The following is a 144,179-nucleotide window of genomic DNA, read 5'->3' on the forward strand; positions in this document are numbered from 1 at the left end:
CCATGCTCTGTTCTGTGCTCAGGAGAAGGCTATAGTGTCAACCTGTCGAGACAGACACACACAATTTATTTTAACCACGCAGATTGACACTTGCAAATGTTCAAATCCGCTGTGTTTTATTCACACACATAGTGTGCCATGTGTGTTGGGAGTTTGTAGATCTGCTATGTTGGGTGCACTACACGCGCACAAAGTTCATGTTGATGCTGTTTGAAAGAAGCCTTGGCTCAAACAGCATCAACATTATTACTGTTCATGGTTGTGGGTGCCAACGATTCCACTTTGGGTTGTAAATGACTCTCAAACCAAACGCCAACAGGATGAAATCACCAGCGCTCCTGTCCAAAAGCATAACCAAAAAGTCAGCATATAGTTTGGCTGCGCATATTACTAGTTCTAATTAATTGGCCAATAAGTGTTCAAAGCGGTGTGTGAAACATTTATGAAAATGGCCATGGCCATTTGACAGTCAAAACGCCTACAAGCAGACAGCAGCAGATCAACATTGGAACTCCTTGTCAGCCTTGCATGAAGAGGCTGTGCAATGATTGAAATATAAAAAAATAAATTAAACCAATATTCAAATTCAAATAGCAACCTGTCGAACAAGCATCAGAATACTCACTCACTCTCACACAAATGTCTATCTTACTTGATGTGTATATACAGTACGTGTTCTCTCTTCTCTCCTTTCACCGCAGACCCTGCCAGAAGCCCACATCCCCAGCTATGCAGGCAGCCTCCATCTGAAGAAGTCCCTGGTGCCAGCACTCTACAGAGTCATCCAGGACCCCGGCAGTGAGGTAATACGCATACACACACAGTACACACACACAACACATCATTATGATTCAATGGCAAGTTCATTTACAGTGGATTCCAGAGACAACACAGTAAAAAAAAAACTCTAGTGTGGAAAAATTGACCAGTAAGGATCCATTGAGGATTATTCTATGCAGGGTTGTTTTCAAACTCAGGGAAACTTCTTGTGACCACTTGCCTGATGACACACACAGACATAGACACGCACAAGCACACGCACAAGCTCAAACGTACAGCACACACCGGCTGTGTTCAGGGGAGGATAAGATTGACAGCCACAGTTGCAGTGCCAGCCTTGTTACCTGTGAGATGACACAGCATGCCTCACACTCACAGGGTGTGACATCTGCTGCCCACGCACGCGCACGCGTGCACACACACACACACACACACACACACACACACACACACACACACACACACACACACACACACACACACACACACACACACACACACTGCCATATTGTGACCACCACATACTACAACTTGGACTCTAGTCTGTGGAAAGGTGAAAACTAAGTAAAGCCTGAGCTATACTTGGTTGCGTTGAGTGTGGGTGTCAAGTCAACGCGTCAAACATAGCAGATCTGCAAGCGCTGCGTTGGGAGCTTGTAGATCTGCTATGTTGGGTGCACATCACACCGGCACAGAAATCAGCCTTAAAGGGATAGTTCACCACTAAAATCTTATCGATCACTCACCCCATGGAGACTAGAATTCATGGATATTTCTTTTGTTTTTGTCGCATTCCTATGCCAATAATTTGATGACCAGCAGTGGTTCCCTATGGAGACACAAAGAGCCTGCTTGGTTCCCTATGGAGACACAAAGAGTCTCCTCAAATTATTGGCATAGGAATGTGACAAAAACAAATCTATGATTTCAAGTCTCCATGGGGTGAGTATTATCGATGTAAGAATATATATTTTTTTTGGGTGAACTATCCCTTTAAGTGTTGGATGTCTATTACAATACAACTACTGTACAACTAACATGCACATAAATATGTGCCAATAGACATCACATGATGTTTGTATATAATGTGTAGTGTACACTGATTCTTTTTCATGTTTCTACCAGTAATAATTAATACATGTATTTTTATTGGAACAAATTAGATCATTTCTGAAGCAATGCCTCAGGCACTAATATCACTCACACTCAGACCAACATTAAAAGTCCTCCAATGCTCGCTCCTTCTCTTTCTCTTCTTTTACACTCTTTCATTCAGGATTATTAACTCCATTAGAGTTGTCAGTCTGACTGCACAGTCCTATTAATGATTGCAGAAGTGTGTGTGTGTTTGTGTGTGTGCGCGAGCGAGTAAGCGAGTACATGTTTGTGTGTGTATATGCATGTGTGTGTACAGTATTGCTGATTAGATTGAGGCACAAATGCCCTGCCCAATTCAATAACGAGAGGGTACTCGCTGCAGGGTCAGCTACAGTGTACACACACACACACACACACACACACACACACACACACACACACACACACACACACACACACTGTTTTTCCCAGTTGGTAGCCCAACCCCTGGACAGTGTAAACATGTCCTTCGATTGGACCTGTCTATGCCCGCATCGTAGCCAATCTTAATGGCTTAATCAGTTCCTATTGACTGGACTAGGAGATAAAACTTTCCCTCTTTATGTCAATGCACTAGTGAATCTTATCTTTACATCAGCGTTAAGGCAAGATGAAGCCTCACTGCATTCCTGTACCTAGAAAGACTAATCCGATCCAAGATGAATGAAGGAGCGATAGAGAGAAGCATGTGAGTGAACGGTTAAGTTTATCTGGAGGGCTGGGCAAGTCAAGAGAAGAGAAGCAGAAGATTGAGTGAGTTAAGTCGTGGGCAGGCTGCTGCAGCTCATCTTAACTCCTGCTCCATCCTCTTCGCGTCCTTCTTATTCCCCTTCCGTACTTTCCTCCACACGCTTATCGTTTGTCCCGTTAACAGTTTTTATCCACTGACTCTTTAGTAGAGGTCAACCGATGAGAATCTTGGTTCCCAAACCTTTCAGGGTGTGACCACCAATAAAAAGATCAACAATAATGGCATGCCAAAATAGGAATTCCAGTTTGAAAGTAGTTCAAAATCGGGACACTTCAGTTGCATAATTATCGAAAAGAAAAGTCAAATAGTGGCGGATATATTGGTAGGCTGTAATGTATAGGACATTGAATAATACAGTTGATTGCGGTGTACTGTTAAGACATATTTTGACATGCATGATGTCTTTTCTCTGTCTCCCATCCAGCTCCTGGAGCCTGTGTGTCACCAGCTCTTCGAGCTCTACCGGAGCTCGGAGGACCGACTGCGGCGCTTCACCCTGCAGTTCCTTCCAGAGCTGGTGTGGGTGTACCTCCGCGTCACCGCCAGTAGGGACCGCCAGAGTAACGGGTGCATCGAGGCCCTCCTCCTGGGCATGTATAACCTGGTGGGTGCCATTACCTCTCGGCACAATGGTGGTAGCAGTAATGGGTGTCGCGTCGGGGCGAGTCGGGCAACCACACTCGCAATTTCCCAAAATTGCAACTTTTCTAGTCAGTTATATAACGGGCTTCGATCGGGCCAACGGTGCCGGAGATTAGCTGCTCGCAGCAGGGCGCACGGATGGGCAGGTAGCACTCCATCTTTAAGATGCACTGATATTGTATTTATGAGGAGAATATGTTACTAGACGATACTTTGATGCTATACGTGTTAACAATGATGTCAAATACAGTAATGACCAAGACTTGACTGTCCTCAGGAATATGTCAGGGCATTATCTATCTCTAACCTTTTTTATTTAACGGTTTCAACAAAGCCAACGAAGCAAGCCTTCTTATTTACATTGTCGGACAGGAAAAGCATGAAATATATATTTTTATTTTAAGAGTTGTTGCAGGATAAATGAAGGTCTTCGTTCGTAACTATTGGAGGTAAGAACATTATTGTGGCACAGTACAGTACGAAACAGTCTGTAGGGAAATGCTAGTGTAATGGACAGACCTCAGATGTATAGCTTCAACAGGAAACACCCTTGGGGAAATGGGCTAAGAGCAAACGATATCCATGGAAAGAGCTCCCTGTAAGCTACCTCAACGAGAGGTATGTTCATGCATTATTTAGCTCCCTTAGCCATACCATTCTACACATAGTCTGCTATGGTCATTGACTACACGGCGCAGATAAGCATCCTTGCTCTCAGCAGCTCCATCAGATATTCAGAGATATACTGCCAGCCAGTGAAGGGTACGGCCGGGCTATGGTAGGACAAAGATTGTACTGAATGTCAGAGATAAAGCCATATAACCTGATTAGTAACACATTCAATGGCCTGAATTATGGATGCTTGGGGCGGCTGGTGCACATGGTACACACGGAGAATTAAAACATGCAAGGTGAAATAAAATCTGGATTGTTAATTTAATACCCATTCCAGTCAAGCCTTAGCATGCACATTTACCAGTTAGAAAAGGGTCAACCACATGAACCATAGCGTCATTATTCTGTGCATGTCGCCAAAAATAGACGAACATCCGGTGAAAATAGCCGATCTACTGCCTCACAATGCATTGTGATCCTGAAGATTGGTTTTTCTTTTCTTTTTTTTTTGCATACAACTACAGTAAGTATATAGGGTTGAAGTGGTTAACAGCTGATTCCTATCAGTTGAAAATGCTATAGCTGACTAGTTTGGATTACTTTTTGAAATGGGTTGCGTTCAAGGAAGCTTAGAAATGTAAAATGGAGTGACCGGGTCATTGGAGGAGGTCTTTAATGAGGCCACTGTGCCAGGTGCTCAGTTGTACACATTTTATGTTTATATATTAGGCCTTTGTTGCTGACACACTTAGTAGCTATTGATGAGTCAGTTGGTATGGGTTGCTAGTAATCAAAAAACCTTTATGACTTTGGATAATAGTGTAGTTAGTAGCTGTCAATTATATCCCTGCATTTATATTGTGTTTTCGAGTCTTGAGACCATTCAGAGTGCTTTTATAATGTATGCCTCGTAATCACCAATTCACACCGATGGCAGAGATAACCATGCAAGACACTGAGATGTTTTTTGGCAGTAGTTAGGCATGCAGTGTCTTGCTCAAGGACACTTCGACACAATGCCAGGTAGGGCATTCATGAATAGTGATTTTTTGTATTCAAATTATTCGACCTCAAAGTATTCGAATAGTCGAATATTCAACAGGACTTTTGTGGGGCTGCATAGCTCAGGGGTAGAGAAACCGTTATTAGAGCACGAAGGGTTCCCAGTTCGAATCCGGGCTCCCCCTGAGTTAATGTCGAAGAGTCCTTGAGCAAGACTCTGAACCCCTAATTGCTCCCGGTGTGTAGGTTGGTGCCTATGTAAAGCGCCTTGGATAAAAGCGCTATATAAATTTACCATTTACCAAGCAAGAGGTGAACATTGTGAAAATAGCCGATCTACATGCTCACAACGCCTCGCAATCTGCTATTTTCACAATATTTATCTGTGGAACCGAGTCACATTAAATGTAATGCCTACAATACCCCCACACTTATCAGGGTGGGGGTCCCCAGTTCAAATATGTTTATTTTGGGGGTCACGGCCTAAAAAGGTTTGAGAACCCCTGGTATAGAGCATTAACAAATTCATCCACCAGGGGCATTGACAACTCATTCTTATGACTTCCTATCTAGCCAAGTTTTATAAACTATATAATTTTTTAAAGCGAAAACAATAAAAAATAAACAAATATTTGACTTCTGTGAACAACGTTGAATAGTGACTTTGATATTCGAATATTTGGTGAATGCCCTAATGCCAGGAGGAGGCTCAGCAATGGAACCGGGAACCTTTCAGTTCCCAGACAGGAGCCTGTCTGGGAACTGTCTGGGTTTCCTGCTCCACAGAGAAGAATGTCCGTTTGGCAGTGATTTTTGTATGACACTGTTTCTTCTTATTGCCCAAGACAAATTTCTCCTCTGAGACAATAAAGGCCAATTCAATTCAGTCACATTTCATGGTTAAACTCATACAGTACCTGACAAATGTGTGCCTGATTTCTAAAAACAACCACCCATATTTTCAAATAACATGGACTCTCCCTCTTGATTCTGTTCACTCCTTCCCTTTCTCCTTCCCTCCCCTGCCTCCTACTTTTCTGTCTTTCTGTTGCAGGAGATCGTGGACAAAGATGGCACCAGCAAGCTCCTGTCCTTCAGAATCCCCTCTCTGTCCAAACCATCTGTATATCATGAGGTGGGCTGTTCACTACACCTTACTGTCATGCCTTTTCTTTTCTTTTTTCGTGTGTGTGTGTGTGTGTGTGTGTGTGTGTGTGTGTGTGTGTGTGTGTGTGTGTGTGTGCATGTGTGCGTGTGTGTGTGTGTGTCGTCAGTGTCCCCAGCCCAGTTGGGTGTTTATGAGAGCAGAGTAGTACAGTATTTATTGCTGTAATTTCTTTCCCTGCTGTCGGTATGAAGGAAGCAAGGAGTTGGGCTTGTGTGTGTGTTTTTCATTTGTGACACAGCCTTCTGTGTCAGATGGCTATAACGCTGATCACATGCTAGAATTAGCATACACTCCAGTCTCTCATTTCGAATCCCCCCTCCCCACCAACAGCCATCCGCAATACTGACGGCGGAAAACCAATTCAATTAAGGGGAGACCTCTGCTCTACACACCATCAGAATGACTAAGTGGCTTTGCATAACCACAACAAATTCAGAACCCCTTCACTTTGCCATAGATTAGAATTTTTGCTTTGTCATTGGTTCGTTTCTCCGGTTCCATCTCTCCCTATCCTTCTCATTCCTGCCCGCCTCCTTCTTGCAGAGTAAATCTGAGCACAGCCACACAAGCAGCCCGGCAACCATTCATGATCTAATGCCTGCGTTTATAAACTTCTCAGACTGTTAGCTAAGTCAGTGGCAGGTCACAGGTTATGTGACTTATCTAATTCGACTAGACCAGCAATCCTCAAACATTTTCATGTCAACAATAGTACCAAATGTATAAATATTTGAGGAGCAAATATCCCCACAAGCTTAGTAGAATTTGGACATAGCAAGAACAATGTCCTGGTCCTTGGTTGATTTATGGTCTAAAAAAGATTTTTAGAGTTATGTTTACAATTAATTAGGCGGGGCGCCCGCTGGCCTGGTGGTCAAGGCGCATACCACATACTAGGCTATGATGCCTGCTGGCGTCGCCGGTTCGATTCCCGATCCGGACGACCTTTGCCACATGTCATTCCCCATCTCTCTCCCCATTTCCTGTCAGTCTACTTTCCTATCAATAAAGGCATTAGGCAGGATTAGGCATTTATAGAATAGGTTTAGGTAGTTGGGTTGGAGCTATGTGATTTATTCTTGGTTGCACCTGTGTTGTGCACCTGTGTTGTGCCCCCCAAAATAGATCGGCCTAGACCTACACACACACACACACACACACACACACACACACACACACACACACACACACACACACACACACACACACACACACACACACGTTTACTGTGTGTGTGTGTGTGTGTGTGTGTGTGTGTGTGTGTGTGTATATTTAAGTCCATGATTCTGGTGCTCTGCTCATTCATACTTTTTTCCTATATCAGGGTTAAGATCACAAGTTGCCCTTCATTTTTCCCTGTAGAAGACTCCTTGTTTTCACTGTGTTGTAGGACTAGAATCTTAATGGCCCTTCCATCTATTGCAAATGGAAAGAAATAGATAAGAATAAATAAATGTTTGCTGTGTCCGAGCCGGTGCTTGTGAATACAGAACAGTATCATATGTGTGAACGATTCATCTTTTAGTTTGTTACTTTTATGCTGTGTGTGTGTGTGTGTGTGTGTGTGTGTGTGTGTGTGTGTGTGTGTGTGTGTGTGTGTGTGTGTGTGTGTGTGTGTGTGTGTGTGTGTGTGTGTGTGTGTGTGTGTGTGTGTGTGTGTGTGTGTGTGTGTGTGTGTGTGTGTACATTTATTTGTTTGACTGACTTTATCTGCATTCTGTGTGTTTGTACATGCAGCCCTCCAGCCTGGGGTCCATGGCACTGACTGAGGGAGCTCTGTGTCAACATGACCTGATCAGAGTGGTGTACAGTGGCATTCATCCACAGAGAGAGACCTTCACTGCACAGAACAGGTAAAGCACTCACCCCAGTTAAAAGCACACATTGATATTGTGACATTTTGTTATCGCAATAGCGACAATTGGTCAATGTCACATTACTAATATTTAGTGTAGAGCCAAAAACAGGAGGGGGGCCTAGCATAGAGCCATGGTAGACGCCGGTCAAGTGGTTATTCAACTTGATCTAACAGCTGTCCGATGATTATGTCAGACATTGCTACACATCTCAAACCCCAACCGTTAAATTGCTTCCTAAGCAGTGCACTTGTTGGAGTAGTGAGTAGGCTAATACCAATCTAAGCAACTGATTTTAAGAAAGTTACCAGGGAGGGAGGTGTGGGAAGTAGGCCTGCACCTCAAAATGATGTGTGGTTTTCAATAGCACATCATACAATATAATAATGGTTGTTTATATCTTGTGTATCTTGTTTGCTTAAAACATGTACATCTAAAAATGGCAATATCAACCTTTCAATCAGTGTGTTAATGATTGAAAGGTTGATCAGCCTGTTTTCTAGTGTGTTTTTCACTGTAGAAATGACATTCATCAGCGTCACAAAGCTGGTATTAGCAGGCCCTCCATTCAGTAACCATTTTAACCTTCTCCAGAGTATGTGATCCTGAGCAATGGGCCTTCGGAGTAGTGGCCATTTGTTTTCAGTATAACAGGCTCTCCAACTAAAGGGCTTTCAGTCCAATGGGGCTATTTTCCCAAACTATTAGGGTTTCAGAATAATAGGCCTTTGGACCATTGGGCAGTCCCTGTGAATCTTCTCTTGTTTATAAGAAAGCAGCCTTTTTAGATAATAGCCTTTTCTGCTAAGGGTTTGGCTTGACTGAAAGCCTTTTTGGATCTCTCACATATCTGTTTCATGCCTCCCAGTGGTTGAATGATAATCTTAGCATAATATGCGTATACTGGCATGGCATTTGGCCCAGAGCATGATGATTTCTTTTTTTTTTTTGCACGCACAAATAAGCAGCATAACAATAAATCTTACCTTGGTTATTGTAAATCGCTCTGGATTAAGAGCATCTGCTAAATGCCTAAATTGTAAATCATCCGAGATAAAAAAAAAGGCAAGAGCTGCATTGCTCTTGTGTGGGTGTGGGTGTGGCCCATGGTACTGGGACTTTTCTTATTTTGTGGCCCTCTCCTATGATGGGCATGGAGGGTCATAAATTGATCTGATGGGTTACAGTGAGGGCGTGCATCGTAGCTTATCCAGGAATCCATTTATGGGACTTGGCCTTAGATGGTGTTCATGACGAAAAAAGCCCCAAGAGAGGTTGTCAGATCGCTGATATACAGCCTGGCTATTTACTAATTTGCACTCTAGGTCCTGCTCCTGTATATTTGACTATATAAAGTGCCCTCCGTAGCAGTTCTCATGGGCTTGGAAACCCACCCACCATTGCACACATATAGCGGACGGACACAAAGCAAGGAAGACGCCGGGTACACTTGCCTCTCCCGGGTCTCCCCCCGGCAGCTGTTCACGGGGGGAGGGTCAAGTAGCGTTCATAACATTGCCGACGGTGAGTAGTGGCTCGCGGTGGCACGATGCCTCTTCTCCCGAAGTTGTTCACGGGAGGTGCCGCGAGGCAGCGTCGGTCATCAGGAGACTACGTCGCCGAGCACGCCTCGTTTGTGGTCGAGCACATACAGTAGCCACAGAAGTTTGGCATTGCTCTAAAATAACCAGCTACTACATTAACGTCATAGTCATAGTTAGAACGGGTGTGTGGTTGATTGTTAGATGTTGTTTACAGAACAAACAACACTGGCGTCCTCCAGCGGCTCACCGTGCCGCCATTGTCACACGTGCACAGACACACACACACACTGCTTGTTTCATTGTGAACTTTGTGCGTGGGTCTGTGGCGAGGCCATGGTGAGCTGAAAAATAAAGGTAGCGTGTCGGACAGAGGATGGACATGAGTCACAGTGGGCACAGCTGCTAGGTGAGCAGCTTGCTCAGCAAGCTAATTAACAGTCCTGCAAGTTAATACATTGCTTGAGCAATTCCAGATAATTGTCTTCGGTTGGTGTGTATGCAAAGCTGTCTCTAATAGTGCAAGTGATTAGACTCCAACAGAGCCGGAGTCTAAGAGGACTATTTCACAATGGACCAGATTCAGTGCCATGTCCTCTCTCTGCAGATACACTGTAGAGTAGAGTTCTCAAATTCTGCCCGAACCCGACCCGACATTTAGGGTAGGGTAGGGCCTAAAATGTATGCAAATTAGTAGGGCCGGGCCGGGCCTCGGGCTCAATGAAAACAGAAATTCGTCGCCCATCTACAGTGACGTATCTTTTGTTAATTCAGTGACTTTTCTGTTAATTGTCTGACTTGAATCCTCTGTTGTTGTTGTTTGTCACTGTGGTTCCAGGTTTGAAGTGCTGTGCTTCCTCATGCTGTGCTACAACTCTGCCGTGGTTTACATGCCTCTCTCCTCCTATCAGGCCGTGTGCAGAATGAGTTCACGGTGAGGAGAATAAACACATACTTATAATAACTTCATTAACGTATTGTCTCAATGTTCACAACTGTCCTTTAGACTCAATTTCTTTCCCCTTCTTCTTTCATTACTTACCATCATGAAACTGAGTTTAAACCTCCTACTGTACCCTGTAGCCACAATATTACATGTAGTTATATGTATGTAGTAATAATGTAGTAATTGGCTTGTGTAGTGCCATTGTACGAGGATCATAGCTGAATGGTTAGGAAGCCCGCCTGGGGAACCAGAACCCCTGGTTGTCCCAGGTTCGATTCCAGGCCAGGGTAGCAATGTCGATTTGTGTCCCTGATCAAGACTCTTGACCCCTAATTGCTCTCGCGCTCCTTGTGGGCAGCGAATCAGCTGGGTTGGGATGAAAATACTGAATTCTCCCTCGCGGGAGGAAGCAAGTAACCGATTAAATTGAACATTATTAATAGTAGGTGGGTTCTGAAGTGTTGTTCCCAATAAAGAAGAAGTCAGAGAAACATACTATATATATATATATATATATATATATATATATATATATATATATATATATATATATATTGCAGTGGCCATAGTTAAACCAATGCTGTGCTGTTGGATACCTGCCTGCAGGTCTGCTTCTCTCAGAGTGGCTGTGGTATCCAGGAGGCAGGAGAAGGCAACAATGTGGTATTCATAATGTGAGTTCTTGGTGTGGGAGATATTGTGCCACACCGCCGTGCAGACAACTCTCAGGATATGAAGACTTCCCTAATTTGGTCAGACATACAGACAGTGCCCGGAGCTGCTGTAGCAATGTCTAGACAGGCGACGCACTGAGACCATGAAGAATGCAGAACGCTACAACAATGCTCTCTCTCTCTCTCTCTCTCAAAGAAGCCCCGCTGAGTCTCTGTAGACCCTGAAGATTTCATCAGTTAATCTCGTCCGACCTCCTGGGGTATAATATAGCTATGCGTGCATTTCTGTCTGTTTGATACATTTTCTGCCTTTTTGTTTACCATATTCTGGAAGTGACTAATCTTCCGTTGGTTGGTTTTTTGAGAACGCATTCTCTTTTACAATAACAACATCCGTACGATATCCGATATGTAAAAATAGCTGACCTAAAACTACAAGCCCACAACGCATCACAGATGCGACATGTAAGACTGCTATTTTCGGAGTGCGCCACCATCGTGCGACAGACCATTAATTAGCCTTTAACATTGCACGTCTATAATTTATAAGTTAAACCTTTCTCCTTCTGGATGGCTTTTATCAATGCTTTATTCAGCATGACCTCCCTAACCTGACCTCTCTCTCTCTCTCTCTCTCTCTGTGTGTGTGTGTGTGTGTGTGTGTGTGTGTGTGTGTGTGTGTGTGTGTGTGTGTGTGTGTGTGTGTGTGTGTGTGTGTGTGTGTGTGTGTGTGTGTGTGTGTGTGTGTGTGTGTGTGTGTGTGTGTGTGTGTGTGTGTGTGCTCATTCCAGGTTGTGTGTGTGCGGCTTCCCTCGGCAGCAGCAGAAATTGTGGAGGGAACCTTGTAATCGTGTGCTGTTGGACCCAGAATTCATGGTTCAGATGCTGACTGCTGTCTACCATGCCATGTACGTACCTATGTTCACTTGAACCCAGCAGGAGGGACATAAAATGTCTGCTACAGAATGGCCACACATGTTGTTATGCCGTTGCATAAGGGGTGCAATAGTTTATCAAACCAATCGTTTTAATCAATTATTAAATAAAAGTTGATTCTAATGAAAATGTTTTATATACATTATATACAATAGCAAAACTACTGCAAATTACCAACTTTTCTCTGCAATATTCTAAAACCATATAATCACAAATCTTCAGTTTGAATTGGGCTGTACAGGAATAGCTAGTCATCACATTCAGTATTTTATGAGCAAGCTAAAGCTCCCTTTTTGAGTTTCTTCCCACTGAAGGACATTTTGGTACCAAGGACAATCTTTACTCTGGTCTAGAATAGAGTCTAGAGACAATTCTGTGTGTCCTTTGGGATTTTGTGACAACCACACATTATTATATATACTATACTCTACTATACATACTACTAGTTTATTTATATATTTTATCTTTGTGCACTACTAGTTTATTTATATATTTTATCTTTGTGCACTAAAAATGAGGGAAAATTGAACAACTACATACTTGCGACATGTTTTTCGCTTGACTGGCAATTTTCACTATGAATGAATGAAGTTGTGTGCCTTGAGATTTTGACTTGCCCATTGGTGTGCCCAGGAGACAAAAAGTTTGAAAATCTCTGGACGATATTGCCTGGACATGAAAAACTGAGATTGTACCAGACCCTTTTGCTAAAACTGAGATTGTACCAGACCCTTTTGCTAAAACTGAGATTGTACCAGACCCTTTTGCTAAAACTGAGATTGTACCAGACCCTTTTGCTAAAACTGAGATTGACCGTTTTGCTAACAAACTCCTGAGGATGCAGCTTCTCTCTGCATGGGCTGATTAGATCGGCAGTGCATTGTAGGAGCAGGTGATTTCATTCCCTATGTAGACGGTCGTTGCAAAGCAGATTAGAGTCGATGATTGCTCCTCCTCAGTGATGGATCCCATGATAGGACAGGGCACTATCCACTGCTCCATGGTCAACTTTTTGTACCCAAGGCACACCCAATGAGCATGTCGAACTTGAAATAAATCCCACTGAAAATAAAGGATGGAGGTACACATTGTCATTTATTGATAATAAATAAATGAGAATGTGTATTTGAGCCAGTCTTGCATCTTTTATTTTGGAGTGCTGCTTTTTCCACTTCGGTGGTATTTGTTTCAAGTTATATTTATAGCTGAGCACCCACTACCTAAACAAAAAAGGCACACAGAGGAATCGCACCTGCTTTTTTCCCCTTGCCGGGCAATCTATCGCTCTTATCACTCTGTAAACGTTTATTTAAATGTATTAATACTACATTTTAACCACTTTTTCATGCTTTCACTCATTTCATAAATAGCGAAAATGGCTCGCTACAAGTCACTCTCTAGTCTCTAGTCGCATCGCAGTGCGTTGTGAGTTTGTAGCTCTTCGATTTTGCCCCAAAATAGTGACGCCAGGTGAAAGTGGTAAATAAGTGGAATATGTATTCTTTAAAGGAGTAGTTCACCCCCAAAATGACTTTTTTTCTATTGATTACTCATGCCATGGAGACTTGAGTTCAATAATATTTTTTGGTATTTGTTGCATTCCTAAGACAAAAACGTAATAATAGGAAATGTACCCCCATTGATTCCGGATGGGGACCCAAATGCATTCCGGATGTCTGGAATCAATGGGGGTAAATCTATTGTAGTCAGATTATTGTCTTAGGAATGCGACAAATAAAATAGAAATACAAATAATAATATTGCACTAAAGTCTCCATGGCATGAGTAATCAATAGGAAAATAAAAACATTTTGGGGCTGAACTACTCCTTTAAAGTATAGAATTTCCCTCTCTGTGTTGGAAAATAATTGCACGCAAAGTACTGATAAAGTAAATCAAAAGATTATTCATAACTGGCTGTGTAGCATATATTACCATACTAATTTGTGGTAGCCACAAAATCCCAAAGCACATCTGGACTTAAATGGTAACCACTGCCACTGAACAAGAGGAGAGAGCAGCAGAGTAGTGTAGTGTGGTAGTAGTGCTTGCAGAAGCAGAGAGGGGAGTGTGTGTATGTTGGAGAGAGAGATAGAGTAATGTCCTCAGCCATAATCCTACTGTAGGTCACCTTCGGTAACACTGGCTGACACCATCGGCGACAGATCTCACATTCATTCGCCCTGCCGAGCCTGGAAGCACATGAGGGCATAGATAATATGAACCATGAATCCACAGCGCCACACTGGCTCAAGGACCTTGGCACCCGCTGAGGGCACTCTGAGATTTAGGTTAATATGCCCTGATGCCACGTGCAGCTTTGTTTGGCTTGAGCGAGGGAGGGAGGGGAGGGAGGGGTGGAGGAGAGAATAAATGTGCAGCGGCACCAACAGATTCGACACCTGTTCTCTCTTATTCTTAATCAGGGTTGAGATGAAATGGGAAGCTTGAGATGAAGTATTTAATTATTTATTTATTGCTTTCGGCACATCAAAGATTTCAAATATTATAATGCCTATTCATCTCATTCTATTTGTAGTGAGGTCTAAACACTGTGTGTGTGTGTGTGTGTGTGTGTGTGTGTGTGTGTGTGTGTGTGTGTGTGTGTGTGTGTGTGTGTGTGTGTGTGTGTGTGTGTGTGTGTGTGTGTGTGTGTGTGTGTGTGTGTGTGTGTGTGTGCATAGGATCAAAGGAAATGTGTTGCTGTTTTGTCACAGCCATTTCCTTAATTCCTTTATTCTGAATTGGCATGTGAGACCTTACCATGTACTATGAAGCTTTAAGATGTTCCCTACCTGTAGCTTGCATCCAAAGCGTCACTGCACATGCCTATGACCTTTCACTTAAACATTGTTATATATTATATTTTCAAGTGTAATTGTTTGGGGGCTTTTGCCTTTATTGATAAGACAGTAGACTGACAGGAAATGGGGGGAGAGAAGGGGAGTGACATGCGGCAAAGGTCGTCCGGACCGGGAATCGAACCGGCAACGCCGCCAGGCATCCATCCCTATGTGCCAGTGCCTAAGTGGTATGCGCCTGGAACAGTAGTCCAGCGGGCGCCCCTCAAGTGTAATTTTATAATGGAAGTCAATGGGGCTCGGATCAGGTTCAAGCCTTTCCCAAATGTGACGTCATAGTAGATGTGTCATAGATGTCAGACTGGGTAGATACGCCGTCATTAGATCCCGTCTTGCTTTTTTGACACACGGGTCCCTTTCATGCCTAATCGGGTTTGACGTTTTCCTACTTTTGTGTTCTGATCTCAACCCTGCTCCAAACACATTTATATTATGCCCTATTATTTCCTCATTGTGTTGATCAGTAAAACTGATTCGGGAGTTAATTGAACCGATTGTTTTAAAGAAAATAATGGATTTAAATACAATTATCACTCAAAATGTTCAAAAGTAGCCAAAATAACATAGTATAAAATTGGACTTTAAACTTTTGTAGACTATAAAATATTAAGAATATAAAAAACATGCTTCTCAATTATTCCTGCTCCTACAATGAAGAAATTAAAGAAATATTGAAGAAATTCCATAAATTAGAGCACAAATGTAGTGAAAATAGCTGAGTTCACAACGTGGCGTGAAGCCTAGTTTGGGTCCCGGGCATGTGGGAACCACTGGCCTAGAGACTTATTTAATAACTCTTAACAATAAACCAGCATATGTGCTTCAGACATCAAAGCACCTAGTCAGGCACTCCTGTTTACATAAACAAGCTTGTGACATGACATTGTGTGTTGCCTTGTGTGTGTGTTTGTGTCCGTCTTGCGTGTGTTTGTTTTGTGTTGATCTGCAGATACAATGGCGAGTGGGAGCAGGGAAAGGAAGCTTTGGAGGACCTCTTGTACAGAGCCCAGCTGGAACTTTACTCCCAGCCCCTCCTGGTAAGAGATTATAGACCACAGTTTCTCAAACACTGGGTCGGGACCCATTTGTGGGTCGCAGACATTTTACGGGTCCCTTTATTTTTGGTTCCCTATTTTTTAGTTTTTAATTGTGGGCTCGCCTGAAAGGCGAGAACACTATGTTATCCTCATTATTGTGGGCTCGCCGAAGGCGAGAACACTATGTTATCCTCATTATTTATTAAGTGAGTTCCGCCGCATATTTCCACAGCAGACAGTCTGCATTTTCCGCCGCAGACAGTAGAAAGGCAGAGCCACTAGCCAATGAGGTGGCATGATTGTATTTGAGATCCGTCGCAGACAGTATAAAGGCAGGGCCCTTAGCCAATGAGGTGTAATTGAGGTGTGGAAGCAGGAGTATTGGTTGAGCTTCACATGACAGTTAGTGACATGAGAGTATAGTCACGAGCGAGCCCACACTGTTTCGTAGGAACAGTTAAAAACAAAGTTTAATGGTTTTCGTTTCAGTAATTCCATGAAGAAATAAAATACAAATAAATCGATCTATTTTCACTAGTTTGGGTCCCAGGCAAACGACTAATCTCTGAGTCTCTACCTTTTTTTTAATAGTTGAATGATTTTCAAAACTATATTTTTATACTTATAGTGCTCAGTGTGAAAGGAGCTTTTGAAGGTTCCTTGTTGGGGTTCCAGGGGGTCCCCAGCTAAATGATTGATAGTGACCAAATGGACCCTTACTGTTCTCCATTTGTTTCCAGTTTTACACTCTGAGTTTACAAATGGAAACAAATTTGTAGAGTCTGAATTACTGTCTAATGCATATCAAACTGGGGGTCCTTGAAGTAAAAAATACAAGAAAGTTTGAGAATCACTTGTATTGACACTCAGTTGACACAAGTCAAGTGATAACTTTTGCATCTCATGTGATCCTAGAACCCCAGTCACAAATCGCCATCGCTACTGTACTGATACTGTACAGTAGATAGACTGTCTCGGGCCTCTCGGCCATTTGATTTCTCTTCAGTTCAACATGAGCCCGATTTGAAATCAATAGCCACTAACTGAATTGTAGTGATGTATTTTTTGTGTAAGCGTCTGTATGTCTTATGAATAAATACATGGAATGATAATTACATTTTATGTTGTACAGTATGTATGCTCCTGAATCGCCGCACACCACCCTCTCCTACCCTGAGGCTAGCTAGGAGAGTGGCGGGCAGCGATTCAGGAGTCCCGGGTTGGTGTTTTTGGCTAGACAGCACTCTCGCATCACATCGTATGCTTGTGCAAGAAGCACATCTCTGTATTTGTTTCTGAACTGATACCTAGAATTGGATTGAGATCTACAGTATGTTCACGTATCTCTTTGTCTGTGTCTGCCCTTGTCTGTGTCCCTGTCCCTGTGCGCATGCGCATGTGTGTGTGTGTGCGTGCGTGCACCTTTCAGCTGGGAAATGCCATGAAGAGCTCGCTGCCCGCCAAAGATCCTGAGGAGCCACGGGGGCGCAAGGTGCTCCAGGTGGAGGTGACACCCACCGTCAGACGCATCTCCATCTCGGCCATCACCACCGCCTCCATACGACGACACCGCTGGAAGAGAGAGGGTAAGGCCCACCTCTCTAAGCCACCAGTAACTCCAGTTTATAAGCACAGTGTCCTATGGACATTTGTGGTGCTCTCACAGGTTCTGACGGAGATCCGGATAAATGACCATGTCCAATCGTACTCATTGTTCATATTTTTTGTGTAGAAGTCGCAAACTATAATGCTACAAGATGGCGGGAGCTTGTACGTAGTGGAAAGATTAATGCTGTGAAGTATTACGTGGAAAGGATTTGAGACTAGAAACAGGGGTGCAATTTTATACTGTGAAACTACAGCTGTGCCGTTTCAACTCTTCTGTATTTACTGCTCTTTCCCTGAAAATGTCCTGCAAATGTATTTTTCCCACAGGTTTCCTTCCCTGTTTTGCCTTTACATTTTGTATGGAGAATGGAGCTTATTTTTTAAACCACTCCATTCCCATTGAAAAGCAGATTCCACCTTCATAGGTATATTTAAACTTGGAAGTCAGAAGGTCATAAAAATAGCAAAAATAGCTGATCTACAAGCTCAATGTTCTGCAAATCCCCAGAAAGTCTACTGTCTTGCCAATAGCATGACACGTGAAGTTATTAAATGGCACATCTGTATGAACACTTTACACAGATGTGCATTCAGCTCTATCCTATCCAACAGATTAATCTCACCTCTTAAGACTCAACCCATTTTGATATTTTATTCTAGTAATCAATTGATATAAAATATGAAACGGTTAGATCAGCTTCCATAAACTAAACAAAACTAAACAAAAATATTATTATATTCCGGTTCACTGTGTCAGTTAATATGGATCTAGGCCGGGACGGCGTCATCCAGCGGACTGTGACCGCGCCGAGGCCTCAACAGGCCAAAGGCTTCGCTGCCACTAAAGGAACACATGTCCCCCTATCTGTGTTGTTGACTCCCAGATTGTTTTGACTGCTCAAGCGACGGAGAGCTCAGCCTCGTGGTCAGTCCTCCTAGCCACACCTGGTACCCGCCGGCCATCCCCGAGAGAGGAGGGCAGACTCAGAGTCAGCACAGCAGCAGCGTCGTCGTGCCCCCCGTCACCATCGAGGGTAGGGGACAGGGGAGGATATGCCACATGCTCAGGACAGGGAGGGTCTCGGGAGGAGGTGCCCCTCCGAATTTCTACCCATTCCGTCCCCCCGTCTTCCTCCTCCCCCCCGACTCAGGGGTTCTGATTGAGCATTGACGCTATCCCCATTACGGCTGCCTCTTCACTTACCCAGAGTATACTAACTCATCCAGTCTGAGTGCTTTCTCAACAACCACCCCCCACTACCAGATCACTATAAATTGTACTGAGAGTGGAAGAGTCTATTCTGGGTTTGCAGGAAGTGTGGTTCGAGGCCATTTTGCATGGGCCTACCATCATGTCATGTCCTCGCTCTTTGAACCTTGCTCGTGTCTCATGTGACCCACCAGAGAGCGTTGCCCTTGTCACTCACTGAGCATGTGCGGTGCGCGGCCTGCTACATGACCCCATCCGGTGGGCTCGTCTGTCAGTGAATGCCTTTAGACTCAGAGGGAGACCGTAGTATAATGATTGCAGTGAACACTTCTTCACATTTGATCATTGGTTTCGTGGATTTATCGTTTATTGTCCTTTTTTCCCCCCTTTACATTTGTTTTAATGGGCAAAACGATTGTCCCACCTACAAAACTCATAAAAAGCACTTTCTTTGCTACCCCTGGTGGCAGAACTGTGCCACAACAAGCCTTGGATCACTCCGTCCATGAGTAGCCATCTGCTCTGCCCATCCTACCGGGAGAGGCAATCTGCGTTTGTTTAGTTTTTCCCAAGTATGACAATCTGCTTGTTTGCCAGTTTTGAGTTCAGCTATGCTATATTTTATTTTCTATTTTCGTTTCAGTTTAGCATCAAGCTCAGTGAGTGAGAATGAGCCCTTTCCTCGTGCCTCAAAGCATGTGCATGTGACAGCAAGTTGAGAACGTTGAAAAGGGGAAATTAACCCGTTGCGTTAAAGAAAGGAAGACAGTCTACTTATCCAAATGCTCAACTCCTGCACTCTTTTTTATATATGTTGAAATGACTGAAAGTCGACCTATTCCAGACTTGTGGTCAGTTCCTGTCTGATTGTCATCTCCTTCCTCATCCTGCACATGCTGTTTGAATGAAACTGTTCATTTCTGTTGAAGATTCCTCTGGTTCAGTTTCATTAGCGTGGAATTACTGTATGACAGCGAGCTATTTGGGAACTGTGGTGCCTGTGGTTGACCGCTGTGTGAACACTTCTGCTTTCAAAAGAAAGAAGTGAATTGTTTGGGGAACTCAAAAGTAGAGTTGTTATAAGAACACACTCTTTTCTATTTAACCACTTAAGCATTATATCGTCACTGTCGGGCAGAAACCTCGTATCTCCAAGTTTAAAATGTGTACATTTTTTCGCAAAGTAAAGCACTGCTTCATCATATGGCCATCGCACAAAAGTAGTGAAAACAGCTGATCTACAAGCACACAACGCCTCGCACCGCGAGGCGTTGTGTGCTTGTAGATCAGTTTTCACTAGTTTAAATCATTTTAAAAATGATAAATACAAAACAAATGGTTTTGGACATACAAGGTTTCCACCCGACAACGACGATATACTTAGTTGACCAGGGTCCCCCAGCACTCTCTACTTGTTCCACAATTTCTTTTCCCCTCTACACCAGATCTCAGCTAAAATAACCAAATGTTTGCCGCAGAATGGGGACGCTAGGGTTCATGTGGCTAGATTGCTTTGTAATGCTTTGAACAGAAAATCTTCAGTTACTCTTTTTCTTGTGATGGGGATTGGTAATATGGACTGTGACAACAGCTTGCAGACTAGCCCTTATGGCCTCCCTGTCTGTCTGTCCCTTTAATGGAGTGCTATTGATCTTATGAGAAGGTGGAGTGGACTGGCCATAACGCTTTCCTCGATTGGAACGACCAGTCCCTTCTGGAGTGCGGCAGGGAGAGCATGTGTGTTCCTCGTCTTACTCCTCCTCGTCTTACTCCTCATGCGCATGTCATTCCAAGCCCTCTATTCTTTCCCTCTTTTTATTTATTTGTATTCTCCATCTCTCTGGTTTCCCCCCTGACTGCCTGTGGTGACCTGACGTCCGTCCAGTCTTGCTTGTTCCAGCGCTGCATGATGGAGGGAGACAGTTGATCCTCTCGTTCCTTTTATGCTTTTTAACTAGCTTTTTCCTTTCCTTCCCCGTGCCTGTTTCAGTAACATTTCTGTCTTCATTTTGATCAATTTATATTTCTTACAGCTTTCAGACCATGGACCCATTGATGGATTATAAAAACATTGTTGTTTACATCAATTTATGCCTGTCTGGTGCCGGCGTTTTTATTTTTTTAATTTTTTTACAGTTGATCAGGAAAAATAACTTTTTATTTCGATTTTATTATGCCAGTTATGCTCCAAAACAATGCCCACTTCCCCTCCAAATATGGCAGCGGAGGTGGTAAATGGAAATTTTCAGGGATTTGGAACATGATGATGAGACTCAAGGTTAACACGTACCCTATTGGATTATACTGCATAGCACTATAAGGACCTAATTAACAGAGCGTGATCTGCTCTGAATGTAATTATGAGCACTGACCATCTAGGAGCGGAGGCATCTAATGTTGTCCCCTAATTTACCCCACATTATTTATGAACATGCACTGATTCATTACTTATCCAGTTTAATCAGGGGCGGACTCTGGCTTTTGTGATTAAAATGACAGAGAACGAAGAGCTAAATCTTTGCCCTTTCCCAGGATCATAGTGAAAATTGTACTTTTGTTGTTCAATTAATATAAATTGGCCTTGAAAGACAGCAGTTAGTTGGTAAGTATTTCTGTTGATGGTAGATTTAGCCTGGTTTATAATATTTGAGACGGTGAACCACCCAGCCATGACTAGTCATTTTTGATGATCTTGAACTTTTGAAATGTGAGTTGATATCCTGTACTCGGATGAGGTTGAAGTGAAGCATTGTTATTCTTTTAAACTTTCATTTAACAAGACCACTCGGCGTTGGTGTCAAACTCAACCTTTCCTAAATCTGAGTCCCTAACCTCTCTTTGTTTATCATCTTATCCTTCATTTTTGTGTGTGGGTGCGTGTGCGTGCATGTGTGTGGGTGTACATTTCACGTGGTTACACACGTGTGAGCAGAAGGTGATGGCATGAGCGGCGGGGAGGACTCGTTCAACGTGAACGACCCGGACGAGGGCTTCTCCTCGGGGGCGTCCAACAGCAGCCAGCCCAGCGGCACCAAGGGAGGCAGTGGCGGCGGCGGCGTGGGCACCAGAGGTGGCAGCCTGAAGAGCAGCAGCAGCAGCCTCAAGAAAGCGGTGACGGCCCGCCTGTCTCGAGACAAGGAGAAGGAGAAGGAGAGGGAAAGGGAAAGGGAGAGGGAGGCGGAGAAGCAGCAGCAGCAGCAGCAGCAGCGAGAGGTGTCAACGGAACCTCAAGCACCACCAAGGAGGCATCACCAGAGGCAGCAGCAGTCCTCGTCCCCGCTGGCCAGCGTCGACGTGGACGAGATCGAACTCAGCCCTATCAAGAAGCACCTGAGCTTCCCCAGCGGGCACGCCCTGGTACGGACTGGCAGCACCTCGTCCAGCAAGTCCTTTGACTGCACGAGCCTCAATCTGAACGGAGGCAAAGGGGAGGAGGAGGGGGAGGGGGGCGGCCGGAGCTCCGAGGCGGCCGGTGGACTCCTCACCGGCGGTGGCGGCTCCCACCGCCATTCCACCATCAGCCTGAAGGAGGAGCACTTGGTCAGGCCGGAGGAGGCCCAGGACTTGCTCTCCCCCGGAGCGCCCCTTACCAAGCAGTCGCGCTCCCCCAGCTTCAACATGCAGATCATATCGCAGGTGTAATGTACTGGGGCTGAGGGGAGATGCAGGTATACATACATACACAGTCACACATTCTCTTTAACAACCTACACACACACACACACACACACACACACACACACACACACACACACACACACACACACACACACACCCCTCCACTCTGGTATTTGTCTGGATATTCTAAACACACTAGTACCTACCTACCTACGCTGGTTACTTTGAGTGAGTGTCGTTGTGTGTGTGTTCGTGTTTAATGTACGTACAGAGAGGAGTGGTCTTTGTCGTTATCCTCAGATGTTATCATCCACAGTCACTGGATGGGGGTGGAAGGGTGGGTGGGATCTTTCTTCAGAGAAGGCAACAATTGTAAAATGTCAGTCAGTGGACTTGGACGGCTTCCAAGTCCACAAGACCCACATTCTCCTTTTGATTCTCCAAACTGAGCATTCCTGCCCCTGCGGCAAGCCTTCACAGGTCCCAGAGAACAACGTGTGGTGGTTAGTGAGAGAGAACGGAACACAGTACCTACGAGATACTGACGGCCTGCAACATTTCAGATATGTTAAGTTCCTGACTGAATCAGTCCATTTTGTATTGTAATCAGCAATAAGACTTGCCATTGCTCAATGTGAAGAAGAGTGAGGATCATTGTTGTTTCTCTTGTTGATGTCTGGTCTCGTATAGAATCTGACCTGAGGACTATCTCCCCCGTTCTCTTTTTCTGTTGGTTTTTAAATGTTTATTTTGACAAATAATTTTATGGACATGATTGCTTTAAATATGTTTGCAACCAAGCAGAATCACAATCCAAAGACAGTAGCTTGTTTATTTATTTATATTTTTTTGTTCATTTTAATGACTGACATGCTTTGATTTTGACCTGGACCCAAGTCAATTCTCTAGGCTTTTACCTCGTAAGCTTAATTTTCTTTGGAATGAATCCTACGCATTTGATCTCTGGTCATTTTCAAACTATCGATGCTGTTATGAAATGAAACTGGAATGTGTTGAGCGGTCGACCATGTCAGTTCTAAGCCCAACAAATGGACAAAATGGTGGGATTGCATCGCTGCTGGGCAGCTTTCAGAGACCCCAGCATGACAGTTAATCATGCCAATTGATCAAATATCTTTCAAGGTCCTCTGGTAACTTCTCATCAGGTTTGAAGAAACTACAATGAAAATGATGTTGAGAAACTTTAGAAAAGAGAAGGAAAAAAACACAGATAAGTGCAAGACAATGACTTGAATCAAAGTTAGATTATGATATGGTTCAGTGTGTGTGTGTGTGTGTGTGTTTTTTTTTTTATATATATTATGAATTGGTCCTTCCATCTGAAAGCACGTGTCCTGTTGGTTTGTCAGTCCATGGAAGAAGCGGATTTTCATGTGGCAGTGTATGATTTTTAAAAATATTGTGAATGAAATGTCACCCTCTGGAGGTTGCATTCGGCACCCCCATCATTCGGTCTCTATGGCGATCATCCAGTGTTGTGTATCTTGATTGGATGCTCATGAAAAAATGTTGTTCTACCTCATTGTGTATTCACACCTGTCTCCCAAATCTCATTCTGTTCAGAGGCGGGGACTAACCTCCCATTGCCTTTGAAGCAGCAACCACTGGAGAATTATACAGGTTGGGAAGGAGAAGTGGGGACCAAAACAGTTTCACACACTACAGCTGTAAGGACACTGTAAAGAGTTGTAACTGTGTCTTATCGAGGCCTCGTGCTTTAGTTCAACCACATTATTCACAAAACCTAGCCGCAAGATAAAAATAAGTACAACTGTACTGTATGTCTTCAGGTTTGATTACATTTTTGTTTCTCTTGCCGGTAAATGTTAAAAACACCTAAATTGAATTATCATGATTCTTTTTTAAATCCCTGAATATATCCGGATTTTCTTCATAGTCATGATTTTTGAAAGTGCAATTCCCCTCCCAGATATGCATGGATGTTCTCTGTTGTTAAAATGCCTATCTCTGTGCACAGCATTCTGTAGTGCACTCTCCAGCCTGCGTGAATTGACCGTAGCGTGCTTGTCTGCATGCATTGTGCGCTGTTGAAGCTCTGCTGTTTCAGCCACTCCCTGAAACTGAAACGGCCCGCAAGCCAAACCCCGTCATGTCCTGTCACAGGCTCCTCGTCTTAGCCAAATGTGCCAATACACAGTCTCTTACATCCTTTTTGTCTGTCTTAATTCAAATATTGTTTGTCCTTTTCATTTTTCTTTTTTCTACTAGTCTTATGTCAAAGGTTAAAGGACAAGTGAGATTTGATTTCACAGCTAAATGTGCCCTTACATGCAGCTCCACTGTACTTTGTTTTCTTTCTGCTGTGTGTAGTTCTGTGCTACTCCCTTTTGACAAGCAAAATTCATATGGTTGTTAAAGGGTGCTTTCACAATCACACTGAAGCTTTGCTGTTCATGTGCAAGAGCATTCAGAGCCAGTTGCTTGTTATCGATGTCGGTTTATGCATTGACATTTACATTTCTAGCTTAATATGCTTATATAAAAGATGGATGAAGGGTTCTGTTAAATGTAAAGAAAAGTCACTTTGGTCCACGGTTATCATTGGAGACATCGTCATGGCCCGTAAGCTACTGCTGTATAGACCTGTTTGAGTCCTCTGTGTGTGTGCGCGCTTAGCCATATAATTTACGGATCGCAATTCGCTTGGACCTCATCATCCATTAGTCTAATTTTTACTTTGTTGTGCTGACTGAAAATCGGTTATTTTCTAAGTATAGAATAGGCTATGCAGTCCCCCACTGCTTGGCTGACTGTCCAAACGAGGGAGTTTGTGTTTATGTTTATGAGCGGTATATGAGGCTCCCAATACGCAATGCTGTAGTTACCAGATACACACACACGGCTGTCATCCCTGTGTTTGGTCATAATGAACGCTGTCCTCATCTGCTGTATTTCGCTGTGAGTTGAGTGGCGCCTTTTGCTGTTCGAACTGGTGACGTATCTGTGTCCCTGACCAAGGTAAACAGTGCCATGTGGTGGCAATGTATGTCGACTTGGTGTAATGGATAGAAGAATATCTGTGTCTTGTGTTAAAAATGCATGTGACCAGGGTGGGAAATTAACTCTAGCCACAAGCCAGCCAATTTGATGGTCAATTTGAACCACTGTGGCAAGTGACCATCTTTTATTTAGGCATCCTATTTTTATGTGTTTTAATCCAATGACCCCCCCCCCCCCCCCCCCCCTGGCGGCCGTGTTGCATCATGGGATATGTAGTGTTCTCGCTCACCAGCGGCCGCAGCAGCAGCAGCACCTGTTTACCTGGTAACCAGGTAACACGCCCCTGGACGTGATAACGGGGCCGTGGCACCGCTGCCCCATAATTCTTATCACGTTCCTGGACATGTTTAGCAACGGAAGTGTTGAACGGGTGGCACCTGGCACAGCTAACCTGTAGGAGTCTGTACTAGTGCAGTGACAGAGACCTTCCCTCAACTCCAGCTTCCCTCCAGGGGACACGGCCAGTAGTAGGCAGGAACTTTACCCCTGCCCCACCCAAACACCCCCCACCCTCCTGGTTGGTGAATTTCATTATCCACTAGTAGCTACTGTGTCTGACTGACTGGCTAAATAAAAGGTTGGTTTCCCGCCCTGCATGTGGTATGTGTGGGGTTTGTTTTCATACAGTATGATGCACTTTATTCCAGTCTTTTAACAACCTCTCTCTGGTTATTAAGCGATATAATATAGCGATAGATGTTGTGTATACACTCAATGCAGGGTTTTAGTCTCTTCAAAAGTAGTAAATATAAGCGATGTCACAACACAAAGCTTTTCTTTCTTTTAAAACACAAATTATGAGATTTTATTTATTTTTTCTTTAAAAACCAAAAAGGTCAGGAAGGTCTCAGGAGTCTTAAGTTAGTCAAAATGCCACAGGTCAAATCTGGCAGCACAAAAAAAAAAAGTTTTTGAGGTCAGAATTGATTCTATGCAACATGTTTTTTTTTGTTTTTGTTTTTTTGGTCCCATTTTGTCATTATACTGAACCTCTTTGTGGCGGGAGGGTGCAGACATCAGAGGTCTGCAAGCGTTTGAACTTATTTTTTTAAAGTGTGAGGTGTCCTCAACAGCGCCATGTTTTCGGTCCGTTCATACAGTATAGTGCACCCACTGTTGAGGTGTTGCGTGGGGAGAGGGAATTTTCTGGCACACGGATCCTGTGTGGTGTGTGAATCCAGAGGACCATCTATATGTTGTGTATTTGTCATCAGACTCTCCCACAGAGCCACGCTGCGGCTCCATGCTTGCCACTCTTCCCTACACCAGTTCGCGTAGCTCCCCCGCCTCCCCGTTCGTCTTCCCCGTCTGTCACCATACCAAAACATTATTACACCACGATGCAAGATGTAATTGTAAATGAAATCGTTGTGATTAACAATTTAACTGTTTTTAAATTGGGGGCGTTGGGCTCTAATATTCCCTATATTTCTATCTTTGAAAAAATAGAGATGTTTATTTTAATTTTAATGCAATTAGGTGCATGTAGTTTATATTTCTATCTACTGTATCTTTGAAGAAAATAGAGATAGATAATTGTCATTTTCAATAATGCATGATGGGGTGGTTCTCAAAAGTATTTGCAACGACCACCTTACAGATCCATTTGGTTCATGCTTTATAATGTTCCAATGTTCAATGACAAAAACACCTTTAAATTGTTAATCACAACGATTTCCTTTACGATTACACCTTGCATCATGACAGTGTAATGTTTGTGTACGGTGACAGACGGGGAAGACGAACGGGGAGGCGGGGGAAAGGAGGGGGGGGGGGGGGGCTACGCGAACTGGCGTAGGGAAGAGAGACAAGAGGCTCCCACAGGGACTGGACTCAAGGTGCATGTCAAGAGCCCTCTGTCAATGTGCTGCTTTGTGGCTCCCGAGACGTCAAGTGTATGGAAAACAAAATATAAACCGATTATTCGATGGGGATTTAATCAAATCTAGAAGCTTCAAAGCGGAAGCTAAAAGATGTGAAAACACTGTACCATTTGATGTTGTATAAATGGAAAGAAAGACTTATTTTAAATCTTGTAAATAAATGTACAAAGAGTGAAAGCAAGATGACTATTAAAAATGGTGACCATTCTGAGATGTAGAGAGAAATTAATCTGTATATTGTTGAATAAATATTGTGCCGTAAGGGACATGTGCTTGTGTTGTCTTGGTGTCATGTTCTTGGAGACTATTATGCTAAAATTAGGTAAATAGCTAATGTAATTTGTTAGCTGAGCTTTTGTGGATATATAAAGCATTAACCGAATAAATTAGTATTTTGCCAGCGTTCAGTAGGGAAACGGGTTACTTAGGATGAGCTGAAAAACACTTTCAAAACATAATCGGTGGTCATGATGTATAGTTAAAGGTAGGGTAAGTGATTTCATTTAAGTTTCAGTTTTCATGTAGGTGACAGGTGGGGGCCTTCTGCCAATCATGATCAAGTGGGTCCCGCCCCCACTCGACCATGATTGGAGGAAGGCCCCACTCTATCCTGATTGGAGGAAAACCTGTCATCCAACAGTTTTGGTGGAGCAACTGAAAACTGCCCTTTTCTCCTCACGGGATAAGGCTGAAGTCCAAATATGGACCAAAAACTCTGATAGTAGCTAGTACTATCAGAACATAGACCCATTTTGTTATTATTTGAATTAAAAATTAAATCACTTACCCTACCTTTAATATATGCTACATACTGCCAAACAAATGCAAGCATGCATACACCAGTACTAACCAATATGATGAACACCTGTCAATCATAATGTGCTTTTATGATCATAGCCCTATGATATCATGCTACTAGAGGGTGGTGATTGTTGAATATCAGCAAACACTGCTGCCACATCTTACAATTAATTGCTATTTAACAGACTGGGATCAAAAGTAACACCCAGTCATTCTAATCAGAATCAAGCCAGAGGGATGAGACCTCTTATGCCCATGCTCAGTGGGGTCCTCTCTCTGCCTATGGAAGGGTAGAATGATCATTTCATCTCAGCAGAGGTTTTCAACACAATTACTTAAAGATGTGCTTTTATTTGAGATAGTGTGAGTGTGTTAATATTTTCACAGTGTTACAATTGCCCCCAACCACTGTTAGAATTGCCCCCCTTATGGGGTTAACACTCTGACTTCTTGCATTAAAAGTTATATTTTAAATCTTGTCCTTGCTAGTGAAAGCTTATAAATTGTATTAATTAGGCGACACATGTTTCTTATATCAAAAGATGACTAGGGATATTTGCAGTAGTCTGTGAATTATAAAGGAATTTGTAAATAAATTAACGCCAGTCTCCCCTACACTAAAATATGGTTGAGGCAAGAAATGGGCAATGCAGTAAACAAACATTTACTTTGTTTGATATTTTTGATAATCTTTATATAATTTGTTCATCAATGTGACATCTAGGCGGTTCATGGGGAAGATTTTAACTTTTGTTCCGGACTTTTTTGATAGTAGCCTACAGTGGAGAGACAGGAGGAGATAGGGGAGTAGGCCTAATGTGCAGAAAATACCCAGAATCGAACCAGTAAACTTTACTGGTTCAAAGCACTTTGTATTTCATGGGGAAATAGAGAAAGCCAATGCATCCTCACCAATAGGCAAAGGTGTTAAACAAAAACCTCAAGTTATTAAAGTTTTTATCATTAATGTCTTTTATATTATGTATGCCGAGCGAGTTTGGGGTGGATGATCATGGATCTGATTACCGTAGGAGAATTTAATATTGGCCAATTTAGGCTAGGTGTTTATTTGTTAATAAAGCTACTATTGGTTTGTATGTGATTCAGAATGTGATGAGCTGTAAGGTTCCGTTTTTCATTCTGACTCCTTTGTCTCCATCAAGTGGACACATTGGATATTACAGGTTTATTTTTATTTCATCCTTCTCTTTCACCTAGTCAAAAAATCCTTTAGGAAAATACAATTTAAAATCATGTTACCTAACCAGTTCAATTGGACTCCTATACGGAATTATTTTCTATAAAATAAATGTTATCTATGTATTGATATAGCACAAAACATTGTGAAATTTGTGTTTGCTCTCTGGGCAATTATATTTTATTATCCACTTAAACCCCAGCATCCATATTGTGGGGAAAGCCTTTGCTGAAAATAGCCGATTGACAAGCTGTCGATCGACAGAGAACTGAAAATACACTAGAATAAAGCCCTGGGGGACTCCGCTCAGGTTGGAAATCATGTATATTTCTATTTTAAATGGTGCCCCATTCATAAGGAACATGCAATTGTGGGACGAGTAGTATGAGGGTTGTGCCAAGACTGCCCACTGTATGAATGAATGAATGAATATTTTATTTCCGTGTCTGGACAACATTTGACCCATCCCATATGGGATTATCAGACACATCAAATACATACTATACATGTAAACAAAACAGACATTCCAGTGTGAATTCCACCAACAGCTAAATATAAAGAATACAGTATCTCACAGAAGTGAGTACCTTACAGAAGTGAGTACCTTACAGAAGTGAGTACACCCCTCCCATCTCTGCAAACACTCAAACGTCTGCAGAGATGAGAGGGGTGCACCCACCCCTGCGATACCCTACATCTCCATAGACCGCTTTCTTGTTTACAAACATTGAGACTAAATGCACAGCTGAATGTATCATGTAATCAATTCCCACCAATCCCCAAACCTGTTGTTTTGGGGAGCGCTGCATGGTTTCTATTTATTGGCTAATTTTGGTACCGACCCATCAGTGTGACGTGGACCAGAAACCCGTCTATATGGCCTGCACATAGCACAAAAGTCAACATTTAACTTCACCTATACTACTTCACTGTATGTACCCTTTGTTATATTATCCCGTACAGTCAGTATACACGACACGTATGCCCAAATGTGGATGTAGTTCAGGCATTTGAACTAGCAGGTTACCGAGCATTCCCCGGGTTGTTGCATGGGTGAAATAGGCACACCGTACTTGGAGACCAGTCTAAGACATCAGTCATCTCCTAGTTTGAAACCATTGCCTCTGAATTCCAGTATTATGAAAGTTTTAAAAAGTAACATTTTAAAGTATAAAAAAGGAAGCTTCTCCCCCAAACAAACACACTACAATGTCATTATGACTCAGTCATAACCATAATATGGATTTCAATGCAAATGGTATAATTCAATCAATACAAAACAGACATATCAAAACAGTACAAGACAAGTAGTACAGGAGACAGAACAATTACGGTAAATATGGAAGATGACACCAGTGACAAATTGAGCTGATAATTACCCATGATTACAAGCTTCTTTTGCTTTAAGCCAACTCTTAAGGTTGAATTTTAAAGTCGAATAAACGTATAAAAGGGTAAAGGCCAAGAGAGATCTCTATATATGGGCATACTGGTCGGATTGGCGGTGATCCATAACAATACACAGAAAGGAGTTCCAAATGCTACGTCCAAATATGAAGTGTGTTGTCTAACCTCAATGTATCATCGTGGCATCAGGGCAGGCGCAAACAAATCAGTCATTTCCATATATGCTCACAAAAGGGGGCGTACATATGGCCATATACTGATTACATCAGCAAAATACTGTCCAATCAGCGCACAGCTGTGACACACCAAATTGGAAGACTTTGGGGATATAAATAACAGTGTATGAAATGGTCCTTTCAGATTTTCTGTACTAGGCTTCTGGTTGAAAAGGAAAATCACAAGAGAGAAATGTCGGCAGTAAAAAACTTGTGCCAAAGATGGCAGGGTTTTATGTGGGATTCAGAAAGGAAGGCATTCATGGGACGCACAGGCAGCAGCTGGCTTAAGATTATCGTGTTCTACACAGTACTCTATACATTCTTGGCTTTGTTCTTCTTTGTGACCATTCAGGTGTTGCTGAAATCAATAAACGAAAACAAACCAACTTATCAGAACCGAATCGAACACCCAGGTTTGTCACACACCCCGCGCTCCTCTGATAAACTTGAGATCTCCTTCGACGTGAACAATCCGGATACATATGTGGAGTACACCAAGGCCATTAAGAACCTCTTGGCATCGTACGAGGATGAGCGTCAGACCGAAGAGTCGAACTACGAGGACTGTGGAAAAGTGCCTGCACCCAGCAAGGCTCGCTCCCAGACACAGATGAATGCTTGCCGCTTCCACAAGCGTTGGCTGGGGGACTGCTCGGGGTTAAACGACGGCGACACTTTTGGCTTCAGGGACGGAAAGCCATGCTTGATCGTCAAGTTGAACAGGGTTGTCGAGTACACACCAGCAGCTCCTAAGAAGGGGTCACTCCCGGAGGCTCTCCATGCCAATTTTGACCCCAACCGGATTCCTATCCACTGCACCGGCAAAGGTGGGGACAATGGGAAGATCACAGAGATCAAGTACTTTGGCTTTGGTGGTGGCTTTCCTCTCCAGTACTACCCATACTACGGAAAACAGCTGCAGCCCCAGTACCTCCAGCCCCTGGTGGGCATTCAATTTGACATCACGAAGAACGAGCGCGTCCACATCGAGTGCAAAGTGTTCGGAGAGGGCATTGACAGTAACAGTGACACAGACCGCAACCAGGGACGCTTTGATGTTAAGCTCGGAATTAAGTCAGAATAGACATGACTAGGTTTTCTGGCAAAACAAAGACCCTTTAACTGCTTTACACTGGCTTTCTGTTTAAGCCAGTGGTTAGAATGTACTTTAATACATTCTAACCACTAATAATAATAAGATATACAATAAAAAAAGATTCATGTACTAAAAAAGCATCAAAATACTCCCATATAGCATATGGAGATCTGTTTGTCCTGAACTGCAGACTTGATGGAGTGCGAGTATCGAGTCGTCCGGATAGGCGGATTGTCCAGAACTGCCGATCAGACCAATATGACAACAAAGACAGATAGATGCAGATATCTCCATATATGGGCATAAAAGGGACACAGACAGTCAAACAGATACAGACATCTCCATATATGGGCACAAAAGGGATACAGACAAATGTGTGTACAACGACCAAACCTAAATGAATGAGGTTAGTGTTGTTAATTAGCCAGTATACAGTCCCCAACAGGAGGCTCGGAATGGAGCAGAAGAGAAACTTCCTGTGTGGTCAGGATGATCACTGCCCCCACCGTTGTCTGCATCGATGGAGCAACCTCAAGGATATGATGGCTGAACTGCAGGTACAGGTGGTGCTGAGGGAATAAACCTCCTCTAGCCATATTTGCACAAACAACCTACTGTATTGTGAAGGTCAACAATCTGAAACGAGTGGAAGCCAATAGCCGACTCTTTAAGGAACTCTCCTACGGTGTACTCGGTCGGATCCAATGGCGGACCTCATCGTGAAAAAGGTTTTCTAGTAGGCATATATCTTTTTTCCATTTCAAAAAACTAAATAAAAAAGTACAAGAAAGGAAAAACAAAAACGGGGCATATTTTCAAGAACATAAGTTGAACTACACAACATGTCTTGAAGGTGGTGTGCTACGAGTGCAGGCCCAGCATCCAGCAGACACATGCCCAGGCTGGGAGGCCAACCCCACCCAACCAGAAGATGAGAGCTCCACGATTGATTGATTGATTGATTGATTGATTGATTGATTTATGTAGAACAGTCAAGCTAAAAGGGTAACACAAATACTATTGTATTTGCCAGTATGTTGAGTTACACATACATTTCTTTCTGTATGACTACTATATCTTTTCAAGTGATCGTGGAAGGATACATTTCTAAACCACTTTTTCTTTCATGGTTTGACTTTCGCGGTGCGACAGGGTTTTTCTTTATTATTTTTTTTCCCCATAGGAAGAAGTTTAGCCTAATGTGTAAACAGGCCTACCAAAGAGGCTATCAAGGTGAGAGAATGAATGTGAGGAGACGAAGGACAAATAGAATGAAATGCTGTTCTTACAATAAGATTAAAGACAGGAAGAAGAGAGGAAGAAACGGAGGAGGAGAGTCCAATTATTTCAAGAAGAAATATGTTGTCAGAAATGTTTCTCCTTGAGGATTCAAATGTTAAATCTTCTCATTCATTTTGGTCCATGGACAGTACATACGTGCATACGTGTGATTTAGCTGTTAGCACGCACATGCGCACCAGTCTTCCTCCCCTACTATAAGAGATCGATAAAATAAGAAAATCGTTTTTTACGTGTTTTTTTTTTCTTCTTTTTTGTAACAGATGCAAAAGCATATTCAAAGTATTGCATACTTCCATTTTTATGATCTATCTAACAGAGAACACTGAGGTCACTGACCTCCTTGCTGTCCATGGAGGAAAGGTCTGTTCACCTCTCCCAACTGTTGAGAGGCCTGGAGAACCCACTGCTAACATCCCAGAGGAAGAGGGGAGTTCTATACTCACCCTGACCTGGTCACAGCTCTGCCTGTAGACTTGGGCTGGCACAGTCTATAAGACAGGGTCAGACACAAAACAGCCAGAGCAGCATGCAGGAAAGGAAGGCAATTAGAGACTGCAGGTTGAGCCACCTGTGTGCATGCTTCTCAAAACTGACCAGGAGGTGATGGTGGTATTGAGGACTTGGTTTTTACAGTACCATCGTTCGGATGTAGGCCAAGCGAAGGTTCTGGTCTACATTATTGCTCAAAGTGCCCAAAGTCTGTTGTACACCTATAGGGTCACATTGGCCAGGCTTTGCGCCCCGCTTAATGAAATTAACTCATATAGCACCGCTCACTTCACACTGGGTGTGATTTTCTTTAATTCTGTATAAAAAGATATTTGAATATGTAATTATATCATATACTACATTTAATAAATACAGATTGTTTCGCGGTTTATTTATTTTTCTTTTCACAGAATCAAAGGTTTTATTGCGACCGAAGGTCGCAGTATACCATGAGAAATGTCGTAGCTTGTCCTTCCGTACAGGAAGTGATGTCACGTGACATCACCTCATCAAAGATATACAGTATATCACTGGCCAGATGGCAACGACATGGCCCATATCTGTGTGGCTGGTTCAGATAGGGATCTCCATGTTTGGGCATAAAATATATTGTATGTATATGGATACATACAGTATCTATCTATAAATTAGGGAAACCTACGTCTGCGTGTTTACGCCCGTAGCCAATCATGGGCCACAGGCCATGGGCCCATAGCCAATCAGAGAGGGTTAAAGGGTGACGTCATAATATCAAGGCATATTTAAGAGCCATGAGAGGGGCTGTCAATGCCCGTAGCCAATAATATGTCCGATAAGCGTGGATTGGTGAGCTGCATATGACATTTTGGCCAACCAGACTATATAAATCCCCAATCTCCATGTTTGGTCAAGTTTCACGGGTGACATTATAATTGTGACCTCAATTTATTATTAATGAAGGATAAAATACAATGTCAGAGGGTAATATAAACTAGAAAGATGCTATAACACATTGGCCTTCGATCTTGACAAGTTTCAATACTTTTAAGAGATATAAAGAGGAGAACAAAGAGGCTGGTGTAATTCAACAACAAGTGAAAGAGCGTGTTCATCTCCAGAGGCTGAGAGGCTGTTAGTCTGCCAGCTCTACGCTGCCAGGGATGTATCTTCTGCTTTTAATACGGTGACTGGAAGCAAAGCAAAGCAAAGCAGCTCTGCAAAAGTTTTTAGAAATTAAAAGACAAAGCAGAGAGCCAAACTGCCGTGTCCTTGGGAAGATGTTTCTGCCTGTGTTGTTTTTATTATTGTATATATGTTGCCACTCGGACCAATTTTATCCCAACACAATATTGCATACCACTGTTACACCGACAATGTCCAAATTTACATGCCACTTATATCAAACTGCAATAATTATTTCCAGCCCCCCCTGATCAATTGCTTAGAGGACATCAAAATTTGGATGGAAGCAAACTTTCTACACCTCAACAATAATGAAACTGAAATCATCATTTTTGGAAATAATCCCACCTCTCCCGTAAATACCCTAGGCCCTCTCTCCTCCAACATCCACACCAGTGCAGAAAATCTTGGCTTTATTTTTGACAACAAATTCAAATTTGACAAACAGATCAGCTCCACCATCAAACCAGTTTCTTCCATCTCCAACTTTTAGCTAAAATAAAACCCTATCTCCCTCTTTGAAACTGTCATTCTATATGTGATTTTCAAAAGATGGGCTCCAAATTCTGTTTGCATTATGATCGTTTTGTATTATGAGAAACAAACCAAATAAAAACTATCAATGATCATTGGAAACATGTCCAAATGTCTTTTTCTACAAAGAAGAAAAAAAAGAATCCTGTATTCTTGGTTCTATTGGTTCCATTACTGTATTAATTTCATCCACTGCTCCTAATAGTTGGGATGGGTAAAGGCAGAGGACACATTTTAGTATGCAAATGGCCTTGTCAAATACTCCACAAACAACTTCCATAGTTCACATTCATCGACATAGTACAACAGCGCTGATGATAGTTAAAACAAAGTGGCAGTACGTCAGTCATTCAGCTTATGTATTTGCAACCAGGGGTGCCGCACCAAATTCTGGGCCCTGGGTACAAGGATTCACTGTGGGGCCCCTGTGCTTTAACTATTGAAAAATAGCAGATATACAAGCTCACAGCGCGGCACCGAGTGCCGCGCTGCGAGCTTGTAGATCTGCTATTTTTGAAAAATTCATGAAAATCTTTGAAAATTTCAAATCCTTCTAAGGTTTTTTTGAAAAACCTATGTTGTGATGTCAGTGGTTCTCAAACCTTTTCATGTGAAGGACCCCCAAAATGGTATGTATTTGGCCACGGACCCCCATCTCAAAATATTTAGTTCCAGGGTCCCCCCAGAAGCAAAATTTGAGTTACAAATGTTCGCTTAAAAAATACATACATTCAAAGATTTGCACACATTTTCACGACTTTTGAAAAATAGCAGATCTACAAGCTCGCAACGCGTGTGAGCTTGTATATCTGCTATTTTTCAATAGCTAAAGTATAAAATAATTAAGGCCCCTCCAACACCTTGGGCCCTAGTAACTCAGTCCCACTTTCCTACCCCTTGTGACCACAGACATAAAAAGGTAGACGCCTCTTCCGGCTCTCTGGTACCCGTCTCGCCTTGGTGGGCATTTTTGATTGACAGGCTTGGAATTCTTCTGTGTGCGTAAGGTCGGTGGGCAGGTTTGAATGGAAAAGTCCCGGAAAAGACGCGTTGTGATTGGCCAGTAGTGTTTTTGAGTGGCAGCCTGCCCTCGACACTTCCTCTTTTGAGCCCACCAAGGCAAGACGTGTCGCTCCAATCAACTGCAGTGGGTGGACGAGGTATCTAGCTTTTTATATCTGTGCTTGTGACGCCCCTGTTTGCAACACCTGTTTGATTCATCACATTTGTTTAAACGTTGGTACGGGAAGCAGCACATCGACTACAAAGTCTTGAACAAATGATGGGAGGTAAGAGAGAGGGATCCAGAACAACTTTGCGTCCCAGCCTGCTGAGTAACGCGTGCGTGGGTGAAGAGCCGTTAGGGCGTGTTGCATACAATTGGTCACTTTGGAGAGATCTGAACTGCACAAGATACCCATGGAGAAGTTCTGAGCTTTCACATCTGAGATCCACAGTATATATAAAACAGAAGAGGGATAAGGGACAGACTGTCAGTGATTGTAAAGTGCAATTTATAAGTTATTATTTATTTTTTTACCTGATAATACCATGTGTGGTTGCAGAGTATCAATGAATAAAGATGCTAATCAGTTTATTGCAAATTACATCCACTCACATTCATCAAAGTAGTTGGCTCCATAGGAGTCTTTGACTTCCTGAGGGAGGCGGTTCCAAAGTCTCTTCAGGTCTGCTTCAATGAGATCCACTCTAGTCAATTCTGTCTTGAAGAACCCTGGCTCAATGATGCTAACTTTGATGCCAAAGTGTTGCATGTCCCTCCTGAACAGAAGAAATTGGTAAGGTAAAATATATAATTTCGGTGCTATTCTATTCTGTCTGCAGGAATAATATTGGCAGAAATAAACAGAAAACAAAAAGACTTCCCCTACAAGACTTAAAGGACCTCTTCACCCATTTTCAACTTATCTTCATATAACTGGTCCTCACTCCTCACCAATACCATTTATGTATGTTGGAACTTGTTTTCAATGTAAGTTCAGGAGTAGAGAGACCACCCTGAGACCACCCTGTGCTTATCAGTCAGCATTAGTGAGGACAAATGAGGACCAATTATATGAAGATATTGAAGATAAGATTGAAAACAGGTGAAGTGCTCCTTTAAGCTATTATGGGTCACTGTTTTGTTTGACCGTGTGGACCGTGGAGAAGATAAGATGGCATTTGCGATCAAGCTTTATCAGCTGCTATCCACAACTTTCCAACATCCCATTGTGCATTGTGCAGAAGGCGAGCGGCATTTCCGGCGTCGCTGCCGAGTGTGATCTACAAGCTCACAACTGTTGCATCTGCGACGCGACGTGAGCTTGTATGTCTACTGTTAACCGGAAGTGTCGTGCAGATAATGCTACAGTAAAGTCTTGCGGAAACAGGTGGATAGGGCCTGCCAGAAAAATCCTGGGGAAAGTTAATATTACTTTTTTTCATATAATCCCTTCCTTGATTGATCAATCAAGAGATTAATAACCCTGCCTGCTGGGGTCATGTGATGTAGATTTGCGTGAGTAGTTGTGCAGTTAACATGATTGGCTGGGTTGATAGTGTAATGACCTTTGATTGATTGATTGATTGAAGACTTTATTAGAAGTTTGCATAGGAAAGAGTACAGTTTCATGACAGTACAGTTCACTGGTACAAGGTCTACTAAAAGGAGATCCTAGAAAAGACTAAGCTTATTTCCATAGGAAACCATTGAAGTATCTCATAACATTGAATGACAGACGGATAGAACACAGTACTCTGCAGTATATAGTCAGGAAAACAGCTATCATTTACATTGAAAGCTATTACTAACTAATAGGGCCCCATCTATGACAACACAAGTATTTTTGTCTTTGAGTGATACCTGAGGCTGTCAGAGAAGGCTTCCACCCCCCATTTGGACAGGCAGTAGCCTCCACCAGTAAGGGAAAGCCTCCCAAAGATACTGGCCACATTTACCACCCTGCCTCGTGCCTTCTTCACCAGTGGGAGAAACTGTAGGGTCACCTCAATGACGCCTATTAGATTGACGTCCAAAACCTTTGTGAAGTCCTCTAACTGCATCCACTCTGCTGGGCCAATGGGCAAGGACCTCCCAGCATTATTCACCAACCCCCACAGACCTGACAAAGACAAAGAAGAAGAAGATGGCTAACAGAAAGTGTTTAGCTATGACGGTTTTCTCTATTATGTATTTTAAGATTATTTTTTTTTGAAAGATGGTAGGCTTGCCCAAAGCCAGTATGAACTTTTGATTTGAAAAGGTCACCATCAAGGTCATGGACAACATCAATAATGGATGGGTGGATTGGTGAGTATCATCAGTATCCGAGTATCGGCTCCCCCAAAGGGGATGATTAGCTCGTAGGTTGAAAAGGTTGAAGGCATAATCAAGATCAAGTATAGAATTACATAATAGGCCATATTTCAGGTGGAAATGGCATATCTGGACAATACATAGTTTCTGTAATTATTATAATTCTTTTTTTGTTGTGCATTTTTATGCTCTATTGAGATAATCACAGTTCTTGGGAATTGAATACAAGATCGCTCGCCCCAATTCACACTCGCCTCTGGCGTTTTTCCACCGGAGCGGTCTCTGCCTGGTATTCCTAAATGTAACCTCAGTAAACTATTCGTCAACAGTTAAACCTAACCGTATTCCTATTACCCTCAGTAAAACTATGTCTAATCCTAAACTTATTTCTAACTTTATCCTCAGTAAAAACCGTACCACCTTGCGTTCGGCGTGAGGTTGGTTGAAGAAAATGAGGGCGAGTGTGAATTGAGGCGAGCGATCTGTTTACCTTGGGAACTCACCTCAGATAATCCACATAGGTTCTTAGATTCGGTTCCAAAGATACAAAATGTATCAAACAGAGAGCGGTCCATGGTCTTATGCATATCAAAATGTGTGTCCTCCTAAAAGGTTGAGAATTACTGATCTAGACCATTGGTTCTCAACCTGTGGGTCGGGACCCCCAGGGGGGATAGTTAAAATATGATTATTTTGGGGGTTATGGCCTGAAAAGGTTGAGAACCACTGATCTAGACCATGTTGTGCCCTATGTCCCAGGCTGCAGCGTGCTCCTACTGCTGACCCTGCAGAACCTTTCCACTCTCTCTCAGATGTTGTGACCTGAGCTAATCTTTGTCAGTCAGCACCATATACAGCAAATGCCCTGTGGACTATCGACCCAACTGGAGAGCCTGGAGTTCCCCTTCCACTCTCTGCTGTGTTTGTGTGTCCTCAACTGATCTGCATCAGACAAAACTAGATTCTATGGTAAATGTCTTGGGGACCTTGTGTTATCACATCAATATACAGTTCTACGAGTGCATAATTTGCTATTACTATGAGTACTACTGACGTTTTATGAATATTTAAAAAAGGATAACGTTTTGCATTTGTACAGTGTATTGCCAACTCTGAGATTTCTCGTGCCTGATTGTGGGATGAAGGCCAGGGTTTATTAATTTATTTTTTTAAAGGGAAACTAGGCAAGTCTGTGCATACAAAGACATTCCCCCCCTCCCCCTCCACTCTCTGACAGGCATCAAACTGGTAGCTGTCGTACACTGTCATTGATTAGAGAGATCACTAACAAGCACAGAATCAACTCAGTGCACAACCCCCTTGAAGTTTAAAGAGAGCACTTAAGAGCTCTGGCCGAGCTCCCCCTCCCCTCACAGACCTTTATGTCCCTGCAAGGGATGAATGTCAACATAAACAGTGGAACATCAGAAACACAATTTACAGCCAGAGAGATGTGTTTTTCTGCAAGGAAACACCCCAGCACAATAATATAGTGACGGAAGGGAAATTACTGTTAAAAAATGTATACTGTACATATATATTAAAAATAGTATTAAAGTTACCTAGTTTCCCTTTAACTGACAATTTATGTCTAGCTCCTGTTGTCCACCCGCCTCACCTCGCTGTCCGACCTCTGCTCCCACAAACTCCACTGCCTTCCTGATACTTGTACTGTCGGTAACATTTAACAGAAGCGTCTTGAGTCTGGAAGATGCTGCAGATGCTAAATCTGAAGCACCCTTTTCTGTGAGACATGCAGCTATCACGTTAAATCCCTTTCCATCCAGTTGTCTGGCCAGCAGATTTCCAAAGCCGCTGTCACAGCCTGTAATGAACACGTGCTTCTCATTGAAGGCATCAACCTTGTAGGAATCTCTCCTATACCAGACAATGACCATGACCATGGCCAAGATTATAAAACAGGTTGAGGCCAGGTGTGACAGGATTTCCTGCAAGAAAAAAGCCACGCAATGTTTTATGGTCGATGCATACTCCACAATTAGCGACGAATTTATCTCGGTTTGGTTCTGAATGACGTCATATTGTAGTTTAGACCGAGCCGAACCGAACTCTAAAAGTGGAGTATGCATCGGCCCTTAGGCTACAGGTCACTTTGAAAATCTCAATGGAGATAATAAAATTGCCTAAGTAATGATGAGTAAAGTAATAAAATAAATCAAATATTATGCCATAAGTGACCCATAGAATTAAATGTCAGCAAAAAGTATAATTCATATGATATACTTATTAAAACTTTAAATGAATCTTACCTCAAAAAAATCAACAAGAACATTTTGGGTAGACACCTGAGGGTGGAAACTTGTGATGAGTTTCTGTACTGTATATAAACAAACCTTTATAAAAGCCACGTGTACAGAAACAGATGCTAGACATAATTGGACTTGTTAAGGGAATGTCTCCATCCATTTGGCTATTAATGTTTGAATCACTCTGTATGTTTAACGATTGATCATGCTATACAGTATATGCCTCACTAATATCTATAAATATCTATAGAAATCCATAAATCCATGTCCATCCATCTTACATTTACAGAATGTGCACAGCTAAATGTGTACACTCTCAGAGTTGCAGACTTTTAGGGTTTAAGGACCCCCCCCCCCCAGGTAACTCTGAGGGTCCATGGACCCCAGTTTGAGCATCACTGAGCTAGATATAGAAACACTTTGCCCGGAACCAAAACATTTCAAAATCACACACGAGGTATTGTGACATTGACCTATAGTCCATATACTGTGTAGAGATCTTGTTAAAGCTGAAGAAAAAGCCTCTCATGTTCATAATACATGAAGTTGAAGCTGGAATAACATTAAATCATTCAAGTGAACAGGACGGCCTTGAACTATCAATAGCTTTCTCTTCAGCTTCACCATTGCCTGCCACTCTAATCTTAATACTTGCTTTAATTAATCATACTCTGCAGGAAAATAAATAAACCACATCAAATGAGATTCATGAGAGAGAGAAAGAGACTGAACATTGTCTTTAACATTACGTTTTCCATTATTGATTATATAAAGTGAACCTACCATAGCTACACTGCTTGAATCGTGCATATGTCCTTATGAATACATGCATATATTACGATCAGATCGTTGACAAGAGCTTTGTGTGATCCAACTGAGACTTTGTGTACTTGCAAAAGTGACTAGTGTCAAAAGTCCACAGTGACTGACCAATAGCACAAGTCCTTAGCACGTGATTGCATCATAATCATCCTTAACTGCATACCTGGTTGTGATAACTCTTAACTCTCTTAGGTAAAGGTCTCTGTGATTATCTCTTTCTCTATTCAGCTAATGCAGCTGGAGGTTTACTGTGTACCATTGACAGACTAATACACTTATATAAAATGTAAATATGAGAACAGTGGTTGAAACAGACTTTTCTGAGGTTCAACTACAGCTGACAAAATGAAATAATATGAAATTCAAATAAGTCAGAATAAAGTAATAATTAGAAACAACAAGATATATAGCATAGCTCTAATAGGCTGAATGAGTGTTGCTTAATAGAAGTAAAGTTCCTTCAGGTTCCTTCACAAGGCTTGCAAGAAATGTAATCAAGCCGGAGCTGATATCGCCACCTAATGGATATTATTTTAAATGTCAACTCACATAGCCAACATGTTCTTCCTTGTACTCACCACCACCTCCACACCATCCTTATTTAGCACCAACGTTCTGTCAGTATGTTGATAACCCCCCATTAGGCAAGGCCACAGATTGATAGAGAACATGCTGTATCCTGTTACACACCTGACCTGCGCCTCCTCAGGTAGAACAGTCTGCTCTGGCCCTTCCGATAGAGGGTCTCAGAGTTACAGTGCAGTTCAGCTTGTTGCTCAGTTGTACATACGCCCAGGAAATTGAATTTGATTCGATTCGATTTGGGCAAAATAAATACAAGAAAACACAATATAACATAGACCCAGGATATACACATACAAGTGTAATAACACACAAATTTCCAATGTGGTCCTGCAACACAAAACAAAAACACATAGTCCAATAATATTACATAGCAATTAGTGTTATGTCCATATACTCCACTGACTCCCCATGGATCGTGCTTGGGGTCTCTGTTTGATCCGGAGGTGATCCACCAAAAGCCCCCTTGTCTTGCTTGTGTTGAGACAAAAGTAGTTGTCCAACTCACGAGTGACAAAGCTCTCCACAATGGCATGTGTTCATCTGTGTTGTCATTCGTAGTACAAATGATAACAACATTGTGAACGGTGAACGTCTGGATATGCCACATTTTGGAGTTGAAGCAGAGGTTGGATGTATAAAGGCCAAGGGTGAACAACAAGGGTGACAATACGGAACCCTGGGGAGCACCTGTGCTGCTCAATATAGCACTGACATATTGCGGTCTGCAGGTGAGGTAATCTATGATGCAGGCCACCAAGCCATGGTCCACCTGTATCATAGAGAGAATCATAGAATATTCATAACAATGATAAAAATCACACCTAGTGTGAAGTGTCATAGTGTGAAACCGGAAGTAGGGAGAGCAAAAACTGCCAACTTGGGAAACTTGTGTTTGGCACAGGGACACATACGGTCAAAACTCAGGAAACTCGTGTTTGGCACAGGGACACATAAGGCCAAAACTCAGAAAACTCGTTTTGGCACCAAGTGTGTTTAGCTCTATGAATGCCTACTCATCTGCAGTGTCCATTGTATGCCAGTAGATGGCAGTATGCCGTAAGCCTACTGTCATAAAACAAGCATAATTTATGGCCTACTGTACTCATGACTGTAGGCCTACTATCAGGCCCGGCGCTACAGGGGGGCCTGGGGGGGCATTGCACCCTTAGTTGCAAGTTGTGCCCCCTCAGTTTATATATGTTAAGTCAAGAAAATATCAAAAACAACACAAATATTGTCTGAATATTATTATTATTATATTTTATTATAATAAAACTGGCATCTGTTGTAGGTATTATAGATAATAAAATTAATGTTCATTATTACTAGCCTATATAAAGATTAGACAATTTTCCAAAGCCCCCTTAGTCCTTTCATCCTGCAGCCGGCCCTGCCTACTATGCTATTATGTCGCTACAGTGGAAAACCCGCATATGATTGATATGCATATTTTATTAGTTACTGTTTAAACCTCACTATGAATTCAGAGTTCAGACATGACTATCACGAAAAACCTGATTTTCATTTGCAAAAAAGTAGCGACTATACTATGTGATAAGAAAAAGCAGGTCTTTATGCTACTGCAAAGAGGGAACTGCATGGCTGCCAGCCTTTTGTCAATTTTTAGTGTTTTAAGAAGATTCATTCAGGCATAGCCACAGGCTATTAAGATAATAATACAATATATCTTTTATTTTTCCCCTTTTAATTCACTACAACATAAAAACACACAACAAAGCGGAGAATTACATTAGGCAGATTGTAATGGAATATTCCAGTCCAGATATGGTCTAGGCTGAAGGTTATAAAACATTTAACTCGTTTTAAACAGCCTATAAACAGGAAGTGATTCATAGCCATATGTTGGCTTTTTAGTTAAATTCGATCAACAAGTCTACAATACAATTAAACTCAGTGGTTCTCAAAGTGGATTCCATGAGGAATCTGTGGGTTCCTTAATAGGGGGGGTTCTAAATTGACCCATACTGTATATAAGTTTGTATAACTCACAGTGTGCAAATGGATCGTTTGGGGTGTGCAATAGGATGCTACAGATGTTCTATCAGTCTGTCATGGCAAGTGTCCTCTTTTTTGGTATAACATGCTGGGGTGGCAACAACAGAGCAGGTGACACGTTTAACCTAAACAGACTGGTGAAGAAAGCAGGCTCTGTCGTTGGTCGTTGGGTCCTCTCTGCAGGGGGTGGAGGAAGTAACCAGGGTGCGCACTGCGAAGAAGCTAGATTCCATCTTGGAGAACTCCTCCCACCCCCTCCATCTAGAGATCACCAGTTACTGGAGTAAGAGAGGAAACGACCGCTTTACCTACCCAGTACGGAGATGTGAGAGATTAGGAAAATCTTTTGTACCGGCTGCCCTTAAGCTGTACAACGAGACACATAACGGACGCTTGAAAAGGTCTCCCTTCCTAACTTAGACTTACGGAACCATTGCTGTATTGACTTTGACCTCTAAGGAACTATTGCTGTATTGACTTTGACCTCTAAGGACCTTCCAGGAAGAGTGCTCATGTGCGCCTTGCGGTGACACGCTTCCTAGTTTCTTCTTTTTTCGCACTGATTTTTGACTCTGCACTATTAGGTTGTTAGTGTTGGTAGTTTCTGAGTATTTTTGCTTTGTTTAACAATGACTGTGAGATACTTGTTTGCACTAACTAGCCTTGACTGCTATGGTCTCTTTTGCAAGACACTTTATGTATATATACTTATATATTATTCGCCCCCTCTATTGATGCACCTTCTCTTTATTGGTACTGTACTGCTCTTGTCTTTGTTTTTTGTTTTTTCCCCCTCTTATCTATTTTTTCTTACGTCTCTGTAACTTTGTAAATAACTGTATACTGCTGTGCTACTTCTGGACAACTGAATTTCCCCCTTGGGATAATAAAGGTAGGGGAGAGCGGGGTAAACTGAGACACCGGGTAAACTGAGACGCTCCATTTATCTTTGCAATGGAACACATTTGTGGTCATGTGACCATTATATTTTCAAGCCCCTTGAATTTCCCACTTGTCATGAAAAGAGAGACCTGATAGTGCTGTAGAAAACATGCTTTTTTAACAAAAATGTGTTTTTTGCATGTAAAAGTAAATGTTCTTGCTGTCAACATAATCAGCTGTTGTGTCAAAGCAAATTGATGCAGGGAGAACATTTTATATCATACATGTTGATGAACTACCAACTTATAAATCCATGTGATAGATTCTAGCTGAAGATTACCCTGAATTGATAAAAATATCCCTTTTCCCAAAATGTGGCTGTGGGGTAAAGTGAGACAATTGCTTCGGGGTAAAGTGAGACACTATCTCACATTATCCCAACATGAAAGACAGGGAGAAAGCTGTAAAAACCTGATTAAAGAGTGTACCAAACTAGTCTCAGTTGATTCTTATGTATTTTCCCCTGTAGAATCCATTTTTGATATATATTTCTTTGTATTGTGCATAATTAATGAGATAATTAGCATGTTTGACTACATTTGACTAAATATGCGAATTATTTCATTAGTTATGCACAATACAACAATATACTTTGCAGAAATAGATTCTACAGGAAAAATTACATAAGGATCAACTGAGGAAAGTTTGGTAAACCCTTCTATCAATTTTTTATAGGGTTTTTAGTTTTTTCCTTCTGCCCATGTGTCACATTATTTGACACATGGGTGGAAATGACAGGACAAAGCCTATTAAAAGAATGTCTGCTATGTAAATTTTTGTATTGCACATATTTAACCCGGTTAACCGTGTTTGTGTAGCCTGACACTCAGCCTGAATTGACATTTCGTTTCACTTCATTATTCAGTCTGAAAGTTCTTCCCCTGAGGGCAATTGCAGGGATGGGCGTTGCCAAAAAGAGGCAGTCTTCAGCGATTGGTTCACCAACCAACACATGACATAGTGTTGTTATCATGCTTGTTATGTGTGGCTGGCTAGTGGCTAGCCTGTTGCTTGCTAGTGCTACTTGCTAACCAAAGAAACAGTCAGAATAGGAGCACTACGAACTAGTAATCAAACACAACATAACATGCCTGCTACAGGTGTTTCATAGCGAGATCGATACGATCGCATTTTACCGCAATTTACCGCATTTTAGCGCGACGCGATGCGCGGTACGGTACGGCGGCGGAGCTGTTGTACTTGGAAACACTCATGAGTTCTGGGAAACTGATCACAAGACGCTGATTCACGACGCTGATTCGCCGTACGGATTTTCAACCGAGGCAGGACTCTTCAATGAGAGCACTTCTAGACCCCTGAATCGCCAAAACAAAAAATGTAAAGGGGTGTGGCTAGCGATTCAGGGTCTGGAACTAGGCTAGTGTTTGTGTGTTTTTATGGTAGTTTTAAAGTGAAAAAAGTGAGTGGATCACTTTACCCCGTTGATTTCTCTGGTCTGTCTCAGTTTACCCCGGTCCTGGGGTAAACTGAGACACAAGACCACTTTTTTTAAAACAATCATATTTTCTCTGCCTTTTGTCTTGAATATATGTTCTGATATCTTCCATTGTTAGGAAACATCCCAAATTACTGGGAAATGTGTAATTTTTTACTGATATATCTTTTAGTTCGCCTAGAGGGGAGCAAATGTAAAAAGTGTCTCAGTTTATCCTGCTCTCCCCTATCTATCTATCTATCTCACCAAATGGACCCGTCTTGTACACTGCCAGATTTAAGAGGAGACCTTGATTGATTGATTGATTGATTGATTGAAGAATTTATTAGAAAGTTGCATTACTTGCATAGGAAAAAGTACAGTGTCATGACAGTACAAAATAATCACTGGTAGGTCAACTAAAAGGAGATCCTCGTAAGCTTTTTGGCTTTTACACAGGAACCACTTTATGTATACTTTGCATAGGAAATTAATTTTGGGAAAAGAAAAAAATAGTAATAAAGAGAAATTGGAGATATTTACAATGGAAAAGGAGAGGTAGGTATGGGCTTAGTCTATTTAATACGAGTTTCGAGTAGCACTGGCACTGCAGCCGTCTGTACTCTAAACTCGAAAGTTTGAGGAACACTGCACTAACTTAACTATATCTATGAGAGTTGCAGACTCGTGCGGTACGTACGGTCCGTTATTTTCCGGGGTGTTTCGATACTAGGCGGTAGTTGAACACTCCACTCTCTCTCTCTTCTGACTGCAGCAGGCAGGCAGCCAGCAACAGCAGCTGACATCGACAGGCAGGCAGCGTCACGCCAGGCGGGCGGAGAAAGAAAAGCACATTTTAACAGGCTGTGAGGAGGTCTCTAACCAGCAGCTCAGCATCATCATCACCATCATCATCAAGCCTCTTCCTCATCATCATGGCGGAGCAAGCAGGCGAACCTCCGTCTCCCGGTGCTGTCCACCACCAGCAGCACCAACAGCACCACCAACAAGCGGTGCCGACACCGGCGACGACAACGACGACGAATCTCTGGCCAATTACCAGAGATTCGTACGAGCTGCAGGAAGTCATAGGTTAGTGGTTGGTGGGAGAGAGAGGAGTCTATGTTGAATTAATGATGGATATTATTTATTATAATCATCTGTTGTCATTGTGTATAGTAGCCCCGGCGTCATGATGGTCACTTTTAGTGAATGACGCTTATACGAGGCCTACCGGCTTTTTCATGATGCAACGAACGCGAGCAGCGTTCTGGCGATGCTTTGCTATGCGGATGTTAGGTGGGTTGATAATGATACTGATGATGATGTGCACGTTTTATAGAATACGCTTGTTGTTCTTGTTCTAGGAAAAGCAACATAATGTGTCTGTGTGTTTCCTCCAACGTGTCACGTGTTGACATGATTGCCACTCACCGCATGCACCACCAGACAGTGCGGAAATGTCACATTCCTTATAAGTACGTTTTTAAACGTTCCTTTTTTATGGCACGTGTCCAGTTCATGTACAGCGTATCGGTGCCACTTGCCAGAAAAACTACAAGACTGAACTACAAGTTATCAACGTCGCTTTACGTCCATTAATTATTTTTAGTCAAACGACATTCTCGTGCGATATAAGACTATAAGTGATTCTTAAATCACTGACGCAGAGATTAACATTTTTAGACTGACAGAGAACACACATTTGTACACCAGTAGTTAACCTACGGCAACAACTTCTTAAGTAACAATGATAATGTCACTGTAATAAGTTATTATAAGTAATGACTTTATGGACATTTTAATGACTTGATAATTAGGCTAACGTATGACCACTATTATTAGGCCTGGTCTATTTCATTATAGTCTATAAATAGCCCACTGCTTATATGGCTACTGTAATTTGACCAATTTTGACCAATAAGTTCACTTAACTGCCCAGTGAGATCTCTATTACGTCTGCTGTGATATACAGTCTCTTAATACATTTGCATAACTTACAATGCAAACAATTAGCTAATAAGCTAATATACTGTGTGATATTTAGGCCTATATATGTGTGTGTGTGTGTGTGTGTGTGTGTGTGTGTGTGTGTGTGTGTGTGTGTGTATGTGTGTGTACATTTCATGCACAAATTGCACACACACACACACACACACACACACACACACACACACACACACACACACACACACACACACACACACACACACATATTGGCCACACGATCAATATGTATAGATTCGCTTATAGCCAAAGCTTTATTAGTGCTGATAAGGAACAACACATACTGCCACTTGTTGCTGACTAGCTGACTATTTGTGACTAATTAGTGAGTACCCTGCTCTGTGCAATACAGGAGTCAATTCTCCTCTGTTCTCTACTTCTCCTATCTGTCACCAACACTCGGTGAGCTATGTGCACTGTGTCACAGCTCCTAATGAGAACTTCACTGCCACTTGAGTGTGACCTGGTTTTGAAATAACCACCTTGAAATAACCCAACAAGCCAAACCTGTCAAACAACAAAGCAAGCAGGCAAGCAGGCCCCCCCCCCCCTCAGGACCCCTGGGGCTCCCGGACTAGCCTAGCACAGCCAGACAATCCACCCATGTTAAAACAAGGTGGGGATATATATACTGCAGTTAGTTAGCTGCATTAGTATATAGTCTGGCCAACTCCCGGACCGCACTTTGAGAACCACTGCTGTACTTAATAACACTGTGTTGCTGTATTTATCTACTAGGACATTCTTATGAAAGGCATTGGTGAATATAAAAAAAAAAATGAACAAGAAGGGGGGGGGGGGGGGATTAAGAAAGGCCACAGAAATACATTAAATTCTGCTGACAGATTTGGAACAGTCAATGAATGCCACGACAATACCCCGGAAACCACTTTACTAACTACTAACTACAATACTTGGACTTGTGTGTATAATATGCCTCTCCTCTGTTGTGACTGTGATTGCAGGCAGTGGGGCCACAGCTGTGGTTCAGGCCGCCCTATGCACCCCCAGACAGGAGCGTGTAGCCATAAAGAGAATCAACCTGGAAAAATGCCAGACCAGCATGGATGAGCTATTGGTTAGTACAACAATAAATAAGGGCTATTTTTTCAGCCTGTGTCCACAGAGTGTTTCTGTCCCTCCCTAACAATCCCCGCCTCCCCTCCCCTGGTAGAGCAGTTCTTCTTTTGATGTGCTTTGATATTTTTACTGTTCTGTATGAGTGCAAATTCAGTATGAAATGGCATATTTACTTGCGCCAGCAGAGAGTGCAAGTACTGCGTTCGGTGTTTCTGTAGCGTCCTCTGTCCTACCGAACACAGTACTTGCATGCTCTGCTGGCACACAAGTAGGCAATACATGGCCACGAGTGCACAAGACGCAAGTTGGCACCTCAACAGAGTGCAGTCTAGTTAGTGTGGTTGCCAGTAGGGCAACCAGGCTATTGTTCTAGCCCATCGTTCATAGTATTCCGGATACACAATCTGTTGTCATCAGTGATATCATCAGTGATATCATCATCATTGATTCTAGTTGAGTTCAGTGGGGGAGTGGTGCTAGTGAGGAGTCCAGTGATGTCATCAGTGATGTCACTGATTCTGACTGGTGTAGTTAGTGTAGTTGAGTTCTATGGGGGAGTGGTGCAAGCTTGAGGATCAGTCGAGCTTTCAGTTTCCCCAAAGGCCCTGAAAACTAAGCTCCAAACAGCCCAAAACAAACTAATTAGGGTCCTGCTTAACCTTCCCTATCAGACTCACCTCACCGCTACTCACCAGTTAAGAGTGGGGTGGCTCAGAGCATCTTGCAATGGGCCTGGTGTACAAGATACACACCACTAAGATACCCATGTACCTGACAAAATATTTTAAAAATGTTAAGGATGTCCACAATTACAACATAACACCCAGAGGCAGCGCCACAGATCACGTCCAACCTAGATTCAGGTCAAACTCGTTCTCCTGCTATACCACCAAAATGTGGAACGCCTTAAGGGCCATTTATAGTTACGTATGGTTGATTTTGTGTACGTTTTGGGTGAGGAACTACGTACGGTTACTGCGTCACCATTCATAGTAGACATGCACGTTATTTATGTGCCGACCCGCTCTCCGCTCCAATTCTGCTCCGGTTTGCGTCCGCACGCCACATGAAGGTGGTTCTCACAGTGTAAAAACCGAAGCATTTAGCCAAAATATGTAGAACCACAGATTTTTGACCCGCCGTGATGTTTGGTACAGTATAAATACGTGGTAACAGTCTGGACTGGATCTGCTGTCGGCAACATTATTATCGCGGTAAATGCAACTCCGCGAGGGTACACATTTAACCACATGGATGCGGACCCGGAGTAGGCTAATTATAACAAAACACACGTACACACAACCGCTCATATATTGAACATAATTCCCAACCCCAAGTAATAAATGAGCCGCATCATCATCTCTTCTTGTGACTTGTGTGCCTCGCTGTCTGTGCTCAGCTGATGACTGTTGATGCGTGATGAGTGAGTCGAGGCGTCCTCTTCAAGTGGTTGTGTAACGACCTTTTTTCCGTTTCATGATAAAATATATTTATTATTGGGACACACAGTTTGAGAACCGCTGTTTCAGAGCAGAGTGTGAGCTGTGTGTGTGTGTGTGTGTGTGTGTGTGTGTGTGTGTGTGTGTGTGTGTCAAGCCGTCCTGTTGCGAGTTGCGACGTTCCTTTTTTTTTATTTATTTTTTACCGTTTCTTGAGAACCGCTGTCATAGAGCAGATTTTCCTCACTACTGCGCCTATGTTTGACAACGGTGGCCGTGGGTACTTCTTGCTACGGATACATCTTCAGTCCGTTCAGTTGGGTGCTGTCCGTAAGCGTCCGTATACGGAGATAAATCATCCGGAGTGTTACGTACTGGGAGTCAAACCGGACCAAACGGAGTAAAGTTCTCTCCCCCTCCGTTTCTTGTGTATTCCTGCGGTCCTTATGTACGACTATGCATGGTACTTTACCGAAGGCCTTAAAGGAGTGTAGATCCCTACCATGTAGATCCTTTAAAATCGCCCTGAAAAACCACGTACAGGCGGCAGCCGCTCGTAACTGGTGAAAAACAAACCTAGCCCAGCCTTACCTTACCCGGACCCTTTGTAAATATCTACTGTATATATTTTTGCACTTTTATTTTGTTTTCTTTTTTTTTTCTAGTACTGTGTTCAATCCGTCTGTCATTCAATGTTATATGAGATACTTAAATGGTTTTCTGTGCAAATAAGCAGAAACCTTATACCAGTGAACTGTACCGTCATGAAACTGTACCTTTTCCTATGCAAACTTCTAATAAAGTCTTCAATCAATCAATCAAAGCTTCACATGATGTTGAGGCAACCACACTTGCAATTTCCAATAGCATCTTTTCTTGTTTACATCTGCATTATCCTCCAGGGTTAATTTGAATGTAGATTGTTTGGTAAGAACTTGAAGGTGTTTACCTAAAAGATGTGTACACAAAGCAGTCCCTTTGCTTGCTTACCCTCATGACAAAAAAAAAAAAGAAGAAAAAAAACCTTATGATGACAAACTCATGCCCTGCATCTTCTACCTTTTCTCATATTATCTCTTTGTCTCTCCCTCTCTTTATCTCTCACGATAGAAAGAAATTCAAGCGATGAGCCAGTGCTTCCACCCAAGTATTGTCACCTACTACACCTCATTCGTTGTGAAGGATGAACTCTGGTTAGTCATGAAGCTTCTAACTGGTGGTAAGCTTCAGCTGCCAAGATACAGTACATGCAGTAAATACCTATCTTTGCCCCGACTGTTAGAGTGCATGAAGTACAGTTAATATGGTGATCCTACAATCTAGATGCCTCTGTTTTTCATGCTCTTTTTCATGAAAGCAGAGTTTGTGCTTTGACCTTAAACAGTTTTGGCCGTGTGATCTGGTAGATCATCGTCGACATAGCACTTTGTCAAGATCAAGGAATGTAACAGGGTTAGAGGCACACCAGGCATGAAGGTGTACATTTTAATGTTAGCTGATTTTTTTTATTTCTTTTATTGTTACCCCCGATTTATGGCAGGAATATTCAATAGTTCAGCTGAGCTAGATTGTCAGCTATCTCAAGTAACTCCTTGTTGTGATCTGCTGTGTCCTTGCAAAGGTTAATGCTGAAAGGTTATCCAGTTTCTTGCAGAGGATCAATAACATTCATGTTATCTCCTTTTATCTTGCCTTAAATTATTTATTCTCACACATGTTTAAAATCAATAGATGCAAACACGATTAAACTTTTAAAATTTAATTTCTGAAGGACAACCCTGTTTTTTTAAGCATCAGAACCCTGAAAGTAATCTGTTAAGAAGAGATCGTGGCTGTTCTCTTGAAAAACAGCTGTAGTGTTAAACTACCTCATGTGTACTATTGCTTAGAGGAATAGTTCACCCTAAAAATAACCTTTTCTATTGATTACTCAGCCCATAGAGACTTGAATTAATGGATTCTCTTTTTGTTTTTGTCGCATTCCTAAGGCATACTTTGATGACCAGCTGTGATTCCCTATGGAGACACAAAGAGCCTGCTTTGTTCCCTAAAAGTATTGACTTGGGAATAGGAATGCAACAAAAACTAAACAAAAAATATCCATAATCGATAGAAAAAAAGTCATTTTGGCGTGAACAATCCCTCTAAAGAACAGAAACTTATTGTAATACATTTTAATTATTTGCCTAAGAATGCAAATGACCTTGGATGTTGAACAATTAATGAATCACTTGAGACAGGAGTAAACAAATCATTTTCTTTCATTCTTTTTAGGATCTATGCTGGATATAATAAAGCACACCAACAAAGAAGAGCACAAAAATGGGGTGTTAGATGAGCCCATTATTGCCACGATATTAAAAGAAGTCTTAGGGGCCCTGGACTACCTGCACAGAAATGGACAAATCCACAGGTAACGTACAGTAAAATTAGGTTTTAATTAGTTGAGTAACATTTTGAAAATATGTTCAATAACTTACATGCATTGTGGTCATTGACCACCATTACAGCTGCAGTATCGTGTTAAATTCCTGGACTTCAAGGTCATAGAGAGCCAGGCCTACACAGTAAAATGCTGAGTTAATAACACAGATAGTGTAAAATGGACCCTTATGGGTCCATGTTTACACTTTTGGAGATGCTTGCCATTAACATTCTGCATTTTACTGCGTAGATCGGTATTTACCCTCCGGGCGGTTGTCAATAATGGCAATGGATTGAGAAACTCATTTACACACATGTAGTGATCAATGGTGCTCTATATAGTGACTCTGTGTGACTGTATTTCCTGTGGCTGGTTGACCTTAGGGATGTCAAGGCCGGAAACATTCTACTGGGTGAAGATGGATCTATTCTGATAGCAGGTGTGTTGTGTGATGTAGAATAGACAGTACATGTTGCTGTTTTCTATTTTTCTATTCCTATTTATTATTCTGACTATTTGTGTATTCTAATTTGTATTTTTATCCAAACTTTGAAGGAAGCTTACAAGATTATATTGCTACAGCTGTATTGTACTTTCATGGGGCAAGAAACACCCTGAACTTGAATAAAAAAGTGGACAGAAATGCTAATCAATTCATAGATCATTTAGGAGTAGTAATCAGTTATTTAACTGATATTTAGTCAATAATGTCTTCGGATTAGTTTGCTTGGATCTTGGTCCATATTGATTATTGTTACTTTTACACATTCATTAATTAAAACATTATTAAAGAGCATTTAAATTACTTAAATTCATATAAACGGCTTGGCTGTTTTGCATTGTTGCTTTGCTGAATCCATTGCCAACTATGATGTATTTATTCTCAGTTTATTACACATGACACAGACCAATGCCATCCAGTCCACAAATGGTCATGTCCAGTCATAAATTCAAAGGGTAACATGGTTAATGGAAAATAAGCTAAAAGTAAAAATATGCAAATGATGCAGCTACACACATTGCAGTGTATGTATGCGAGCTCTACTCAAAACTCTTCCAGTAATTCTGTACCGGTTGCATGGTCTAGAAAAGTTATTTTACAGTCACAGGGGCGACCTCCTCTCACGGAAATGTCCTTCAGGAACGTATTAAATTGGCACATTGCTACCGGTGCCAATTTAATAAAAGCACCTGAAGGACATTTTGTGAGTGCTGTAATCCCTCTGGCAGTTTATTAGTTGCCTGGCCTGCAGTACAATATACACTGTGTTACTGCAGTTCCTAAACTGTAATGAAACAGCGGATGTCATATTATGTCAACATATAACAAACACACAATCTATGCATTGTTTTTGGCATCTGTAATAAACCTAAATTCTATTGCGCATTTGTTGTATTTCAAAAGTGACCCACCATACAACAACACATACTTCATATTTCTTTCCGTCTGACAATATAAAAAAGTTGTGTTGTGTTTTTTTCTTTTTTATTCCTAAGATTTTGGAGTAAGTGCTTTTCTGTCCACGGGAGGAGATATGACCAGAAACAAAGTGAGAAAGACATTTGTTGGAACACCGTGCTGGATGGCTCCAGAGGTCATGGAGCAGGTGAGTCTAAAGCAGTGGTTCCAAAACCTTTCAGCTCAAGACCCAAAAAAGAAATTAGACGTTCGCCCGGGACCCAAACTAGTGAAACTAGCAGATCTACAAGATCTACAAGAAACTAGCTGATCTACAAGCACACAACGTTTTGCTTCGCGCCACGTTGTGTGCTTGTAGATCAGCTATTTTCAATACCTCTTAAACATTTGTTTTCTAATTTATGGAATTTCTTTGAAATTCTTCTTTAATTTCTTCATGAAATTATTTTAAAAATCGTTGAATTTTGTTTTTAATTCATGAAAGTTTTTGTTTTGAAATTATAATAATTAAAAACAAAATCTAGGTAACAAAAAATAAAGGGACCCATAAAAATGTGTCCACTACCCAAAAATGGGTCCGGACCCAGTGTTTGGGAACCAGTGGTCTAAAGCCTGACTTGCATCACAGCACGATGCATTGCAAGCTTTTACATCTGCTATTTTCGGTGCGCGACACCCCAACATGACTACAGTAGCTCTAAATCAGACATAACATGTTCATATACAAGTAGATACTCATATCTCAGATTATATCTATATTTACATTACCTTTCTCACACAGCCAGCAAAGTGCTTTACATGAGTAAAATCTGCACAATATGCACAAATAATTAAATAAATATATATATATATATATCGTTTCTTGGCGTGCATTCATGCGTGTGTATATGCACTCACTCATGCATGAATGAGAATGAGGGCGTTTGCACTTGTGTATGGGTGAGTGTTTTTGATTCAAGCTAATAAAAATCCATTACTTGCTGAATTGATGGATGAGATTACATACTGTAGCATCGATTAACAACTATACCAAGCCCCCCAGGATGGGAAGTCAGTGTAGTTTTATTGTACAAATAGTTAGGGGTGTATGTCTGTGTATGTGTGTGTATTTGTGTGTGTGTGTGTGTGTGTGTGTGTGTGTGTGTGTGTGTGTGTGTGTGTGTGTGTGTGTGTGTGTGTGTGCGCGTGTGTGTGTGTGTGTGTGTGTGTGAGAGACAGAGAGAGTAAGTGCAGAAATGCGCATGAGGATTGCCTGTAATAATTATTGCGAAGAAGTGTGCACTATTGAACAATTATGTTGAAAAACAAGACCCTTGTGCCCCCTTGTTGTTGTTAAAGATGCCTAAAACATATTTTAGAAATAATTGCGTGTATTGCCATGCCCATAGGTACGAGGCTACGACTTCAAAGCAGATATCTGGAGCTTTGGAATTACCGCCATAGAGTTAGCAACAGGGTCTGCGCCATACCACCGATACCCACCCATGAAGGTGAGTTTTCCAAGCAGTATTAGTATCAGGAACCTACTTAGAAAAAGCTACAAAATACTGTTGAACAAACCACATTTTTAATATTTTATGGTCATTATAACAGTGGTTCTCAACCTGTTGGTCGGGACCCCCTGGGGGGTCCCCAAATTATTTTGGGAGGTCCCCAGATGATTAACTTAATGTGCAACATTGTTTTTCTCACTCAACAGTAAACAAACCAACATAAAGTTTAAGTGTATAGAGGGTATCATTTCTAAGGTGACTCTAAAATGACAAATTAAACAAATTGTCAAATATTAGAGGCAGAAATTGTGAAAATAGCCGATCTACATGCTCACTACATGTTTACAACATTAAACATGTAGATCTGCTATTTTCACAATAGAACCATGTTATACAAAATGTAATACCTCAACTCTTAGTGCTCGTCAGGGTGAGGGGTCCCTAGTTAAAATATGATTATTTGGGGGCTTGCGGCCTGAAAGGTTGAGAACCACTGCATTATAACATGGCTGTAACCAATAACCATTTCATGCTGTCTGTCAGGTCTTAATGCTGACCCTACAGAACGATCCACCCAACCTAGAAACAGGTGTGGAGGACAAGGAAATGCTGAAGAAATATGGGAAATCCTTTAGGAAGCTAATAACGATGTGCCTTCAGAAGGACCCAACCAAAAGGTTAGCTTGTACCATGCTGTCTTGTCGTTCATCTACCTTGTATTTGTAGAGAACATCACATAATCAATGCTGTCCTATCAAGTGTCATCTGACCAACAAAAAACATTGTCTTTATATCTAGGCCTACAGCAGCAGAACTTTTGAAGTGTAAATTCTTCCAGAAAGCCAAGGTATGATCCTGTATGATCTGTAACTTAACTTGCTATGTTTGATGTTGTTATAGTAGCATGCCTGTCTCATGTTCAAGTCCCATGATCCCCCATACCACATCAGTCATTCTATTGAAATGGATTTGAAGCAACTCGCATGTTATTTTTACATTTCAAAATGTCAAAAAATTCAATAAATAACGATAATGATGATAATAATAACAATGTTCATGTAATTATATACAATCTAATTTGATTTATGAAAATCGAGTATAGAGTCTGCCACGGATTTTTGATATATATACATTTTTTAATATTGGTGCACGTCCCTATTATGCAGGAATACACAGCATTATGAAGTCATAGCATTGTGCGACAGAAAGACATGCAAAAACAGGATTAACACCTCTTCCCACCTTCCAACCCTTCAGTCACAGTTTATTAACAAGGTGTTGCTCCTAATATGTGATTGTGAAAGTGTGGTTATATAAAGTAATTATTAACACAAATAATGTCCTGCAACAGCATTTAATGAAATAAGATCAAATCCTTCCAAAAATGTGTAATCCGATGATTAACATGGTGTTGTTCCTAATATGCTCTTGTGGAAGTGGGGATGTAATAAAACATTTTCTTAACACAAATAACATACTGCAACAGCAGTTAATGAAATAAGATAAAGTCCTTCTAAAAATGTGTGATCTGAAAAGCTTACTGACATTAAATTCCATAGTCTGGTCTGAAAATCAAGACTTTTCTGAGCTGCATTGCCTGTTTATCTATCGCAAAAAGAACAGCTGGATCACTAATCTTTAGACGTGGATATCAACTTTTTTATCCATTTAAAATGTGGTTTTGAATATCATTATCCGATGTCCTATTTCTAACTTGGAGATAATTATAATTGTGGAATGTTAATGCATTCAAGACAGTACAACATGAATCCCAAAACTATGTTAGCATTCACTTAGTAAGTGATACTGTATATTAAGTTCTGTGTTTGTTTTTTCTTTTGCAGAACAGAGAATATCTCATTGAAAAGCTTTTGTGTCGCGCACCAAATATTGCCCAGAGAGCCAAGAAGGTATGTGTAAACAAACAGTCTCTGTAAAGTAACTGCATTATTGTCTAAACACGAAACAATTTAAGTCAGAGATCTGGGGACTGACCGAACCCCCATCCAGTGCACTGCATTTACAGTCAACACAGACGCCGAGCATACTCCCTTTCTTCCAACACCGCAAACACCTCGTGTCCAAGCTGTTGTGTGCGTTGTCTGCAAATATGGGCTCCTGCTAGGACCGTATCGGTCATGCAGAAAGGATGTGTCTTCACTGCAGAAGTGAGTGGTTAGCGTTAAGCAACTGAGGGGCACTTGACCACACACATATTTGCCTCATTTATACAGTGGTGTAATTTGGAGGTATTTGTACTTTACTTGAGTATTTCCAATTTCCAATACTTTTACTTCTACTCCACTACATCTCAGATCCAAATATTGCACTTTTACTCCACTACATTTATTTATGAACTTTAGTTCTAGACTAGTTACTTTGTAGATTTTGATTATTATCACAAAACACATTAATCACTTATATACATTTTGACCATTTGAAAATTAGCCGATCTACAAGCTCACAATGTGTCGCGATGCGATCATGCGACACATTGTGAGTTTGTAGATGAAACTAGTACTTTTACTTTCCAGTTGCAGATAACTGCATAAGTCCACTGCTTAAGCACGTCTGATATGGGCTCCCCATCATCACCCTCCGATGGGGAGGCCAGGATGGCCGCAGGGAGGCGATCAGGGTGGAAATTCACTGACTCCTGTCAGGGGTAAATGGAGGACATGGTGGTTAGCATGTAGGCCCATGACGTGAACATTACGCACAGACAGAGCAGGGTATCAATAAAGAGGGAGGTGACTGGGTGGCAGGAGCCATGCATTCAGGGCTGCCACTGGACAGCTTACATAACACTGGAAGCTCGGGGACCCATTAGAGTGAACAGAAATGTTGTAGAATGTTTAGTACGCCCACCTACTCTCTTAAGACACGTTGAAAATATAATAATGAATTTAACAATATAATTAATATGATAATTGTACCAATTTAGTCAGGGAACACACGTCAAAGTAGGATTTACCATTTATTGTGACAAATGGAATACAGTTAAACATGGCGTTAAAGACTCCGCTTTCGGAGATGTTCCCTTTTTTGTTTTGGAATCAGCAGACATAAAACCACAAGTATTTGAGCCTATGCCAGACTCTGATCAAAAGGTGGAGGCTGGGGTGGATGGAGGAGGCAGCTAAGCAGCAGCGGATCCGAAGCTTCGAAATCCAAGACAAGCAGACTTAATTGAACGCAGGCCGTATTTAAAGGAGCCTCCCTTATAGAGCGTAAGCTCTGATTGGAGTATGACAGTGTGACACAATGACCAGCAGAGTGAATGAGGAATAGGAGCAGGCGCTGACTGACAGCTGATTACAGCCGAGGCGGGCGAGACTCACGTGTCCTGCATAAACTAACGCTATGCTTCATTTATCAGTGGTGAAAGAAGTACTCACATTTTCTAGCCTAGTTCCAGACCCTGAATCGCTAGCCACACCCCTTAAAAATTTGGAGTGAAACGAAATGTCAATTCAGGCTGAGTGTCAGGCTACACATTTTCTGCTTTAAAGAAAAAGTACTGTAGCAATACCACAATGTAGTAAATCTTGCATTCAACATTCTAACATTATAAAATCATTGAATACAAGTATTGGCGGATTTGGCGCTAACATTTACTTACAGTACCAAACATAAACATTATGCAGATTGGCCCATTTCACAATCATATTATTAGATTGTAATTATTAATGCATTAATGTTGCAGTGTAATGCACAACCAGAAGAAGTAAACGTATCAAAAAGGTTACTTTCCACCACTTTCAATAAAAGATTATGAACAGTACTGTAGGTAATCAAAATCTTTGGCTGGCAAAATGGTGACACTTTAATAGACTGGATGCTGTAGTTTGGTAGATTTTTAACTAATTAACTTACTGTATACTAACTAGTAAGACGCCTCAGGGCGAAAAGTGACCTCGCCCTTTGGCCATCTGGCCAGTGATGTATATCGGACCAGCCATATATGGAGCTCGCAGCGCGTATATGGAGAGATGCTGTGAGAGCCCAAACATGCGTACTCAGTTATTCGTTATGTTAAAGTCCTTTCCCTTCGGTCGCAATTATAGTCATGTGTTTGAGGCAATGTGTACATAATTACACTTGATATAGTTGGTAGGTTTGTTCAAAGTATAGGGCGGAGGTAATGTGCGCTATAGTGTCGTGACTCGCCTTGATTGCATAGGTAGATGAGCATTAGGAACTGCAGGGCCCTTGTCCTTTCGGTTTCGTGCTAGTGTGACCTGTGGAGCCATCCATATTACCAACTCAGCAAATGCCTGCAAAGACGGACAGTGTTGCAGAAACATTGTCGTCTCTGGACACTGCGACCTTGCTGTTCCCTAAGGTCCTTCACAATACACAGCGAAATCCTCAGCGTTAATTTAATTCCGAGAGTAAAATACATTCGCTGCGTCTTCTGCTGCCTCAGCCCAGTAACCCTGAATGGCCTTCAATCTCCCTGGGAACCTGTGTATGAACTCCTTCTCAAATGAGTTATTCTGTCAACCTGGATGCTCAGGGTGACGTAGAATAATCTTTATTTGAACCCATTTAGGCCTAGACATTTTTCATGCTTTTACTATTGAAAAATAGCAGATATTCAAGCTCAAGCGCTGCGAGCTTGTAGATCTGCTATTTTTGAAAGATTGTGATATTGTTTTGCAAGTTATTGAATATATCTTTTTAAAAGTGAACATTTGTAACTCAAATATCAGATCTATATCTGCTATTTTTCACTATTTAAAGCCTTGAATACTGAATATAATGCGTTCTCAGTCAAAATGGGTTAAATAGAAGCTAAAAATCTATATCTTGCTGCAGCTGCAACAGAATCTTCTCCTGACCTGCATGATAACAAAAAAAAGGATAGACAGTAATGGTAAGGTTTGTGAATGCCTGTGTGTTGTTGAATGACCAGCAGAGGGCACTGCACAACTCCAAATAGAGCTCTCTCCTCAAAGAACCCTGCAAGGCTGTGTGTTGGCTTATGGTAGTTGTGCAGTATCTACAACTAAAGGCAGTGGGCTGTCCTCATTGATTTGTTACAACTAGCCCTTACCCGTTCAAAGATATGAGCTCCGAAATGATGTGCAGTGTGTGGGTTATGGGATGTGCACTGTGCACACAGTATATGAGGGATGGAAAGTAACTTTAACTGGTGCTTGCATGCTAATATGTAGGAGCATCAATGTAAGAAATACCCGTTCCATTTAACGGCTACAGAGATACTGTGTACCGATCTGCATGATATTTGGACATCATCTGTAACAGGGCCAGAACCCCCCCCCCCCCCCCCCCCCCCCCGCCCGCCTGCCCGCCTGCACACACTCCCCCCCCCCCCCCCCCCCCCCGTGTGTGTGTGTGTGTGTGTGTGTGTGTGTGTGTGTGTGATTGTGCATGGCCTGAACAACAGCGCCCCTCCCTTAACATGTGTGGTCACAAAAGGTACTGTAGGCTAAATAGATATAGATACACCATAAAAATGCTAATGTACAGCATACGATTTGTGAAAGTGACAAACGGGCTTCACAGTTATGTCAGGTGTGTTCATATGCTGATGGTGATGCGATTTCAGATCAATTGCTCCAGCCACCGAGGAGAAACGCTGAGACAGACAGACAGACAGACACTCACTCAGACATTCGCAAAATTATAGTATAGATAATGGAAAGTTAGACATTGGTAGAATATTGATTGTGTGAGCAGCAGGGGCGTTTTCTTTAGGCCCAAACTCTGTATGTGGTGCATTTAATACCTGGATAGTAGTTACTTTTTACAGTACAAACACTAATACCAGCAATTAGCAACGTTGTTCACTATACATTATACCGTTACACAAATTCTGTTGCCGCTGTGTGTATTATGTGTTGTTTTGTAACACCATAATGTCTACCAGCTGTGTTAGAGTGTGTGTGTGTGTGTGTGTGTGTGTGTGTGTGTGTGTGTGTGTGTGTGTGTGTGTGTGTGTGTGTGTGTGTGTGACTGTGTGACTGTGTGTGTGTGTGTGTGTGTGTAGCCTGTGTATAATTCATTCCTGTTTGTCTTGCTCTAGCTGCCTGAGCAGAATTGGGGGAGCCTGGGCTCGATGTCAGGTTTAGAGAAAGAACCTGACAGCACCAGGAGGGTAGATTTCCTTTAACTTTAGCCCCCGGCTAATAGCTGGGGCTTTTTGACGGACCCTGCGGCAGCAGCTTTAACTGTTTTGTCTGTGCTTTGTTTTCTTTTTGGTAGTTGCTGCCCACAATATCCCAACTTCAAACAGCAAAGACTAGTCCTCCCCCTGTTGCTGGCTTTAATACATGTTTAACAGACCTTACAAATACTTTGCAAATATCCATGGGCTGCAAGTGGTTCTGCCTGTAAGAGCATCTGCTTGAAGCCTTAAGCTGATACCAGTTATCATTTTGTACGTTGGTGATTAACCCCGTTTAATTCAGGCTCAGTGTCCCCCTTATGTTGCATCTCCTGATGATTGTCAATCAAAGGTTTTCAATTGCATGAGTACCGTGTTGTACCCCCATTGGGCCTGCTATTAGCATCCTTAGGTACTGGACTCTTTTCCACTTCTACTCAGCAGTGATGTAACGTCTTTTCATGTCTCCAATGCGAAGCCAAAGTTTAGCTTCATCGCATGACAGTGTTGTTCACTGAAAATAATTGACGATCAGTTCCTTTTGGCAAGGTAGACCTGATGAGTATAAATTACTGCCAGTGCACATGTCCTCGTCCTGGTACCAAACATATCTCCATATCTGGATACCTTACATTCGTAGTTGACCTATTTGTGCGCAAAACATGACAAGATAGACGTATGGGTACAGCATGATGCTCCACGAATTAGGAATAGCCAGTCTCTCCAGCACCTAACACTATGTGGGTGTGTTGTCATTGATCAGGTGAGGAGAGTTCCAGGCTCCAGTGGCCACTTGCACAAGACAGAGGATGGAGACTGGGAGTGGAGCGACGACGAGCTGGATGAAGACAGTGAGCTGGGCAAGGCTGCAGTCAATATGGGCAGGGTAGGTGAGGCTACACATTACGGGTCTATTTGGTTACCTTTTGTTAAATGAACACTGAGGATGTTACTTTATACTGCTCAGATCAGGACTGGCTCATTATTATATGAACACTTAACACGACTCAACATTTTACTGTGGATTCGCATGAACCTTTTTGTAAAATGAGTTCACACAATGATTCCCAATTAAACAAGTTGCAACTTGCAACCAATTGCACCCACTTCACTTGCTAGCCTGGTCAACCATCCCGAACTCGTGAATTCACCTTTTCATGTGTCTTCTGCAGACCGGTCTGGCCTCAAACTCTGGGTGGGCCTTTTGCTGAAACCAAATAGAATCATTAGTGTGGACTGGGCTTTATAGGGCTCTCCTTGGTGCAACATTACAGTCTATTACATATATTATGTGAATGAAATAACTGATCAAAACAAATTAAAGTCCCTCATTTCATTAGATGGACAATATCAGTCACCAGAACCAGGGATGTGTGTTTTCAGTCAGTCTGACATGGAGTTTTAAGTTGAATGGGCTTATATAACAGGGGCAGATGTCTGATCAAATGAATATCAAATATCTAAATGTTGACTCAAGCTACTTAAAAACTGTCCGGGGTGCACGCAAAAGCCTGAGTAGATGTGAAAATGACCCCATAACTGTGTGGGAAAAAAAGTGAAAATTCCCTTTAAGTTGTTAAATGCTGCATGTAATGAATAAAATGATCAATAGATGGTGTTGTTCTGTGTAGGTCCCTTTATGTACCTAAACAGTGAGACAGCAGATGGCTTCTTCCTGATATAGGATGTCACAAGTCATTAGGCAGCTGTAATGGCTTTGAAGATAGTTGCAGGGTGTGGAACATAGATCACAAACAAAGTCCTTTGACAAACATGTCTAACCTGAACATCTTCCACAGTAAATAAATGTTTTTATGCTGTGGACCTGAAGGCACGAGCCATATAGAAAAGCATTTGTCTGTATAGTACTGTATGTAAAAAACATTTTTGATCGGCTAATTGTTGTCTCTTCTTGATTCGTGCATCGCTATGACGGTATGCCCGAAACTGAAGGTTCTGTCATGCAAAAACTAAGTGTGATTAAAATGCGTATTTTTTTTTATCGCGTTAATTTTCTGTAATTAATTAATCGCAATTAATCAGTTAAAGTCCCAGCCCTAAAAAACTCACTTGTTGATTCACTCGTACAACAAAATGTGTTTTACCTGAAAAAGAATGCTTCTCAGGTCAAATATCGATGTGCGATTAAAATGTGATTAATTGCGATTAATTAATCACAGAGCCTGTAATTAATTAGATTAAAATTTTTAATCGCATCCCAGCCCTAATATATATATATATATATATATATATATATATATATATATATATATATATATATATAGGTGTGACTATGCAGTAGTATAGCCTTCTAGATAAGGCCGTCGGTCTGTGTGTTTGTCTCTTTGTGTGCCAATAATTCATCTCACAAACAATAAATCAATGTACTGTTGTTGAAACTAACCTCATTGTGTTTGCTTTGCCCCCCCCAGTCACGAAGGGTCACAGATGAGGACAAACATGTAAGTTAGTTGTTTTCCATTATAAAAGCTAAACTTATATTATAGTAAATATTAAATTACATTTTAGTTCTATAATGTTTTTTGTCAGTAGCGCAGATACGCACAGGTTTGTTTGTCAAAATGAACACAGCTGCAAGCTATTAACTCATTGTGCCATACTACACAATGCGTATACTTTAGGCTACAGAAGTGCATAATTGGAAAAAGACACCTCAGAAGAAATTGCATCCAAGTTTGTGTAAATGTGAGGTGGCTTGGAACTGGCCATGGATGACCACGCAATGCCTCTTAACGTTTTTGTCCTTCTACTCATTTCAGAACGAGGAGAACGCCAACAATGTCCCCATTGGAGGGCTTTCTATTCAGCGTCCCCAGGTGAGGGACGCAATAGCAGTGCTAATTTGTCACGATTCAATGACCTTGATGCCCACATTTTGTCCCTGTTTGTGTGTGTGTGTGTGTGCGTGTGTGTGTGTGTGTGTGTGTGTGTGTGTGTGTGTGCGTGTGTGTGTGTGTGTGTGTGTGTGTGTGTGTGTGTGTGTGCGTGCGTACTTGTGTGTGTGTGTGTGTGTGTGTGTGTGTGTGTGTGTGTGTGTGTGTGTGTGTGTGTGTGTGTGTGTGTGTGTGTGTGTGTGTGTGTGTGCATCAGTCTCCTGTAGATACTCTCGCTCAGTAATAGCTCAGGGTAAATGGCCGCCTGGCTGGCAGTGACAGCGTTCTGCCTGGGTGTTTCTATCCTAAAAGACTCACTGCCATTGTAGCCCATTTTCCAAGGCTATTGCCATTTTGAAAATGAGCCAAAGTAGTATTAGGTGGACTGTAACCCCCGTGTCTGACAGTGAAGGTGGCCAGAAATGCTGTTGCAGTATTTTCCTGGTCAGGAACAGGGCAGAATTGCCACTCAGCACTCTTATGCCTGATTTAGTATTATTTGGTTGCGTGCACCAAAAATAGCAGATCTACAAGCTCACAATGTGTCGCCCTGTAATGCATTGTGAGCTTGTAGATCAGCTACTTCATACATACAAAAAATTCCCACATACTGTAGATTGTGTGTTATATGACTGCCTGGCTTCGTGACAGAACCTTTGGTGGAAGTTTCCCTGATGCGTTATTATGGCTCTCACCACAGTTCTAGGCAGACCCCACTGTGATTGGCCAGAAGTCACTGTGATTGACAGTTCTGGTTTTTGCAACTATGCCTAAACATAACCCTAACCCTATCTTCATTAACACTATGCCTGCCAGGGAGCCAATCAAGACAATAACTTTGGTGGAATTCATAATCACACCTCTCTGACAGAAGAAAACAAACATCATTTATTGGGGGAAAAAGACCAATGTAACAGAGTAGTGTTTCTTAGTCACATAATAATCAATTAAAAGTAAAAGGTATGTTGCATTGAAACTCTTACAAGTACAAGTTATCTAAAAGGACCCAAGTAAATCAACGGAGTGAATGTAACATATTTACTACCCACCTCTAAAGATGAGGATCGACAAGTATTGTTTTTCTTCTGATCCCTTTCTTCTCCCTCAACTAACTTTCTCTGTTTAAGTAATTATGTTTAACTGTAACAAGCTCTGTTTGTGTGTCTGTGTATAATGTTTGTATCTCACTCTGTCAACATCTTTTTCCTAACAGAATAGTTAGGATGGGTTAAATGCAGAGGAGAAATTTCACGTACAGTACAGTATGCACATTGACAAATATCCCCAAAAACTAATGTGAGTGCTGAAAACACAGCTCAACTATGCACACAGTTAAGGGGCTTCCACACTTTAACAATAAATATAACTATAAATACATTGTTTAAAAAAATCCAAGTTCCAACTCGAGTGGATGGCAGAGTCCATGCCACAACTATAACAAGGACAGTGGTGAATGATAATGTTACAGAGTTGTAGTGCTTCATTGTGGACAGCCATTTAACCTGATTGCACTCTTTCTGTCCTGCAGGGAGAAGAGTTTGAGAACCTCCAGGGTGCTGTAAACATGGTCCTACGGCTAAGGTGAGACAATGAGTCACCTCTCGTGTGTGCATGTGAATAATATAATAATTCAAATAATGGATGGTGGATTTTCATGACACTTGGCGGTTGCTAAAGGCTGCACGGAAGAAAGGATTACCTTTTGGTTCAAAAAAGGTTAAAGGTCAATGTAAAAATGTCCATATCTCAGAAACAGAGGGCCCTGTCTTGCAAAAACGCAGTACATTTGTCATTTTAGTCACTCACGTCAAAGTAGATGGAGACGAAAATGTTCCCTGAATTTTGTTCCTGGCTGCTTGCTATGCAAAATCAGGGAAGCAAAACCCCCCATGGGGATATGATAGTAGTACAATAGCAATACATTGACATACTGTATTAGCTTGAATCAGCAGACATAAAAGTATTTGAGCCTGTGCCAGACTTTGATCAAAAGGTGAGGCAGCTAAGCAGCAGCGGATCCGAGGCTTCGGATCGAAGACAAGCAGAGCTACAGTATAGTGAATGCAAGCCATATTTATAGGAGCCTCCCTTACTGAGCGTGAGCTCTGATTGGATTAAGGCATTGTGATGTAATGATCAGCAGATCTGTGAATGAGGAATAGGAAAGGATCTGATGTGTCCTGCATAAACTAACGCTATGCTTCATTACTAGTTTCCAACCACCGTAGTTGTCATTTTACATGGCCAGTCTGGCCCTGGGCCACGTGAGAGTTTTTGAAAATATTTGCCTAATGACATACCCAAAAGAGGGATTGATTATTAATTTGTCAATCAATATTCTGTCATCGATTAAATTGATTAGTTAAATTAGCTGTTACACCCCTCATATGTCCCCCTTGATAGGAGATTCCAATGTGATTTAATACTTATACTGCATGACAAGGTTGATTTTCTGTAGCATGCCGTGTCAGTCTCTATCCTAACAGTCCCTGTTCACCATGACCTATACATGCAGCCTGCTATCAGACCCAGTGATCTTTAATGATTAGAAAGATGATCTGGCATGACTATGGATGCCTTTTTCCTAATTTTGAGTCTTACACTCCATTGGCTCTCGCTTGGCTGTGCTTCACAATTAGCCGTATTCTCTGAGACTGAATGAACAGTTACTGTTAACACTTTCATAGCAACAAAGCCCTTCACATTTTATGGAACATTTATGCATATTCTATAAAACTGGACGAGTAAAGGCATTTGTTTTGCAGCTTCATAACAATATTTGCCTTTTTATGAAGATGAGCAGGTGGCCTCAATAAGCAATCAAAACCTCCTCCTGCAGACAGTGTATATTTATTGCGCTGAATTTTGATATCTTTTCACCTCCATCCTCAGCAAACTGGTTGCATATTTGAAACATAATATATTAACAGGATATGGAATGCAAATGTGCAACGTTATGGGTGACTTATTATTTATTTCTACACGTATGCATGCACGCACGCACGCACACACGCACACGCTTGCGCGCACACACAGAGGAAGAGTAAGAGGCAGAGTGAGGAGAAAAAAGAGAGTGCTACTGTGTTGAAAGGATGCAACTGGTCCTTCCAGACAGCTGAATGTCTGACATCAGCTCCCTGATGAGTTGGGTGTGGAGCAGCCTCTGGGTCGATGAGATAACAGATGTTTGAAGGACCCTCCCAGGCAGAATATGTGGAACACAAACCATCCATTCCCTTCCTCTGCTCACTAACAAAAAATACTGGGCTACACTTTCAATTAATTCCGGAGTGTTCATTTAAACCTGAGAGTGCAAAAAGAAATCACATTCTCAGAGTAAAATGAGTACCACAGTTTTTACTGTTTGTAACTGCTTGGAATTACTTTAACCCTGACATTTAACTTGACACAATTTAGCCACTGCTGGGTGATCAGATTTACTTGTGGGTTTGCAAATGTCTGTTTATTTAGGTTGCTTGAATGGATTATAAACTTATATCCCGTATCAGAAATAATTTGCATATGCTGGAAGCCTTGAATTAAATCTATCCACTCTGTTAGGTATCTGACCAGAGATGTTATGGCTTCAGACACTAATACACAGCAAGCCCTTATTAGTGGATTAAGGAAACATGTCACCAGACAAGATCAGTTTGTGTGATCTGAGCTGAAACACTTAGTATCTGTCATCCAGCTAAAGGAAAGCGCTTCAGTTTTAAGGATTCTAGATTTTTAGTCTTTTTGACTTTAGCTGAGCCCTGTCAACTCCCACAGAGCACTGACGGCTTGTTGGTGACTCGTGCAATCTGTTTTGACGTGCCCTCTATATAGAAGTGTGACGTAGACGTGCAATGGCGAACTGTAAACGACTGTAAACCCTTAACAGAGCATTACATTACCTTTGATCCAGTAGCAAGATACCTTTTTATGCTGTCTGGATCACATTAGTCACATTTAACAGCCTCTGACAGTGCTCAAGACTAGCTTTGCAGATGTTTTGGTAAATCCCATTCAGGCTCAGTGCATGTACAAGGTTAGAAGTATTTACTTGCAAACCCAACACCAACCTTGACGTGTTACAATATATCAAAGAGTTTGAAAGACCCTGTTTGTGTCAGAATCATCACATTTTACAGTTCCTGTCACACTGATTAAACTGCATTCAGGTGATCAAGAGATCATGGTGACTTAGAACTCTATAGGGCTGGGAAATATGTTGGCATATTGCCATGTTTAAGATTAGATGCTGGAGGCATGCATGGAATGTTTTGAGATTAGTTGGCGTTATTGGAAGCCACAATTTTGGGCAATGGCTTCTAGGCTTTTGTATTAATTGCAAGATATTAAAGGGGCAGGTTCTAAGACTAGTCCTTGACAACATACTGTATGAAAAGAAGGTCACAAGTCATGTACAGGTATAAAGGGATGAATACAGAAGTTTAACCAGGAATTCTTTTTTTCTGTATAATTTAAAAGCTATCAGCACTGTAGTTATTACAAGATGTTCCAGAGACTGACTATATGATTCAAGTAAATGCATGTGATTATATATGAATGTCAGTGTTGAACACTGAGTGTTCCCATAGTTTCAAAGCAATTCTTATTAGCCAACAAGAGAATGAGGCTGTGTACGATGCAGACAGGTACTGTACAGTAAGTAACTGTATTTTAATAGGTGTTATTTAGTTCAGTCAAAGTATTTAAATAATAGCCCCTGGAGAATCAAAGAGAAAATATGATGCCAATTTGGACCATTTCCTGACTTTTCAGTACAACTGACGTTTGGTTCTAGTTCAACACTCTAAAGGCATATGGGACACTGTTATGATTTTAGCTAACAGCTAATCAGTATGAGGAGCATCTCACAGGAGAAAAGCGGAATTGGGTGTTCATCGCTTGCTGAAAAGGGATTTGTTTTTTGGGGAGCAAGCGATACATTATACTATAGTGTAAATTAGGCCTAGTTTGTAGATATTGTCTAGTTGTGGAATTAAAGAAAGGTTAGTATTTGACCTGTGACAATGCAGCGCCTAAAAGATCTTGCTCTGCGAAGCAATTGTCCATAGGGTGGCAGTGTCCCTTTCTGATGCACAGAGCAGTGCAACATACTGATGACGAGCCAAATGGAGCTCATATCATTCATAAAAAAGTAATGGTTTAAATGCAATAATGTTCTGTTTTCTGCATGGAAGCTTGACATCTGCTTTAATTTACCACGGGGAGAACGGATTGCCTCAACTCTATCTCTCCTCCTTCAGCATGTGCTCAGTCATGTGTACTTTTCTTGTCAGGATTGGAGGTCTGAGGCGCTTACTCTTTTCTCATCGAACATACAGTGGATTCTCCCCCAGACTTGTATTGATTGTGCTTGCTGGAGCGTGCAAAGAAATTGCCTTCTCGTCATTGTGACATAGAATTTAGAATACACCTGTGTGTTTTCTGTACAGCAGGCCATCTGTTTGTTTGGCCTTGACCTCAAATTGGGCTGAATGTGCTGGAAAGATCTACGGCCTGCTTACCTAAACATAGCGATCAGCCCTACTGTCAACAGACTGTAATGTTTTGTACTGACAAACATCACTTGGTGTCCCATGGGGAACCAGTGATGAATGGTGACATTTTGTAATGCGCTGCTGTGCAGATCTCTTTCTGATGGTTTTGCACATTCAGTATGTGACAGTACAGTATTTATTGAAGTTTTTAAGCAATCCTGAAGAGACACATTTGCAAGTCCACAAAACACTTCACCACACAAAGAATAAGTAGGCTTCCAATTGACTGTTGCATTGGGGATACAGAGGCATCCCACATGCTTTTTGAGCAAAGCGAGCCAAAGGCGTAGACTTATCTTTTCTCTGATGGAATGATAACATTATGATCTCCCAAGAGGAGGAAAACATCATGACTCATTTGGAGGAGTGGTATGAACAAATACTATAACCCTCAAATTCAGAGATAGTATTCAGTTCGTTCCTAATGCTGTAATGCTCCAACACAATCTTTCTGCCCCTGTACGATGTAATCTGATGGAAAGCTTTTGGAAACATCTGCTGTTGATCTCTGGGGAGGAGAACTACAGTGTAATGCTAAATGAATACTATATCGTATGGCAGTGTTGCACACCTTAAAAAGCAGATCGGCTATTCTCGGTGCGCGAAAGTGTCGTACAACGCATAAATCAGGCCTAACAACATGAAACCTGGTGTTAAATTCTGGGGTGATAATAGCAGATCTACAAGCTCACAACGTGTCACATTGCAACAGTTTCCCATAGAAAAACCTCTGCCCCAAATTTTTCAAATCAGACTTATGGTAGCACTATAACAGCCCGATTCACGTTTTGGTATAAGTACTACATGTACACATTTTGTCTTTAAATCGTACATATTATACATGTGATCAATATATAAGTCATATTCCTTTCTGATTGGCTATGACTGACGCGTTTATGGGCCCCTAGGTAGGCAACCCAGCCTGATGGAGACATGCGCTTTGAGGAGCACACTTTTCTAGTTAAAACAATATATATATATATATATATATATATATATATATATATATATATATATATTAGTATATACAGGTATATATATATATATAGCACACTTTTCTAGTTAAAACAATATATATATATATATATATATATATATATATATATATATATATATATATTAGTATATACAGGTATATATATATATATATATATATATATATATATATATATATATTCATACATATACTTATAGTGATTGGTGTGGAATGCTGACAAACCAATTACAGATGTGTTGTTATTGTCGTTTCTTTTTTTACTTATGGGACTGATCTCATCTGAAATGGGGATCAGGGGTGAGAGAGATGACTCAGATAGCTATGATTTATCCTGCTTGCGTTCAAACATGAATTAATCACCACAGTTCCCCTGTTAACCATTGCTAAATTGTGTTTTTGTACACAATTACAGTAGCTACCGTTATTGTTTAGTTGCTGAGCACAACTACTAAGTAAAGGAACGTATTTGAAACATACTGTATTAACATCTCATCTCCTTGTATTCAAATACAATGTCAGCAGATATGACACAATATCTGTGTCATACAGTATCAGTGATGAATAATGTGATTGCAAGGCAGCTAGTACAGTACAGTACAGTACGTATGCTGATTAATTAACATTTGCTGCAGTACATACTTTTAATGACATTTTGAGATATTTTCTTCGAGTTGTGAAGGTCTGGTCTGTAAAAGGGCCATATTATGATATGTTGCCCTCACAATTAATGACTTCTTCTTGTAGTATGGATTGTGGCTTAGAGGAATTACATTCACAGCCAACACACTAATTAACATTTCTGTCTGTGTGTGTGTGTGCGTGCGTGCGTGCGTGCGTGTATAGAAATCTTAGTGTCTGAGTATGAAGTATCCACGAGAAACAGCTGGGCAGATGTTTCCTTTACACTGCTCATAATGATCAAATTCTAAACTACTGAGACATAACGTTTACAACTTCCCTGGTGGTTCTAGTTAGCCTCTGAATCGTATTAATTAGTATTTTTTAACTCCCTCAAGCCTAATTTATACTATAGTATAATGTATCGCTCCCCAAAATAACGGAATCTGTTTTCAGCAAGCAACACAGTCAGCCACACGATGAAGTGTACAAATTAGGCTTTCGTATAATAATGCTATTCATAATCCAGCTGTATATTGCTTTCCACAGGGATTGCAGGATTATATGAAGTCATTCATACTTCATTAAAGATTTATGAAGGTCAAAGCCTTGCCTTTTCTGTTACAGTAGGCAGCTTTTACACGCAATCATAAAGGCTTTCACAGACCAGTTTAATGCCCATATATTTCCCATGATAGCTCCCTGACATAACCAATTACCTACTTTGAGTTCAGTACTGTGGGGTGATTTATGTTTATATACAGTACAGGTATATCACATTTATATTCCAAAGGTGTGGCTGTTGTCACACAACATATTTTGTTAAAGGACGACGTCACCCATTTTCAACCTATCTTCATATAATATGGTGCCATTTTTGTCTATCTCCTCAGAAGAAGGCTGTGTACAGTTCAAAAACCTGCCTACCAGTGGAAGCCATTTTTTTTTTTTTTTTTTTTAATCTTGTTAGAAAAACAACGATGTCACTGGTTTCTGAACTGTCCACAGTCCTCCTCTGAGACAGGTTCAATATTGTGTGAGGGTGAGGACCAACTTTATGAAGATATGTTGAAAAGGGGTGAAGTCGTCCTTTAACTGCAAAGGACAACAGTGTCACACACCTCCTTATGTTTGTGTGTGTGTGTGTGTGTGTGTGTGTGTGTGTGTGTGTGTGTGTGTGTGTGTGTGTGTGTGTGTGTGTGTGTGTGTGTGTGTGTGTGTTCCAGACCGGTTTAGTTGTGATAAATGTGTGGCAGGTCAGCTGGGACATTTCACCTCCTCATCACTCTTCCCAAGCAGAGTTGTTAGATCACATGGCCGTGCTGCGTCTCTGTCTGCACTTAGAGTTGCCATGATCCTCTGCGAGTGTGGAGCAGTGTTCATTTTATTGACTAAATTACTAAAACTATGGCAAAAAAATGTTCGGCGACTAACTTTTTTTACTGGCGAAAACGAATGAAAAACTTAACTATGGTGACTAAAACTGAGACTAAATACATTGACTATTTCGACAACAAATAAAAACTAGACTGAAATGTTAAGGAGGGACTAGTGGAGAAGAGATCCAGTAGACTTAAAAGACTAGTCATTTTATGTTCGGTTGCGCTCGGGTGTTGCCCTCTGAAAATAGCAAATCTACATGGTCTCTTTGGGAACCAATTAATCTACAACCACATACGGCGATACGGGTCCATTTGGTTCCATTTGTACTCTTATCAAAGACCGGTAAGGGTCCATCTGTCACTGCTCTCATAGCATGACTAAAGGTATAGAAAGAGACAGAACTAGAAGCAGTGCTCTTCCGAGCACATGTCTCCACCAGGTCAGGCATGTTATTGTGGTGTCCTGGTGGCGCAAATCGGCCTGTTATAGCGCCACCATGAGACTGATTTGAACATTTTGAAGTGTCATTTCTTCCTCTGCCTAAAGGGAATGTGTTTGCACAATTTCATCAAAATTGCACAATGTGTTCATGATTTGAGGCATTTTGTTCGAAACAGACCAATCCTGTAAAGTTTGGAGGCCAATCTTAGCCAATCAGGTTGTAATATATGTAATATGAGACAGATCCGTCTTGATCACATGACTGTAGAGATACTGTTTACTGATTTGTCTTATTTTTTGATAAAATCCGAAAGAGTAATATCCAAAAATGTGTTTTACATAAGTCGGCCTCCTGATGGCGCTATAAAAGGCTGATGTAAAAAATTCAGGGAAAAGGTTTTACCTTGGCCTCTAAGGAGTGCGCATACAAAGTTTGACACTAATCGGTGGAGTTATAGGTGAAAACATGAATCGGCCTGTTATAGCGCCACCATGAGGCTGATTTGATTTTCTTAAGTGGCATTTATTCCTCTGCCTATTGGGAATGTGCATGCACAATTTCACCAAAATCGCACACTGCGTTCAGGATTTCAGGCATTTTATTCAAAACTGACCAATCCTGCAAACTTTGAAAGCCAGTTTTAGCCAATCAGGATGGAATATGGAAAATCTGACACATCCATGTCGATCACATGACTGTAGAGATACTGTCTACTGATTTACGTGATTTTTGGACAAAATCTGTAGGAGTACTGGCAAAAGTTAGTTTTGCAAAAGTCGGCCTCCTGGTGGCGCTAGAACAGGCCCATGTGAAATATTTGGGGCAGAGGTTCTGAATTGGTATCGAGGGAGTGTGTGTGCACAGTTTGGCAGCGACCGGGCCAACGGCGCCGGAGATTAGCTGGTAACGGACAAACGGACGGACGCACGGACGCACGCACGGACGGACGGACGGAGGGGAAAACATACTCTCCCTCAGCCTTCGGCTGGTGGAGACAATAAAAAGAGGGACACGTCCATCTGAGGTATTGTTTTCACACTCTCTTACATTATGTCTCTTACGTCACCCTCCGCAGGAACTCCAAAAAAGAACTGAATGACATCCGCTTTGAATTCACTCCTGGTCGAGGTAAGAGCTCTACTGGGTGCCAGATGCTGTTGAAAGACAAAGTATTAAAAAGAGCTTGTCAATTATACAAAAATGTGTTTAGTGTTTTCACCTTGATTCATTAATTTATAAAAAAAAATAGATAAAACAAATTATTTAAAGAGGCGGTGCCATAGTTTTGTACTTTTTCTAGTTTTCATGTGTCTAGGAGGTTGACAGTACTTCATTAGACCCCCTGGTGTGATATGAGCAATTATGTATTGCCTTTCTATTTGGGTTTTAGCTGTAGGCTGCCACCTTGTGGGGTCAAACGTGCCCGTCCAAAAACACAGATACTTATTACATCACAGAATCAACCCCTCCCCTAATTACCATTCACCCAACATACGTGGGTGTGGCTAACTTCAGCTGGGTGACCACTCAGGCACCCACCATGACAACCACGCATACCAATGAACTGGTGGGTGTGGCCACATAAAAACATCATTTTAACTCTTTCTGTACACTTTTTTGGAAAAATCTTCCTCCTAGTATCATAATAGTAGATAATCATGTTTTATAGAGGGGAAAAATCATGGCACCCAATCTTAAAAAGAAATGCCTTTCGCTTCTTCAAATTGCTAACAAAATACTCGATAGTTGCAGCCCTAAACAGCACTTTAAAAGCAAGAAACCCAATAGACTGTTGACATACAGTTACAAGTAGCCCAGGAAATTCTATTAGAACTAATGTTTTTCATCTGGTAGCATTATTATTATTATTATTACTCAGCATGCATACTGGGTCCCTTGCTGTTTGGACTCTGTGCACTACCTTAATAGCACTAATAAATATTTTGCTGCATTTGAGGAGCTTTCTACTATGTTATTTTTTCATTGTTTTGTGCCAGTTGGGGATCCATTCCCCCACAGTTTTTTGTGCTCATGATGTTAGAGCAAAAATGACTGCTGTGTGATTATGGCCAATGATGGTGATGTCTATGAACAGACATGCTTGTGTTAGTACAGTGTTTTTAATTTAATGTCTGTTGAGTTTATAATGTTATTCCCTGAACAGACACTGCTGATGGCGTTTCCCAGGAGCTGTTTTCAGCTGGTCTTGTCAGCGGACCAGATGTTTTGATTGGTAACAGTTGATTATTTTGTATAAATATCCTCGCTTAAATGTACACCATTAGCTTATTTTTGCCTTAAGTGCACTGCGAATCACATCCCTCATTCAATGATTCAGTCATGAATCACCATGGCAGGAGGACTGAATGTTTTGATTAAAGTATGTTTTGATTAAAGTATTTTTGTATTCAGTTATTATAGTATAGTATACAGAACATTAACATCTTTATAATCATTTCCAACAGAAATGCTTAACATATCAATTTGTACATTATCATCAATCATGTTAAATATGCACATCACGTTACATAACTGACTTCATATGAAATTAACATCTGACTGTATAAATATACAGTATTGTGTAACGTGAAAACTAGATAATATGAATATTTATGAGTGATATAGATAGTGATAGTGATTTATAGTGATAGAGATGTATGTAGAAATCAATTCGCTAGGATATCTCAGGGTTGTCAACACAAGTACCTGTTTTTTTTTTATTGATGTATGAATGTACAGTATGTGTGTGTGCCCTTCAGAATCTGTCTCTATATTACTGTTGCAGTTGCTGCTAACCTTCAGAAGATTGTAGACGACCCAGCTACCTACAAAGTATTGACCTTTAAACTGGTGAGTTTCCAGATGATTTGTGTCACAACACCTTCTGTCTTAAGATAGCCCAGTTGACCGTACATGTTTAGCTCTTATGTCAGGGTCAGTGAGACTGAGATGAGATGCTTCTGTTTCTGCAGGACCAAAAGCTAAAATCAGTGGTTCTCAAACTCTTTTATGTTAAATAAGGACCCCCAAATGAATATCTATTTGGCTACGTTACCCCAACAAAAGATTTGTCATTGACAGATTTCAGACATTTTTTTTTTAGGAAACCGGATGTAGGCGCGTGATCGAAAAAACTGATGTCCATTTGCTCCCATGTAAAATGTTGCAGGAAAACGCCCACATCTTTGTTTCCTGTTTTTCGCTCTGTATGTTGTCTAAACAACAGGCTAATTCAGTAGTACATATCTTTCGAACCGTTCGTCCAGTTAACATGTAGCTTTTTTTGTGTGTTTTTAGTTAGATTAGTTTAGTCATTGCGGAAATGGCATGCTGTGTTCATGATTTGAGGCATTTTGTTCAAAACGGACCAATCCTGCAAACTTTGTAAGCCAATGTTAGCCAATTAGGATGGAATATACTAGCGCTATAACTGGCGCTATAACAGGCCCATGTGAAACATTGGGGGCAGAGGGAGTGGGCGTGTACGGTTTTGCTGCCATCGTGGCAACGGTGCTGGAGATTATCTGTCAGCAGACGGAAGGACAGACGGGCGGAGAGAATTAACACAGGAGTGAAAGTTGTTGTTAGTGTGACATCACAGTGATTCGTCCTATATGGTTAAAGTGGTTAAACTGATTGTGATGCTATATTAATGCTTAAAGGGCCTACACAATGCTTTTAAAACTATATTTTTGAGCGGTGGTTACACCGTCTCCTATACGTGGCCGTGTGTGTGTGCGTGCGTGCGTGCGTGTGTGTGTGCGTGTCTGTATGTAGCCTGAAGTACCTTTTTTGACCACACATGTTAAGGGAGGGGCGCTGTTGTTCAGGCCAGGCCAGACACACACACACACACACACACACACACACACACACACACACACACACACCCACCCCACACACACAGGCACCCCCCCCCCCCCACGACCACCGCTCAGTTCACACGGGTGTGATTTTTGTATAAATATATGCTCAAAATTGAGTCTTAGACAGGTTTTAACCCTCAACAAACACTCTGACCATTCTTTTTGTTTGTTCTAGCTCTACTATAATGGGGCTCTCCAGCTGCAATACCAAAACGGCCTCTGTTTGCTCAGGGGCGCATCTAGTGGGGTTTTTCCACCCCTCCCCCCTCCCCTCCTCTTCACTCCTCCCCGGACCCCACGTTGACAACAAATAATGTTAATATTGGGCCAATACAAAAATAGGATAATGTTGCAGCTCTGATTATAGCCTACTGTAGGCCTATGTTGTTATAGGCCTACTGTCAAATGACACAGGGCGACCGTTGCTGACCAGACATTACAGAAAGTTAATCTACATTAGACAATCAACCCCACCTGCATTGTATTTATGTATAAAAAAAAGTAAAAAAAATGTTTTGAAAAAAAAAAAGAAAAAAAAAATGTTTTGAAAAAAGAATTTAGATTTTTTTTTTTTTTTTTTTGACTCTGAAAAAAAAAAAACAGAAATCCGTGTGACGTCACACGGATCAACTCTCAGAACAGCACTGTTCTGAGAACCCGTGGAAAGCTTTTCATCTCTGTCTTCCCAAAACCAGAGAAAGACACAATGGTCAGAAATAGGACTTTGTGAGGATAGAAGGTGCCAGTGGGACCCCAAAAAAAGGTTTTAAAATAGAAAAAGTGAAAATTCATGGTGTAGGTCCTTTAATTCATTTAGCTGGGGACCCCCTGGAACCACCCCACAGGGGCCCTTGGGGGTCCCGGGGCCCCACTTTGAGAACCACTGACCTAAATGTAATACACATTGTAATGTACCTAGCTAAATTTAGATTCTCAAAGGCCAGTTTCTGTATCTCAAAAATAGCCCACATCCTCGTGTTTTTTCCACACAGGGAAGCGTGCAACAAACTAAAAGCATCCAGTCTGCAGCAGGCCTGTGGGCAAACGCAGCTTGTTGATGGGAGCGGTCGAATGAGAACAGCTAGGATTAATAGCCGTGCCACACACAAGCAAATAGCATTTGTAAGGACCAATGTCCCAGTGCAAGTTTCCAACACCCGACGCATTCAGGCTGTACTGTATGTGTACCTGTTGTTAAGCTAATAATTGGCCACTTACGTTTACTGCTGCCTTGCTGTAGCTACACCACAACAACATGGTGGTGTAGCTGCAGTATGGTTGGGATCAACGCTTGAATTGTTGCAGATTACAGCAATGTGACAAACAATGCAGGATAGATCATTTTATACTTTTATTTGTCCTCAAGGAATATTTTTTCCTTCATTCCTTCATTCATAACACAAATACATGAGGCATACAGAATTGTACAGCATCATACAAAATACACAATTTGCAGGAACACTTTACACATGGGATGCCTAAGACATCCACATGCGTCTTACAGTAACCTCCCCCCTGGAGTGCCGCGGCCCCGTTAAGACGCCCACAGACGTCTTAGCGGGTTACCATGGTAACCAACAGCCCCCGCGGGAGTGAATGAAAAAAACTCCGTTTCCCATGATGCCTCGCGAAAGCCACTTTCGGCAAATTCTAAATTCTATTTTATTTTCCCATATTGCGTGTTTGGTCAAAACTGCCTGTTTTCTATGGACCATAACTTACACACGGATTATCGCGGTTGTATTCTTTCTTCTTCTCGTGAAAGAAAATACTTTTGCGGCCGTGAACGGGAGCCGTCGTGCACACAACGGGCACGCACCGTGTGCACGGAGTCATCGAAAATCGGATAAATACAATAGGAAAAAGACTTTGCAGTTAATCTACATTAGTTATGGCAAAACTATGGTGTTAATTACACGGGTCACAGATACAACAGAGTCATGGATTCTACTATGCTTTCTTCTGTTGCTTGATGATTTCTATCTGCGTAGCCGTAGTGTCTTTTCCTCTCGTTCACCTTTGTATGACATCTTCTGCATGTAAAGGCAATACAAATTCTGAGACAATACTCGCACGTGAGTGTTGAAGTAGCATCAGCTGCAGCGTTTCTGAAGTTGTGAGTAAACAACATCTGTGTGTCAGGTTACAGTACGTCTCATCCTGACCTTTCTGCCATGCTCATCTCATCAGCAGCTGGCGAATGTCACAGGTTGGAGGGATCTCAGGAGAGCCAGGCTGCAGCTGTAGGCTCAGGGCAGTGTCAGGCTTGCTAGATAGATATCAACACTCCTTCAATATCATCACGAAAACCTTCCATGTCCAAAATGGTTACTTTTCAAGAAACGGGGGGAAACAGTGTTTCAATGGATCCAATGTGATATTTAGGTATAAGATTCTATGTAATACCCACAGACATACTTTAACCACTTTTACTTTCACTTGAAATTCATGTTTAAAAATAGCAAAATTAGCCGACTTACAGGCTCACAACACGTTGTTATGAGCTTGTAGATCTGTAATTGTTTTGCTACATCTGAGACACTCAGAAGGACTACTTTAGGCACTATAAAATCTGCGCTGCCATTCAGCACTCTATCCTGTTCCCATGCAGACCCCTCACCCAAAAGAAGAATTATGTCTGCAGCGTCACACAAAAACCCAGACATAGAGAATAATTATCCTCGCTTGGAGAACAATACATAAATCTTCACAGTGAAGATTTAAGGTGTAGGTGGCAGCAGAGCAGCTTTAACGACCGAAGTAAGCGAGAGGTCAGCTTTCTCGTGAGCTTTCTAAGAAGGACTAGATCACTGCTTCTCAACAATTTTCGGTGCGTGACAAAAACAATGTTTATCAAGCTGTTAACTGTCAATATTTCATTTCAAGCTGTTTCCCCACACTAAACACATTTTAAGGTCTAATATACAGTATATATATCGTTTTAAAAATGTTCCCAGAGAAGGCTTGCCTTGTAATTTAGCTATGGACCACTAGTGGTCGATGGACCACTTGAGACGTGGTTGTCTACTTTTCACTACAGCTGCTCAGCGCTGCATATCCATCAGACACCCCAGAGGGTTGGAGAGCGTCTCCCTGATCAGGCGTAAATTGCTGGAAGCCCGGCAGGCATCAGGCTACTGACTCACGCTCTGACTCTTTCACAGGGGGATGGCTGAGTGAAAAAGTGATATTGATCGGCTCTCAGGGACCACTCAGACAAATCTGAATGCACGTTGCCTGTAATATGGCCTCTGTGAGAAGCAACCGAGCAGTATAATTAGTTTAAAATGCAGAAAGACAATGCAGTCACTGGAAGGTGAAACTGTCAATAAAATAAAGGTTGTATTTTGTCAAAGTTTAGGGGGTGAACTCTGCTAAATGTAAACTTCAAGTGGTTCTAAATTAGTCATCTCATGGCTGTTTCTTTGCCAACAATGAAAGTTTGTTTTCCTTTTCATGTTTTCTGTTTCATGTTTCTTCTATTTATGGAAATTGTTATGAAGATATAATAAGGTCACCTAAACCTTAGAAATTCATTAAATAAGAAGATAAATTGAATTTGATTACTCTTGGGGCATCTCGGTGCTACCTACCTACCTACCTACCTACCTACATACGCAGCCGAACGCAGTACTTGTGTGCTCTGTTGGCGCAAGTAAATACAATTGGTCGTGTTCGTGGGTGAGAAGCTGGCAGGCGAGGGCGTTCTTTTTCGCTGCACTTACTAGCAACTCCTAAAGGTTGGTTAGGCCACCTGTTCAGCAGGCAGAGAAACTGGGAGGGATTGGCAATGACAAAATTAGGGAGGGGAAAAAACAACTTAATTACTTTGAACATCTGCATTTTATGTAGAGTTCTCAACGGGCCGGAAAATGTACGCCCTGCCCTGCACGAATGAGTTGAAGCCCAAGCCCCACAGAACATACATTACGGTACATTAATCAGCCCGACCCTGCACAATGAGATTATAACCAATGAGATTATTAATGCCTGTAACGACTGCTCGACAGCAGAGGCTCAAATCACATCGCACTATGGGATGAGCGCGATGGGTCACATAATAACGCACGCGAGAGAGAGAGTGACAGAGAGAATGGGAAAGAAATAGACTGACATTATGGTCACATCTAATCAAATATATTTGATATGTTAGCTATTTGAGGAGTGTTGATCTGTGTATTGGACATGAATGCACGTAAAATCCATGATATAAAAACTCACCCATCTGTCACCTCCACAAGTGCAAACAGACGATCAAAAAAGAATGGTACTCTACTTCCACAATGCATTGTTTTTACATGAAACATGATTATGAGGTATTATGATTATACTAGGAGGAAGGTATTTTCCAAAAAAGTGTACAGAGAGTTAAAATGTGTTTTTTAGGTGGCCACACCACCAGTTCATCAAGTATGCCTGGTTGTCAGGTGGGTGGTGACCCAGCTGAAGTTAGCCACACCCACAGTGTTGGGTGAATGGTAAAAGGGGAGGGGATGATTATATGATGTCATTTAATCACTGTTTTTGGATCGGCACTTTAGACCCACAATGTCTCAGCCTCCACGAAGAAACCCCAAATACAAAGGGAATACATAATTGCTCATAACAACCACACCAGGGGGCCTAATTAAGTACTGTCAACCTCATAGACACATGAAAACCCGAAAAAGTACAAAACTATGGCACTGCCTCTTTAAGTGAGACAATGTATTAATCAATGTATTCATCAGTTCATCTTTCCCTACAGCATCATGGCAGCCTTCAGTAGCTAGACTCAATTGCCGACCCGAACCTGACTGGGTCGGGTCCGGGCTGAAATTGTGAATTCATCAGTAACCTCTATTTAACCAGGAGAAAACACATTGACGTTAAAAATCTCTTTTCCAAGGGAGACCTAGGAATCCTGAAGAACAGATAGAAAGTGTTCATGTCTCCAGGTTGAAAGACTCAAAGACAAAAAACAAAACAAAAACATACAGTACTTTTCAAGGCCGATCTCAAAGTTTCATAATGTAAGACCAAACGGTTCAAAAAGCCTTAATCCATAAAACAATAAGTTTACCACCCCTGTAAGTAGGTTGAATTCATTGGCTAATCCCAGTTGTTACAGTACAGCTGTTCCGTGGATGTCAGAGGCTTAGGCTTCGCTGATGGAAGCGAGAGTCACAGGATGTGACCTGAACCCCTGTGACCCCCCTGTGTGACCCGCCGATGCCTTTTTTTTCTCTGCATTCCAGGCTTCCGGCTGTGACGAAACGGAGATCCCCGACGATGTGAAGCTGATCGGCTTCGCCCAGCTTAGCCTTAGCTGATGTCTCTCCGTGGCCGAAGCAGGACAGTTCGGGGGCAGACGGACTGAGGAGGCGCCCTGCCTGACACACCCTTCACAACGACCCCTCCCAACACCCACCCCGCGAACACACACATTAGCCTTCCCCTCTCACTCGCCCTCCCGAGGCCAGACTCTGCCAAGTCACAGCTCCCAAATCCTGCTCCCTGCACAACTAGCCTGGCATTGCCAGCCTGATAATGTCGATTCACTCAATCAACGAGTGAGTGAATCTACATTATCAGGCTGGCAATGCCAGGCTACCTGCACACTGCCCCCTGCTGATGTTAACCTGCACCTTACAACATTCCACCGCCCAGCGCACAACCCAGGGTCTGGATAAAGGCCCAAGGAAACTAAAGATGTACTCAGGTGGTGAAAGCAGGCGATTAAGATGTAGCTTTGGATGTGTATTATTATTATATATTTTTTGTTTTAAAGGAATTCTCCAGTGTCCGAAATTAATCATATGAACGGATTCGTCACTTTAAATTTTCAAATGTCACAAAAGAAAAACTTTGTGATTACATATAATACTGATTAAGAAAAATGTTTCTCAATGTTTCCGAACATGGAGCTTTGGAGGCTGTTTGAGCCTATGATACCCAGAGTTCACTGTAAGGGCGTGGTTCTTGGCACACCATTGCCCCTAGTTGCAAAGGAGGGAATGACTGTAGTTCTAAAGTGCTTTAGATTGGCTGCCTTGGCGATACAGAGAGCGGTGATGGGCTTGGCACAGTATTATTACTCCTACTGATGAAGCCACGAAGAAAAACAGTGGAGTATTCCTTTACATTATGTTACCTCTGTATCCAGCCAATCTCTTATTATTTATTGAAACGAGAATGTATTTAGTTTGTTATGTTGCCACAGTGAAAACCAAATTTGTTTTCCAGACCCACTTATTTGAGATGTTCCCTGGTCTGTAGTTCATCCTGCATTCAGAATTTAAGAATTATTTTATTTAAAAGGAAAAAAAGCACATTTTAATAATATAATGAATGTCTTAAAAGAGAGTGAAATGTTCTACTGTGTAAATGTATGCCCGACAAGAAGGGATGATTGTTGCTTTAGTAACTAAAGTTTAGTTGACAGGAAAACAAGACCTGAGTGTTCCCATGTATATTTTGCGAATCATTCCAATGACAGTGTTGTTGATGCTTCAAGGTGCCTTGTTCATTTTTCTGTGCCTAAAAAAAGTAGGTAATGAGTGAGACCACAAAGAGAAGAACCTGCTTATTATAACCATTTCAAATGACATAAATCTCCAGCAGTAGATACAGTTCAAAATAAACTTCTCTTAACTTGAGAAATCCTTCTCAAGAGGACATGGTTTATAAAACATGTTTGGGCAGAGTATATGCACACGACAAGCTAATGCTTAGCCCTGGGAGTAGATTCTAAATGGTATGCTTTTACCATCTGACAAAAGTCACCTAAACCTTAACAGAGCCTCTATTACTGTATGTAATCAGCTTTGGCTGATGCAGTCTCTTAAACCAAGCTAGCAGACAAATTCATGACAATTCCTACAATCTGTTCGGTTTTTCTGCAATACAATAACCCCCCTCCCACACACACCCACACTCTCACACACACACACACACACACACACACACACACAGTAGTAACTGAAATGTACTGTATGACAATGTATCCGCAGATGAAAACCAAAAGGCAACTACTGAAAGGTTCACGAGCCATTTGTTAGTCCAAACATGGCCAATAGCTCTAAATTATTTTTAGTAGTGAATTTAACTTGTACTAAATTCTTTATTTTGAGAGGTAGGTTTTTGTGTTTTCTATGTACAGTATGTATGCCATGTCAGCATATTATCCCTGTTCTCTCTGTGTAATCAGCCAATTTCAAATTTCTGCCTAGGAGCAACAAATAAAGAATTGCTATTATTAAAACAAGTACCGTATGCATGGCCTATTTGGGTATTGATTGAACACATGGTGTTTTCAAAATACAACTAGTTTTTGTATGAAATTGGCCTCTTTCCCCACAGTATTTATTTGAAGTAATTGGCTAAACATAAGATGAACCCGAGACTAAAGACAGCAAGAAAATAGCATAGTTTAACTTTTGATACAAGTATGTGTTTTTTAATATAAAAACATACAATATAACAGCAATCCCTTCTGGGATAGATGCTTTCACAGTTAATGTCACAATAGCTTATAATACTAGAAACTTAAAAAAACATTTGAAATCAAAACACGGCCATTTAAAGCCATTGACATTCTAGAAAATATAAAAGTGTCCCCCCCCATGATTTCAACAGCAGTTCTTCAGTAAGTGCTGATATGCAAATACACATGATAATACGTCGACTCTTGAACGGCGTTTGTTACAGCTGGGAAATACTTGATACAACATGATACTGTAGTTCTATTGATGCACAGCGATGTTGATGAGCATAAACAGCTGTTGACATAAAGCATACATTAGCAAGGACAGTAGCTGGTTTAATGAGAAGCAAGTAGCTGACACAGATAATTACCCTGCCTAGGAAAATAATCACAAAATGAGAAATAAATTTTATCTACAGTAAATGCAAAAATCATTTACAGAAGCTGACTCTTGTCAGAAACAAGAGGCAGCAACATGTAAACAAAAAGAACAAGCAAATTCATATAATGATTGATTCAGTGAAATCTAATGTAATTTTGGCCTAAGTTGAACTGTAGATGAGGTTCTGGTTTGTAGTTAGGCTTAGCCATCTTCTCAGCCATAACAAAATACCTTTATTTAAATGTAGTATTCTTACTTTTAACCACTTAAACCCTCTATAGTTTGTTGCGCATCAAATAGTGAAAACAGCTGATCTACAAGAGAGCTTTTAGATGGGTTATTTCTGCAGAATGTTTGCCTATTGTACTGACATGCCAAGAATAGGGACGCTAGGGTTCATGTGGTTAAAATGCATATCTCAAATATAATGATTGATTTAAAAATGGACTTGGCAAACACTGCTTTGGACAGGAGGTGTAGCCCATAAAACAAAATGACCATCAATAACCACAATTTTTGTTAGACAAATAAATGAACAAACAGACTGACATGAGCGTATAAGTGCATGTCCGCCTATGCACTCATTAATGATTATGATTATTATGGAACCAGCAGCACTGAAACATAAAATGGCTGTCACAAAGAAACATCCTGAGTGTCAACTCTGAAATTGTGAAAATGGACCCTGTAATGGACCCACTCTCGCAAAAGTGGATCCACACTTTAATGGACCCACTTTCACACTTTCAACTGACACTCGCTGTAGGTGCACTTTGCTGGGCACAAAACAGAAACCTAGAACAGCCCTCACAAATTCTTACAATATATTCTGCAGTGAGCAAAAAGGTAGAATGGAAAACAAGTGGGCGTTCGTTCCCCCATGCCTCTAATTAACATCTCAGGTGCTTCTTGCTGGACATGTCATTCCAAATGCGATGCATCTCCTCTGGCGGAATCTGGTGGACGGTGATAACGCGCCGGTACCTGCACAGACTGTAGGCCATTTTCCAGTGATTAAAACCACTGTTCTGATAAGGGTGAATGCCCAGCTTGCGCAGGCACAGTCCCACATACACGTCCTCCAGGTGCAGCAGCCTGGTGTGCTGCGAGGTCTTAAAGATCAGCTCGGCCACGTCCGCAGAGAACACGTAACCCGTTCCTGAGCAGAACGGCGGGTACCTGCTGTCGGGATACAGGTCTCTGGACATGTACCATTTGCTGCGCATGTCTCTGATGGGGCCGCCGTTTATCACATAGCCGGTGAAATACCGCCGCCGCGGCTTGGTGGCGGGCTTCAGCAGCTTGTAGATCAGGTTGTCCATGTTGATGAAGATGTCGCTGTCGGTCTTCATGACATATTGGGCCTTGGGGCAGAAGGTGGCCACCCAGCGCATGCCCATCATGGTCTTGAGGGTGAGGTTGTGGTAGGAGTCGATGAAGTCCTCCACCTAGTCAGAGAAAATTATCAGAATAATGTCAAATCTGGGAATAAATTCCTTACCCAGAAATGTCGTCACCAATGTGTTTGTAAGGGTGTCTAGTAACACATTTGTCATGATTCTGAATCCATTGCAAGCATTTGTTTTGCATGAAAAACTTTCCTTGGGCTAAAAACAGTCCCACAAAACAATGGTTTAGTGATGAGTCATCACTTTTTACAGTTTTGTGGGGGCCGTTTTTAGCCCAAGGAATGTTTTTTCATGCTAAACAAATGCTTGCAATGGATTCTGAAACATGACAAACCCCTGCTACTTAAAACAGATTTTTTTGGGGGTATATTCTTCTTCGTATCGTATAGTCTATGGGAGCCCAACTTTCAGCAGCTGTCCAAAATTCCCCTAGGAATTTTGAATTTCAAACTGTTACAAGACACCCTTACAAACACATTGGTGAAGACATTTCTTGGCAAGGAATTTATTCCCAGATTTTATTAATATCCCGTGACTAACCACAATGTCGTGGAAGATCTGGCTCTCCTGCTCCACCATCACGTTGAGGATGTCGTCTGTGTTGCGGCCCAGCAGGAAGACGGTGAGGATGCGGATGTCGCTGTAGGTGCTCTCGTCGCCCCAGGTCTCGCGGATGGCCTGGCGGGCGTCGAACTCTTTGTGCGTGGTGCTGATCAGGATGACGAGGAAGGGCGCGACCTCGTCGCACTTGTGGGGCTCGTTGATGATGTACTCGAAGGCATGTGGGTTAAGGGGCCGAGTGCGGATGTTGCTGAAGGTGTCGTTTTTGTGGGGTTGTTTCACAGTCTTCCGTATAGGCACGTAGATCTGCCCGACATACGTGGACGTCGGGCGGGATATGCTCAGGTACCACAGCGCGCTCGCCCAGCAGACCACTGTCAACAGGTATAAACATGAGACCTTTGAAGGCATTATGCTGCATTTAGGTGTATTTTAATGTGATGGATCTTATAAGGCTTTGCTTCCATTAGCAATCTTTCTCCCGGCGAGGCAGCGTTAAGCTGCTCCAACGTGCAGCTTGACATTAATTGTCAGTAATGGATTGCTTCAGAGAGAAGACGTGCCGCTTTCCTTTTTTTTTAAATGCACAATAGTGTATATCTGTATGGACGTCCAATTCCTCCTGCAGGCATTCCAGCTCCTCCATTTAAATCTGTAAGATAGAGAGAGGGAGAGAGAGATAAAGAGAGAGAGTGGCATTAATATACAAAATCCTTAAATATACATTCAGGAGACAGAGAAAACATTCATTTGTTTAAACCCAACAAACACTCACCTCATGCATCAATAACTACAGCATAATACTTAAATATAATATACTGCCTCTTGCAGAAGCAGACCTCTCCTCCGTGTGAGGTTTGTCATCGCATATACAAACTAGAAATACTGTTCCTTCGAAACAGTGTGGGCTCGATTCCAACCCAACAAATAGGATACTTTAAGGTACTGTAAGGTACAGTACCCTACAGTATTGTACTGTACCTTACTGTACTGTACTGTACTGTACTGTACTGTACTCTACTGTACTGTACCTTACTGTACTTTACTGTACTGTACTCTACCTTACTGTACTATACTATACTGTACTCTACTGTACCGTACTGTACCTTACTGTACTGTACTCTACTGTACCTTACTATACTGTACTTTACTGTACTCTACTGTACTTTACTGTACTCTACTGTACTTTACTGTACTCCACTGTACCTTACTGTACTTTATTCTACTTTACTGTACTTTACTGTACTCTACTGTACTTTACTGTACTCTACTGTACCTTACTGTATTGTTTTGTACTTTACTGTACCTTACTGTACTTTACTGTACTCTACTGTAACTTACTGTACTTTACTGTACTCTACTGTACTGTACCTTACTGTACTTTACTGTACTCTACTGTACCCTACTGTACTGTACCTTACTGTACTGTACTTTACTGTACTCTACTGTACCTTACTGTAGTGTACCTTACTGTACTATACTATACTGTACTCTACTGTACCGTACTGTACCTTACTGTACTGTACTCTACTGTACCTTACTATACTGTACTTTACTGTACTCTACTGTAATTTACGTTACTCTACTGTACTTTACTGTACTCCACTGTACCTTACTGTACTTTATTGTACTTTACTGTACTTTATTGTACTTTACTGTACCTTACTGTACTTTACTGTACTCTACTGAACCTAACTGTACTTACTCTACTGAACCTTACTGTACATATTCTATGTGTTCTAGAGGTGTATATTGAGTGCATATACTGTAGGTTAACAATCCCAGATCACATCTGTCCTCCACTATGTCTATAACCAAGGCGTTCTTCTATGTGGCCACTCCAGACTGAGGAGTGGAGCATGACTTTTATTGTGTTTGTGGATCTGATTTGAAAATGCATCGGTTGTGATATCTCCCTGAAAACCAACAACAACCACTAATACGGCTGATTGTCCCTGCGGGTTCTAGGATATATACTGTAAATCCCATTGCCCGGGATCCTAAAACCTTATTCTTTTTAAGAACAATTTCTAAAACACTACAAAACATGTCTCAAAGACAAATACAAGCAAACGTCTTCACAGTAACACAGTAACAGGTGTGTGTGTGTGTGTGTGTGTGTGTGTGTGTGTGTGTGTGTGTGTGTGTGTGTGTGTGTGTGTGTGTGTGTGCGTGCGTGCGTGCGTGCGTGCGTGCGCGTGCACATTGTAGATCAACTTCATAGCAGTATTAAGTGGTCCATCTATGTTTTTTATTAATAATAAAATCTGCAAAGTAACAAGTAACTGAGGCTGTCAAATGCTGTATTTATAGTAGAGTATATGTAACAAAAATGGAAAGTAGAGTAAAAGTACCTCAAAATTGTACTGTAGGTACAAGTACTTGTATATACTTGAGTAAATGTACTTAGTTACTTTGCAGCACCACAGAACAGCCAATGACAGACAGGCCTTTAATCACAGCTGTCTCAATCAGTAGAGTGGAGAGGGACATTTATAGATATTTGTAGTTTTAACTCAGAATATATACATCACAAAGCTTAGATATTTGGATCAAATCAGAGAGCAGACCTGTGTGAACGCAATGATATAGATAGCATATCTGAAGTGTGAACACTGCAGCCACAGCGCCTTAACATAAACATGGGTCTATTATCCTTCTCTCCACTCTGTCCCCACTCACTAAACCCATTGGAAATGCATTGGGTTCTTAAAGTTAAACATTTTATTTTTTTATATTTATACTACAAAACATTTCAAAACCAAAAATACAAGCACACGTGTCCTCAGTAAGCTGAACACATAAAAATTTGAATGGTGTTGAAAGGTGTAAGCGTTTAAGAGATGAAGCGCGCCAAAGTTTTGAGGAGATACTGACTAGTATATAAACTAGAAATACTGTTCCTTCGAAACAGTGTGGGCTCGGTTCCAACCCAACAAATAGGATACTTTAAGGTACTGTAAGGTACAGTACCTTACAGTATTGTACTGTACCTTACTATACTGTACTGCACCTTACTGTACTGTACTGTACTGTACTGTACTGTAACTTACTGTACTTTACTGTACTCTACTGTACTGTACTTTACTGTATTCTACTGTAACTTACTGTACTTTACTGTACTCTACTGTACCTTACTGTACTGTACTCTACTGTACCTTACTGTACTGTACTGTACCTTACTGTACTATACTATACTGTACTCTACTGTACCGTACTGTACCTTACTGTACTGTACTCTACTGTACCTTACTATACTGTACTTTACTGTACTCTACTGTACTTTACTGTACTCCACTGTACCTTACTGTACTTTATTCTACTTTACTGTACTTTATTGTACTTTACTGTACTCTACTGTACCTTACTGTACTGTATTGTACTTTACTGTACCTTACTGTACTGTATTGTACTTTACTGTACCTTACTGTACTGTACTCTACTGTACCTTTCTGTACTGTACCTTTCTGTACCTTACTGTACTTTACTGTACTCTACTGTACTGTACATATTATATGTGTTCTAGATCTACATTTTTGATTCTGTGTTTGGGAACCAGCAACTGTCAAATGGACTCCAACTGTAGTGGAGTATATTGAGTGCATATACTGTAGGCTAACAATCCCAGATCACATATGTCCTCCACTATGTCTATAACCAAGGCGTTCTTCTATGTGGCCACTCCAGACTGAGGAGTGGAGCATGGCTTTTATTGTGTTTGTGGATCTGACTTGGAAATGCATTGGTTTTGATATCTCCCTGACAACCAACAACAACCACTAATATGGCTGACTGTCCCTGCGGGCTCTAGGATATATGGCTATGGGATTTACATCCCATCGCCCGGACTTGATTCTTGATCACAGCTGTGTAATCAGTAGAGTGGAGAGGGACATTTATTTATAGTTTTAACTATAACTATAGTTTTATACATCACACAGCTTAGACATTTGGATCAAATCAGAGAGCAGACCTGTGTGAACGCAATGATATAGATAGCATATCTGAAGTGTGAACACTGCAGCCACAGCGCCTTAACATAAACATGGGTCTATTATCCTTCTCTCCACTCTGGGGACCCATTGGAAATGCATTGGGTGCTTAAAGTTAAACATTTTTATTTTTTTATATTTATACTACAAAACATTTCAAAACCAAAAATACAAGCACACTTGTCCTCAGTAAGCTGAACACATAAAAATTTGAATGGTGTTGAAAGGTGTAAGCGTTTAAGAGATGAAGCGCGCCAAAGTTTTGAGGAGATACACATATATAAATAAACAAATAAATAAATAATGAAGATAACATACGTGTGCTCGCCTTCCAGGCGAGCCCACAACTAGAAGCAGTGCTCTTCCGAGCACAGGTCTCCACCAGGCCGTGTGTCCTGGTGGTGTTAAGGGTGGCATATGTTCTTCACCATAGATCTTTCATGGAAATGGGACGCTGCATGCATGATTTGAAGCATTGTGTTCCAAAAATGTGTTTTGCTAAAGTCTACCTGCTGGTGGCGCTATAACAGGCCAATGTGAAAAAAGGTAGCATTTGTTCCTTGACCTAGTGGGAATATGTGTGGCAAATTTCACGGTAATCGCAAGCTGCGTTGATGATTTGAAGCATTTTTTTCAAAAACTGAGCAATCCTGCAAACTTTGGAAGCTAATATTAGCCAATCAGGATGGAATATGAAATATCAGACGGATCGGACTTGATCACATGACTATAGAGATACTGTGTACCGATTTGCGTGATTTTTGGATAAAATCTCAAGGAGTAATATCCAAAAATGTGTTTTACATAAGTCGGCCCAAAGGTGGCGCTATAAAAGGCTGATGTGAAAAATGCAGGGCAAAGGTTTATCCTTAGACTCTAGGGAGTGCGCTTACACAGTTTGAAACTGATCGGTGGAGTTATAGGTAAAACCACAAATCGGCCTGTTATAGCCCCACCATGAGGCTAATTAAAAAAAAAAAAAGTGGCATTTCTTCCTCGGCCTAGTGGGAACGTGTGTGCGCGATTTCATGATAATTGCACTTTGCGTTTGGGATTTGAGGCATTTTGTTCAAAACGGCTCAATCCTACAAACTTTGGAAGCCAATCTTAGCCAATCAGGATGGAATATGCAAAATCGGACAGATCTGTGTCGATCACATGACTGTCGAGATACTGCCTACCGATTTGTAGGATTTTTGGACAAAATCTGTAAGAGTAGTGCACAGAAATGTGTTTTGCGAACATCGGCCACTAGGTGGCGCTAGAAAAGGCCCATTTGAAAGATTTAGGGCAGAGGTTCTAGATTGGCATCCAGGGAATGTGTGTGCTCACTTTGGCAGCGACCGGGCCAACGGCGACTGAGATTAGCTGCACACAAACTGCGAGGACACACGGCTACACGGACACACGGACGGACGCACGGACACACACACACGGACGGACGGACGGACGGACGGACGAAGGGGAAAACATACTCTCCCCCAAGCCTTCGGCTGGTGGAGACAATTAACTATTATATTAGATGTAGAAACTGAGTTGTGGAAATAGTGCATAGATCAGGTGGTCACATCAGCCCCCTCTTACAGCACTGAATGGCAGGGCTGTAATGGCACTGTCATGTTACCACCACGGTGCAATGTTACTATGGTAACATGTTACCAATTACAGTACCATCCCTGTAACAGGGCCTGACATCCCTGTCACACAGTGCTGTGACAGTGCTGAGGGGGGCCTGATGTGTCAGGGCCTGACATCGCTGCGACATGGCCTGGTATCCCTGTGACAGGCAGTGTTGGAAAAAGTACTCACATGTGTTACTTAAGTAAAAGTATCAATACTGCAATTCAGAAATAATCTGTTAGGGTGCCCTCACACCAAAGTACCTATGAGAGTGGAATCTGCGTTCCGCCAATGCATTTCAATGAGAAGGGAGCGTTTTTTGCAGAAATCCTCTGCTGGCATGAAACCGTTTCACTCTCATTGAAATGCATTGGCGAAACGTGGATTCCACTCTCATAGGTATTTTGGTGTGAGGGCACCCTTACAAGTAGAAGTCCGGAATTCTAAATTTACTTGAGTAAAAGTACAAAAGTATTGGTATCAAAATGTACTTAAAGTACCAAAAGTAAAGCAATTCATTATGCAGAATGTCCTATTTGAAGTTTTCAGATGTATAACAATATTTTGAAAATAGCCGTTCTACAAGGTCAAAATGTGTGAGCTTGTAGATCTGCTATTTTCAAATGGCCAAAATGTACAGTATATAGGGCTGAATGGTGGTTGCTTAATGTACAGAATGTTTTGTAATTAAAGTGTTCAAATAGTAGTGGAGTAAAAGTACAATATTTGGATCTGAGTGTCAGATGTATTGGAAATTGAAAATACTCCAAGTACCAATACCTCAGAATTGTATTTAAGTACAGCACAGTACTTAAGTAAATGTACTTGGTTACTTTACACCAGTGGTTCCCAAACCTTTTAGCCTGTGACCCAAAAGACAAATTGGCCATTTGCCTGGGACCCAATGAAAACAGCAGATCTACAAGCTCACAACGAGTCGCTTCGCACCGCTGTGAGCTTGTAGTTTGGCTATTTACTGCTTTGTAAACTTTTGTGTTATACATTATGAAATTTCTTAGATTTCTTTGATTTCTTTATGAAATTACTGAGAAAAAAAAGAGATCTTTATTTTGATTATTTGATATGTCAAATGATTGCAATTAGGCGATTAATATGTAATAACAGGTGACCCAGCTATAGTTACAGATACTAACAGGCTGAGCCACCAAGCACCCCATCTACCCATTACGTTTAACACAATCACATTTCACAATTTGAACTGCAATTTACAGACATAAGTGGCAGATGTGCAGGTGGCTTGGCATTGGTTTTTGCAGGGCTTTTACTATTTGATTTGGTCTCACCCTGGGGGATGTCAAGAAAGACAGCACGGCTAATGCTCTTCATACCAGAATGCAGTGGTGTAAAGTAACTAAGGTAACAATTTTGAGGTATTTGTACTTTCAAATATTGTATAAATGATTATATTATAAAACATGCAATAATCCACTTTAGCCCTGTAGGCTATTTGAAAATGGCCAATCTACAAGCTCACAACACGTCACAACGTGTAGCATCACGAAATATAATGCCCTGACAAGCTGTGGTTTCAAAGAAATCAACTTTACAGCAGTGATTCTCAACTTGTGGGCTTTGAGGATACTGCAAGTGGGCCCATAAATAATTGGCAAGACACGCTTTCTCATTGATCCAAGCAGGAACACAATCATAAACATGCTCTGAAAATGCCCACCCATCTGATCTCTTTACAGCTGCTGCATGTGTTAAGTGGGTTTTGGCTTTTTGAGATTTCCGAACCAGTTTGATATTTGCTAGTGGGCCCTGGGCCAGAAGAAAGTTCAGTACCATTCAGCTAGAGAGAACAGTCATAACGTCTGCAAAGAAAGAGTGCAGGATATCACACAAATAAAGGAAATTGGTATTTTGACCCATTGAAGACCTTTTGAAATACACTCCATCTCTTGCTGTCTGCTTGCTTTTGGGTTTCTTATTTGTTGTGACTTTCAAAATAAGCCTTTCAGCAGACTAGACTAGAACTCCCAGAAGGTCTTATTTCTCAGTTTGTTTCATGCACTGCATTCCCTGGGGGTTTCAGCAGAAGTCTTACACAACACAATTTACTGACAATCTCACAGCTCCTAAAAAATATATGAAAACTGTAGCACACATCGATCCCGGCACAACAGAAAGCCAGTTGGACAGTCCTTTGTGCCACTAGCCATCAGGCTCCACAACCAAGCCTGACGCCTAGTATTATGCTCTGCTCTGTTCTTGGATGACTCCTACTTGACTCTGGCTCATTCAGACAGTCACAGACTACTGGGATGTACTGTACACTAGAGACATGACAGATGCTTGTTAACCAAACTAGCCCTGGTATCTCTTTTGGGCATATGCTGTAGGTGAAAACCTTATGTATATATATATATATATATATATATATATATATATATATATATATATATATATATATATATTTATATATATACATACTGTGTGTGTGTGTGTGTGTGTGTGTGTGTGTGTGTGTGTGTGTGTGTGTGTGTGTGTGTGTGGCGGAGGGAGTCGCAGCCCCAGCCTGAAGCCTCAAAAGTCTAGTATCTGTCCTCATTCCATAAGGATATCCCTTTGGAGTAATGGTTAAGATATTGGACTTGCCGGGTGGGGAGGTTCGGATCACCTCCGTTACATTATATATATATATATATATATATATATATATATATATATATATATATATATATATATATATATATATATATATAATTGTTTAATCACACTGATTTAAACCCCATTATATACAATATTAAGCTTCAACTAGAAAAATATTGTTCCTTCGAAACAATTGTGGGCTCGCTTCAAGCCAGAAAACAATGGCTATAAAAGCACAAAATGTCAAGATCGCAGGCAGTGCTCTCTTTGACGTTACTGACGTCAAAGTTTGTCCATTTTGTTCCAAAAATGTGTTGTGCAAAAGTTGACCCGCTGGTGGCGCTATAACAGGCCAATGTGAGAAGGTTGGTATCTGTTCCTTGACCTATTGGGAATGTGCTTGCAAGATTTCACGCACATCCCAGGCTGTGTTCATGATTTGAGGTGTTTTTGGCTTTGGACACTTTATCGCTGCTTGCAGCTATATTTATTATTATTATTTTATAATTTTTTTGTGTGCACTTCATAGGCATGTTAGATAAAGGTCCTTAGATTGCGTGTAGAATGTTTCATGCAAATTGCAAAAAAAATCCTAGAATAAAAACGGGTTTAAGCGTTTTACAAACTGCTCAAAATTATATAGCGCCCCCCTTTGGCCATTTGGGGTAAGATTGGTTTCAGTGATATTTGAACTAACCCTCTACACTATTTTGTCATGAAAATGTGACTTTGCATGTATGTTTTAGAGGCAGAAGAATAATTTGCATAAAAATGCAATATTGTTTGAATTATTTAAAAAAGCATGTTTCAATGTTAAAGAAATCCGATCTGACAGATCTTTAGATATCGGTCCAAAGTTCACGTAAAAAAAGTTTTGTGCACGTGACGCGAAAATTCCAGAATAAAAGCGGGTTTACGCGTTTTACAAACTGCTCAAAATGGCGGAAAATTGAAGGGCGGAGCTTACTTAACAACGACACAGATGTCTTCCGCTTGAGTCAAAGCACGCGTGTAACAAGTTGCATGTCTTCAAACGAAACGAGTCATGACTTATGGCCGTTTGAAGTTTGAATTTTCAGACGCTTCGTATAGCGCCCCCCTTTGGCCGATTGGAATAAAATTGGTTTCAGTGATACTTTGACTAACCCTCCACATCTTTGCCAAATGCCATGAAAGTGTAGCTTTGCATGTATGATTTAGAGGCCGAAGAATAATTTGCATAAAACCGCAATATTGATTGAATCATTAAAAAATTATATTTCACTTTAAAAAAAATCTGGTTGATCAATCTGACCGTATTGGTCCAAAGTTCATGTGAAAAAAGTTTTATGCACTTGACGCGAAAATCCCAGGAGGAGATAGATTTTTACTGTTTTTCATATAATTCCGAATTGTGGGAGACCTAAAGGTCAGAGGTCAAAAGTTAGAGGGTAAAAGTTGTTCGGCATGAGGAGACGCATAAGTGTATACAGGTTTCATGGCTGTATGTATAACACAGCATGAGCTATACCTGTTCAAAGATCGCACTTTCGAAGGCTTCCTACAGCGCCACCATTTGGCCGATTGCTGTATAAAATAATAGCACACGTCGCCACTGTAGGCTGAACACATTGATGTTTTTATTTTCATTTTCTCACTAAGTATGTAGGAGTAGAAAGGAACCGAAGTTCCCGTCTACTTACTAGATAAATAAACTAGAAAAATATTGTTCCTTCGAAACAATTGTGGGCTCGCTTCAAGCCGGAAAACAATGGCTATAAAAGTACAAAATGTCAAGATCGCAGGCAGTGCTCTCTTTGACGTTACTGACGTCAAAGATTGGTCCATTTTGTTCGAAAAATGTGTTGTGCAAAAGTTGACCCGCTGGTGGCGCTATAACAGGCCAATGTAAGAAGGGTGGTATCTGTTCCTTGACCTATTGGGAATGTGCTTGCAAGATTTCACACCCATTGCAGGCTGTGTTCATGATTTGAGGTGTTTTTGGCTTTGGCCACTTTATCGCTGCTTGCAGCTATATTCATTATTATTTTTTATTTTTTTGTGTGTGTGCACTTCATAGGCATATTAGATAAAGGTCCTTAGATTGTGTGTAGAATGTTTCATGCAAAATGCAAAAAAAAAAATCCTAATGGGTTTAAGCGTTTCACAAACTGCTCAAAATGATATAGCGCCCCCCTTTGGCCAATTGGGGTAAGATTGGTTTTAGTGATATTTGGACTAACACTCTACATCTTTGCCAAATGCCATGAACATGTTACTTTGCATGTATGATTTAGAGGCAGAAGAATAATTTGCATAAAACTGCAATATTCATTGAATTTATTTAAAAAAGCATGTTTCAATTTTAAAGAAATCCGATCTGACAGATCTTTAGATATCGGTCCAAAGTTCACGTAAAAAAGAGTTTTGTGCACGTGGAGCGAAAATTCCAGAATAAAAGCGGGTTTACGCGTTTTACAAACTGCTCAAAATGGCGGAAAATCGAAGGGCGGAGCTTACTTAACAACGACACAGATGTCTTCCGCTCGAGTCAAAGCACGCGTATAACAAGTTGCATGTCTTCAAACGAAACGAGTCATGACTTATGCCCGTTTGAAGTTTGAATTTTCAAACGCTTCGTATAGCGCCCCCCTTTGGCCGATTGGAATAAAATTGGTTTCAGTGATACTTTGACTAACCCTCCACATCTTTGCCAAATGCCATGAACGTGTACCTTTGCATGTATGATTTAGAGGCCGAAGAATAATTTGCATAAAACCGCAATATTGATTAAATTATTAAAAAATTATATTTCACTTTAAAAAAAATCTGGTTGATCAATCTGACCGTATTGGTCCAAAGTTCATGTGAAAAAAGTTTTGTGCACTTGACGCGAAAATCCCAGGAGGAGATAGATTTTTACTGTTTTTCATATAATTCCGAATTGTGGGAGACCTAAAGGTCAGAGGTCAAAAGTTAGAGGGAAAAAGTTGTTCGGCATGAGGAGACGCATAAGTGTATACAGGTTTCATGGCTGTATGTATAACACAGCATGAGCTATACCTGTTCAAAGATCGCACTTTCGAAGGCTTCCTACAGCGCCACCATTTGGCCGATTGCTATAAAAAATAATAGCACACTTCGCCACTGTAAACTGAACACATTGATGTTTTTATTTTCATTTTCTCACTAAGTATGTAGGAGTAGAAAGGAACCGAAGATCCCGTCTACTGATTGCCTGATAGATAAATAAATAATGACAATATCTAAAGTGTGCTCGCCTTATAGGCGAGCCCACAATAAATAAATAATGACAATATCTAAAGTGTGCTCGCCAGGTACTGGCGAGCCCACAATAAGCGGGCAATAAAAGGACGTTATTTTACATTATTTTAAAATGTAGACACTATTAAGCCCATAAGGTGTCATTGTATTGCTTATATATCCAACATTTCTCTACGGGGCAGCCTCTTCAGAACACAACGTTCTCAATTTCACAGAATTGTAATGAAGAGGGTGAACCATGATAGGTTAGTTAATTAGTATTATAAAGCCTTAATAGTCGACCAATCATAGATGACCAGGAATAATGTTTCGCAAAGGTTAATTACCGTAGGTATGTAACAGGGTTTAACCATGTAAACCCCGCTTTGTTGACCGGAATCATTGACCAGTAACAGCAAAATAAACACTGTAAATATGGACAATGGATGAGCAGAGCCACGTTTAAAAATAATAATAATTCATGCCTGCAAAAAACAACAACACTACTGTACTGTAGTAGTAGGCTTATACTTTGAAGAAACATTTACTGTAAGAAGCACATTGAGCTAACAATTTGTCGGACATAAACTTCAGTATCTTTTTGGAACGTGTTGCCAACAACAACCTAAGTACCACTAATTCTCTTAAAATATGAACCACCGGGGTAAATGGGTTTTTAAACGTATTATTATGTGTTAATCTGATCAGAGTCGAAAAGACAGTACATTTCATAATGAATTGAAATGGAGGCTATAAAAACGCGAAAGGCATCAGATTCAGTACGCCATTAAGTTCAATATTGTCACTGTCCAGCGGAAACCTTGCTGTATGTCCAAAACTGATACTTTTCATGAAATGGAAACAAGAGCCTGGGTGTTCCAAGGTATCCAGTGTAGTAACCATTTTGTCAAAAGCTCTTGTTCATATACAGCACTACTACTATATTTATATAAAGTACAGAAAATATAAGACACAACACAACACAATACAAATACATTTATACAGACTCTCCCATCCCCCTGATCACCCCCAAAATATCATGGTTCACTTCTTACAGTAACATATCCATGCAAAGCTACAGTATATACTGTACATATAAATAGCCTACATACAGGTGCACATGCACATTATTAATATGCAGTAATATACCCATGCAAGACACACAAAAAAACATGCACATATGCACATTAGAGAACTAATGTCCATATATCAAAAGCAATTCTTAAGAATAACTAGAAGCACAAGGAGGATGTTTGAAGGCAAGTGAAAATAGAGGTCTCAAATACAAGGAAAGAGGTAATAGATCTACAGTAAATGAACTGGGTAGCTTGTCAGATGGTGCTTGAGGCACATCAACCAATTTCTTTAGAAACTGTACAGATGAAAAAGAATAAAGAAAGGATTCCCAGTAGGCTATGCCTTAGGCTATACGATGACCTTTAAGGAATTAAGAGTTGTATTAATACAATTCATTGGTTAAATATTTATAAAACCTACGGACAGACTTCAACCTGGCATCCCTATTCCCTATTTTGGGCGTGTAAAAAGCCAGAAACAAAAACATGGAACATATGCTGTGTGCTTATGCTGTAGATGGATTTTTTGTTTCTTTTGCCCAAAAGATGAAATATGTTGAGACAAAATATCTGCCCGACAGCAATAAGATGCACAATGATTCATGCACTGAAGAACAGTGACCTGTAGATGATGGGTCAGTGACATAATGGGGATGGCAAGATGACAAAATCTGAATTTGAAAGAATCGACGAATACATATTTTATTACACTGCTACTCTTTTCTGAAGAAAGAGACGTTGAAAATAAGGCATGAGCGAAATTATCACAGGGTTTTTAAATTAATGTGTGTGTGTGTGTGTGTGTGTGTGTGTGTGTGTGTGTGTGTGTGTGTGTGTGTGTGTGTATCATTATTGATTAGATAAAGTGGCAATGGATGAAATTTTGCTCATTTCCACTAAAAAGCTATAAAAATCCACAGCCATTCACTCTCAAATGTGGTGAATTGGCCACAATTGTCACAGCTGAATAATACATGCCTTTGCTGAATTTAGGGAATGGAAGGAGATGGATCATGCAATACTATCTTGAATAAATTGACAAATTAGCACGGCAACAGGGAACTTAACCATGCATTGTATACAGTAAAACATACTTCCAAAATTGTACTAAATATACCTATGACTGGACAAATTCAATATTATGAAAAATATGTGAAATCTTCCTAAATTGTTTACAAAGGCATTTTGATTTCAGTGCCCTGTGGTATTAGTGCGCAGGGCAGGGCCGGACTGGGACATAAATTTGGCCCTGGTATCTTGCCCACCACAACCCGCGCCGAACCAAACATATAAGATCTACAAGTCGAGGCAGCGACTCGTTGTGGGCTTGTATCAGCTGTTTTATGTTTGGGGGGGGACGTCTTTGCCCCAGTAGCCTGTGATTGGGCTACTAGGCTGGTATTCAGATGATAGACAAGTCAGTGGGCCAATCATGTGATGTCTCTCTGCTCTATGGGCCTGTGCTACTGAAGGATTGGCCCTCTCCACTTAGTGGCCGCCCAGCCTAAAAAATACTGTAATTATCCTAAAATGGTGTTAAAAATGAAATATAAAATATATATGCCCGGTACGGTATGCCATATGCCCAGTCCACCCCTGGCACTGAGTATTGATGCTTGTGTGAGGTAGTGATGTGACCATGTTACCTTGTGTTCAGATTAGGCTACTGTAGCATGGAGTAGAGCCTGCAGGCTGGCAGCCAGACCTTTTGCAGGGCTATTACTCCAATCCATCTCCATAATGCTGGATGTCACGCTGAGAGCCTATCATACCCCGTGTGACCAGAGCGGTGGTGACTGGCATTAAAAGCCACACTAGAACAATTACTTTTCATTAAGTCCTTACTCACCTACACTGAGGTAAGTACTGTAGGACAGGTTTATTCATGCATATTGTTTGTCCACTTTAAAATGAGTTATTAGTGGCAATCATCACTGTTGTATGACAACCTGGAGTAAGTATACTGTAAATAGGCTTGTAGTCATACCTCTTAGTCTTATCAAGTACCTTTTGGGATCCACTGACACACAATAAGGAAATTGTGAAATGGTAAAATAATTAGTCTAAGCTACTACCAACAGAGAGACTCGATGCATCATGATTTATTAGCGACGGGTGAACTTGTATGGGGAGCACCGCACAAAGACAGCCATTCATCAAAAGATGATGTCCCTTTCTCTGAGTATCTAGGTTGACTTGTCTGAGGATGGTTTCTTCTCTCTACACAAACAAATGATGCGATTTATAGACTCAAGGTCATGCATCTAGACGGCAGATCGACAGACGAAAGATATTTTTCCAATAACAACATATGAAAACTAATACTGCAGCCTATATATTGCCAGATTTAATGAACAGATCCATATACAGTTGGCCTACTGAGGAGGAAACACAATAACACAATAAATGTGAACTGATTACTGATTATATAATTTTAATTACACAAAGTACAAACGTCAGGCAAGTCTGGCAGACATTAAGAGAGAGTGATAATACTGAGCTTAAGAAAAGGAAATTTCATTTATACAGTATATCTTTATTTAGAGTATAAATACATAATACAGTATACAGCATATACAGTGTATACTATTGTTGTTTCATCACTACAGTATAAACCCAGGGGTCTTGAACAGGGGGTCTGGGACCCCTAGGGGGTCCTTTAAATCTTTGTGTGATAGAAACCTTTTTTTCTCCTTTTTTATATTAACCACTTGAACCCTAACGTCCATATTCTGAGAACTTTAGCCAAAAATAGCAGATCTACAAGCTCACAACGCCTCGCGCTGTGAGCCTATTTTCGTCAAAGAGGTTTGGTGTAGAGGGGAAAAAAGAGCAGACTAAGTACAGAGTGAAAGGTCAAGTTTGTATTGACGGTTCAAGTGGTTAAATATCTGAAAACACAAATTGACATTAATCCAAAATACACTGATGATTGTGCTGTCAAATGATGAAACTATATGGAATCTGGGGGTCCTTGCTTCATCTCTCTCTCAGCTAAGGGGTACTTGGCTTGAAAACGCTGAAGACCCCTGTATAAGCCTTTTCTCCATTCCACAAAGAGTGCGTATCTAAACATCTGATGGCCTTGCTGACAGCTTGCCAGGCAAGTTGACAGCTCAAGCTATAATAGACTCAAGCCTGATTTATACTTCATTGTGTATGAAGAATACATCTTGGTGCAACACGTTATGAGCTTGTAAATCTACAATCTTCGGCGAGTGACACCGTGGTACGACAGAGTATAAAATAAAGCATCAGTGAGCAGCAGGAAGTTTCCCTGAAGACAAAGACATTTCTATGACTCGAGATGCAGCTTAAGTGTATCTTCTATTCATCCTTGAAATTATCTACACCAGTGTCTCTCAAAGTGGGGTTCGACGGCCCCCAGGAGACCTTGAAGAGGTTCCAGGGGATCCCCAGCAAAATGTGTTAATATAATATACAGTATGTAACAGAATAAACACAAGTGATAGCAATATGATGTCGGCATTCTTAAAATGTATTTTGTTTTATCAGATGGATAAAACAATCACATTCGATTTCCATTTTATATTCCATTTTAATATATAAATAATCTTGTATACTGTAAATAAATGCAGGGAAACACTGTACGCCTCTGCATCTGTAATCCACGTATCTCGAGAACCGCTCGTTCTATCGACTTAAAATCCAGCACTCGCATCGCAGAAGACCCAAGGGAGTGTTGTGCCCGGCATCGAGTCAGTCGGATAGGCGTTTTTTCCAGAACCGCTGAAAAAAAGACGAGGGTACAACTTGTATCCTTGTCTTTTTTTCAGCTTTCTAATTAATCATTGCATGCAAAAAATAGTGTTTATTGTCATGATTCCTCACCAGCCGGGGTGGCTTTGTCAGAGGCTTAAAAGACGTTTAAATAAATACTTTTCTGAAATGTCTATGGATGAAATGCATGGGGGAAAACGCTTCCGACACCGGAGTGAGGGCGGGCGGGGCTTAAACTGCGATGCTCTATTGTACAAAAGGCTCTGCCCGTGGCCGAAACGGGCCAATTGATTGCCATGGCAACCCCAGCATGAGCTTCATGTGGCAAATTCCCCGCATCTGCCATTTGATTAGTTAGTCAGTCCACTTTTCACAGTCAGTTTGCACTCTGCAGACATTCTCCACTCTCCACAGAAGTTACCACTTTTCCATATGAGCATAAAAGGGACACAGAAGGTATAGTCTCGTCTATCCAGACAACTATTCCACAATCTCCGAATGCTATAGAGTCTGGATGACTCTGGAACTACATTTCTGTTTGTGAAAATATATTTTAAAATGTAATTTCTGCTAAGCAGCAAGCTAAATTATGCTTAGATGATTTTTATTTATCTCAGGATAAATGTGCGCGATGTTATAAACGAAACGGAAGTGGGGAGGAGGCTTCACTTCCGCTTTAACCGGTTTCTCATCATAAGACCTGTGTCTCCCCAGACTGTATGACGGGAGCATTTGCAAATCGCGGGAGTCAACATTCTGGCCACGCGAGACTAGACAAGTTAAAACAAAACAGGGTGGTGCATGCATTCCTTATTTGCATTGTTCCAATCTTGCATCATTCCAGACTAGGCTGTCTAGTAGTAATCATACAGTAATACACAAAAAGAAAGAAAGACAATAAACACAGACTCTTATTTTACATGTTGCTCCGTGCATGAAACATTAGGGAAATACTGTAATTTACATATTGCATGCTTAGGGCCTTGATTTAAATTGTGTTCCACTCTTATAGCTCGCCAAAGACCAGAGGAAAATCTATACAGGCAATTAAATGAGTGAAGCTACATTAAGCTGAATGAAAAACGTTGATAGATTGCGAGAAGCTGGAAAACAAGCTCATAAAAGTGACATCACTGTTGTTTTATTCCAGAAACAGAACTGGGGTCTCAGGGGAAGTATCAATTGGCTCATGAACAGTCTTCAAAGCTTTAGTTGAATGTACTGTATATCCAGCATACAGTACAAAGTAAACACATGTGAACAGACACATGTTACTGTATGGTGGCTTTCTATTGTATCTTAAGATTCCCCTATCAGTGATTTTCCAACTTCTTGTGCCCAAGGCACACCTAGTCTGGGATCACTTCACTTTTCGGGGTTGTATCCGGTCGGGAGCGGAAACCACAACACATCAAGATCAAACCGGATTCAGTTTTAACCCAAAATGATTCCCCTGCGCTCAATGGGGATTGATTGGGGAAACGAACAGGGGGAACCAAAACAAAGCGACTCCGCTTGTTTGGAACCATGCAGCCTGTTGTGAACGAGCACCAGGCTTTCCCCCAGAAAGCCTGGTGAGGCGAGGTTAGGCACACCAAACTCCAAAGACATAGCTCATTCATAGCGAACATCATACATTTACAGTACCATGTTTATAATCATCTAAATTGAATAGTCTTATAACCACATTGTTGTAAAATGGTGTCATGTGAAATTCAAAAATAGCAATATGCAACATCACAACATATCATTGTGAGCTTGTACAGTAGATCTTCTATTTTCGCTACTTCTTGATGATATACTTTCTTATATACAGTATATATATATATATATATATATATATATATATATATATATATATACACACACACAGTATATATATATATATATATATATATATATATATATATATATATATATATATATATATATATATAAATTATATATATATATATATATATTAGGGTGCATCAAAAATCAATGCAAAAAAAAATCATCTCATTCCATCTAGAACTTTGTTCCACTGTCTATACAAATGATTTTAGCAAAGTTTGGGGGAAATTCATTCATAGTTAGAGGTGCAACGCAGCATGTCAAATTTAGGAAAAAGTGAAATTTCGGCTGCTTTTAGAGCTTTCATTTCTTGATAACATGACATGACAATTTCTCAAAAATACAACAAATAGTTTGTGAGAAGGTGTTTTTGACAAGAGAAAGCATGTTTAATCAAGAAGAAACATTTACATTTTCATTGAAAGTCACTGAAAAAGTATTGAAAATATTGAAATATTGTCCTAGTTAAGTGACATTTTGGCTGCTTTTAGAACTCTCATTTTTGATAACATGACATGGCAATTTCTCAAAAATACAACAAATAGTTTGTGAGGAGGTGTTTCTGCCAAGAGAAAAGGTGTTTAATCAAGAAGAAACATTTACATTTTCATTGAAAGTCACTGAAAAATATTTAAATATTGTCCTAGTCATTCACTGTGTTCAGCTTGCACTTATAGGAGCGAGGCTGTTTACGGCGGTCATGCTCAACTGATTGCAGCACATTCTGAAGGTGTTGCTCACTTGGCTGCTGCCACAAAGTCTGATGTGAGTTTGACCCCTCACTCGGCACAGTCGTCATTCACAACATTGATGGCACGCACATTCACCACACCTGCCTGGAATGATGCACTGGTACCCCAATCCTCTACATTGAGTGGAAGAAATGTTGTATCGATTTGCAACTGGTGCATACCGAACCAGCAGTCTGGGTTGGCAAGGTCGGCTAACCTGGTGGCCAGTGAGAGGACTGGAAACTTTGGCTTACCGAAACCAGTGCCAAAGTGCTACTGTGGGGCTCGATGGGGAGGTTATCTGGTTTGTGCTCCAAGATGGCATCCGCAAGTGCATGCTTGCAAATCGATACAGCATTTCTTCCACTCAATGTAGAGGATTGGGGTACCAGTGCATCATTCCAGGCAGGTGTGGTGAATGTGCATGCCATCAATGTTGTGAATGACTGTGCCGAGCGAGGGATCAAACTCACATCAGACTTTGTGGCAGCAGCCAAGTGAGCAACACCTTCAGAATGTGCTGCATTTAGTTGAGCAAGACTGCCGTGAACAGCCCAATCTTCGCTCCTACAAGCGCAAGCTGAACACAGTGAATGACTAGGACAATATTTCAATATTTTTAAACATTTTTCAATGAAAATGTAAATGTTTCTTCTTGATTAAACACCTTGTCTCTTGGCAAAAACATCTCCTCACAAACTATTTGTTGTATTTTTTAGAAATTGCCATGTCATGTTATCAAGAAATGAGTTCTAAAAGCAGCCGAAATGTCACTTAACTAGGACAATATTTCAATATTTTCAAACATTTTTCAGTGACTTTCAATGCAAATGTAAATGTCTCTTCTTGATTACACACCTTTTCTCTTGTCAGAAACACCTTCTCACAAACTATTTGTTGTATTTTGGAGAAATTGTCATGTCATGTTATCAAGAAATGAAAGCTCTAAAAATAGCCGAAATGTCACTTTTCCCTAAATTTGACATGCTGCGTTGCACCTCTAACTATGAATGAATTTTCCCCAAACTTTGCTAAAATCATTTGTATAGACAGTGGAACAAAGTTCTAGATGGAATGAGATGAAATTTTGACGTTAAATATTTTGCATTGAAATTTGATGCACCCTAATATATATATAGTTTCTTGTATTTGGAGATCATATTATTGTGATATGGCAAGTGTTGTCTAACACTTCTTTTCCTGCTTTTAAAGGCTGCATTATAGTGATGTAATTCTCTGAATGTACAGTACCTAACTTGGAACAGTCACATACAGTATACAGAGAATAACTACTAGTACTGATGATTATTCATCAAAAATGTCATTGTGTAAATATTGTGTGAAACCATCTATAGTCATGCATCTCCACAATAAAATATCATTACAATATCATTATTGAAGTAGAAAAAGAAGGAGCATATCTGTTTGGCTAGACTAGTAAAACTCTCCCAACAAGGTGCTCTTTGTACAACTACAGTAGGTGACAGAATTGATGCAAACAAAGATGAGACCAAGGCGCTCTTGTGAAAAAACAAAAACGTTAATAATTTGGCCGTGTTGCTGCAACGTGTACAGTAGGTGCTGTTTTTATTCTTGCCATCATGCATTAGCCAGATTATTAAAGGCTTTTTAACTTTTTCCACAAAAGTGCCTTGGCCATCTTCTTTGCATTAATATTATATTATATATCTCTGCTGTCAGGCCAAATGTTAATTTTCGGGAAAATGAGCTCAAGTGGAGTTAGGAGGTTTTGACCGAAGGGCTTTTTACTACTTTCTTTTTTTTTTTTTTTCAATATTATTTTAACCAACACAAAGACGTAAAGGGTGTTCAATGGCACATATTTATGAAAAAAAGAGAGGGCCAAAAAGAGAGGGAAAAAAAGAGAGGGCCAACTCAAAAATGGAGTTAAGAGGTTTTGGCCAGACAGTGACGATATATAATATCTGATCAAAAGTAGTGTGATATTTTATTGTGTACATCACCCAGCCGTAATGAGAAAATATTGATTGTGTGTAGTCTGTTGTCATTTACTTGCTTATAGCAGAAAATCGAGGCAGCCAGTCTGCTAATTAGCTAACAAATGTTTCATACTCTCTGCTTTAATCATTGATTTCAATTTTTTTTTAACACTGTTAATTCTGAAACTTCTATTCTCCTTCAACTGATGCTTTTCCTGGGGTAATCAAATATACTTGCAGCATTAAGCCTCAAACACCAAAGCAGCCTGAACATACAGTACAAGCACATTTCTAGGAGAGCCACATCCCTAGACGCTTTGTGGCAAAGCTGTTGTTGCTCATTGTAAGCCAGGGCATAGCTCACGCTGTAAATAAATCATTAGCAGTCTCCGAAACAATAAGATTCATCTCCCAGCCTACAGTTGGGAGATGACAGGCAGCCATGCGGTGCCAGTGGAGTAATGATGGTGACAGGAGACTGAAAGAAGTCAGACAGTCTTAACTCCCACGTTTAGCCTTGGGGATTTCGCAGCACACTTGTGTAATCAGATGTCTGCATGTACTGTAGCAAGTCTGTGGTTTACGGAGGTAGTGAGTTTGACGACCAGAGATCCACACAAACTGCTCACACATACAGGAGCAGTGGCTACCTACTGTCTGGGGCCAAGCCAACATTCTGACTCCCTGAACAGATGCTGCCCACTGTTCTTTGTTCTTTTCCCCAAAGGCACAGAGTGTTCTGTGCAGCGCATCAGAGCCAAACACTCACCTTGGTGCCAAAAGAGGACATGTCTCATATATATATATACAGTATATATATATATATATATATATATATATATATATATATATATATATATATATATATATATATACACACACACATATATACAGTATATATATATATACTTGAAATGCCTGGATCCCGAGGCTAGTAATACTAGTTCTTAGTTCTTAGTTTGAAATGGCAAGTATATACTAAGTATATACTTGCCATTTCAAACTAAGAACTGTCTCTCCACTGTTTTCTAGGAGGTGTTTTGGAAAATGTGTGATTCATGAAGCAAAGTTTGTATGATAACTTTACTAAGGCTTTGCTGTTGGCTTTGCATCATACCCTGGCTGTGGCACAGACATGTCTCTATACAGCCAGTTTGAAAGAGAGCGCTCATGCCACAAGAATGATACTGATCCTTTGCAGTGTTCTTTTTTGAGCGGTGGTCACAACGCTCCTATACGTGGCCGTGTGTGTGGGTATGTCTGTCTCCGTCCGTGTCTGTCTGTCTGTCTGTATGTAGCCTACAGTACCTTTTATGACCACACATGTTAAGGGAGGGGCGCTGTTTTAAGGCCAGGCCAGGCCAGTGGGTAAACCACCGCTCAGTTCACACGGGTGTGATTTTTTTTGCTGGGGGAAGCATTAACCACCCTAAACCTAGCATCACTATTTTGGGCATTAGACAATTTAGTTTTAAAACATTTATTTTAAACTTTATTTTTTAAATAGCAGATCTACAAACTAAAAATGCATCACCATGTGATGTGTTGTGAGCTTTTAGATTGGCTAGTATCGAATAAGTGGTTAATAATAATAATGGTTAGGGCTGGTTAGGGCTGGGAACTATATCAATATTGTATCATATACCGTAGGCCTGTATTGTATGAATTAAGTCAAAGGAATAATAAAATAGATAGACCATTATTGATCCTGCAGGGGGATAATAGTCGCCTAGAGGCAACACAGCAGTTAGTTACAAAATTACAGATACAGAGTAAGAAAAGTACAGATAACAGCAATACCGAGGTAAGAAATAACACATAATACAGGAGCACCATCAACAATGAACAACAGTATATAATTAGTACAACTAGCCTTCACTATGTCATCACAGTATCCTGCCACAAACACAACCCAGTATGTAAGCAAAAGGTGTATATACACACAATTGTCCCCAATAATGTAGCCTACACTGTAGTAGAACAAAAAACAGCCCACAGTTGTTCAGCATGACTCGCTCTCGCGGCAACAAAAAGTGCCTTTAGTAAGGCAAAGAAGAGTGCTAGTGCGACTGTCTATTGCTGTTCATATTTCTGTTCTGTTCCTTTTTACACAGGTAAGAATACTGAATAAACAACGTTTCAATGAGCATCCCTAAAGGGGCATTTAATCATATGGTTACAAGCAACAAAATGTTATTTTCACATTTCCATCTACAATGACCAGTCCAAAATATGGAGGCCAGGTTGAAAATGGTTTAAAGATTCTCTTCCTGTTTGTGGAATGATGACGACAATGATTACATTTATTATTGACAGGCAAACCACAATCAACCACAAATGCCAAAGCTAACAGGTGCAATATTTGATTTCTTTGATATGCATTTGCTATAAAAGCCATCTGCCAGGAAATAACCGCTTTGGGATGAAGTTAGACCGGAATATTGATTGCTCTGTTGTTACAGTAGCTAGAGACAGTGTTGCCAAAGTGAAACTAAACACATTATTGGTATTCTATTACAGGAAATTAGCTTGGAAAGGAGTGACAATGGATGTTTGATGGGAGACAGAAAGCTCACACATACTGGAACAACGTGTTAAAATCACTGCCTGCAAAATGTTTACTGTGTTCAAGTTTAACAGCTGCTAGAGGGAGGGCGAGTAGGCCAGAGAGAGTGTTACAATGTTTGGCCAGTATGGCTGGGCAATAGGCTATGACTTTGTTTAATAGTGAAAATAGCAGAGCTTGTGTAGTTCGGCTATTTTCACAATTTTCTTTTTTTAAACACTTTTTGAAACCTTTTGCCATATTATAGGCCCTATAATGACATGCCCAAAATAATGATTTTGTATTAAATTATCAAATATTTTTACAGTCGATTTACTCGATTATACCATATATTATTATACCATCCTTCCAAGACGATAATTGCATTCACCTGGTGTCCTTTCAATTCTATCTGTCAAATCAGTTAGACCTGGTGTATTTAACTTGATGTTAAACCAGCTGTACAGTAGGTCCCACACTCTCACTAGAGTTGGAAACCACTTCTTAATGCTTGTGACATCAGTATTTAAATGCTGCTGTCACCTGTCACAGACTCCGTTCAAGCTGACAAAATTGTAATAATAATTAGACACTCCTTGAATAGTAATTGGTAGATTATGGACAGGTTTTGATACGCCAGTACACCATGATTAATTAATGCCTCTTGAAAATGGTCCTGTAATTGTACTAGTAAAGATCATCGCATAAGGTTGTTGACAAATGAGCAGTCAGATTATGCAAATGTTCATCTTGCAAATGTCAACTGCATGAGATTCAGTATTGAAAGTAAATGGAGCTTTGAGTGATGCCTTCAGTGTAAAAACAAAGTGTTAATAGTGTGGTGGTCACCAAGGTGTAACCCAGGGAAATGTTTGTCGATGACTGTATTGAGATGATTGACATAATGCTGTTCTGAAACATGATCTGGTATTCTGGAGTATAAAAAAAGGATTGCAAAGCTGTTCTTTCAAAAGCGTTTCCATGCTGCATGGTGTGACTTGCAGCTAAATGTATCCCCTGGTACACAAATACGAACCATTACTACAAAAGCAATGCTCAATATCAGTGGTTCTCAACCAGTGGTCCGGGGAACACAAGTGGTCCTTGAGGGGGTTCCAGGTGGTCCTCAGCTAAATGATGGAGAGTTGATAACCAAATAGAACCTAATAAATATTTAACTCTTGAGAGCGTAACATTTATTTGGTTTAATTTTATGCTCTATGTAACACTTTTCTGAACCGTATGAGACTAGATTATGAACTGTTAGAATATGATTGCGAGTTCCTACAAACCCTAAAAGAACTGGAACCAAAGAAATATTTTTCTTGCCCTGAACTGGGAAACACTGTTGGCTTGTCAATATTCTACCGGCTGGATGATGCAGATGTGATGTAAACAATATCGAAAGCAAGAGAAGAACCATAAATCCATCAAAATTGTAACAAAAAGGACAGTTTAATTTTCCGTGTTGTCAAATTACCCGAACAGAATGTAAACTAATCAATCTGCGACAGAGTTGTTGCCCTACCATTACTGCAAATTAGGGCTTCATTTCATGAACAGCTTTTTGGGTCAGGGCTGTTTGGTTCCATGTGGTGAGAAAAACTCTTCCTATCCTCGTATAATTTACCACTCAGGGAACAAAGTAGTGTTGGTCAATCATAATTGTTGCTTTCTAATGTAATATGATTTTGTAGGTTACCACCTGCCAAGCTTAATTGTGCAGGTATATAGCCTATTATGTCCTATTATGCCAACAGGTCAGTAATCCTCTTCTCTGCTTGCGTAAAATGAAAGTGCTAGTATAATGTATGTCATATACATTTTAAGAGGTGTACTCTGTCATGAATACGTTGCCAACATAAACTGGCATCAAGTTATGCAAACGACGTGTGCGTGTGTGTCTAACACACAAGCCTCATATCCACTTTTGATATTGTTGCTGCCGGACAGAACCTCATATTTACCTCCTTTTTTTTCCGTCTTTTTTGTAAATCAAAGCCTCACTTCGTCATATTACTGTACAGTGTCTCGAATAAATAACTGCTGATCTACAAACTCACAACGGGATTGTAGATGTACTATTTCTAAAGTGAAAGTGGTTAAGTGTGTCAAAGTAACAGTTTTGCACATAATGAGGTTTCCACCCAACAGCAACAATATTCTGTATCCATTCATAACGGATTGACAGCTTAAATGTCTTACAATATTAGTTCTCTTTCAAATATGCGTGCACGGTTTATCTTGTCAAACTGTAACTGCCATTGACAACTGAATTTCCCCCATGGGATAAATGTATAATTGGTCTGTCTATCTTTAGGCTGTATGCGCCAATGCCCTTCATTGATGACGTATCCTTAAATAATGGTTCTGCTTAAAACTGGTGACTCAACATTAACCTTAACCACTTTCAATTTAGTGGCTCTATTTTGGGATGCATTTTCTGACATTTTCTAAAATGCTTACAGTACAATTATGGCATATCTAACACGCTAGAGCAGCACAACTACTGTAGGCACACATTTAGGTTGCCTTGTTTTAATAGTATTAATAGTATAGTAAAGTATTTTCTCAGAAAATGTGTCAACTTAAAGTCGGAAAACATAGATTGATTCTTCTGAGTGTGCATATACATACCATACACACAGTACGTTATTAGCCTATTGCCTACCTTTGAGTAGGTGTATGTGTCAGGACCACGGATTTTGCCAAACCTATACAAATCAGATAGTACAGTAGATCATAAAGTAGTTCATAGGGTAAAAAAGGATAATATATCCACCACATGTACACGTGTTCCGTTTCACCAAACACATAACAAAGGCACATCATTTGTTTTGGCAGCTCAGAAGCACGGAACCTGAACTTTGAATTTCTGGGCATATAAAAAGAGACAGCCGCTCTGATCATTCGTCCTCCCTTCTTTGGTGCAAGTGGAAACACTCAGATGTAATGAGGAGGTGTTTGCTAGGGGAGTCTCTCCAGGCAGCCAACCATGGCAGCTAGAACACAGAGCGGCCAGGTAGTCATTAGAAGGACAGATGGTGCTGATGCTGATGGTTCCTATACTGATGTTTTTCCTCATTAACCCATTTAGACCTGAAACTATGTTATGCTTCAACTATTGAATAATAGCAGATATACAAGCTCACAGCTCGGCACAGAGTGCTTTTTTATAAGCAAACATTTGTAACTCAAATATTTGCTTCTGGGGGGTCCCTGATAGATACATAATATTCTGAGATGGGGTCGGCAGCCAATTACATATAATTCTAGGGGTCCTTGACATGAGAAAGTTTGAGAACCTCTGGCATACAATAGTCGGGGGATATCTTTAAAAGTCCTGGAATAAATTCCTTACCAAAACATTTCTTCACCAATGTATTTGTAAAGGTGTCAAGTAACACACCCCACAAAGACTGAAATTCAGTTCCCCTAGGAGAATCCTTGACAGCTGCTGAAAGTTGGGGTCCCATTAAATTAACTATACAGGATAAAACACACCAAAATTAATATGCTTTAAGTAGCATGTGAGGGGTGAAACTAGGGGTTTTCCATGATTCTGAATCCATTACAAGTATTTGTTTTGCACAAAAAACATTCCTTGGGCTAAAAACTATTTATTTTGGTGTGTTTTATCCTGTATAGTTAATTTAATGGGACCCCAACTTTCAGCAGCTGTCAAGGATTCTTCTAGGGAAACTGCATGTCTTTGTGGGACAGCTTTACAAACACATTGGTGAAGACATTTTTCGGTAAGGAATTTATTCCAGGATATGACACTATTTCTAGATAGTTTCATAATAATAATAATTTGATAATTTCTTAACTTGATAACTTGATAATTTCAAGATATCCCCCGTCTACAAACATTAATTTTTCCAAAACCTTAAAAGGATTTAGAAGACATTTATAAAAAGACTTGGACAAATCTACACAATTTTTTTAAAATAGCAGATCTATAAGCTCGCAGCGCGGTTCACGTGCTGTGAGCTTGTAGATTGAACATAAAATAATGCTTAAATAATGCGTAATAATGCATTCCAGACTCCACTCGACAGAAAAGGCACACAGGTTCTGGTGAAGGAGTGAAGTGCAAATAGTGTGTTTCGTGCACAAATCGTGCACTTTAAGATAGAAGCATGACATTTGGCACACAGTTAGAACATGCCATATGGAACATTTTTGTTATGTCAAACATTATATGTCAAAACATGCCCATATATGAGCATTACCAAATATGGGCATTCCCAGATATGTCCTTCATATTGATAACCTTAATAATGTCCTTAATATTGATTATATAGGAATCTCCATATATGGGCATAAAATGTATGTTAATTAGTAAAGCCAAGCAGGGCCTTGGCGAGTTAGGGCCTGGGTTTGATGCCTGGGAATCTTCATATTATGGGCATAAGGGGGTACCCTAACAGGGCATCATCTGGGAATGCCCATACTGTATATGGATTTTATTTATTTTATCCTTTATTAATATATATCCATATAAATATACTGTACATATGGACTTAATATTAACGTTTTCAGCCTGGGATTGATGACAGCCCATATATGGGCATAAAAGAGATTTTGTTTTGGGAATGACCATATATGGACTTTTTATTTTATCCTTTATTAATAATAATATGTATCCATATACATACAATATAATTTATGCCCATACATGGAGATCGCTATCTGAACCAGCCACACAGATATGGGCCATGCCTTTGCCATCTGGCCAGTGATATATATCAATGACATCAGGGATACCCATATATGGACACTGTGATATCACCTGTGATGTCACAGTGACAGTATGAATATCTAGGGTTTGATCTTTGACGAGGTGATGTCACGTGACATCACTTCCTGTACGGAAGGAAGGACGGACAAGCTACAACATTTCTCATGGTATACTCGCAATATACATCATGGGGAACAGAATTAGCAGATCCTACTGGTGGTGCTGGGGAGGCCATAAGAAGAATAGAGAGGACACCAGATATCCCGCCCGTCCACTTGCATTGAGTTGCTCACCCAGCGCATAAGGCGTTTCACCCCTTCTTCCGGGTAGTAAAACCGTGACGTAGTGGGGCCTATGTGACGCATTTTGCGTCATAGTTTGTGTTCATGGACGCGCTGGGGCTCCAATTCATGAACGAGCACTTCCGGTATGAACGTGCGTCAATACAAAGAAGCCTACATTTGCGTTCATGTTTCTGGCCCCAACTGCAGTACCTCAAAACGGCCACCATGTCCATGGCGCTTGGGGGCTTGGGGGAGGCGGTGGGGGCAAGCAAGTGCAAGCAACAGTCCGGGTAAGAGCAGCAGGAAGAATGACAGACTGGGCGGGCTTAAGTAGTTGGCAAATGATCAGCTGACTGCCACATTAGCGAATGACGTAGGGTCTGGCTTAATAGTGAGTAGTTAGTGTCCTTATACAACTGCAAGGCAGTTTAAACCTCTCGAGTATACCTGCCAGAACTAACTTTGCGGGCTTCACATGCTACCGGTACGTATCATTTATATAGCTCCTGGCAATGCTCATTAGTAGAAATCAAGATCAATGTGTCCAGAGTGTCCTCTATGCATTTGGCTAAGAAACGAATGAAAGGTCGGACATCACCCTGGCGGGCCGTGCCCAGAGCTGTGAAATACTCAGAACGTTGTTCTATGCGAATAATAACAGGGGGGTACCCAGCCTGCATGAGTACCAGGTTCATTAGCAGCCGTGATGTACGTCCATTGCCATCTGCAAACGGGTGAACGTATACCAAATTGTAGTGGGCGAGCGTTGCCAGCTCGACAGGGTGCAGCCGACGGGCCTCCTCGCTGTTGAGCCACTGGACCAGTTCTTGCATGTGTCGGTCAACATCCTGAAAGTGAGGTGCAATGTGGCTTCCTACACGCACCCCGACTTTACGCAGCCTCCCTGCCACCACGGGGTCTGCGTGGCCAAGCACTCTGCGGTGGATCTCCAGGATGTCTGTGAGCGAGGTGTCTGCTTTACACAACAGGTTGCTTTTAATATATTCCAAGGCTGCGTCTATGCCAATGGCCTCGTTCAGCTCCTTCAGGCTCTTGCCAGGGACGGCACAGCGCATAGGGCCATCAATGATGGCGCGGACCTCTTCTAGAGTCAATGTGCTACCTTCTATGACAATTGTGTGGTATATATGGTGGTAGTGTGATTCCTCCATTGCCCGTCTGAGGGCAGAATTATCCTTGGGAATGGACAAAAACCTGCGCACTTTGCTGTCGATGATACGAAAGTGACGTTGGTCAATCTCCTCCACCAGAGGGAGGGTGCGCTCTCTGCCCATCAGAGCCCTCTCATGACAAGGTGAGATAAACAGGGCCTTGGTATATAGGTGGTCTGCTTGAACAACATCCTTCTCCTTCTCCAGAATGGTCCCAAGCTCTGTCAGGGCATCCGCCAAGTCAAGGTTCTTGTTGAGGGCATTATCCTTCAGAAGCTTGTAAGCTCTCTCTCGCTTACCTTGACTTTTCAAGTCCAAAGCCAGCTTGAGAACACTCTCTTTCTTCTTCTCCAAAGCCTGTTGCACTACTTTGTTTTCCAGAGCCCTAAAAACAGGAGATGCAGCGAAACGCTGGCAGCGTAGCTGCTGTCAGCGCAACTGGTCCATGCCCTTAGTTTTGGGACAGCAGCAATCTTCTAGCCCCAGCTGTTGCATAGGGATACACTGTTCACCCAGTGCCACAGACCCCTGCAGAGAATGCACAGGCAAATGCCCAAGGTATGGCAGTGCAAAAGACCCCCTAAGAGAGCACATCTCCCCAAGGACACGGCAGTTTGCCTCTCTGCCTTGTCTATTTCCAAAGCCTTTTGCAGAGCTGCTTTGCTTTGCGTCCACAGTCACTGTATTAAAAGTAGAAGATACATTCTTGACAGCGTATAGCTGGTGGCGAAACAGGGCCCTACAGCCTCTGGAGATGAACATGCCCTTTAGACCGGCCTCTTTGTTCTTTGCTTTGTTTGTTGTTCTTCTCTTTATATCTCTTTATAGCATCTTTCTAGTTTATAGTAGGCTACCCTCTGGCCTGATGTCACTCACCTGATGACATCAGAAATCTCCATATATGGGCATAAAGTTTCTTGGACTGACCATATATGGACTTTTTATTATATTTTATCCTTTATTAATAATAATATGTATCCATATACATACAATATAATTCATGCCCATACATGGAGATCCCTATCTGAACCAGCCACACAGATATGGGCCATGCCTTTGCCATCTGGCCAGTGATATATATCAATGACATCAGGGATCTTCATATATGGGCATAAAAGGGATACCCATGTATGGACACTGTGATGTCACTGTGATATCACCTGTGATGTCACAGTGACAGTATGAATATCCAGGGTTTGATCTTTGATGAGGTGATGTCACTTGACATCACTTCCTGTACGGAAGGAAGGACGGAAGGAAGCTACAACATTTCTCATGGTATACTGCGACCTTTGGTCGCAAAAAGAATACAAAAAATCACACCCGTGTGAAGTGGAGCTGTGTGTGTGTGTGTGTGTGTGTGTGTGTGTGTGTGTGTGTGTGTGTGTGTGTGTGTGTGTGTGTGTGTGTGTGTGTGTGTGTGGATCATGTGTACCGATTTTTGTGACATTTGAAGAAAATATGTAGGAAAAGGAACAAAAAGTGTGTTTTGGAGAAAATTCAAGATGGCGGAAAATCTATCATGGCGCAAATGGGCGTGGCCTATATGGGGAGATGCGTCATGACCCAAGGAATCCAGGGAAAAAATATTTTTAATTTTCCGACCTACGGTTCAAGAGTTACAGGCCAAAACGTAAAGTGGGGTGTTATGGCGCCACCATGCGGCCAAATTACACAATTATTTTTTATTTAATCCTTGAAATCATTATGAACCTCCTCTCCAAGTCTTGAAACTCTAGCCCCTATGGTTTGCGAGAGACAAATAATTGAATGTGAGTTTTTGCGATTCCCATTATAAGTCAATGGGGAAAATTAATTCACTAATAAATTAATATCAATTAAACTATTGAACCTTTCTCTTAGCAAGTTACTAGCCGACGATTCCCGAGTAAGCCGGTCGATTTGACATATGGCGCGAGTGTGTGGTGGCAAAACTGTGGGACTAGTAGCGTGCCGAAGTTTAGGAAGTTCAGGCTACATACAGACACACACACACACACACAGACCCACAAAGCTACGTATAGGGAGCCTGTGTTTCACACAGCTCCAAAAATAAATATAATTAATATAAAAAAAGATATACTTTAAGTAGCATGTGAGGGGTCAAACTAGGGTTTTTTCGGGATTCTGAATCCAATGCAAGCATTTAAAACGAAAAACATTCCTTTCCGAAACACGGCCCCCACAAAACTGTGAAAAGTGACAACTCATCATCACCATAGTTTATGGGGGCCGTTTTTAGCCCAAGGAATGTTTTTCGTGCAAAACAAATGCTTGCATTGGATTCATGAAAACCCCTAGTTTGACCCCTCACATGCTACCTAATGCATATTTATGTTTTGTAATATTTTACTGTATAGTAATTAGTAAAGTCTATGAGAGCCCAACTTTGATTGGCTCCCACAAGTTTCCCAAGACAAATCTGCGATGGCCCTATAGCCAAAAATGTTCCATAACGGCATGTTCTAAGTCTGTGTGCCAAATGTCATGCTTCTATCATAGAAGTGCACGACTCCATCAACATACTGCCCGAAATACCCGGACTTAAACACTTCAGTGACCTGCAAGAGGTCTATCACAGGTCTGATGTGTTGTGTACTCTGAACGCCTTCAAATCTATGGCTAAAAACATACACATACTATGCACAAAAATAATAATAATTCCCTGTGGATCTCATTTTGGGGGTAATTTTTGCCTTTACTTGATAGCCACTGAGAGAGAGAGAGAGTACAGGAGGTGACATGCAGCAAATATGGTCCAGCTCAGCCAGGAATTGAACCAGGGACTTGCTGTCAGGCATTAGGACTTATGTTATATGGAGGGACGGCGGGATGATGGATTGTTTTGTGAATCTCAAAACACAAAATGTGAAACAATATTCACAAATTGGGAAAAGATATTCACACATAATAAATTACTGACGACAAATATGTGGTGCTGATCGATTCTGTGGTTCGTGAAATTAGCTGTGGACACACAGACTTCACAGATTTCCTTGACTAATAATACCATTTGAAGAGTAGTAGTCTATTGTCACGTTACCATAATGATTGAATCTTATGTGAAAATCAGCTGCATTAAGCACTAGATAGTGTGCAAAATGATAATGTAATAGCAAATGGGAACATTTTTAATTATTTCATGTGGGCCTGATGAAGACCGAGTAAGGTCAAAACATGTTGTCATAATAAAGGATGTTACGTCTTTTTAAACTTTAGGGTGCCCAGATCTCCCATTTGTTATCATGAATGTCTTATTCCGTTTTATCTAGGAGCAGCTTTTGCTACTTTTAACATGATTTATTTATTTGCAGAAGAATTTTTCCATTTTGTTGTTTGTTCACAAGTTCCACAAACAATGTTAAAACCTGCCTCTTCAGTTTAGCTTTACAACATTCTGGGTAAAGGACAGTTGGCTTGTGTCTAGCAGACAGCTATTACAGGAAGAATGGAGGACAGATGCAGGGTAATGGGTCTCTTTGATGGCACTGTGTGTGGTATGACTGTGTGACAGATGAACAATTAAATCAAGTGAATGGATTATTTCTGACTGCGACCCTTTCTTCACAAGAGTCTGACAGCAAGGGATCGATTTGAGGAGAAACAGGAGCCTTTCACTGAGTAGGTTATGATCTTCCCAGCAGTCGACTAAAGCAATTGCACAAATATAGTACAGGAATAAAAAAGAAATGAAAAATGTAGCAATTACAGAACTAGAAAAGTACACCCATCTCCACCAGGCTGGGTGGCCTACCCTGGGGTGTGTCAGTCGAGGGATTCAGCCAGCAGGAAACAGCGTTTGTGGGGCGCCCTATGGGCAGAAGTGAAAGCCCCTCAACATGTTAGCCAATTTGTGAGTGGATGTTGTTCATGTAAGAAATAGGCCCCAAGCCCCCAACCCACAGATTTTTTAAGGAAATTACAGACAGGCAAAAGCGTGTTTGACGGTCATTGTCACATGACACACAAGACCATTTGTACCAAACACCCATGTCAGTAAATTGTCACTATCATAGTAAAGATTAAAGAAAAATGTCCATCTCCATTCACAACTTTGTATAATTCAGTTTACTGTGGACAGACTGGACAGGACACCCATGCTTGAACTTTTTTTATTTGAAATGTTTTATCGTTTTTGAGATTTACTTTTAAAACTTACATCTGAAAACTTTGGCACATCGCTGCTCCTTCATATTTTAACCTAGAAACTTGATTCACAAATGATCAAGTTCCAAATTCCACCCCACTACGGACATGCATGTTTGAGATTTTTACTTAGTCTGGGAAAAATGTAACTTTAAGGGTTCTATTTGAAGTATTTTAAAATGATTTTCAAAATAGTAAGAAAAAGGTTTAGGGGTAAGGGGTAAGGCATGGACAAAAATATAGCTGTAAGTGCCCAATGCATTGTCAATGGCCATTTAAAGGGGGAAAGGTCCAAACTTTGGCATGCCACTGAACACTGAAACCCCATTTGAACTTTAAAGGGATCCCTGGCTAATACGACGAATATGCATTAATACATTATAATTGTCCTCTATAACTACAACGTAAAATTAAAAACACCTTAAATATTTTATTTCTTCTAGAAATAGCTAATCTTTTTTTTGTTTTTTGCACATGCATGCCATAAATTCCATAGGGATAGGCCACAAATGGTTTTATGACATCATCAACATGCGACAGGCATTTCCCCTATCGAGTGAAAGATTAGCTATTTCTAGAAGAAATAAAATATTTAAGGTGTTTTTAATTTTACATTGTAGTTATAGAGGACAATTATAATGTATTAAGGCATATTTGTCGTATTAGGCAGGGGTCCTTTTAAAATGTTCAGCTTACTGTGGACATGTGTGCTTGAACATGTGTTACGTTCCACGTACTGTAGGTTGTCTGGGATTTTTGTGTCTTCCTCCCCTCCTGTTTCTCCTTCTCATACGCTCAGGTCTGATCAGCTGTCAATCAAACCATTACCTGGCCCCACCCTCATCCAATCACCACCACCTGCTGCCTATAAAAGGCTGAGCTCCACCTCAGCTCATTCTCTCCAAACCAGTCCCCTGTTTTGTAGCCCTGTCACTGTCTTTCTTTAGTTATTTTGAATCCCAGAGCAAACTTTAGTCTTCTTTCACCTACTCATGTAAATTCTGTGCTATATGCTGCTGCCTTTGGACAGGGAAAGACAGAGGCCTCTATACACAGGCACCACGTAGGTTGAACTTTGTTAAGCACACTAGGTAAGGGGTTGTTGCCACTTATGTATTTTTGAACTTGTTCTTGGTTAGAGTAGTTAGGTAGGCAGGCTTTTGTTTTACTAGACTATTATTTGGTAGTTAGTTAGTTAGTCTGTCTTTTGTTCACTTAGCTGCTTCGTTTGTTATTTTGGCAACACCCGTGTCCCTAGGTAGTGGCTTGTGTTTTTGGTTTGTATGTTTGCTCATACTTTTGAAACTTGGAAATACTTGTAAATAATCTTTACTTGAACGAAAAGAGTAAACGCACACCAGCACCTTCTTGCACTCTTAAACTGTGTTGTCTCTATTATTTGCACATCCATGCTCAGCATCCCAGGTTTTAAGGTTTAATATTGTTATGTTACAAACCTTACCTTTAGACCTAATTGGTCTATCCCAGACAACCTACAGTACGTGGAACGTAACAACATGAATCTTAATGAAATGTTTTATAGTTTTAGAAATATACTCCTTTAAAAGTTCAGAAAATCATAATGGAGGTCAATGGAAGTTTATGGCCCCTAAGAAAAACACCCACTCACACTTTTTATAATGCAGCTACTGTGGACACACATGCATGAACGAATTGTTTTGTTTTTGTCGTTTTTAAGATATTTAACTTTTAAAACGTACATCTGAAACTTAGAGCACCTTGCTGCTCCTTCATACTTTAACCTTGAAACGTATTCACAATTTGAAAACTGTGCAGTTTTTTTAATATTTTAAATTAAGTGCCAAATGCATTTGTCAAAAAAAAGTACTGTAAGTGGAACTGTGGAAGCCAGATTGCTCAGATGCTGAGTTGCCGGCACTAGGACTCGGTCCCATGACCTTGTGTTCTGAAGTCAAGAGGTCTTCTGACTGACTGAACTACCCAAAGACACTTTGTACATTGACATACCATTACATGAACGTGATGGGTCTTTCCCCCAAAATAATTGCATGCATTTTACAAGTGGGCTTACTGTCAGCAACAGCCAAAACACAGGTGTCTATCTCTGTTACAGCACTAGACAGATTGCTCATATGCTGATTTGCCAGTTCCAGGATCCGATCGCATGACCTTGTAGTTCAGAGCCAAGAGCACTTCCAACTGAGAACACAGTGGGTTCCCGAAGGGTTCCTAGTTCGATCCCGGGCTCCCCCAGAGTTAGTGTCGAAGAGTCCTTGAGCAACTAAACCCCTAGTTGCTCCCAGTGAGCAGGTTGGTGCCTTGCATGGTTTCCTCTGCCATCGGTGTATGAATGTGTGTGTGAATGGGAGAATGTAATGCACAATCTCTGTAAAGTGCCTTGGATAAAGGCGCTATATAAATGAACCATTTACCTAGACATAAGAAACATTGTACATTGATGTTGCATGAACGTGTTGGGTTATTCCCCCCAAAGATTAAAGGCACCATCTCTCAGCTGATGTCTCTTGTATTGTTGAAGAGATTTTTTGTATTTTATCATTCAGTTAGGTAAAGTTGACACTTCAAAAGCACTAGAAGAAATAATAAGCTTAAAAAAAACAGTGATTCTCAGCGTTAAAATCCTCAGTGTTAATTTAACTGTGAGAAACCCTCTCAAGGACCTCTCAGGGTCTGTCGACCCCAGGTTGAGAACCAGGACTCCAAAAGATCAATGTCAAATGTGTAAGTAGACAGCTCAGTATGATGTGACACAATGAGACAAAGTGATGGAGTGTTAAGGGCACATTCTTTTCTCATGCTATTTTCTTTTTTACTTTCCATTTACTGTAGCTCTCAGAATGAAAATGAACAATAAATAGATATAGAAATAGATAGAACAATATATGTGCCTTTAAGCTTCTTGCTTTTGAGCTTTAAGCTACTCATAGTGAAAATGGTTCTTAGTTTCAGCACTGTCTGGGTGGGCCTGACAAGGCTGTTTCAAAAGCAATTTCAAAAGCTCTAATTGATTGGAAAAAAGAAAGAAAAAAGATTTCACTGGCATTCTTCTTACCTTAAGGAACAGTAACACAACACTGCGTGAAGACCGCTAGACCGTAAGACACACAAAGCTAGTTGTGAGATTAATAAGCATGAATTATTAATAATGAATTATTTGTTTATTTTAGAAATTCAATTTATCTTGATCAAATATGATACATTTATCTTTCACAAATCCACGTCACCAATGGCAACAGCAATCCAAGAACTGACAGCGATCTTCATTATACCTATAAAGTTATCTAAGAGTATAAAATCAGACCCTTTCTGCCTTTCCGGTCCATTTCTAACACTCTGGCTTTTACTGAGTGCAAGCTTCCTTTGAAGAACTCTTTCCAACCACCAGGTCAGTCTACTGTTAGTAACCTAACGCTACACAAGGTTGCACACACTTAGCGAGCTGCAGGCACACTTAAAAGTTTGTAGGAATTTTCTTATCTAGTTTTTTTTTTCTGATCGCAAAAATAAGCCTGGGTTTCTGAGGCTACCCTACTGTTTCCATTAACAAACTGACATGTTATGAATCAAGAGAGCTTTCTGTTAAATGCAGTTTTAATCTTTTGAGGTGAATTTGATCTAAACTTACAAGGAGTAGCAGCTTTTTAAAAAGCACATAACTCATAATGCATCATGCGCTTGTAGATCTGTTATTAAAACACATTTAAAATGTTGAAGAGCTATTCAACAATTCATTCAGAATTATTGTTAATGCTACTAATTGTATTTGCTTGTACAGTATCTCTCTCTGTATCTCTCCTCTATCTCTCCTTCTCTCTCTCTCAGGTACTGTTGCAGAAGGAAATACAGATGTTCGTAAAGGATATCTTCAAATGTAGTACATATACAGCTGTGAAGAAGTAATATCACCACAGACAGGATGCTGTTACAGCTATCAACCTAAACACAATGTACCAGTGACCATTATTACAGCAAGTGGCTATATATATATCATGCTCACACAAAAGCTCACAGTAAGCTGTGTGCAAATTTAAGAGCCTCACGTATTCATTAGCAAACCAACATCTGAACCAATGAAGCATCGCGTTAGTTCAGGTCAGTCATATGCCCCAGCTATAATGCTGCCCGCTAATTGAATCTGTATTTTTAATCAGCCACCAATCACAACACTTTATCGCAACAAGGTGGTCGATTTAAATATGGCTACATTTTATCTCTGCTACACCAATGCTGCACCCTCACCGCTGTTGCTGTCAAAGCTTTGCCTCCACCTTTCCGGTTCAGAGTCCTTGCATGGCTGAAAGGTTCAACTGAAATTCAATGTCTACGGTAGTATTGGGCCCATGCACTCTCTTGTTACCTGTTACCCATGTGGGTTTCTTTCTACATAGCACTCCTAGGCTAATTCATAGAGAATATTAAGAGTATAACTGTATTCTATTTGTTGTAATAAATGGTTGTGAGAGTGTTCCTTTATAGGATTATGCCAAGAATCATTACTTCACAAGTTTGAGATTGTTTGTATTTCCTCATTATAGTATAGGGATAATGGAAATACAGCAGCTAGGTAATTGGCAGGCCTTGTTGGCCACAGCCAAGCTGATATCGAACTCTGGCCACAGATCGAGGTTGTGCCAAATCACCCCTATGGGACATGTTGGGGTTTAGGAGTTGGGAGGTGATTATCTTTAGACTTGGGGAGAAAACAGGTGAGGGATGCAAAATGCAAAAACAAGCAAAAGCAGTGAAGAGGTGTACAGATGGTTATGTGTAGAGAGACCGGGCGTAGTGACAGTGTTGGTATATTTCTGCCTGCCATTAGACAGGGGAAAGCTGGGTACGTTTTTGTTCAAAAGCATGCCAGCTTACTGTATATGAACGATGGCATAATGAGGATTTCATAATAGGCTCCAAATAATTGCTCACGGCAAAACTGTTGCCTTCGCCCCTGACTGTGTGTGTGTGTGTGTGTCCGTCCATCCGTCCGTCTGTCCGTTCGTTCGTCTGTGAGCAGCTACTGTAATCTCAAAATTTCATGAAAACATACTTTTTGCTTCTACTTCTGCAGATCTTAACTAAAACTCACACAAATCGGTACACATCTCTGGGCTCATGTATAAGTTAGATTTTTCACATCCCATTCCAAGTGGCTATGCTGTCCAAAGTTTGCAGGCCCTGGGTAGGCATTAGGCAACCCGGCCTGGCGGAGACCTGTGCTCTGAGGAACACACTTTTCTAGTAATGATTTGATTTGGATGAAGCATGATAGTATATCTCATCTGCATTATTGTCCCCGCCAGGCCGAAAGGCATGGCCGAGACCACCAGGAGGCCACAATATCATACCTGACCTGGTGGAGACCTGTGCTCGGAAGAGCACTGCTTCTAGTACCCTTATGACGTGCTGCACTATATGTCCTCCATTGTAAAAAAGAAACCCCAAAAATGCAATTCTACATTATGTCATGAAATGTAAAAAACATTAAGAAGCAGTGCTCTTCCGAGCACAGGTCTCCACCAGGTCAGGTTATTGTGGCCTCCTGGTGGCGCTATAATAGGCCAATGTGAAAAGGTTGCCATGTGTTCTTGGGCATTTCACGGCAATCGGATGCTGCATGCATGATTTGAGGCATTTTGTTCCAATGTGTTTAGCTAAAGTCGACCTGCTGGTGGCACTATAACAGGCCAATGTGAAAAGGGTGGCATTTGTTCCTTGACCTAGTAGGAATGTGCATGCTAAATTTCACGCAAATCGCAGGCTGCGTTCATGATTTGAGACATTTTCTTCTAAACGGACCAATCCTGCAATCTTTGGAATCCACTGTTAGGCAATCAGGATGGAGATGGAGTAGCTGTATAAAGATCAGACTCTGTGCAGAGGTTCTGTGTTCAAATCCCAGTTTTACTACTGATGGCTGCTCCATTACTAAGACCTTTTCAAGGTTAAAATGCAAAAGAATTACTCAAAAGCACCAGAAAACATTTGCAGTAAGAGAGAGATGGTGTAATGGTCTAAAAAGATCACACTCTCAGCTAAGAGGTTCCATGTTCAAATCCCACTCCACCAGTTCATCACTGCAGTACATGTATCTATTCAAGACTAAAATACAAGAGAACAACTCAAAAGCACCAGGAGATACCTGTTGAGGGCCCAAAGGTGCCTTGGCGCAATGGTGTGGTGCACTTGATCAATTGCCTCTGATTCTTTTGAGGCATTTGTTATTGTTTAATTGTGTTCTTTATTCTATTCTATTCATCTATTTATTCTGTTCTATTTATATACAGGATATTTTATTGAGGCTTTTGATATTTTGTCATTTTTTGATTTTGATTTGATCTTTAGTTTTGTTTGAGCTTTGAACCTACGACCTTTGGTACATGAACCTTTGATTTATCTGTTGAGCCATGCTGGCATGGAGAAAATGGAAAATCGGACAGATCCGTGTTGATCATGATACTGACAAAATCTGTAGGAGTACTGTCAAAAAACGGCCTCATGGTGGCGCTATAAAAGGCCCATTTGAAAAATGTGGGGCAGACGTTCTGAATTGGTATCCAGGGAGTGTGTGTGCACAGTTTGTCCGAGAACAAGCCAACGGCGCCGGAGATCAGCTGGTAACAGACGGACGGACGGACGGACGGACGGACGCACAGGGGTGAAAACATAGTCTCACCATGCCTTTGGCTGGTGGAGACAAAAATGCCATGCTACACTACAGTATGTTGTCCACTGTATAAACCATAAAAAATGCCATGCTACACTACAGTGAAATGATCTTATTTACATTTATATATTAGCAAAAGTGAATCAGAACAAGTGAAGGTCAAACACAGAATAGAACTGATATTCCCCAAGGAACTTACTGTAGAGCATTAAAATATAAACCAATTAATTTTTTATGCAGATCCTGTTTTTTCTATAACATACATATGCTCTCCATATTTCATTTTAAGTCTAGGGGCTAAATACTTGCGATGCATGTGATTTGTCCAGATGGCCTCTGATGGCAGCCTGCTTTGGTCTGGGCTCAGGTGCCAAACCACACTAGGCTGTATGATTTATTTCACGCCTTCATGATTAAGTAGATGACACATCAACCTATGGTTACACTCCATAGATTCCCACAACAAATGCTTTAAAAGAGAGGGCTGCGAGATTCCCAACTCATCTTACTGTTAGAGTTCTCAACGGGCCTGAAAATTAAGGCCCCTTAGCATACATTTTAGGCCATACCCTACCCTAAATGTCGGGTCGGGTTCAGGTATGGTCGGGTTCTCATTACTCTATCACAGAGTAATAGTAATAAAATAATAAAAAATATATTTTCTTTTTGCATTGAGCCCGAGGCCCTACCCGGCCCGACTAGTAAGCATACATTTTAGGCCCTACCCTACCCTAAATGTCGGGTCAGGTTCGGGCAGAATTTGAGAACTCGACTTACTGTACATGGGGTGTATAACAGTGTAGTGTTCCTGTGCTGGAAACAGACTTTGTAGCCAAGATATAATTGTGTGACCAAATGTACAACATAATTATAAAGGGTAATTACATAAGTGACAAAAGTGTGCATTAGGACGCTAATCACCAGTTTCCCCTTATTTGAAACAAAAGCATTAACCAAACAGAGACTTAGAAATGTAATTTCATCATTAAACCTTTGACCAGAGAACTAATGGAAGCAAAAGCTAACCTATTAATTTGATTGTACATATGAAGTCTCCAAACATGATCCTAATGAGGTGCTCTTCTCCAGGTTAATAGGGGTCTACTAATGTGTGGTTTAAGCAACGCATTGACATATGGATGGAGTTAGATGCGTTTTTAGATCTGTTAAAAGAAGTAGTAGATTTTACCTTGAAGGGTCTAGTATAAATGTCAGTCAACGTGAACAGCGAGCATGCCTTTTTTAAATTGATTGATTGTGGTTTTTAATGGCAAAAATGTACATAAACGAACATATCTTTGTGCAAATCTGTGAACAGTCAACACGATTAAATAGAAAAACGCTTGAGAACTTAATTCTGTTCCATTCCATTCTAAACAGTATTTACTTTTCTTTCACTAACCCTCCCCCCCTCCAATGATAACATCAGCATTAATGATGCATCATTATACAGGCAATTCCAACATCTTCATCTCATCTGATTCTCCAGAATCCACTCCACATTCTCTCTGTACTGATCCCTTTTCGTCAGCCCAAGTATACTGCAAGCCAGTGCTGCTCTAAAGTTGAGGGGCCTAGCTCCAAAGGGACTTAGACTTACTGCACCTATCTCCAAAGAGAAGGATTGAAGGGCTTCATGATTTCATTGACTGAAAAGAGGGTTTCAGTAATTTTATTGGCAGAATGTTTTGCTGACTGGGACCAAGGCTAGCCTCTATGTTCCAATATACCAATATTGTGGGAAACGTTTATAATCTATTTAGAAATTGCGCATAGTATTGACATGAAAAGTACATGTAAATGAGAATAACTTGAGACAACTACCCACATCTAAATAAACGATAATATTGCTTATCGTCCCATCCCTACAACACGCTGATAATGCACACAAGTACACACACCACACGGAACGCAATATAAAATGTTGCTTTTGCGATGACACCCCAGAGTTTTTGGGGCACGTGCATGCCGTTTAAAAATCAGACATGGCTCTCCAACCCACTGCCCTTGGCTTTCCTCTCCCTCCCTCATTCCCCAAGCTACTGTATGTCATGAAATATGCATTCAAGTTCAATATCTTGGGACCTAGAGTCAACCCATGGAACAGACGAAACGGCCCACTTCCTTCGCCAATCCCTGTGGTAGAACCTGCTTCCACGGCACCCGCATTCCCCTTTCATGAGTATAGTGCCCTCTGTATAATTTATGATTCAAGCTAAAGCTGAGGCAAACACAATTACAGTGGCCCAGCCTCTCTGTCACCCACTCATACCCTTGATTTCCATTAATCATCAAACAATGAAAATTGGACAACAGTTTTAAGATGAGTTCCACTGCTGTATTTTGATTTAATTCATAATCATATATTACCGCACACCAACTTTCCATAGTAAATGATTCGTGTTTTGCTGCCTCACTATGTGATATGGCTGTGTGTGTGTGTGTGTGTGTGTGTGTGTGTGTGCGTGCGTGTGTGTGCGTGCGTGCGTGCGTGCGTGCGTGCGTGCGTGCGTGCGTGCGTGCGTGCGTGCGTGCGTGTGTGTGTGCGTGTGCTCGCACAAGCACGGCGCACACAACCGCGCATGGAGCAGAAACCCAGCAGAGCTATTAGAGCGCCAGCAGGGCTGCAGGCAGGGCTAAGGAGGGCATGGCAGTATGATGGGAGAGTACAGCTCAGGGGCTCTTCCCGTAAGGGACACAGGGGTAGGGACTAGAGGACACATCTCTCACGCTACACAAACATGAGCCCTGGCAAAGTTTGGTCCGCTCTCAAGTTCTCTGAGACACAACATTCAAAAAGAAAAACAACGCACCAGGGTCCATGTGAGGTGAAAAAAAGGCAATTAACACTCCCTTAAATGCCAAGCACTTTGGAAGTTAATGGACAACTAAACAGCAGCAGAGCGAATGAATACATAAATTAGGTGACACAGCTCTTATTTTGCGTTTCAGTAGACAGCTACTTACTGTGAACCCTTTACTTGTGTTAATTCGCCTTTAAAATGCAGGACTGTTAGAGCCGGAGAGCAAAATGGATCGAAAACAAACAAGCATTTAAATCATAAGACATTTCCTCAACTGCCCTCAAGCCAAAACGTGAAATGAAAATCACACCCGTGTGAACTGAGCGGTGGTTTACCCACCTCATAGATCATGTGTACCGATTTTTGTGACATTTGAAGAAAATATGTAGGAAAAGGAGCAAAAAGTGTGTTTTGGAGAAAATTCAAGATGGCGGAAAATCTATCCTGGCGCAAATGGGCGTGGCCTATATGGGGAGATGCGTCTTGACCCAAGGAATCCAGGGAAAAAAGATTTTTAATTTTCCGATCTACGGTTCAAGAGTTACGGGGCAAAACGTAAAGTGGGCCGTTATAGCGCCACCATGAGGCCGAGTGATGTAATTATTTTTCGATTCATTCTTAAAATCATTATGAATCTCCTCTCCGAGGTTTGAAACTGTAGCTCCTATGGTTTACGAGAGAAAAATACTTGAAAGTGATTTCTTGCATTGTCCCATTATAAGTCAATGGGGACAATTAAGCGTCGTTTTTTGCCGATTACGTCGGCATGGTAAGGCGGATCGGAACGAAAGGTAATAGAACACCATTCCCGGCCGAGCCGCACATTTTGATGTATATATTGCGCGAGTGGCGTAAATGGTGCGGCACTAGTTACGCGCCGAAGTTTAGGCTACATACAGACAGACAGACACGGACGGAGACCCACACACACGGCCACGTATAGGAGCGTTGTGACCACCGCTCAAAAAGCTATGCATATTCCCCACTAGGCATGCTTTACTGCAGCCTCTGATTAACATGTCTTCTCCTTTAAAAGCAGATGACCAAAGCCACAGAGCCAGTGATGCTAATTCCTCCACAGAGATGCAATGTTCTCCAAGCAACTGGCCATGTGTTCAGTCAAGACCCCTGTGAGGAGTCAGGAATATATTTGCATTGCTATTTTCATTATCGTTAACAGTCAGATATTTGCATTTTAAAAATGTATCTTTTTAAAGCTACAAAGTAAAACCCTCAGTGTTAATTTATCCTGAGCGTTAATTAAACTCCAAGAGAATACAATGTACCAAATGTGCCTTTTATGGGTCCAATAGGGTACCCCTCCGAGATGTTAAATTAACACTCAGGTTTTCACAGTTTAGGCTACTTCTGTCATGGGGTAAAAAAATGTTTTTGTTGTCAAAATCATCACTAGCTCCATTCTTTGTGGCGAAACAACAAAGTGATGCTCAGGGTGCCAACAGGGGAAGCTTGCAAATATCTGAAGTCTAGTTCAAGCCAATGCATCTAAGTCTAGTTCAAGCCAATGCGTCTAAGTCTCGTTCAAGCCAATGCATTGTAGTCGAGTTCAAGCCAATGCGTTGTGTTTTGGCGAGTGGTCCAACATGATGAATGGCAACGAAAGTGTAGACGGATAAGAGAATGTTGCACTGAATCCACATATCACTCCATTTTCTTCTTCCTGCCTAAGACATCAGAGCACACGCTTTTTACAATATCTTTTCCGCAAGCCCAATGCGACGGCGACAAAGATGAATGGAGGCTTATTTCCAGTGATGTCTTTATGTTTGTGTTTTTGTGCTTGTCCTGGAGTATCTTTATACTGCTCCCATTTGTCACTGTTGAATGCTACTAAGTCACTTATACTGTAAGTCACTTATAGGAGGCAAGGCTGTAGGAGTGGTATGTAAATAGAGTTCAATTACTGTAATGCTATTAGTCTACCACAAGTCTGGTGTTTGCTTTAAACAGCAGCTGAAGCGAGCAAGGTAATGAAGCTCAATTATCTCGCTTGATTACATTGCTTCATAAAAAAAATGCATTTTATAAACATTTTATAAAATATAATGAACAAAATAAAACTGATCTAAATGCCCACAGCGTGTTGTGGAGCGCATGCAAGTAAGGTTTTGCTGTTCAGATCGAAGCCAATGCAGAGGTATTAATGGTCATTAATGGCCCAGTTAAAGACCCATTCCGCAAATCCCAAACAATGCCAGTCTGCTGCCCCTGTCTTGCATTATGTATGTTTATTTGTAACAGAGACGCTGCTGTGAGTGATGCTGTGGAGCTGTGTGCATCTAGTGCAAACTGTGACCACCAGTAGAGATTCATTGCCTGCCGGGGAAGCACTATAAAACTGTCTATCTGCTGGAATCCTAATGTAATACTTAAAATGACCAATGGGATGTACCGTACAGGTTGGGCCCTTAATGACCATGTTTAAACCACCATTCTGTAGTGTGGTTGTTTACCAGTTCACCAGTCAGATGCTTCTTAAGTGACCTATTCGTTTCATGGCTTTGTTGTGTATAGTATCTGCCACCCAAATACACCTCTGAGATGTACTGTCCACTATGAAATGTCACATTGGAGTGCCTTTAAGAGTCTGGTGGTGATAGCAGTCTGACTGAACAGAGTAAATCTAAATTAAACTTCTGCCAATAACAATAACATGAAAGACACAGAACAAGTCTATCATCTGCCATCAGATCACAGACCTTCAGTTTCACTGAGAAATAGACTTTGTTTCTCTCTTTAATCAAAGACAAGACGGTTGGTTTGTGTTGCTAAACCCCTTAAACCCTATAGACTAATCCACAAAGTGCTGCCTTGACACCACAGTTATGATTGCCGCTCTGAGAAATGGATCTACTGTACATACTTCATTGACCGATGTTATCCAGGGTTCTGTAATGTACCCCTCTTTTCCTCTCTACACCATCTCTTTGCCCGAAAATAGCCGTTCTAAAGACAACTCTCCACCGCACCGTTGTCGATTCCGACTCGGGCGGAAGAAGTTGGAAAGCGCCTCCTGCCGACAAGCTGCTGTCGGAAAGCATCTCCTGCTTTCGCGGACGGGTAGGGCCCTGTTGGTGAAGAACCCAGCTAGTTTGGTCGTTTGCCGACGGGTGGTAGAGTCGTCGATATCTGCCTGCTGCTGGTGTAGCCATGCATGAACGCTCGTAACATCAGGGCTACTACTGGTGCAGAAGCAAGCCTAATTAAGACATTTAATAAGACATTTGCCAGTCGCACATTTGAACTAGATACCATACCAATCGAGTAACTCCAAAGCAAAGCAGGGCAGTGTTTTGTTTTGGTGAGAGAAAATGGAAACTCAGGTATTGCTACCGTAGATTCTGTGAGTGAAACAAGCGACCAGGTCTATGAAAACAAGTCCAAAAGAAGTGACCAGTTTCACCATTTGAGCCCTATTACATTTTATACATATTATATTTTCAAAAAATAATCTTGAAAGCAAGCCCAAATAAGCAACTACACTTCAGAAACAAGCCCAAACTAAAGCAACCTGCAACTGTGAATATTTACAGGAAAACAAGCCCAAAGTCAGACCTGGCAACACTGGCAACACTTGCAGACCAGCGCTGCAGAGAGTTATGTCATCTGATTTCCTTACATTTACATGTGCAAAACAATGTTCTGTCGGCCGACTAGTTAAATGCTAGTCTGCTGTAGTCTGTTGGAGTTGGAAAGACTTCTATCTGTTATTAGCTGAGGTGATTCAGATGTTTTTTTATTATTCTTTTTACAGTTTGTTTTTGGTAACACAAGGGGGATCTTTTTCCTTTTTTCACATATTTGCCATGCAGATTTGAAGCACCCTTCCATTTGATAATACAAAAGCTCCCATTCACATCCATTTGCCAATTTGGCTGCATGCAAGCTTACTCACAGCAACCGCTAGAAAGACAATGGAGAGATTAAAAGATCCACTTATGACGCTGCCTATGAGAGCTTGCATGTACAGCAAAAATGCTGAGTGTTGTTTGTTACTGTAATTCAACTATGACAGTTTAAAAATTAACCCATACAATATTTATGGGTCCATTCCTAGTTAAGCTACAGTAACTCAGGGTTTTACTGCAGCATATGATACATTATTTAATAGTGTGTGCGATTATTAAATGCTGTTGTGTATATTTTCTTAATGAAATCTGACTTCAAGGTCAGTGACTGTGCAAAGGTAGTATCCACTTGGACCACAGACAGAGAGAGAAGTAAATCCAGCTAATGAATCCAGCTACCAGGTTCACGCTTGAGGTTTCTGGAACACTGGTGGAAGCAACGCTACAGTAGTAGCCTACAGTATATCGTTTTGTCACCCCTCCTGCTAAGGCTACATTTCTGTTGGCTAATGTTGCCTCTACTTAATTACCCATCAGTACTTTAGACCTCACTGACCTGTGCTATTTAAGTTATTAATCACTTAAGAAAGGGCAGAGCCAGGTGGGTAAAGGTTCACCAAGTTACCCACTGTAATGGCTCCTTTATCCAATGCTTACTGAGACTTGAAGACAATCACTCCCCACATAATCATGCTGCCATGGTCAGTGTTCAGCAATCCAGACACCTTAACAAGCTCTAGGGCTTTTGTGTTATCCTTTTAGCATCATTGTATAATCATCATACCACTGTACTATTTGCAAACTAATCAAATGCTCTGATGATGCTGAGGAATCTGGGCTTGTGTGTGCACAAACATCCCCAACAAGCATTTCTTCGTTTTGATACATTTCCTCTACTATCAAAGGCTTGGTGAAAGTTAATGGCAGCATTTTTTATTTTGGCATTAATGCACGTCCAGACAAACTAGCAAGGGCAACATGCAGTAAGCAATGTGTAATATATAGGCCACTGTGGAACTGGCATTTCAGACTAGAATTACATCCTACAGGCAGCAGCCATTGGTAACAGAAACTGCGTTTTTGACATGTACACCAATTCATAGTTTTAAATGGACAAGGACAGAGGCAATGGCATAAAGGCAAATTGAGCCATCAAAGGCAAATTATATTAAAAAAAAAGATTCAACAGCAAATTAAGTCTGTATTCAGTCAGTTGACTTTGAAGTGATGCAGCCAATCCAAACACATGTGTAATAAGTGTTACAAAATTAATGCTTTTGTACTTACTTATTTATTTACTTTATTTAAATATCAATTTTCTACTTATCTTTGTGTAAGTCTTAGTGTAGACATGGTAATTATTGTTTTTATGTAACTAAATTCACTACAGCACATATCATATATTTTTCATAATGGGGTGCCTTATTATGCAGATATTTCTCTGACAGTAAATGACCGGTGAAATAGAACTGCAGAGTAATTAAGCTGCAGATTCATTACTGTCTGGACTCATGTCACTGTCAAAACTAAGCTGAATCATTAACTAGGGAATATGCAATTGGTGGCAGTACCAATTGTACAATGGCGCACGCACACACACACACACACACACACACACACACACACACACACACACACACACACACACACACACACACACAAAATAAACAATGAATTAAATTGATTATTGAATACATAAGCAGTTAGTGCCGTGTCATCATATGGCCAAATATCCATAGGTATGCACTAACAGATTCAAAACAATAGCCTCAGTTGGCACTTTTCATTCAGTAGTACTTAAATCAGACTGTTTGACCATGCTTTCTCAGAAGTCCCTGAACTGGGAGAGCTCCTCTTTAATCCCCAGTGACTGACACATTGTTCCCAGCTCTTGGACCAAGTGAAAAGAGAATTACAGCGACAATAGACAGAGAGAGCAGAAGCCAAATACAAAAATAACTTGGTATTCCTGATCGCCAAAGAGTACCAAAAAGCTTTTATCATCCCCACCAGGCGGGAAGGGCGAATGGCACCACCATGAGTCCCATCTTAGCTTAATACATTTTTTGCTACTACTCCTACTTTCTGTCAGAGGGAGAAAAATAAAAGAGCAAAAGAGACAATGTTTGCGATCTTTCGCATGACTTGTCAACACCTCAGTGCACTTCAACTTAGACCAGGTCAGTTTCATCTGTATAGGACTCTGCTTCTCAACCTTTTGTGGGCCAGTGCCCCCTACTAATGTCCAGGTCCCTTACCACCCCCCACACCAAATTAGATGTATTTTATTATGTTATTGTTGCGACCGTCAGGTCGCAGTTTAGTATCAAAACCTCCACCGGCTGTCCGTCGGTCACACGTCACACCTTTGCCCTGCTCATATCTCCGCATCAGTATGACATCACACTGCTGACATCAGTATGACATCACACCGTACACAAATGACCCTTATATAAGACCGGCATTATCTACCGACAGCTGCTATAAGCCAACCCTGGCGATAAGGTCTGAGTCGAAGAAATGCTTCTTTCCTGGCAAGAATTGCCCCTTTATACTGTAGGGCTCGTTTGTGTATTGTATGACATCACGCCACATCATCGGCTGAGGACTGTGTGATGTCATCATATCTCCATATATGGAGACATAAGTTGCTCATGCCCAAATATGGGCTGTTGAGGTCAGACTTAGTGTGATGCGTAGGTTATCTCCATATATGGAGATTCAACTTCAATGAGTAACCAATGAGTAAAACAAACTTTTGGCCTATTTGTGGAGATAAGCGACCAACGGTCGCTTATCTCCCGATTAGGGAGTCTTACTGGTATTATTGTGTTTTATTGTGCTAATATAGCGATTTCCAAACATCAGGCCCTGTCACAGACATCCCTGGTGTGACAAAGCCTGACATACCTGCTGCGACAGAACTGTTTGCGACCGTAAGGTCGCAGTTTAGTATCAAAACCTCCACCGGCCGTCCGTCGGTCACACGTCACACGTCACACCTTTGCCCTGCTCATATCTCCGCATCAGTATGACATCACACTGCTGACATCAGTATGACATCACACCGTACACAAATGACCCTTATATAAGACCGGCATTGTCTGACCTCACAAGCCCCATATTTGGACACGAACAACATATAACTCCATATGTTAAACAGTTGTTTGCTAGGGTAAAAACCATGGTTGCTATGGTAAACAGCTGGTTGCTAGGGTAAACAGTTGGTTGCTAGGGTAAAAAACATGGTTGCTATGGTAAACAGTTGGTTGCTAAGGTAAAAAAAACATGGTTGCTATGGTAAACAGTTGGTTGCTAGGGTAAAAAAATGGTTGCAGTGGTGAGAACTTAACCGAGATGCCTTGAATCGTATGGAAGGCTCTGAAGTCTTGTTGGGAGAACTAGCTGAGTATTGGAGATGGTTGGATGTGATGATAAGCTATAAGCCAACCCTGGCGATAAGGTCTGAGTCGAAGAATGCTGCTTTCCTGGCAAGAATTGCCCCTTTATACTGTAGGGCTCGTTTGTGTATTGTATGACATCACGCCACATCATCGGCTGAGGACTGTGTGATGTCATCATATCTCCATATATGGAGACATAAGTTGTTCATGCTCAAATATGGGCTGGTGAGGTCAGACTTAGTGTGATGCGTAGGGCTCGTTTGTGTATTGTATGACATCACGCCACATCATCGGCTGAGGACTGTGTGATGTCATCATATCTCCATATATGGAGACATAAGTTGTTCATGCCCAAATATGGGCTGGTGAGGTCAGACTTAGTGTGATGCGTAGGTTATCTCCATATATGGAGATTCAACTTCAATGAGTAACCATGGCAAACTGTCAACTGCCCGTATGTCTTGAGCGCAATTGAGAGCCTTCGTTACAGCCGCCCCAGATTTCCCGTGGAAATCTATAGAATATCGAGAAGGCTCGAAAGGGTCTTTCAGTCGAACAGGGCAGGAAGACTGATTAACTACTCGACAGGATGGACGCCAAAGGACTTCCCCATTTCTTCATGACTTGGAGTTCAGCTGACGTGCAGTGGAACCTGCTCCAACAGACACTACTGCAGTCTGATGGCATGCAACCAGAGCAAGCTGTGGATGACAGTGGCCGTAATCGTACTTGGGATTTGTTGATGTAAATGTTCACATAGAGTGTAATAATTGGTAAAACAAACTTTTGGCCTATTTGTGGAGATAAGCGACCAACGGTCGCTTATCTCCCGATTAGGGAGTCTTACTGGTACAAGGGCCTTGAGTGTGTGACAGGAACTGTCACAGCCCTGTCCGTGATACTGACATGATACTACTGACCATGTTACTGGCAAGATACTGACATGATTATGACCAAGATACTGACACCATCAGTATGTCAGTATATACTAGTCCTGTGCCCGGGGGTGTGCAGAGTTAGCCTGACACTTCAGTCCGCACATCACCCCCCCCTGTTGGTGGGTGGTTTGTAGTGTGGACTGAAGCTGCACATATTTTATTCTATTTCGAGCGCGCCTGAAGAGCGGGCGCATTGAATGGGCCAATCAGGGTTGTATGCTTGGGGCACGTGAACTCTATGCTCCGGTCCCAGCCCCCTCCAAACAGAGCTCTTGAGCTCCCGTGAGACTCCCTCGTGGACTCTGATTGGTGTCCTCTGCCCACGTGAGAGTCTAGTGGACTCTGATTGGTCCGTGAAAACTGTCATGGCGGAGTCAGACTCGACTCGTATTATTTTAATAAACTATGAAATAGTGCCGTTTCCTCACGTTTTAATACCATTTTGCACTAACGTAAACATGCAGACATATAATATGTTATGAGAAATAACGTATTTTTGCAATGTCACGCCACGTCGCCGTCGCGTGTGTGTGTGTGTGTGTATGTGTGTGTGTGTGTGTGTGTGTGTGTGACGTCAATAGGCTTTAGCCCGCCCACGCCGAAGTAGAATCTGCCCTAGTAATCTCAGACTCTCCCGGAGTGAAACGTAGTGAACGTAGTGTGAGATGTCTGGCGCTCGCAGTCAGGCAAGTGCAGAGTATATGAGTGCACAGTATATGAGGGATTGAATGTCCCTGAGGAGTCTCAGAAGTAATGTTGGAGAACCCAGACCGGTGCCCATTGGGCAGAATAGTCACCATTGACGTCCAGTTGTGCAATACCTGTTGTATCCGTCTGTCTGTCTGTCTGTCTGTCTGTCTGTCTGTGTCCCTTTCATGCCCATACATTACATGGAGATCTCTTATCTCTGTCTGTCTAGCTCTCTTTTATGCCCATATATGGTGTTCTGTGATGTTTCAGCATGCGGCTGTTACTCAGCATGCGGACAGACATTCCAATGATTCCATAAATTGATAGTTAGATATATGTTACGCCCCGGCCTAGGAGAACCTAAAAGCGGGACCCCCCTCTTTTCAGCTCCCAAGAACTACCTGCAACCAGGGTTTTCAGCCTTTTTATGGGTTTTATTAAAAAGCCATTGACTTCAGGGTGGGCATTAACTCAAACAAAGAACCAAAAGAACCTGAAGAACCTAAGAACTTAACATAAGAACCTGAAGAATCGTAATAACTGAACTACCAAATCAAAATAACCCAGTTACAAATCATTAACCACACAATAATAACCCTTTACAAAAGTGCAACATGTTGACTGGCAGTCTTGTTGAACTGAAGAGCAGTGGAAAGGCCAGCCTTTTAAACTTCCCTCCAGAAGCAGGGGCGAAAATGGGGGGGTGACAAGGGGTTTTTGTCACCTTCCAGGTCCAATTTCGTCCCCTCCATTCACTTCCAGAAGTCCCCCCCGTCTCCCCCAGTCAGGGACCCCCCAAGCCAAACTTTTAGGGGTCTGAATTCTGAAAATCACGCACTAAACGCGAGCGATAATGTTTGAAACCCCCCCCGTCTAAAATCCCCAAATGGTTCGGTCCAGTGCCCTGAGTGGTGCGTGTTCCCCACACTCCCAAGCCCCCACCATTGCGCTTAGGTTCACCGGGAAATACGCGGTCGCAGCCTGTATAGCAGTTTACAGTTGACTCTCAGACAGGGCCGGCGGCAGCCCACAATGGCTGAGGGTGCTATGCTTTAAGTGAAGGATACCCAACTCAAATCGGCCAGGTGAAAACAAAAGGCTAAATTTGCATACCAATGGGAGTGTGTGCCAAACCGGTTGTGGCCAGCCAATGCTGATTACTGTATTATAATGTAAATTTCGGGAATTACTGAGAGGTGGGGGTGCTCCCTGGCTAAAATGAGGGTGCAAAGCAGGCCTCAGCACCCTCGTAGAACCGGACCTGCTCTCAGAGTGAGTGATGACATCATAATGTGGCGACTTTGTTTTGGCTGTGGTGTGGAAGCATGTTTGGAGGAAGGACAGCATGATTTTTTCATTGGACAGCTGGAATGGACTAAAGCACAACTACTGACTGTGGACGTCGCATATTAATAAAAGTAATTGCTCTTTTGGAATTCCAAAGGTTTGGTTTTGCCTGTTTCTTGTTTCTGGATCTGGACAATGACATTTGACGCTATGTACATTTATTGGAATTAAATGGATACCGACCTCACAACCTGTCCCAAGTTGCTACAGAACTAGAACTGTACATTTCGGGAGGACCAAGTTGACCAACAAGCAACAATGGTAACTATTTACTTTTTCCCTAAGTTGTGACTTTCTGATGAAGTGTTTTTTCATGTAAGCTTTGGTTGTGTTGGTTATTGCAGTAGTGATAACTTGAAAAGTAAATAAATAATACATCATAAAACTGTTAAGGCCCGTATCTGAAGGAAAATGAGGGGGGAAAACCGCCCGAAAACCGATCTCTGCACGCAAAAAAAACGAAATCGGGCGCGCGCACACGCACGGACGCGCGCGCGCATTGGTCCCCTTCTATGCTTTTCGTGGATCTGCGCGCCTGTCCAGAAGACTCGAACCAATCAGCTCCCTGCCAGACCCTCACTCATTAAATCAAACAGGCACACCTGCATCCCATCACTCTCAAACACACACCCAAGCCTACACAGATAGTCTACAGCAGCTGTATTCAACTAGATTAGGCAGGGGGCCACAATTGTAAAATGTTTTGAAGTCGGGGGCCACAAGACTGTGTTTGTGGTTAAAGGAGAATTCCGGGCTAGCTGTCTAATGTTATGATATTTCATCTCGAGTCCTCGGCAGCTCCGACCGCAAGTGGTGGGATTTTACGTTTAATCGCTTATTTGTATCACTTGACACTTCATTTTTCTTGTTTACATATGTCCTTCATAATGGCGGAGATGTGTCGACGGAGTGTTGTCAATAATGGACTGCAGTAAAGAGGCGAACTGCCGTTAAATCCCTCCTAACTCGCTAGAAATTGACTTTTTTTGCACAACACAGACATGCACTCGTCTCCGACACAGAGACCCACACACCGGTCCTCTCACATTTGGAAAACATTAACGCTTATAACGTTTTTGAAGCGATTAAAACATTTTTGGGGGAAAAACTTTAGAAAAATGTAATAAAAAAATAATAATAAAAAAAATATTCGATTTTTCGACTCATACTTTTTGAGTCGCCGTGAGCATGAGTCGATTTTCGAGTCGATTTTCGATTTTTTTTCACATCCCTACTTTCAGGTAAGATACAGTATCTGTACTTTTACTCGGGTATGGCTTTCAAGCACTTCACTTGTAGCTATATTGCAACATGCCTGCTTGACAGCTACCCTCACACCAAATAATAAATACAATAATAGCATAATAAATTAACCCTTTAACCACCGGTTACAAATTTCTTAACAGGTTCCGGTTAACTATGAACATTTTGTTGTCACGGTCTTGTGGTCAGCAACTTCAAGTCATTTGTGGCCCCCTGCCTAATCTAGCTACCCCAGACATGCTATAACAACATGCAGCACAGCAGATCTACAGTAACAGTAGTATATTATCAGGATATTGGTTGGTTAACCATTAGGGAGCTTCAGTTATGAAAAACATAAAAAATGGTCAATCTGTACTAATCATTTAATAATAATGTTGTACATTTATTTTTATATTGGAACATGGAACATGTTCCAGGGGCCAAAAGAAAGCCTCGCTGGGGCCGGATTTGGCCCATGGGCCACCAATCCACCGTTTGTCAGCCTTCTGATTGGTCCCTGAGACTCCCTGACTGGCCAACCAGAAAAAACCATTCACTTTTTGCTATCGGGGGTGGAGTTTGTGCAGTGGAGAATGTTGCTTCAGGCTTTCAAGAACGGTCCGCACTGCGCGACACGGCGTGCGTCTAGTACGGCCGCGCGAGGTGATCGCGATTTCGCTCAATATAATGAATAAGCTTCAACAAACTAGTTCACATGGACCTTATCAATGTAACTAAGAGTTACGATTGGGTACATATATTTTAAATGGGCAGAATTACGAAAGCCAGCCTATTATGTGAGGAGAACTATAATCTGGCTGTCATCTTCCTACCCAAGATGCACTGCGCTTTCTCTTTCTATTTCTATTCTCTCTCTGATCCAGAGGATTAAACTAATTAAAACATATATTTTCGGGGGAAAACTACTGTTTTGCTATGTAATTACTGTACCTTTTTCTTCCCTTTTTATTGCGACCGTAGGTCGCACTTACTACAGAAAGCTCCACCAGGTGTCCATGCGTCAGTCAGTCAGTCCGTCACACGTCACACGT

At 41.2% G+C, this 144,179-nt stretch overlaps 6 protein-coding genes across 8 annotated transcripts in view; 3 read left to right on the forward strand and 3 right to left on the reverse strand.

The window, feature by feature from the left end:
• Positions 1 to 27,560, forward strand: part of LOC308307374 (hyccin 2) — a 55,437-nt gene extending 27,877 nt beyond the window's left edge. Inside the window, exons 4-13 of one of the 2 annotated variants that reach the window (XM_080752611.1) lie at positions 702 to 803; positions 3,093 to 3,272; positions 5,982 to 6,062; positions 7,833 to 7,948; positions 10,331 to 10,426; positions 11,904 to 12,020; positions 15,859 to 15,946; positions 17,376 to 17,532; positions 18,439 to 18,588; positions 21,697 to 27,560. In XM_080752611.1, coding sequence (XP_080608737.1) covers positions 702 to 803; positions 3,093 to 3,272; positions 5,982 to 6,062; positions 7,833 to 7,948; positions 10,331 to 10,426; positions 11,904 to 12,020; positions 15,859 to 15,946; positions 17,376 to 17,532; positions 18,439 to 18,588; positions 21,697 to 22,406 — 1,797 coding nt within the window. In that variant the 3' untranslated portion in view covers positions 22,407 to 27,560. The remainder of the gene's footprint in view (positions 1 to 701; positions 804 to 3,092; positions 3,273 to 5,981; positions 6,063 to 7,832; positions 7,949 to 10,330; positions 10,427 to 11,903; positions 12,021 to 15,858; positions 15,947 to 17,375; positions 17,533 to 18,438; positions 18,589 to 21,696) is intronic. The other variant, XM_080752610.1, reaches the window with a different exon arrangement.
• Positions 27,561 to 29,722: 2,162 nt separating this feature from the next.
• Positions 29,723 to 35,236, forward strand: LOC308307408 (sodium/potassium-transporting ATPase subunit beta-233-like). The gene has a single exon (XM_080752668.1). It carries the CDS (start codon positions 31,056 to 31,058, stop codon positions 32,013 to 32,015), a length of 960 nt encoding a protein of 319 aa, XP_080608794.1. The 5' UTR covers positions 29,723 to 31,055; the 3' UTR covers positions 32,016 to 35,236.
• Positions 35,237 to 35,375: 139 nt separating this feature from the next.
• On the reverse strand, positions 35,376 to 41,989 carry LOC308307397 (retinol dehydrogenase 7-like). 2 transcript variants are annotated; one of them, XM_080752652.1, is made up of 6 exons: positions 41,883 to 41,974; positions 41,103 to 41,138; positions 40,451 to 40,781; positions 38,380 to 38,638; positions 37,132 to 37,295; positions 35,376 to 36,957 (listed from the first exon to the last, which is right to left on the reverse strand). In XM_080752652.1, exons 1-6 carry the CDS (start codon positions 41,907 to 41,909, stop codon positions 36,734 to 36,736), a joined length of 1,041 nt encoding a protein of 346 aa, XP_080608778.1. In that variant the 5' UTR covers positions 41,910 to 41,974; the 3' UTR covers positions 35,376 to 36,733. The 2 variants fall into 2 exon arrangements, with proteins under 2 accessions (XP_080608778.1, XP_080608777.1); XM_080752651.1 differs by having other exon boundaries at positions 40,451 to 41,138; positions 41,883 to 41,989.
• A 5,789-nt stretch (positions 41,990 to 47,778) lies between these two features.
• stk39 (serine threonine kinase 39) lies at positions 47,779 to 83,974 on the forward strand. Its single transcript, XM_080752616.1, has 18 exons — positions 47,779 to 47,991; positions 49,872 to 49,984; positions 52,536 to 52,644; positions 53,700 to 53,838; positions 54,234 to 54,289; positions 55,348 to 55,457; positions 56,659 to 56,760; positions 57,307 to 57,440; positions 57,562 to 57,610; positions 58,608 to 58,673; positions 63,660 to 63,782; positions 65,329 to 65,358; positions 65,677 to 65,733; positions 67,319 to 67,371; positions 75,858 to 75,910; positions 76,947 to 77,015; positions 77,568 to 77,632; positions 83,886 to 83,974. Exons 1-18 carry the CDS (start codon positions 47,835 to 47,837, stop codon positions 83,958 to 83,960), a joined length of 1,560 nt encoding a protein of 519 aa, XP_080608742.1. The 5' UTR covers positions 47,779 to 47,834; the 3' UTR covers positions 83,961 to 83,974.
• Positions 83,975 to 87,385: 3,411 nt separating this feature from the next.
• b3galt1b (UDP-Gal:betaGlcNAc beta 1,3-galactosyltransferase, polypeptide 1b) lies at positions 87,386 to 88,885 on the reverse strand (the record flags this gene model as incomplete). The annotated part of the gene is made up of 2 exons (XM_080752686.1): positions 88,445 to 88,885; positions 87,386 to 87,943 (listed from the first exon to the last, which is right to left on the reverse strand). The coding sequence occupies exons 1-2, from the start codon at positions 88,874 to 88,876 to the stop codon at positions 87,386 to 87,388; spliced, it is 990 nt and encodes a 329-aa protein (XP_080608812.1). The 5' UTR covers positions 88,877 to 88,885.
• A 28,454-nt stretch (positions 88,886 to 117,339) lies between these two features.
• LOC308307502 (protein adenylyltransferase FICD-like) lies at positions 117,340 to 118,919 on the reverse strand (the record flags this gene model as incomplete). Its single annotated transcript, XM_080752768.1, has 2 exons — positions 117,340 to 118,405; positions 118,897 to 118,919. The coding sequence occupies 2 exons, from the start codon at positions 118,917 to 118,919 to the stop codon at positions 117,340 to 117,342; spliced, it is 1,089 nt and encodes a 362-aa protein (XP_080608894.1).
• Between the last annotated feature and the right edge of the window lie 25,260 nt (positions 118,920 to 144,179).

Source organism: Nannobrachium achirus (genome assembly GCF_963921795.1).
Source record: "Nannobrachium achirus genome assembly, chromosome: 22".
Classification (NCBI taxonomy): domain Eukaryota; kingdom Metazoa; phylum Chordata; class Actinopteri; order Myctophiformes; family Myctophidae; genus Nannobrachium; species Nannobrachium achirus.

What these genes read in the sequence shown, in the direction of transcription:
- LOC308307408 (XM_080752668.1), top strand. Translation starts at nt 31,056, where the DNA reads ATGAAATGGTCCTTTCAGATTTTCTGTACTAGGCTTCTGGTTGAAAAG.
- LOC308307397 (XM_080752651.1), bottom strand. Translation starts at nt 40,922, where the DNA reads ATGCATACTCCACTTTTAGAGTTCGGTTCGGCTCGGTCTAAACTACAA. An exon ending in AGCAGAGGTCGGACAGCGAG is followed by an intron (nt 38,639 to 40,450) that starts GTGAGGCGGGTG and finishes TGTCTTTGTCAG; the next exon opens with GTCTGTGGGGGTTGGTGAAT. An exon ending in AGCCAACTACTTTGATGAAT is followed by an intron (nt 36,958 to 37,131) that starts GTGAGTGGATGT and finishes TGTGGATCTCAG; the next exon opens with ATGTGAAAGCTCAGAACTTC.
- stk39 (XM_080752616.1), top strand. Translation starts at nt 47,835, where the DNA reads ATGGCGGAGCAAGCAGGCGAACCTCCGTCTCCCGGTGCTGTCCACCAC. An exon ending in CCAGCATGGATGAGCTATTG is followed by an intron (nt 49,985 to 52,535) that starts GTTAGTACAACA and finishes CTCTCACGATAG; the next exon opens with AAAGAAATTCAAGCGATGAG. An exon ending in CTGCAGTCAATATGGGCAGG is followed by an intron (nt 63,783 to 65,328) that starts GTAGGTGAGGCT and finishes TGCCCCCCCCAG; the next exon opens with TCACGAAGGGTCACAGATGA.